Below are 144,179 nucleotides of genomic sequence, written 5' to 3' on the forward strand. Positions count from 1 at the left end.
TTCCCGATTATTCAATATTCATTAATTTTTAAATTGTTTCTAGATTGAAAGTACAGTAATTTACATTTAGCTCGACATTCAGCTAATTGGACGGACCTGTAATGCGACATATTTAGTTGGACATTTTTGTAAACATAAAGTTCGAGGTCCAAATTATGACCCCACATCGAAAGTCGACACTGTACCACTGTCATCGCAAATGTTCAATTACAGGTTTCAAATCGCCTCCAATGCGACACTGAGTGGTGTTTCGGCACGTCGCATTAAATGTAATTTACTGTACAACATGTCACAAGCTGGATGGGAAGAAATTTTCCAACTGTGAAAGCTGTGGCGAGTGGCAAACGCAATCGCTAAACAGGAAGGTTTAGCCGAACAAGATGGGGATATCGAGTGATAACAAAACAATAAACTCTTTAGATTAAAGATAATTTTGTGATCCGGAAAAGGACCCTTTTTAGCCTGCATGTGAATCCAACGAGCGAACAAATCGTAATGAATGTATTTTTTTGCCATCGCTGCCTTTTAACGCTCTTTCGTTCGTCTCGTTGGACTCGCCCCTTTGGCTTAGTCTGCTGATTTGTCTCTATCCTGTGAGTGTGTACCGCTAGAGTACAAAAGGCGCGGATCCGCTGAAAAATATATCATTCTCTTTCAAACCGTAAATCAGTGTGGTTGTGTGGCATCGTTTCACATCACATCGCATCAACGGATTGGTGCCGGAGCACCAGTATACCTAATAGCGGTTATAGAATTTCGGCCGCCGGAGTGCTCGAGTTGAGCACATTCGGTTCGGTGGCAACAACTAGTTTCAGCGAGTGGCAAACGCAATCGCAAAACGGAAGCAGGTAGAAGAAGGAAAAAGTTTGTTTATACAGACTGCTTTGGTGGCAAAACTAGCCACCGTAAAACACGGCACTTTTCAGGGCCATTAAACCTTTCAAAGAAGAGTTATTGAAACTTTTTCACAATACCAATGCATTCTAAGGAGACATAATATGACATATAATATAAACTGATTTATTTTGTTTATCTTGTTCTTGAACTTATTGGTGGTTGGGGTCTTTTAAATTGATCATTCAGTTTTCACAAACCCATGCATGGTTTCCGAATTAAAAATGGCTTCAAATTACAACACATTGTATGCAGGATGGCATTAACGAATTTTCTCTGTAGCAAGAACTGCTTTCTTTGGTTGATAACTGGTGTTGAAAAATGAATGACGTTACATCTGCATTGTATACAAAAATAACTAAGGAGCAACATGATGAGCTATGTATTTCCTTATTCTTCTTTCTTTGTTTTTAAGAGGCTTTGAACTTTGCAGTTCATTCGCCTCTATGTATTTCCTGCTGCTCTGTTCTTATTTTAAAGGGCTTTAAACCGAAGGTCATTCGTCCATGTATTTAATGTTGGTTTTTCAGAACGCTTATAGCTCGTTTATTTCTCAACAGATCGTAGAGTTCGTCTCCTAAACCTCAGTTCTTTTTCATTTTTATTTACTTTGTTTGCGGAGACTACAAATCTTACAATTCATTCGTCTCCGAAACCACAGTTTAAGATACGGTAATGTGCTCAATAGTGAAATATATGATAGTGAATGAGCTGATGACCACCTATGCATCCCCTATCACAGCCATCATTTTGATTGTACGATATGTGCATACGCCGAAAAATGCCCGGCGTTGAACATTTAATAAATACAAAGCCTTCGGAAAAAAATCAAGAATTAACTATAAGACAGCGAGAAAAAAATGAGAAAGTTTGTAAAAAAAAACGCAAAAACACAACACCAAAGGTGCTTTGCAGAACCTCCAACATGTTCATGAAGAGTAAACAGTAAACTAATCCATTTTTCAGGTAGATAGGCAGGTATTCACGTAGCAGAAGAAAATAAAACAATATATTTAAAATATATATTTAGCAAAAGCTGTCCCCTTTCTATAGTCCTACGTCACTCCGGTTATGTCCCCGACATTACCCACCCGTCTTTTTTGATGATGCAAACATTAGTAGAATGTATATATTTTCTGTGAGCTGCTCGAAACACAGCTCGATTGTTGAGGTTCAGCCTTGATGTTTACCGCCGCTGCTGCTGCTACTGCCACTTATGTGAGACACAGCTCAATTGTTGGCCGCTCAGATTCAATACTGTACTTTCACGATGCCAAGAAACGTTCTCGCACTTCTGACGGAGAGAGCGTGCCTGAAACGATCCGCTCGTGATGTTTGCTGCTGCCACTAGTAGTAGATTGATTTCAACAACCGTTGCTACTGTTTGCCGCTGCTTATGCTGCCATAGAAGCTCGATGTGAGACACAGCTCGCATTTTGACCGCTCAACTTCTATGCTCGCCTATATATTAGCCGCTTTCACTGTTGCTGCTCTCCACTTGTTGTTGTCCGTTCCACGTCCGTTGTAAGAATGAATGAGATCCACAAATGCTCCTTCCTTTTATATCATTTGGTATGTGTGAAGTAGGCGCCTCCTACTCGATTGCCATGCAGCTTGCCGGTGAGAGAACGAATCGGGCGCGAAAAAGAAATGACGTCAATTTCGACCAATCAGGACTGGGTATCTCTGTTTGGATAGGGGTTGAATTTTTTCAATTGTTCGATAGTTAGTTATATGATATATACTATTTTATTCAATGTGAAAAATTGTTATGAAGTGCCGTAATCGTTTGATGCAAAAATCTCATCAATCCATCATGAAATGAATGAGTAACAAGCGTTTGAAATTGGACATTTTTCATGATGCGATCGATTTTCATTTTTCAATTTGTACCCCAATATGTTCCCGAAAGACGTAATCCTACGTCAAAAATCTCTCCTCCGACGCGAAGCAATCGATGACACCATTCTGGGACAAAAACCAATTGCGGAACTCGTCCTCTTCGAACACTTGCGTTAAATGCTTCTCAGCCGGGCGTTTTCAAATCGTCCGGCATGTCATGTTCCGTGAGAGATGAGAAAATTAAACCTGCAACCATTTGATCAATAAGCTAATCTGCGAAAAATGTCTCAAGCAAAATCGAATTTACCTCAAACAGCATCTTCGGGTTCATAGACCGGTTTTGGCAGCATAACACCAGCCATGTAGAACGCTTGAAAGCATGTTAGTTGCTGCCCGTGTGGTGAAATTTGAAATGACAACGGTTGCCATAAATGACAATCGTCAAAGTTACCAATACCGTGTAGAAAATGTATCAATCGTTGATAGAGATGTGTATTGCATCTGACATTCATTTAACATTCGGTTGGTAATATGTACAGAAAATATATACATTCTACTAATGTTTGCATCATCAAAAAATTGGTAGCTTCTTTTAGTAACAATTTTAATGAGAGTAGGAACTGTAGCCCAACTAAAAAGAACGACCACTTTTTTTGATGAAGTAGTTCTTTCTAACAGTCCATGAACGGTTTGCCCGTTTTTACCGATCAGAGAACATGACATGCGTCTATTAGTTCTGGAAGCTGCTCCAGTCAGACGCTGAATGAATCTCGAGAAACCAAAGCCGCTTGCACGAGCAAATTTGATACTTTCACTATTACCGGCGGCTTGCTCTGTCAGAGTAGGGTAAAAGTTTCATCACTTACGTTAGCAGTCTTTCTAAAGTGTGCTTTCAGAGATTATCCAGGATATGGAAGTTAAAAAAAGATAACCAACGTATATTATTCTTTCCAAGGAACAACGGATTACTAAGCCAACGGTAGTCCTACGTGAACCTGGCGGCAATATCATCGATATACCCAAACCGTAGTTTTTCACTTGTGGAAATATGATGGCAAGTGTTCCACGAAGATTGCACATAGTTTTATAAAACAGCAAAGACTACACGATATAAAAAAAATGAGTGGGTTATATCTATGATATAACCGCAAGGTTGACGTGGAACTACCTTAGCTTAGCAATCATTCGTTTGTATTGATTAAATTCTTGATTGAATGAAACAGTTTCCAAATTCAATTGAGTTCAATATATTTGCTCTGTGAGTGAAAAAAATGAACAAATGCCGTGTAAAGTCAATTCATTTATTGTGATTGATTGTTCTTCGTTACAAGTAAATTTAATGACGGACCTTTTACGTTTGGTATGATGACTAGAACAAAATATATGTACGGAAGAATTATCAAACGTTTGATGAACCAGCCTAAGGCTGAAAATCTTTCCAATAAAGATGAAAAAAAATTATCAAACGATTATTTTATTTTACATTTCCCTCTGAAGTTTACATCCCAAAAGTGTACATACTTCTCGAATCTCGAATTTGCTTGAAACTGGGAAGTTCATTCGCTTCTAGTGTCTGCACGATTTTCCCAGGTTCCTAAGTTTAGAAGATCATGTTAGGACAGACATATTCCACTCTGCACAAAGGCAAGCGAGGACAAAAGTACTCGCAGTTTGCATTTATTTGCAGAGCCGATTTCCCCAGAAACCTCGGTTTTGAAGTCTGTGTTAGGGAAACACATTTCAATCGGAACAAAAATACCCCCGATTTGTATGAATTCGCAATGCCGATTTCCCCACGCTCCATGGATTTGAAGTCTGTGTTAGGGAAACACATTCCAGTCGGAACAAAAATACCCCCGACTTGCATGAATTTGAAATACCGATTTCTCCAGGCACCATGGTTTAGAAATCTCTATTAGGGAACACATTTCGGTGGGAACAAAAGCACCCCCTACTTTCGTGTGTTCTTCTTCTTCTTTTTGGCTTTAAGAGGGTTTAAACTTTTCAGTTCACTCGCCTCTAGGCTCTTTCGTGTGTTTGCAATGCCGTTTGCATTTTTCGATGAGAACAAAGTCCCCCTACTTTCATGTATTTGCAATGCCGATTTCCCCAAGGCTGCTTGGTTTTGATGGCTGTGTTAGGGAAACCGTAAATCGGGCCAATCAAAACGATGCAGTTAGGGCGTTTAGATAACGCCTAATATTTTACAGTTATTCAATTGTTTATCTAATGAAAAACAACATTTTGTTAGTTGCGATAGATGCGTAGAAATATACCCTATCAAGTAATGCAAACATCTCTCCTATCCAGTACGAAATGTTCGAGCTATAAGCATTTGAAATCTTTCATTTTTTCCTGCATGTTCTGTGTTTAGGTTTTCATTTTACCCTCCATATATTCCGGTTAGACGTAGTCCCACGTCAAAACATGGATTTTTATTCGAATTCATGTGAAATTGTCAATGGAAGGTGACACAGATGAATAGAGGTATTTCGTCATCATCAATAAATAACTGCAGATGTTAAGAAGATTAATTCTTAGTACAATTTTATTGAATAATGTATTTTACACGATGTTAGATGTGTAATTTTCTTCCTGATAATTTCGTAATTGTTTTTCACATATGTAAGAGTATTGTATCATTATTCAAATTCTTCATATCAAGAATAATACTAGTCGTGTGTTTTCACACACAAACATTCTTCATGTGGTTTCGTATGCTTTCGTGTATAGGGTTGGCTATTATGCCCTCTTACCATACTGTTCCTTCACTCAACGATTGTTTATTTTCCACTTTCATAGATTTCCTAGTGTCACATTTCGCTACGATTTTTCCGGTATTACTAATTAAACTAGCTGTGTCAGACAGAATCCTGAATTGTAACTAATTCCTCTACGGCCAATGTTTTGTTCTTCACTAAAATTGAAGATGTTTATTAAGATGCTTGCGTATGTTTGCTTAAAAATAAATATCACCGCTTCGCTTATTTTTTTTTCTCTCACAGATTTCACCTACGAATTAGCCTATTTTCCATCAGTTACCATGAATTAAAATTTCTCTACAATCTCATCCACTGATCAGTGTCGTTCGCTCCTCTGTCTGATTGCCTTCCATTCACACTTATATCGAATTGTATGATATGAAAGTAATATTATTGTTGTTTAACGTATTTTAAACTATCGCCATTTTATTGCGTTTTATAAACAAGTTCGAACAGAAGGTTGTAAATATAGAGACATCTGTGGCTAGTTTGGACTAACAGATTAACATTTGAGATACATCTAGACCAAAAAGATGTTATACGGGTTTCGCTCTTTTATATCCTTTTTACATCCGTACTAGTGAGAGCTAGAATGAAGAATTGTTCAAACTTGGGGTGTGTTTTTCAAAAACAGTTTAACCAAACATTTTATTCCTTCATTCTGTCACTCACTGTACGTGTTTATAGTTTCGAAATTTTGCATTGCATTCCAGTGTCGTGTACGATTGAGTATTTTCCATGTCCATTATTTGTATTATGAATGCAGATAGTGTTTTTTTTTCATAATATTCGCAGGATGTCATTTATATTTAATTTATTCAAGTCTTTTCTCATTCGCTATAAAGGTTAATGTAATGTTTGCTAGATCATTCTATTTGCAGAATATTATCATATAAAAATTCTAAATTGGTTTTCTTTTGATGAGAGCGGAATATTTCTTTTATTTCTCCGTCCCATTTTTGTATGGGATGGATTTGTAAATTCTACATTTCTATCTGTATAAGACGAATTCGATTGGTATGCAGTAACTGCAGTTGGTTGTTTTATGTGCGCTCGGAACCGGAGAAAGCACCTCCTGATGCTGCATATTGGTTTCTACGTAATTCTCTCAATGTCAATAGTTTTAATGAATAATGCTGTCGCAGCGCGTTTTAGCTAATTTTATTTCTGTACTGTTGCTAGTTTGCAAAACGCGATTCGCCAACCGCGCGTTGTTAATTAATATTTTTTCTTAAACTCGGCGTTACTTATTCGACTAATTTGTTATGTGAAACTTCTGATTCTGAGGTAATTTTTCAAAGATGTACATCGTTTTCACTTTTGTATGTGTTTTTGTTTTGTTTGTTTTTAATGTTTATATACTTGTATTATGATACATTAAGAAGATGATATACTTTAACTAACATTACTACGCATCAGATGGAAAACAGTCTCAAGTGTTTTTTGTGCAACTTTCATGATTTTCGCGAAATATTGGTTTTGATGCAATGGTCGATTCATGTGTTAAGGCTCGTTTCCATATATGCTTCTATGAAACGTGAATGGAAACGGAAATAGGTAGAAGCCATTTGCAGTTTTGTCTTTCATGCCATCAAAAACCAATTTTGTATGCATGATTTGACCATATCGTGGTGAGTGGTGCTGTATGAGTTGAAACCTTCCAAACATGTTTGTGCAACCCAATTGAGTAAAATTTTACTATATCCATCGCTTCCATGAGGTACTGTCCTTTGTAACATTTTTTCCGTTGGAATCGTTGCCCTTGTGTACTTTCATGTTGCCGTGTTGTTTCTATGTGTTTTTCAATTGGACTATATATGTAACTTTCGTATTACTTTGGTTTACTTTCTTTTACTATATATATGAAGATACTTTTAACTATATTCAGCTCGATCTATATATTTGTCGTCATAGGTTTGACATGGTTCAACGGAGCTCAGCTAATTCTGTTTTTTCTAGAAATTAATGGAGATAGATTATGCCTGATCGCAACGTTTCAGCACTGCATGTGTTGGACATTTGTGTAATATTTTTCCACCCATAGGTCAGTAAACAGCACGAATAGAGCTTTTCCAGTATTATAATATATGCCGAATGATCGTTAAATGGTGTATAAACATCTGCTATTTGAAATTAAATATGTACAAATTTTGCTTATCTTTTTTCTAGTCTTGTGAATACGACAATTCGAAATCGTTGGACCACATAAAATGAGTAATCTTTCTATCTTCGTGATTTTCTTATTGCGACAATATTATTACTTTATAAGAAGTCATTCATTTTCATATTGAATATTTGGATTTTACCAAGAAGGTTTTCCCCCGAATATATGTGTGTTTAATTTTAGGGCGTGGAGTTAATTGTTTACGTTTCGAAACCTCCTGTTTTGATTAATCAGAAAACAAATAGATACAAAAACGGCTTTCAATCTAACCTACAATTTTGATACCGATTTTTAAACGATTATCACATTCATTTACCTTGATTTTTTTTTCGTTTAGCTTAGCCAATTTGCTCATTTTTCATCAGTTCATTTGTTTTGTTTTGCGTTTAAAACTCAGCTCCTTTCCCCATTTATACGATTTTGCCTATTTTTGTTTTAATTCAGTCTTATGCCGTCCTTCTTCCATCTCCAATTCCTTTTTGTTGCCTAAATGTGTCCCGTCTCGAGAAACAATCATTTTGTTTTCAATTGCCAATTACTTTGGATACTACTCCGATCAATGTATGAAACACAACGAAAGTGACCATGAATGGATGTCCGCTTCAAAAGTTAACTCCAGCACTACGGTTTGCTTAGTGGATTATTTTGGTTTCCTATGACATTTTAAAGAGTATGCTGCTCGATTTGCTTTTCATTCAAAATGGATATTTCGCTTTTAACATTTATGTTTTGCCAATTGTTTACTCTACCTAACAAGATGTGTAGTTGTGTTCTTATCCAACTTTTTTGCCGTCTGATGAGATTCCCTTATATCTAGTCATTTTCCTTGTAATTCCCTTAGTGTTTGTTTTCCAAACCTTAGAAACATGTACACTAAATTTCATCTTCCCCTAGTTAGTGTTTGTCTCTACTTTAGTCTTTCGAAATCCCAGATCGTTTGTAGCATAAACACAGCATGACGGTATTGTGCTTACATTTCTGATGATATTTTCTAACTGAGATATAAAATAATAAATAATTTTAAAAGTCGAAAACAAGCTTTCGAAACATTCTATTTATATAATAGTATATACCTTCAGCTTTCGGACTATTTTACGAATTCATATTTATCTTGTTGTGTGAAGATATAGTGAACAAAAATGACGGGAAGAAATAAAAATCGATTGTTTTCTGTTTGTTCAAACATTTTCTGGACTAACACAGTTTTTTGGTAACCAACTTAATAGAAAATCGAATTGACCTTACCAACCCGCTTTTATTTGGTTCCTACCCCTTCGTCTTTGATGATGAATAATTCAATGAACAATGATGGCACCGCAAACCGAAAAGTAGTTTTGAAATCTCAAATAAATTCGGTACAAGTTTAATTTGTTGCTTTGACGAAAACAATTTTTTTCGTATCAATTTAAAAAAAGGGCCAAAAACAGGGCCTTTAGAAAATCATCTGTAATTTTGCAAATATCGCATTAAGTCCAAATGTTTGCAAAAAAACATTTGTGAACGTTTCATATTGATTACGTTCAGCCGTCGATCAGAGTTTGGAACAAATTAAAAGAGCACTTCAACGCATATTGTACCAGATACTTTAAATGCTGTGCGTACTTTCCGAAAGATCGATTCTTAACTTTCGTTTCATACGCGGATTGCAAGGAATGATAATACTCACACGTATACATACGTATTCCCACAAATACATGCACTCTTCACCCACAAACATCATCAAACACGAAGGAGAAACTTTTCATTTCAATGAACATATCTCGGTGTAGAAAGGTTCTACAGAAGTTAAATGCATTTGCAATTGAAATGGTTGGAAAAAAGTTGTGTTAGTCCTCAAAAATTGTGAAAGAACAGAAATAAATCGATTTTTAATTTCTTCCCGATTTTTGTGTCCACACACCAAGATAAAATGTGTTCGTATAATATTCCAAACGGTGAAGGTTTAAGCTTCAAAATTATGTATATATCAATGTTTCGAAAGCTTGTTTTCGACTTTTAAAAGTAGTGAAAAAGCACGGTGCGGTAGGAATTCGAGTTTGAGTCACTGTACCCATGTTTTCTAGCTTCGCGTTGTCCCGGAATTTTGTCACAGCTTTGTCTAACCATGCGTATCGTTGAAGCATGCAGTTGCATACCTTCAGGCGCTTCACCAATTGAGCATCTGAATATACACTAAAGTAATAAATTATAAAGGCTAAGTGTAAGGCTGGGGCATAGTAAACGCGGTGCGGTGCGGTGCGATGCAATACGGAGCAATGAATTGGAGCTCATCGCGTGGTATGAAATACTGGTCGCTTCAGATCGCGCGTTTTTTGATGTTTCATTCCGCTCCATTCCACATGTAAACAACCCAGTACAAGGATGCCAGATATGATAACACATCTTCATTCTGCAAACAGTTGAATTGTGAGATATTCAATTTGATAATAAATAGATTTTTTCTCAAAAAAGCTTCAACCGAAAATCTAAATTGAAGGTACATCACTTGCTAACTTTTTCTTTCAACAACTCAATTTTTATTTTTGTTCGATTAGTTCAGTTGTGAAGATATTTATAGATAAATCGTCTGGCAACCAACACTTGCGTTCACAAATTATGTATATATCAATGTTTCGAAAGCTTGTTTTCGACTTTTAAAAGTAGTGAAAAAGCACGGTGCGGTAGGAATTCGAGTTTGAGTCACTGTACCCATGTTTTCTAGCTTCGCGTTGTCCCGGAATTTTGTCACAGCTTTGTCTAACCATGCGTATCGTTGAAGCATGCAGTTGCATACCTTCAGGCGCTTCACCAATTGAGCATCTGAATATACACTAAAGTAATAAATTATAAAGGCTAAGTGTAAGGCTGGGGCATAGTAAACGCGGTGCGGTGCGGTGCGATGCAATACGGAGCAATGAATTGGAGCTCATCGCGTGGTATGAAATACTGGTCGCTTCAGATCGCGCGTTTTTTGATGTTTCATTCCGCTCCATTCCACATGTAAACAACCCAGTACAAGGATGCCAGATATGATAACACATCTTCATTCTGCAAACAGTTGAATTGTGAGATATTCAATTTGATAATAAATAGATTTTTTCTCAAAAAAGCTTCAACCGAAAATCTAAATTGAAGGTACATCACTTGCTAACTTTTTCTTTCAACAACTCAATTTTTATTTTTGTTCGATTAGTTCAGTTGTGAAGATATTTATAGATAAATCGTCTGGCAACCAACACTTGCGTTCACTCGCGGCAAAACACTCCACACACAGTTTCGCCGCATTGAAATCGCGTTTACTATGACAGGTCAAGGCGGTTTGCATTTGATTTCCGCATTCGTAAACGAAAGAGCTTTCTCGCAAATGAGTTCGCGTCCGCGCCCGCTTCGTTTCGCATTTACTATGTCTATGTCGGCCTAAAAATCTTTTTGTAAACACAGGGTGTTATGTTACTCATATTTTCATATTAATATTTTTTTGTGTATTAGAGGGTCATATTTGATGAAAATATCGATGTTGTGGATGTAGACCTATAGTTGGCAAATGTTAATTTTAGTTATTTTTAATAGCAGATCTTAAACTTGTAACTGTGTAGCTGAAATCTACACAGTTACTAGAAAACATTTTAAATTGGAGTTTTCATCTCGGATGCTAGTGATCCGCTCAAAGAAAAAAAATCGGTAAATAAATCGACGATTCGTCTCCTAACTGAACATGGGTACAAACGTGTTCAATTGGGAGACGAATCCTAGAGAATCGTCAAAGGGCCGATCTGCTCTGATCGATTCTCTCATCAACACTCTCTTTGTAGGAAACGCATTTCCTGATGTGTTCGACGATCAGGAATGTAGAAGAATTTTCGTTTGTCAAATTATTTCGTCTATCAAACTATGGAGCAAAACTGGCGCAAAATCTGTCAGCAAGTTCGTGGTTATCGAGAGAGTTAATGAAGAGAATCGGAGAGAAGTAGACAGGCCTTTTTGACTCGTTTCTGATAGAAGGACTTTAAAACCTCCCTTATCGAATGAGCTAATATAGCCCATTTTTTGGTGTCGACAATAATATATGCAACGAGACCTACTTTCGGTTTAAAATCGAATTTTGCGGGCCGCGCAAAAACTGTATTCCAGTTTTCTGAGAAATGGTCGGGACGGAACGGATAGTGTTTTCGATCGTTTGGCTTTATATGAAGGCTGGCTGAGTGCAGAGGAAAGCGGGGTGGAGACGTGTGAACTACGAAGGTGGTTAGCTTTGTATCGGCCGTTTCCCAACAGAAGTTGTCGTAATAAAAAAATTCGAACAGAATATTGTGAATGAAGAACTATCTGTAGCTACAGATTCACTTTTGAGATACATTTATATCAATAAAAAAGATGTTATAAGGCTTCACTAGAATCTTTTATATCTTTTCGACATCCGTACTAGTGAGTGGTAGAAACTTGGCTAATGTTTTTCGAAAATAGTTTGACGAAACATTGTGTTCATTCATTCTGTCACTCACTGTTAGCGCTCGAAGTTTCGAATGGTTTTGGAAGATCAAGGACACTGTCTGAATGCGGAGGAAAGTCGTATGCGCCACGATAATTAGGTGTTCATCTTTGCATCGGCTATTTTCCAACAGTATTGACCATTCAACGTCCGATTCAAGCGTATAGAATAAATTAGAGGAATGGTGTCCAGGACACGACCGAATTTGTTGACGCAGGAATTTTGTAGGTGGGTTCGTGTAGAAAGCTGCCTCTTTTTTGATTTTGATTAGCTCTACCATACTAAAAATAGCGTCCAAACAAGAGGAATAAAGCACCAAAATATTGCTCGCGTATCGCGGAAATCCAAAATATTCGCACGTCGAGTTAATAAGATCGTTTAAAGTGACTAAATCAACTGGGAAATTGAAAACCGGAAGCTGTAGCAATGAAATAAAGAGTGGCCAGCAGAACTCTAACCTTATGTCGATATGTTGCAAGATTGCTGGTAGTGTCAAAACAAGACGACTGAAACATGATCCTGAAAGCTGTACACGACGATTTTGACAAAGTTTTATTGCATGGCGATGGACGTTCAAACCTACGTCAAGACAGACATCAAACCGCTTCCTGAGCAGAAGATTTATAGGCAACCGGAAGCGAATAGGTGGCAGACATTTTTCAGCATTTGGAACTGTCGATGTTTGCTAGGAGATATCTGGTTACTATTTGCATCCGTTGCTTGACAGCGACATCTCCATAGCAATTGGGACCTTCAACCGAGAAATTTACTTGAACGAGTGTCTAGAAAAACGTCTGCTGTCTTTCCTGAAGCAACACACTTGATTCGTGCTGCTTTTGCTGGATTTTGTTACCCTGTTATTACGAAACAAAGTCCATGGAATGGTACATACCATGACAGTGTCGCCAAAAAATTGTAGGTTGCGCCCAAGGACTGGTATTCTGCGGCGAACAAAGCGGACTGTCCAAAATCAGAGATCCTTAGCTATTATTACGCTATTGGTCGAACAATAGCATCGAGTGCTTAATGTTGAACTATACGTTGTTTAAAATATTATTTAGGCAAAATTGGAGCTTTTGTTCAATCATTGAATTTGAAATTGAAGTGAAACGTTTCGGGAGTGCTTTTGTTTTCGTTTATTGAACAACTCATGAAAAGATTGAACAACCAGAATTCAAGTATGAAATATAGCTTTTATTCGACTTTTATTAATATTGAACCCAACCGATTATTAGCTGTAACAACCTAGTCAGTTGAAGAATTGGTCGGTGTTAAGTCAGAGAGGACTAAGTCACGAAATTGAAAATTTTGAGTTATTGATTACATTAGGTTAAGCATCTCGTTAGCTACATACCACCATAATCAGATTTGGAAAATCACGATCTGACTTAACACCGACCAATTGTCGAAGAATAGCGTTCAGTGCTTTGTAAAAAAATGTTTCAAAGATTATTTTGGCAAAATTTGAGTTTATGTTCATTTATTGATATCTACCAGAACAATGCTCCAGAGAAACGTTTTAAAAACGTTACTTTATTTGCAAAGAAACTTTTGTACAAGAAAAAATAATGCAATGAAATCTTTCAAAATCAGGTTTCCCGGTGCAGCATGCGACATTTTTAATGCGATTAAAGAGTGTTTTTACACTTCAATCAAATGAAATGTACAGTACTCGAACACTATCAGATCTGAAAGGGCAATCCAATTATCGAATTCCACTCTATAACTCGACTGACATTTCAAACGTTAAATAAATCAATGAATTGTTTGATAGGCACTGAAAAAATTCTCGTGCGCTTCTCAACTTTCCAATTTTACCATAAAGGTAGTTGTCTGTGTCGTATAACGATCATTTGACGATTATTGTTTGATGATTCATTTTTGTCATCTCAGAACAATACAACATGGTCGAGATAAGCGCAGTTATCATCCTTTGTGGAGAAAGTTTTGCAAATATTTCCTTCCTGCTATCTCCCCTCCTTGTCGCCACGTTCGGATCGACATGTTCACCCGCAACAGCGCAATACGTTAAAACGCACGCACGTACACACACAAAAATATCCATATATCGAGAGTCTGAAGCAATTAAATATGCACACACTTATCTCTGTTTTGCGCTCTTAACTCAACAGTTAATATTGCTTCTCTTCTCTTTTTGTTAATATTGCCGGTCTAGATCAGCTTAGATGTCATCTTTTGTTGAGAGAGTTTTGCTACCGTCATGCGAAACCGAATCACAGACAAAATTTCAGAACATTTATTTTCTTGGTGAGCTGACGATAGCCTAGCTTGATGATTCCCCACACAATTGTGTAGCTCAGAACCTTAATGCAATGGCGTCAGTTTGATGCAATTATTGCAATGCTAGAGTCATCGGCGAGTCAGTAATTTGGTCGCGCCCACAGCTCAATCCGAAACTAAGACACGTGAGACTTTAAACTTCTTTAGCTCATTCGTCTCTAACCTTCAAAAAGGCCCTTGGAAAAATTTTCTTTTCCCTCGTATTACTCCTCCGCTCCTCACTATCCAGCTCGCCCAGCAACGATGTTGTTCAGTCGGTGTCCTCACGAAGGATGAAAGTTTGCCTTCTTCTTCTTCTTTCTTTGTTTTTAAGAGGCTTTAAACTTTGTAGTTCATTCGCCTCTAATAGTTTGCCTCAGCGAGATCCACTGTTTATACTATAGGCAAATATTCCCCTTCGTTCTTCTTCTTTTCCTTTGTTCACGGAGACTTTAAGTCTTACGATTTCCCCTTCGTTACTGTTTTCTGATTTGGCACCCTTAATGAAAGACGTAGTTCTACGTCAAAACGTCGCTTAAAATTCTCATATAGAATCGAAAACCCAAAATTTCGAGGAAGCGCTACGCTATGCGGTTGAAAATACATTCTTATATGTTGGAAAAAAATCATAATAATCGATCGTCTAGCTCCTAAAATAAATGCTCCACTAGGTGAAAATGAAAAAAAAAGATTTCGAGAAAAACGCGTGCTGGTTTCACTTATACTGCGATACAGTATGATGAATGAAGCAAATTGTTTACAAATAAGTTACATCATGCTTTCTGGAAACGTTTACATTTTTGATGTTATAAGCTACCTCAAACTGTAAGAAGAAAAAACATTTTTTTTTTTCGGTTTTCCAGGTCGGGGTCTCCCTTAACTTTTAAATATGAATACAGTGATTCACCGCTAATTGTATAGATCTGGAATGCGACACGAATAATTGGACATTTCTCGCGTAACTTTTGAAAAGGTCCAATGTAACATTTTCGTCAACTCGAGAAAAACGGAGTTGAAGACCCGAACATTATTTCGCGAATTGTCTTAAAAGCTATCAATCTTTATCGCTGCTTTCGCCACTAGCTGTCAAGAATAACTCCATAAAACCAATTGTAACTATTGTTCCGTGATTTGAGATTAAAGTTGAAGCCTCGGAGCGAAAAATGTTACATTGGACGTTTTGACTGCCCGCGTTTGCACATTGGACATATTACGTTGCACGATTAGAATTTGAAACTAACTAATGAACAACAATCCAAATATCAGCGTTTCGTTCTAAAGAAAGATTATTATTGTTATCACTCGTTGAATTGGGACGGCGCCAGTGGTTGTATGGTTAGCGTAACAGCCTCACAATCCGATCGGCCTGGGTTCAATCCCAGCTGGCGTCGTTGGGATTTTCTGAGGCGAAAAATCTCTGGTTACGTCTTCCTTCGGAGCGGAAGTAAAAGAAGTTGGCCCGGCTCATGAGTTGTTGAGTCTGATAGGTAGGAACAGGTGGAGTCGCCTCCCTGATGTCGGTGATTGGCACTAAAGTGGCGGAAATAGGCCGACGAAAAATAAGCGAAGATAAAAAAAAAAAAAAAACTCGTTGAATTGCACTGAAATCGATAACAACACCTGCAAGAAACAAATACTCAAAACGACCGAAATACGACTTCGTGTTGTTTTGACTGCTTTGTTACTTCGGACGTTTCGGGCGTCGGAGGAAAGTGGCGTCCGAAGTAACAGCCGGGTGCTTCAAATCCGAATCTGTACATTGGATATTTTTTTTATCAGCGATAACAAGATGTAGAAGATAGATACGTGAACGATTGTTTTTGTAATGCATTCAATGATTGAAAACTAATAGTGTGCATCTATTAACTCGATTTGTTTACATTTGTTACATAGGACCTTTTCAAAAGTTACGCGAGATTTGATCTTTAATTGGACATTTTTGTAAGTATACCTTTGTGCAAGTTTCTATAACACGATAATTTTACAGGAGTATTTCAACCATTTTCCGATCAAAATAATTTATGGTGTATCACCCAATCATTTCTTGCTTTAATCATGTAATTTACTTAATTACTATTAACTGTTGTTATCCTTCAAGACGGCGAATTCTTCATCAACAACCAAGTCCATGAAAATGGAGTTTCTTTCGCGAAATTATGGGCCTGATCATGATTCATGAACGTCACATCACGGTGAAAACGATATATATGCAAGGTTATATGCACTTCGTTTCGTTTTCAACGTGAAGTGACGCTCGTAATCACGCCCTAAGTATTCTGCACTTTTTACTAATGGTTGTTTGTTAGATTTTCAACGATTTTCCTGTTTTAACATGTTTTACTCATTGTGTTTGTTGATATGTCAAATTACAGGTCACAATCGCCTCTAATGTGACACTGAGTGGTGCCTCGGGATGTCCAATAAGAGGTGAGTCACTGTATTTCGTTTTGACGTAAGACTACGTCTTTCATTTCTATACCGGGGTATAAAATCAAAGTTTCGAAACCGAAAGCGTTACGCCGGAGACCGAGATTTTGAGCGTTAATAGCTCCTAAACAACTGAACGAAATGGTATGATAAACACTTCATTCGAAAGATAAAATGTCTACGCGTTTTATACTTGTTACTTTTTGGTCCAAAAACTTGTTTCAATAGCCTTAAAATTGTTCTCAAAACAGGCTATTGAAATCACCAATCGGTATATAAGCGAGCGCCGCTCGGTAATCCACTCAGTTCTAATTGAACAGCGATTGGAGCATGTTGTCGCTGTTGTGGTGAAGCTCTTCGCTATCATGAAGCTATCATGAAAGCGCTGATGAACGGTGTCACCAAGAGTCTGTTTGTGCACCTTAGGCCAGAAGGGAATCCATCAGGAGGAGAGTGATGCCACAAACGGTTCCCCGGGAAGACATCGCTACACACACACATACACGCGCGGAATTATTTCCGTTTGGATGCCATTCAGCATCGAGAAAGTTCCGGAAAGATCTAATCATTACTGGAAAATAATCTGCCAGTTCCTCTGGGAATTTAAAAATACATTCATGCGAAAGAGTTTATTTCAATGTTTTCTATCCATGTAACACTGTGACCAAATATTTTTCAATCAAGTGCTATTAACTGGTGGTTATCGAGTTAGTATTAACTACTGGTGGGCTTCCAGTATCGAGGAAAATGTGGAAATATCTAATCGTTGCTAGAAAATAATCTGCCAGTTCCCCTTGGAATTGAAAATTACATTCAAGCGAAAGAGTTTATTTTAATGTTTTCTATCCATAAACTATCCATATAATACCTTTGGTTTTGTGATTTGTCAATCAAGTGCAGTTAGCAGGAAAGCTTTTGAAGAATATTGTTCAGAACAAGGTTTTTCGTATCCTATATTGGATGCATAAAACCTTGTGCCTCCAACGTAACGCTCTCGTTTTCGAAGTCCCCCAAATATTCATTCATTCATTCATTCAGAATGGATTTAGATTCAACTTCAAACAAATGATCTCTAAATCAACGATAGTCCTACGTCACCCTTGCGGTTATACCATATATATAACCCACTTCCTGTTTTATGTATCTCGCTACACATTGAATCACATCAATGGTTCAATTATCGTCATCAAGTATGCAATTTTCGTAGCACTGCAATGCGATGTTTCTGTCAGTTATGCGCCGGAATGTATGCAATTTCACACTAATCGTTCAAACGATCATTTATGTTTTTTTTTCTTCGTATCATATTTCGTTCTGTGCGCCCTTTTGATTGATGCATCGTGAAATACAAACGGAAGAAACGAAAACGAACCGAACCAAGAATAACGGAAACAGAATGTGTGGAATTTGCAAACATTGGATGCGAACGAAAGAAGGATTTTTTTGGGGTCCGGTGAACACAGGCTGCAGAACAAACCAATAATAAATTGTGGGATAGTTTTAATTCGAAATTAAATTATATAAATTTTTATTTTCACTTTTTTCCTGTTTATATTTTATATATAAAATTTGCAACATTTAAAGTATAATAATATACACATAACAAATGATCCTAGATTGTGTTTTTTTTTGCTCTTTTGCCATCCTCGCAACTCCTCGCTCTCTCCGCTCCTTTCGGTCTCCGACGCTTGTTATGCATACGGGGGGTTACTCATCATAAAGATAAAAATGTTTACGTCTAGCTTCACATTGTAAAACCTACATAATTTAACCTCTTTTCCTCCTCCGATTTGTTTCTATGATTATATTTGTTTGCTTGTTTTGTTTTTCTTGTTGTTGCTTACAATTTGTTGTGGGATTCAAAAACTATTCTACCCTCTTTCTGCCGACAGGCTACCAGTCGATCTTGAGGTTCTTGCGAGCTGATACTCTACCACACGGTTATCTACGTTGGGGTTGAATCTTTTTGTTTTCATTATCCTGAAGATTTGTTACTTGTTACTAAAAAAAGTTGCTTTGTTTGTCTATTTGTTCGTTTACTCTCTCTCTCTCTCTCTCTCTCTCTCTCTCTCTCTCTCTCTCTCTCGTATTTTGGTTCATTGCACGTACATTTCTGTTATCTGGCGTCTATTGCAACAGATTTTGTGTTTTTTTTTGTCGCGGGATATGTTGGAAAATTCTCGAAAATCCAAAGAGGGAACAGGCAGCGTTGAGCGTTTGTGTGTGATTGTTAAATATATGTGAATGTTAGCTGTGTGATGGGGTTGGGGTCCGAGAAGGGCTTAACCGGTGTCCCCGGAGCGGGACCATAATTCGTCGGAATGCGGGCCACCTTGGTTGTGGTGGATAATGTTTCGTAATTCAGAAATTATAAACTCGCATACATCACATGGCAGTGTTGAAGTGAATTGGTAGGCATTTTGTATTGTAACTTTTTTGTGTGTATTTTTTGTTGTTGCATTGATTCATTAGTCCGCCCCCGAACACTGGCTACGTTTTGCTGACGCCAGCACATTCCGCACCCTCATCCGTCCCCACGGAACCCATCACGTAAGCCAAAACCAAATGATGTGATGATGGTTTGGGATCACAGAGTTACACACGTAAACAATCTTCCATCTTCAAAAGAAATTGTGAAAAAAGCAAATTTTGTAAACTTATTTACACGTGAGGAAACCAAACTCTAATTTCGATTTGGACTCGCATTCGCGCGCTTGAGTGAGTAAAAATAAATTAATGAGATCAAGATTCTAAAGAAACTTCATTTATTCTCTTTTAAAATTCTTGTCGGCGTGTTTGCGTTTCTTGATTGTTTCATTTCGCGCTGGTAGTACACATACATACATACAGTCGTCTGCTTCTTTCCTAGCTCTTTTTGATTTTCAGTTTATCACTTTGATTGATACGTTCCTTAAAAACGAAGGCTTACAAAAGAAAAAAAACACAGTTTGTTTAAAGACTTACGAAGGGGGGGCAGTGAGTTGTGTAGTATATCTAAAAAAACAGTAACTTTATGTTTCGCAAAACAATAATAGTAATAATAAAAAGAGAAGATTGATGGAACAGAAGCTTACTGTAGCTACCGAAGGAAACATATTTAAAGATAGATTAGGACAGAAGGTAAAAGTCTTAATACGAAAGAAGCTTCACTTATAAGTAATTTTTACACTTGATTACAACTGATCGATTTAGCGGATACAGAACTTAACAAACTAGAATGCCTAATGCTAGTGCTTACATACAAGTATCAAACATTTACATGGAAATTTACATCTTCAGTGTTTTGCTTTCGCCAATAGAAGAAAAAGTAGAACAAAATAAAAATTTCGAAAAGTGTTTTTATACTAATTTAAAAAAAAAACTGCAAAAATTAGCGCTTTAGCAGTGAATTACAAGAAAAATCACCTACTGCTGGAGTACTAGAGGTTCGTGCGGCCCGCCCGAGTGCCTCTTGCCTCTTGTACGCAGCGCGAGGTCGAGGGTTTTCATGTGTTTTTGTTTGTTTGTTTGCTTTAATTTGTACTTCTCTTGTGTTTACTTCCAACCATTTCTTTTCTCCCGTCACTCTTCTCTTACTACCGCTACAACGATTACAGTTGCCACTTAGCCATTCACTATGGGGTTTTTATTTGCGTGTTGAAATAATTAACGAATTCCATGCCAATTCGTCTTAGGAGTTGGCAGCACCATCTCAGATAGCAGTGCAACGTTTTGGGTGTAAAGACATTGGCCATTTAAGCAACTTTGCATACTCGAAATATTCAAAAAAGAATTAGACTACTTTAGGAAAGAAGTCAAAGTTTTTTTTTCCTAATATTTACAAAAAATTATAGCCTAAACACTCTAATACTTTTGAGAATACAAAAAAACATTTTCGTGAAAAATAAATTTCAAACAAGTCGTTCATACATCAGAAGATGGGCCTTTTTACAGGGCCTAACCACAACTTTTTCATGTTTTCTTTGAAAAAGTTACAACTAATTTAAATTTTGTTCAAAGTCGATATAGCGATATAGTATATTCGACAAAGTATTAGATCTTATTAAAATATGAACTCTTGTCGAAGACGTTAACTTTTTACCTTTTATAGTTTCAGGAATAAATGGCACTTTTGTATGAATACTCATGAAAAACTCCTCGTAATGTTTTCAAAGAAAATAATTTTAGTTTGCAAAATAATTTTGTTTCAATGAAATTTCGTTTTTTTAAAGTTTGTTTAATATTTTTGATTGAAAATATGAATGACTTCCTAAATTCCATTCCTCAACCAACACTTTGTAGGTCTTATAGTTTTTGAGTTAAGATTTATCGAAAAAAAGTTGAAAAAAAACTTAAAATTAAAAAAAAATTCTCACTCAAAAGCGATGAGAACTAAAAATGTTGGTCATAGAATGAAACGTGTGAAATAATCCATGTTTTAATTGAAAAATTAAAAAAAAATCATTAAAAAAAATTATTTTGAAAATAAAAAATCCATTTTTCCCAAAAATTATTTTTAAATTCTGAATAAAATATACATGAATATCCCATACAATTATCAGGTCATCTATACATCGAAAGGAGGGCATTGCTACCGGAAAAGAGTTTACCCAGCTGCATCTTGTAAATTGCTTTTTCCTGTTTAGCAACAAGTCAATAACATGTAAAACGCGAGAATTTATACACAAAAATGTTACGAAGACTTTTTCAGGAGCCATATATTCCTGAAACTATGAAACAAAAAAAACTGAAACTTTAGTTCATATTTTAATAACATCTAAAACTTTGTTGAATACACTACATCGCTATATTGACTTTAAACAAAATGAGGATTGGTTGTTTTTTTTTTCAGAAAAAAACATGAAAAGTTGTTAGAAAAACTTTTTCCTGTAAAAGTGGTCATCTTCCGTTGTATGAATGACTTGTTCGAAACATGTATGGGCTAGTTATATAATTTTTTGAGAATTTTTAACAAATATGTTTTTAAGAAAAAATAATTTCAATTTTTAAAATATTTTTTTTAATTTTTTTTAAATTTTTTAATATTTTCTATTTTTCATTCTTCGGCCAAAATTTTGTAGATAATATAGAGTTTGAGTTATATTTTTTTTGTAAAAAATTAAGAAAAAAACTTTGTCCCTTTTCAAGAAGTAGTCTAATTCTTTTTTGAACACTTCAAGTATGCAAAGTTGCTCAAATGACCAATGGCTTCACACCTACAATGTTTCACTGTAATCCGAGATATCTCTGCCAATGACCAGTCTAGTTGGTATAAAATTGGATGTCAATTGGATGTTTTAAAATTTAAAGCGAATAAAAATCCACCCGTAAGGTGGTAAAACAGAACAAAAAGTGTACGGAAACTTAAAAAGCGGAAAGCTACCTATTTTCCATTGTGTGTTTATTGTCTTTTTTTTAGTGGGGTTTTTGTTGTTGTTGTTGTTCGTTTTCTAATCTAGTACTTCAACCTTATTATTGTTAGTCTCTTTCCTGCTCGGAGAGAAGTTGCCTCGCTCTCTCTCGGCGAGTTGGGGTTTTATTTAAATAAATTATAATTTACAGCGAAATAAGTTTGCAATTTTATCACCTATTATGATACAGAATGCGTAAAACGAAGGAGCTGTGTGGTCTCACCCCGTGGAGCGGACCGTTTTGAAATAAATATATAAAAAATCAAACAGAAGATCATTAGCACGATTTTTGTTTACATACAGGAAAATGACGGAAATAGTAAATTGTTCGTTTGTTGTTTTTATACAGAGTAGACCACGGCGGGAATACTGCCACGATTAGCGATCGTAAACCGGACTAGTGTGTGTGTTTGTGGTTGTGTGTATGTGTAGTTGTATGGTTGTGGGGTAGGCCCGATATTACTACGGGCGCCCTCCGAACTTCTATGTCCCCGAACAGTCGATTTCGATGATGTCCTTCGGCACATCGACAAACTGGTAGACGAGCCGCTGGCCGTCCACCTTCGCAAGGATCCCACGCTGGTAGTAATACCGCAGAGCCCTGCCCATCGTTTCGTAGTTCATGTCGGGTTTGTTCTTGTGCATACCCCACAGCTTGGAGACCGCTTTCGAGTCGACCAGTTTGAACACACCCTTGTCCCGGTTGGTCCACTTGATAAACCGTGGACAGTACTCACGGTCCTGCAGCAACTTCAGCAAAAACTCCCACAGATAGGTGGTGGATCCCTCACGCGACTTGCGCTTCACGCCCATCTCCAGCTTGGGCTTCTTGGGTTTCTTCAGCTTCCTGGGTGGGAAACCCAGCTCGAGCATATAAGACAAATCGTCCGGACAGCTGGAGGTTACACTCTGCGGATGGTGATGCATCAGTCCGTTGGCCATAACCCCCGAGGGACCACCGGTGCCGTTCCCCACGTGCGCCCCCGGATGCTGACCGCTCAGGAGGTGCGGATGGTGAGGATGTAGGTGATGTTGACCCATGACGTTCAGTCCACTGCTGCCGTTCGACAGAGGGCCTCCGGATTGACCCCGTGGCGGAGATGGCGTCGGGAAGTGTGATGCGGGATAGCCGGCCCCAGCCGCCGCGTTCATCGAGTGAAGGTAGTGATAGTTGTCGGGCACTGTGGGGGAGAGAGAAGAAAAAAGGCGAAATAAATCTTTAATGTTCTCTTACAAAATACTGGAATTCGTAATTTTTGTTAGCAGTAAAACAGGAAGATCGAGAATGACTCATTGTGACATTGAACCTGTCACTTCAAGTAGGAGAATTGCGAATCTTAGTAACCCTCGTATCTCTTCAGTGGTTTTTCTGTTCTTATTTTTTTTTGCGCTCAAATACCCCCGCGGATTCTATTATTATTCCGGGTGCTGTTATCAGGAGTAAGTGTGGGATACATACACGGCAATGCCGGTGTTGTGTAATTCTTTCGCTAATGAAAGCGGGAAGCTGTTATCAGACTGAGAGCCACAGCTTGCAGCTTTGAATGCACTTTTTCAGTAGTGCACGCGCGTGTGTTGACAATCAGGAATTATATTGTACGTTTGTGATAAAAATAACATCTAATGGAAATCGATAACGGTGGAGGGATAACCTGAATGATTGATTGGAATGATCTATTTTCAATGCACTCATGCGTCAGAATAATAAAAGTTGAAAATTAAAAATTTTATTTTGAAAAATAAGTTGATTTCTAGGTCACGCGAAAATATACATCGGAAACTAACCTCCAATCGATGTGTTAATATCAACATTGCAATAATGGGCCTGATTCTCCAGCGCGAATGGAATGTGACAACAATGAACTCCTCAAAGTCACATGACCCAGGTCACCGTATCGCCGAAGGCGATTGCCCAGACGTGAGAGGTTCATTTTGGAGTAAAATACTCAATGAATTACAAATGGTGCAGTGTTCATTGAAATATATGTCAAAGCTTGTGTTTTCTGCAAAGGCTCTATGTATTCAATATGTTTCATGAATATATATTTCTTTTGTTTTAAAAATTTTCATTCCTTGTTACAAATATGTACAGGAAATAATTTGGTTCATTTTTATAAACGTTTTCCTCTTATTATAATTGATGAAAAATAATATCACAGGGATAAGAAAACAAATAAAAATATATTTTCAAATCTGTTTTTGCATAGTCCCTTTGCATTAATATGATTGTATGTTATTTCAATTGTTTTGATTTCGCATCCGTGTTTTGATTCCGCATTCGTTTTTTCACTTAGTGTCCGGTGCTGACTTTAGCGTAATTATTGCTGAAAGTTTATCGGAAGGTTGACTATTCTGTATAACATTACAGTGAACATTAATTTTATAGTCACCTAACATAAAAGCCATCAAGGTAAGATATATTTATTATCGCATTTAAATAAATTTAAAAGCTAAATTTTGTTCACAGACAATGAGCCGATAAAAATGATAGAGCTGTCAAGGATCTTGTAATTCCACTGTCCGAAACTGCGCTGTTATCGTTTGGATTCTCACTGGATGAGCCCGGTGAGCACGCATCTCGCATCTACCTTAGGGTCAAGCTGGGTCTTGAAATGGATAAGGACGAAGGTATGAGCACAGATGATACTCCATCCGCAACTACTGATGAAGATGCTCCTCCACTAGTGGATGACACCGAGAATGCATGGAAGAAGTTGATTAAACATATACGGTTTTTAACTACTTAAGTAGCTTTTCGTAATTTTTGAAAGTCTGATTTGTGTTTTTGAAGAAAGGAAACGATATGCTGAATTGAGTTTCGCGTATCAGTTAGGGTCAACTATTGTAAACTTACATTTTAATTTTGTAACGCGTTATAGCGGCTGCAGAAGTTGTATATTCTTGTCATTAGTAATAGCATACCAAGTACTTGAACTGACTACATGTTAATAATAAATATAAATCATTTCAAAATTCACAGTTTAACTGGATTGCATTCGAAATTGCCTATTTTTTTCCGAAAATTTTCATAAAGTAGATGATGAATTCATCTTTGAATCTGCAGTAGCTATTGCCCGTTTGGAACGGCGAATTATTAGAGAACGTTCAAATCCTTTGCAAATGCCTAATTCTATTTTTGCTACCATTGCTGGTACTAGAGATGTGCCATCCGCTCATGAGCTGTTCCGAAGAATCGACTCTTTGAAGTGAGTTGACGCGGAACAGCTCGCAAAAAAAATCAAACAGCTCTTCAGCTCACTTTGATGATGATGAAGGAGAGAAAAGAGCTGTAGAATTGAAGAGAGTGTGTGAGCTGTAAGATTCAAATGAACTGACCGTCTCTCGCTCTTCGTGTTAAGACATCAGTTTAGTTTCATTTGTCCCTCGTCTTTTCAACTGTTATATTCGCGTTGACGGCATTGAGCTTTGTTTACCAGTTTAGGGGGCGCCAAAAATAATAATTGGCTCTCAGGCAGAATGAACACGTTTTTAAAATTCAAATTATTAATGAAAATTAACTTCTGTGTATCAAATGAGTATTCTATTTCAATGAAAAACACTTTGTTTGCAGGCGGTGCAAAAATCTCATAAGATTTTTTTTTTTTGAAGATAACTTTCTATTGTAATGTAAAGCCTCAGTAAAAATGTCGGAAATGTTGTACTCGCCGAGTCTGTTGTAAATAATAGTCTGGAATACGTGTTTCAAGTAATTAATAATATGGTGTGAAAAATTTCATTTGAATTTTAACATTTTCAAACTGGCTTCGTGGCTATCGAGTTTGGGACCCAAATTGAAAGTCGGCACTGACAACTGAGCTGAAGAGCTGTTCATAAAGAACAGCTCATTTAGATGAGCTGATATGATCAGAGCTGTTCATCATGATGAGCTGATTTGCACACCTCTAGCTGGTACTAGTCGATAACGAATGAGGATACGACTTCAAAAGTCACAAAATGGCATGTTTTTCCACTGCAATCGCCCACGGGAATTGAGTGAGTGTTCATGAGAGTTCACTCAAGGTCAAAAATCTCACAGTCGCCTTCGGGAATTGAGTGAGGCAATTTTTCCGAGCTGTCACTTCACATTCGCGCATCAGAATCAGCCCCAATAAGTATCAGTGGATTCTGTAACACTTCTGTTGTGAATTTAGAATTTAAGTGTGTTCATAAAGAATTGCCTTTGAATGAGAAAAAAATAGAGAATTCTTCGGACCGACCAAGAACGCAAACGAGCCTTCACTCCAATGTGTCGTGAATTTCATTTGACGGTGAGAAACTGAACGAACACGGAACGTCGTAGTAACTGCTCTACGACGAGGAAACTCTGGTAAAAGAAAAAGGCCATTTCCAATTAAATGCGAAAGCCGATGGCTTCATAGTCACCTGACAGAACAGTTGAAAATACCTTTTGTGATGTGCTCAGTCGTTTTCGCGAGCCAAACAGTATAGAGCGGCTTGAACGAAGCGTCATAGTGGATTATAAGATCGTTACCTGAATTTGTAAGTGTTGAGAAGCATCAAAGGAAACCATGCACTGTCAGATGATGACGACGCAATTACGTCGACCAAAAACGTAAATGAACAAAGTCAGAGTCACAGAATCATTTGTTCCTTTGACGGAGAAACATTTGGCAGTGCATGGGAAAATAGATCGCAAGTTTTTTTTTCATGTAACACGCACTTGAAAAATAAATTCAATTGATTCCGTATGACCTAGATTGAGACGAAAAGTTTTCCGCTTGCGTCCTAGATTTAGACGAATGAAGTGTTCAGCACCCTTATTGTGAAAAAAGTAATTGCAATTGTTGACAAAAGATAAACTTCAATGAAGTTGTTTAAAATCAACACATAGTAGACATTAGAATACTAATTCTGATATCAGAAGAAATCAAAGAAAAAAATGAAACATTTTTGCTCGTGACATGTTCTGTTTTTTTTTAATGAATGTAATACGACAAATATTTTTTGGAAATATGTGATTGGTCAATTTTGTACCATTTGATTAATTGACTGGTATGTCTGGTATGTGAACTCTTTCTGGCTACTTACACAATCAAAGTTTAACACAACCAAAACCCGTGAATCTTCCCACCTTATATTCTTCATCTCGATTAATACCATTCGAAGAATTCGTATGCCAGCGGGTTTCATATCGTACAAGGAGATTGTAGATTGGAGATTGAGATTGATTGCCTATTGATGAATCTGCTCGGAAGTTCATAATTTGGCAAAGTATTTGCACATGTGGGTTTTTGACAAAAACAGGACAATGGACTCGAAGTTGTTCGAAAAAGAACGCTTCAGAAAACGCGTGTTACCTTTCAAAAAAGCCCTTAAAGGATCTGTGAAGTTTTGGCCTCAAATGGCGAGCTACCTCTACAGCCGGGAGGTTGTTCAGTGGTATCGTAACATTGGAGATGGATTTGATTAATAAGAACCCAAATGCACCCAGTTGTTCCCTATTCAGACCAGTATATTGAGCAATTATGAAGTAGAACCTTAAGAAGACTAATAATACGGCTCGGGCCACTGCAAAGATGACCAGATTTTGGGATAGACTTTGCCGAAGAGCTCGATACTACTAGTGTACAACGTTTGATGGCGAGTATCACAAGGAAAGAGCGTAGTTATATAAAAAATTTAAAAAAAGTAATGATATTTTTTTCTGAAGGTTAATCATATTATAACCATGTTTTGATCGGTCAAACTTTTTCGGATGTCATTCTGTCTTCGAGATAAAAATAATTCCTTCCATACGGATTCTAATTAACCAATGCTTTATAAATAGCGATAAAACAACATTAAATGAAGGAGAAGTGAATACTTGTTCACTAGAAGAAAGTTCCATGTCACAAACTACAAATTGAATCGCTACACGAGAAATTTGGCACTGGAACCAAAACTGGGGCGTGCTACGACCTTAATGTATTGGGATTTCCGAAAATGCGTGCCGATTTTAAGCAAAAATCAAAAACATCATTTTTATAGTTAGATATTCATTTCATTTACACATGCAGCGTGAAAATTCCTTCCGCCAAGAACTTGGTTGGCCTCTCGTCGTTTTGGTGGATGCAATTTTCAACAATTTCCTTTCTGTCGTAAGAAGAGTTGCGGCAGACAAAGAACCTATGATCGAGGAACCTTCATATCATTTGTAACTCCTAATGTTGAAGCTAGATTTTCTTTCGTTAGGCATGGATCCTCAACGAGCAATGACAATTGAGATGTTAAACTGCCAGGTTACTGGCATTTCTTTGAGGTTGTCAACTTCAAAATCGGGAGGGTTTTGGATGCGACGTAATCAATCAAATAAAATCACCAATGTGTCGCAACCGTTTGTTTGCTATATGTCCAGATTTGGTTCAAGACGTTGTGGATATGTCGAAATAGACCATCACTGAAACGGTTTGAAGAGTTTTGATTCATGATTGACTTGATGGACATCTTTCGAGATTCTCCAAAATGTGTGCGACTCGACCTTAAGAAGGATTTAGATTGTGGACTAACTCTGTGTTAATAGAAATGATTTTTTTGGTTTGGCATGCTTCGAAGCTCATATCGTGTATTTCGTTGGACCAACTCGGCGTAGTATATTATGTGTTGTTGGAACTAATGCGAACCATCACAGAGGAGTTCCCTACCGAACAAAACGTATGTCAGTATTGAAGGAAAAGACGGCCGCGATATGAGCAAAGCCACGATAAGGTGATTTTCCGATATGACAACGCACGGACAAATGTTGCTCGAGTAGTCAAACAAATTTCCTGGGAACACTTCAATAAAATGTCCCAGTACACGTACCGTATATTCAAGATATCGCCTCTCCCGACTATCATCCGATCAATGGCTCTTCCATTCTTACGAAAAGACTGAAAATTGAGTAGATTCTTGGATTTAATCAATAGAACAAGAGTTCCTCAGACGAGAAACTCGTATGCAGACAGGAAGATTGTGGCTAGCGATGGCCAATATTTTCAAGTATGAATGAGGATAAAAACATTTTTTTTGCTATAAAATTTTCAATGCTGACAACAGATGACCGATTTCAATTCGTTTTATAGATCATTGGAAGTGTTCATGGTTTCCGAGTGGTATGTTGGTAGCAGCATCTTTCCATTGCTTGTATTTTTTCTAGAATTTATTAAATTAGAACTAATTTCGAGTTTAATGCTAACCAGAGAATCAAGCTCCGTTTATATCTGAGGTATATCCAGTTTCGTTAAAACAGTCCCTAAAAAGTAACAAGTTCTCTGACCCATTCTTTCACAACAGATTATTTTGTAGTAGGGGCCTGTTATGAGTGCTATTGTTTGAAACATGGATGTTTTTTTCAGATCCAAAGCCTTCATTGTTCTATGAAGCTTGAAGAAGTTCTGATTGATGTTGGGTGTAGCATCAATCAGAACTTAATAATTTTTAGCACTTGTTCTGGCATCCCGATTTATCACATTAAATGAGCATACTTTGCCACATACACGGCCCAGACCGAGAAGGGCATAGATCCACGTTTATGCTCTCCTTTTTACTCTTGGAAAACACTTTCCAACTTCATTTTATAATGAGGTGTAATAATATAACGCATTTATGCAACAGCACCAGTGGTTATGTGGATAGCGTGGTCGGGTAAAACAGTTCATTTCACCGTTCAGCACACCAAAAAGCACTTTTCCGCCAAAAATGAAATATTTCCTGCCAACGCTGGTTTGGGTGTAGACACAAAATTACGTTGGAGGTCTTCCAGAATCTGTACGACTCAAACTCTAGAAGGACTGTGGAAGAAATACATCTCCTAAATTTTCTGTAGGGGCCACATTGGTTGCACGTTCGCTTCGTAAGCGATCGATCGTGAGTCCAAAACTCAGAGCCCCCATTGACCATCTTTGTGTTGTTACAGAATAACTACGTCCACGCAACAATCATCAGCGATCCACGGTCGAAATGAGATCGATTCATCCATACAACTGCTCTGCTCTGCAAGGCACATCGGGCTGCTATTCTATAAATAACTCAACAATGATCAATATCAACTGTCTCCGCTGTCCGGTGGTCCAACTGGTGGATAATGGAAGAACAGAAAGAATACTCTTACGCCTAAATGGCTTCTACTGTGTAAATGTGTACTGGCGGGTTTACATTAGGGTGATCTATAGCGATAGATGGATTTTTTCACGTGAATATAGGTGTAAACGGGTGAGAATAATTATGATACACTTATTCGAGATATATATAACTTGAATAAATTCAGCATATGTAAACGCTTGTGAATTTCTCACTGGTGAGAAATCACTAAAGTTGGATGCAGTTCTACTTCAGGTGAATAAATTCACCGAAAATATGAATATATTCATTATAGAAGTTCACGCTAGTGTAAACAGTTGATGCGATATCTATAAATCTCATCATATTTCTTCACATGAATATATCACTAGTCTAAACCCACCCTACCATATGCAATGGTATAGAAGGGAATTATTCTAAAGCTGAAAAATGGTAACTGTGTAACGTGCTAATTATAGATATGATAAACATGTGACATGTACACGATTAAAATTCGGTGGGGGTAGTTGGTTAGAGTACTGAGCGCGGTGCACACACACACACACACAGTCCACCGGAAAGAGGAAGCAAAGGATAATGAACGAGAAAATTGCCAGGTCGGGTGAGCCGCTTGCCGGGCATTTCGCGCAGACGTGTGGGGGGGGGGGGCGAGCAGGAGTCGACCGGCTGGAGAAAAGATGCATCCGAGCCGAGTGCATCAGCCGTTGTTTGCCGTTCGCGCAATGACGATGACGATGCGCTGCTCGCTAATGATAGTTTCGCGTAGCCCCGGCCAGGAAAGAAGGTAGAAGAATGAAACTTCGGGCGGGGATGATGGTGTGTGGAGGGCGGTGCCAGGAAGAGGATACCCAAGAAGCAGTAAATTTATTGAGCAAGTCAGACAGGAGGACTGGGATCGCTTGCTATCCAGGAAAAATACCTGTACGGACGGCAGCGAACCACGCGCACACACCAGATGCAGCAGCCAATGACCAGGGTACAGACAGCGTCAGGAGTGACCTTCAAATGCGCTTAGGTTTTTGCTCCTTGCTGCTGCTGCTGCTGCTGCTGCGGCAGGTTGACGTTGCCTTCCGCACTGCTGGTCGGTCTCGCGGAAAAACGAGCCACCATCATGATGATATGATACGGCTTAGAGAAAACTTCACTCACTTCAAGTGCGCGATTATGTTTTGAAACCTATTATCTTAATCTCGGCGGTTGCATTGTATGTTGGTCGTTCGCGGGGAGTGTATTGGTGTGGGGTTTACTCGTTCGCTCACTCAGACCACTCTGCTCCATAGATAGATCGAGATAAGTCAGTAGAAAGGTATTTATGAATATTAAAAGATGCTAAGTTCTCGTCCCTCCGGTTTTCTCCACTATGTGCCACTTCCTACACACATTGGGTCGGGGTTTTTTATCTAGCAGGAGGAAGAACCTAAGCGGCTGATAAAAACACAATTCATTTTTTGTGTGTTTGTGATGAGAGAAGCACTCTAGAAGACGATGAACTGCTCCACAGCCACACAGTGCTCTGACGTAGCTGCGCGGATTGACGGAAGATATGTTGGTCGCGCTTAATATAGCACTGGGGGCTCACCGTCGGTAATTGACTTCAATTGAATAATGGTTGTCATCATGCCCTGGACTATTTCGCTTTTTGCGCCACACTTTCCAACAGCAAGATGGGTAAACAAAGGGCGAAAAAAAAACCCACCATCAGCTGCCAAGTGGAAAGCCAGCGCGGAGGGAAAAACTAATACCGGCTCAGCTGGAGAAACGGATGCGAAGCGCGAGACAGCGAAGAGAGGGCTCAAAAACCTAACTAACTAAATTACCAGTGACCTTCTATCGAGCGATCACCCTACAAATCCACTGAACTGACATCGGGTGAGCTAATAGGCATGAAAATGTGTGCAGTGGAGCACCGATGCAGCGGTAGCAGTAGGGCTTTCCATCAACGATCCGGGCCACGTGTAGTTGTGGTGCCGCCAATAGATACCGAGAGCATCATCGTGTTTGCATTGGTGCATCGTGACGTGACGTGGTTGTGTGCTGGTGCGCGATTCTCGTTACCATATTCCGCGTTCGATGCCTTCGTTCCGAGAATGCGAGAATCACTACCAACAACCTCCGGAAAAGCCGGTCACAGAGACCCCGCGGCCTGAGAGGGAGAAGGGTTGGCGTGCATGAATATTCAATGCTCCCGTCCTCCTACTAGCCGGTCCGTCGTGTACCACCCTGGGTAGAGCTCCAGCTGCAGAGTGCATCAGCGAGTGTTGGGGGGGAGGAAGAATGGGTTCCCCGAGGCCGGAGATTGCAAATCGTCTTCCTTTTCAAAGTTTCACGACGCGAATGTCGCTGCTGTCGACTATGTGTTCATTTTTTTTGCTCTTCTGCATCGGCTCTCTGTACAAAGCGCAGAAGAAGCTATAAAAAGTCACCGCAGCAAGCCTTTGTGAATAGCATTTTTTCCTCTTCTGTGCATTTAGATGCTATTTATATGTGGAAACGTGCTCTTTTCAGTGTTTGGAGATGTGCATGGCCCGCGGGCTGCCATCTGTTGGGAAAATTATGCAACACGAGAAGCCTCTGCACACATTCACGTGCCTCGCAGCGGTCAGCGTTCCCGAAGGGGGAAGCGCCATTGCTAGAATCTATAAAATCCTATAGGATTGTGTGCGGTAAGAAAAATGACGATTAGATAAATAGAAACACGTCACGCTGCAAGAGTGTGCCGAGGGGAGGAGCCTTGCTCGTCCTATGTGCGCTAGCATCCGTGTAGAGGGAGGGAGGGAGAACAACATAGAAAGAGGGGTTAAAGCATTGCAAACAGGGGGAAAACATCGAAAGAAAAAGCGAAAGTCGGGAACTTCTTCTGTCCTCCCGAACGACGCCAGTCGTTAGTTGCGTGTGATTTGTCTTTTGTTTCATTGACCATTGACGAGAGGGGGAGGGGACTCAACAAGGAAGTGCAATCACCAATGGATCAGCCACCGGTGATTCCGGAAACCGCCACCTGTATGCTCACTGGTGGAGGCAAGTTGCAGGCATGAGTCACCTTGAAGCTCCTTGGCTAGCAGAACAAAGGAAGCTCCTCTAGTGTAGGGTTTCAACTAGCCAAATTATGCATGGATTCGAATCACGTACTGTGGCACAAGTTTTCACATCCCCACGGGCGAACCACAACGACGACTAAGCGAATCTTATCCCAGGGTTTGTCGTTTCCATTTAGTTGCCTGAGAGGTAGGAGAGGTTACTACTGCTCCTTTAACCTCCCGTCGTGGGTAAACGAAGTAAGCTTATCGAATTGCATTTGCGACGAGATTTGGTTAGTTTTTGCCCTTCATGGGCGCATGATTTTGGTTTGTTTTGCAGTACACTCAGGCGGGTGACCGAAAGAATCCGTTTTGTTGCATGGGAAATGTTACACGTTCAATGCTCCATCGTTCTGAGTTTTTTTCCTGTGATCTTAGCTTCATCCGGATCAGCTAACGGGTACAATTTGGAATGGAGTTGTATAAATTCAGAATTTAGACAAGACATGACAACGATGCCAAATTATAGCACTGTCAAATCCCCGCCAGCATATTGTTGGTTGATTCTGACACTTACTAAAACATATTTAAACGGCTTTGAAAAATAATTTCTAGAGAATTTTACTCATCTATGTATATTATTTCTGGGTTGGTAAATTACATATAAATAAAATCGTCTTTTTCATGATTTACCGTAGTTTTATAGGATATTTTTTACGGATTCACAAAGCGCCCCTCATTTCAGCTATCTTTTAATCTACCAGATGATTATTTGGTACGTATTTAGACCTTCTCTGGATTACAACACTTACAAATATTGTTAACATCATGATTGCACACCATTTGTATCAGATTTAAATATATTTAAATCGTGTAATCAATGCATCTCGACGACCTCAATTCTGATAATGGTTTGTCCGATTCACTGATGTTTGTTTGTCCACATGATTACTATGGCAGCCGCTTGGCGCGCTGGAGTATCTTTATGTTGTCCTTCGTGCGTAGCAGAAATAAAGTATTGAATGCTGTCCACCTTTAAAATGCAACTAGGCAATATTCAGAAGAAAGTCTAAATTATGAATGGATCAATATGATGACAGTAAACTCAAGCAATGAGAAATGCAACATCTACTTGAAAATTCGAATTTCTTCATTCATAAATTGTGATTCCTAAAACCGGACAAACCATGATCATAACTTCTCTTTGAAAGGAAAAACGTTACAAAACATAAAAAATGAACAATTTGAACGCCTTATGGTATTATTAGCAACTAAAGACTTGGGACTTTTCAACAAACCCTAAATCGTTTTGATTACATGTGATTTTCATGAGGAAAAATCGATTTGCATTTACTAGTTGTTACTAGAAAACACTCAAAATCGGCCAAACTAACATCATTTACCTCATGTTATCTCGCCGAAAGAAAAAAAGCTTAACTTCTCGTTAACCCTTTGTAGGGCCGTGGAAATTAAGCAAGGGATCGACTCAAACTTCAGAGAACATAATGCTTACACGAGGAAGAACACATATTTACCTTCGATAAAGAATAAACTATTGGAACTGTTGATATAGTAAGTGGTAATAGAGTTGCCACCTGAGAGAGAGGACCCAGCTGAATGACATAGAGTTCGTTTTCTTCTTATTCTTTTTTCGTTTTTTATTTATCATGAAAATCCAAATCGGACAATTTCAGTCAAACAAGTTGTCATTTATTTTCGGGAAAAGTGTTGAAACGTGAATCTTTGTTTGTGAGGTCATTTGTGCGTTTTTATCCACGATTTGATTTTTGACGTAGGACTACATCTAACAGGAATATATGAGGGATAAAATGAAAATCTGAACACTGATCATGTATAAAAGTAATGAAAGATGTACCAGGTCAGCCCACATCATGGCTCCCAGCAGCTTCGGCCCACTACAAACAAGTTTTTTTTTACTTCTGAAAATTTCGATACAGTTGTCCTAAAGAATTATTTTGATTCATTCTAAAGCAAAATTTTAAGTGATAAGCAAATTGATTTTTATGATTTGTTTGCCAGATATCGTGTGAATTTATGGGTGTTTTAAGCTCATTTGTGACTTTTTCCGATCGTTCATTCAATTTTCACGAATTCGTTAATTGTTTCCGAGTTAAAGGTCAATCTGGGCGCGAAGAAAGCATTTTCCAGCGGCTAGAGTGTTTTCTTCACTGCGCCGTCAAAACATAAAGGGTTCGGTTCGGACTTCTGTAGTCTTCAATCGGACTATTTCAGTCAGGTGGTGCATAGACAAATTTGTGGATTATTTGGTGCATAGACAAGTTAGTGGATTATTATTTTGAGAGCATTTGAAATGTATTTTTGCTGTAATCATACTGAAAAACTAATTGGATATTCCATACTTTCAGTGTTACAGAGTCGCTCTAGACACCAAACAATCAATATGCTAGTGTTTAGGTTGATGGTTAATTTGGAAGTTTGCTTTGATATGGGTTTGAGCATTCAGTTTCACTGTTTATAAAAATGAATAAGAAACCAAACAATGTACTTCGTATTTTTGTTCATTTTGTTTATTTGGTTTTTTAAAATTTTGGAGCAGGGAAAAGCCCATTTTAGTTTGCTAAAAGCTTTTTTTTTCTAAAATGGGCATAAAACCTGCTTATTTTCGCGTCAACATAATACAATAATCCGAATGACACAATCCTAATCCTAACAAAGAAACAGCTTATTCTATCTTAACTCTAGACACTAGTTTAAAAAACAAATGACAATATGACAAACTACATTTACAGCTTGTTTTTTCTTGAAGTAGAATAACTTGACAAAACTTCGAACAAATGAAAATGAAACAATATCTATTTTTTTAACAACCTTCGGCATAATCCTACGTCTCTCCGTTTATGTCCCTGACATCACCCATCGATTCGTGTTTTGATCGGACAACTTCGATTAGTGTTTCGCAATCCGGTGCAATTTCACTTGATTGGGTACAGCAAAGATGAGATGCCAGATGAGGCGATGTGGCATATAATTTCACCGGTTCCCGGTTGATTTATTGATGCATGCTCAGTGGATCAATTTTCGCAATGTGGGCAATGATTGGATACTCTTCGATGCAATGCGAATATAGAGCGTATGTGAGATACATAAAATAAGTGCTAATCCCCCAATGAAAAGAGTCAACATTGATTTCTCACAGGTGCATTTTCAGAAAAAGTGTTTTTGTGCCGATGGAAATAACAACAGGTTGACAAAAACGGATGCAGTACCAACAATGTCTGCATTTTTAATAGACAGTGATGACGATTCGGATGTCGATGAGAATTATCCTACCAGTCTCTCGACGACTTTGCCATAATATTCTTGTCCATCGCTGATGGACCATTCATGAGCGAATTTCAAATTTGACATGTAGGTCGCTAATCAAGGCAGTAGTATCACTGAAGGTCCAATCGAATAGACCAATGGTGAAGGTGAACCAATTAGCCTCGTTCACAAAACTAAAAGAGTCAAGAGTCCTTCTACCCTTTGTGTGTGATATAATTTGTATAACTTTTCCAATAGACGAAATATTTGTCGTTTCCAATCAGTCTACATAAATGTTGCGCTCGCTTTGCCCTGCCTTCAAAAACCCACTTCCCGTTTGACAAATTGTTGAGTGAACAACGTTTGATCGCAGATTATTTTCCAGCAGCGATGACATTTTTCGGATTCTTCTCGGCGGATGTCTTCTATGCCCTGCCCTTATTCCCGGAAACGGTAGCCTTTTTCGATGCTGGCGCTTTCTTGGTCGCCATCTTAGCGGTACCATTCCTCTCTCCTGTGGACTCCTTTTTGGCGTTAGGGGGAAGCTGGAACGAACACGACGCACCTATGCGCTTTATTTGCACAAATAGGCTCTTGGTGGGCGAATGAACAATGTACAGTGGAACCTCGATTATCCGCGAGCGGATGATCCGCGATGCGGTTTATCCGCGAAAGCGAGTTCCCTAGTAATGCTATGGACTTTCCCGGAAATTATCAGTGAGGTGTAGGATTTTGCTTTTTTGTTTTGGTCATGACTTTCACATCATTTGACTTCTGGTGTACACAACCTTATAGATGAATAGTTTAATGATTCCTTTATTGATAAAACATAGTTATCATGCTGAAATATTGTGTTTGCATCTCTTATTTAGTCATTAAATGCATTATCCGCGATTTTCGTGATTTGCAGTGATCTAGCAAGACTATTCCGCGGATAATCGGGTTTCTACTGTAGTTTAATGGGCCCATGAATTGGTACCCAAGATTATGCATTTTGGACACACAATTGGACTATTTTTATGGGGCTATGTGATCGAGAATTGGATTTCCCGCTCTGACTTCCTCCGAATCCATAATTTGGCATCTCTCAAGGCGCCTGCACTCGATGCAGCCCGGTTGCCTTTGCGACGTCTGTCGTCAAGCGAACTCAACTTGACTTCCTCGTTGCCACGTTGGTCTGTTGCTGGTGTGCATCAACCCCCGGGGTCGGTGCTCCGCTTGCGTGATACAATTGTCAAAAACAGAACGCAGTAATGCGGTAATAATTCAAATTGATAACGGGAACCAACAGAGTGAGGGAGAGAGAGAATCGCGATAAGCGCGTGCAAGAAATGCAAACGCCATCGTCTATGCACAATAGTGTCCTAAAAACAAATTTCAGCGAGCGCGCGATAAAGCGCGACTTGCCGAAAAGTGCAAATGAATGCCGCTGATAACGGGCGCATTGTAGTAACGGAGTAGGGGAAGGGTGCAAAGGTGGTGCTAGGGTCGGTTGGTTGAGATGATATCACCCAAACTACAACTCGGTGCACTTCGTGAACCTTACAGGAAGTGCTGATTGCAACAGGCGCTGAGCGCGCGGGGTTGCATAACTCAGCGCGGTAAGAATTTGCAAGAACACGCCTCGCTGGCCAGCATTTGGCGGGCACCAAATCCGCAAGCTGGCGGGCGTTGTTCTTGACAGAAGGAAGCAAAAAGAACAACACCACGACGACGTATGCAGTACAAGCAAAACCACCAAGGCTGCCAAGAATGTTGTTTGGTAAACTGCTGGTCTAACGCCCTTAGAATCGCCCATATGGCAGGGTAACAAACGTGTGCAGGGAAATCGTTTTTGAAGGTCAGCTCCAACTCGGTTCAGAAGTTTTATGCCGTGCCGGTTCAAAGCTCCGCGGTGGTGTTGGTGGTGTCGGTCTTCCGGCAAGAGTATCCAAAACACACCCGGGCTGCTCGGGTTGTGTTGGTATTGTCCAGCATTTTCGAACTGTGGTGGTAAACAAAAAGGTACTCGTATGGTATGGGGCCGTGCAGCACACGGGAGGGAATTGGCTGTGACCGGGGGCGGCTCATTGCAAAACTAAACTCTTCCGGTCTGCTCTCCGACCCGACGATAGAATCGACCGCGCGGCGAAGGGAAATCAAGTTTTATGCAACCAGTTCTGTGTGTGTGTGTGTACCGGCTCGATGATGAAAGAGATTCTTTTGTCCACATGGTATGTGCTCGGTGCTGTTCTGTGCACCGAAGCGGAAGTACTCGACGATTTGAATGAATGGTATGTTGGTTTTTTTCTCCTCCCTTCATTCACCAAGCGGACATCATCTTTCCCAACATTTTTTCAGGTGTCGTGCACCCGCTCCGGGTATCATAAACACCGGCGATGTCGCCTATTGATAAGGTACATAATGTGTAATTTATGCAGTGTTCCTACGGTGTGGTTGCATAGAATTTGATTTATTTCCCATTTTGACAGCAGTGAAATGCACCGGAACACACACACATATGTGCACGCGCGTCCGAATACATGGCGCTTCATTTCGAATTCCAGCGCTGCAACACTCCAATATGGATTTCCGCTCGTAATCATCATTCTAGGATGCACTTTTGGTGCCGTATACATTTTTATGGTGCACAACGCGCCCTTTTGCGTTTCGTATTTCTACTTCAAACTGACGTTTCCGCCATATTGACGCAAAGCGAACACCCAGAGCGCAATGACCTCCGCTTTCTACGCGGCTGCTGAGGAGGCGTGAAATCGTCAAATTGATTCGAATTATGTAATCACAATAAGTTTGGTAGCAGACGCTACAACCGGCGAAATTCATCTGAAATGACAATTTATACCATCATCATAGATGTGTAGGGGAACAGGGGGTAAAATGCTCCCCTTAAGCAAACCAGGTATGTATGTTTGTAATGTTTTTTCACATGCACAATGTAGCCACACCTGTTTTCTTTGTAATTATGTGTACTGGAAAAAAATACGAATAGTGAAAACAGGATAAGATGATCTGTGTGGTGTCCAAAATGCACCACAACAACGGGTCGAAATGTCAAACGACTTCGAAGCATATTTTTTGGTTAAATCTTGATTCTTTGTGTATAAACAGCTTCGGATAAGTTTCCCACCAGCTTGGAACGTCAGATGCTCTCGTATTTCCGAGGATTTTCTTGTTGTTGAGCCAGAGACTCCGAGATAGTGATGTCCGCCAATCGTTCGATTAATTGATCAATCGAATACTTTTAACAAAAATCGATTATAAAGCGAACGAAAACTGTGCAAGCAACAATCGAAGCGAACGAATAGTTTACGTCGATTAATCGATCCAAATTCTGAGAGAAAAATGGGTAGAAACCAAATGGAAAACTATCACTCAGTGTAGTGGCTGATTCTACCCAGTAAATTGTGTTTTCAGTTCAGAATTTTCTTTTTGATAGTGGCGAAAGATCGAATGTAAGTGATTTTTTTTCTGAATTTGCTGGGCAGTAATTAAGAAACTGTAGTTTTTTTTTACTTTTTTTTAACCATTTGATTTATTCTCTCCTCTTCGATACAACATGTTAGCTCGGAAAAGAAAAAAAAGAGTAGTAATCGTTGCTTTATTCGGAATCCTTTGTGCTCGCGCTGATCTCTTGGATAAAATATTTCGTTGAATTTTTTAGCTGTATTTTTTATGGGTGTTTGATGGCACGATAATTCGGTTCTGGATAATCTTGTCATAATTAAGGCCTCTTTGAGAAGATTATCCTCAAATAATCAAAATTATATCTCCAAAGATGTGAGTCTGAAAACAGCTAATCCCATCGAGTTTACTATTCCAGATGATCTCCTATGATGAAAAGAAATTTAACCTGGATAAAATTTGTTCATACTGAAAGAACGTACGGAACGAGTAACGTAGTTTTTCAACTCGTTACATAGGAGGCGGAAGTTTGAAGACATGGGGGAAATTTTCTCAAAGAGGCCTGATTCAAATAGTCCGTCAATCAACACGAATGAACTGTCCGGAGTATGGCGAAGTACTTCAAGATCATTTACTGCTTTTTTTCCATTAAAATAATCGTGATTATTTAGTAATCCGATAGGGTATCGCATGAGTTCATAAAAGACGAACGGCTTTTGGACTTCAGAATCTGGACTGTCCAGCTTGTTTACCAAATCAAAACCAAATCGAGAACTTACGGAAAGTGATCGTACGAATAGTATATGTAGTTTACAAGCAGTATGAATGCTTTAAAGAGCTCAATTGAGCAATATTTTATGCATGCAAGGGGATATAAAAAAACTCCAACATGCCACAGCTTGGACGAAACCACGTCAAATAGGTTATTTAAACTAATTGAGAACTAAAAGTGACCCATGAATTAGAAACTGGTTGTTATTCATGCAAAAATGATTTTAATTTTGTAAAGGAGTGATAGTTTTCCATTTGGTTTCTACCCATTTTACTCTACTCATATTGTAACGGAACAATATTCTAGAATGTCGGCTTACGCAATTTTAGTTGCATAGAAAACGGAATGGATCATTCTGACAGCCTTGGTGTCGGAAAATCATCCATTTTTTATTTTATAATAGATAATAGAAAATGCATAATGCAGCTGTAATGTCAAGCTGAAATTTCGAAATTGTGTTAAATGGCCGGCTATTTGGCATGGTATTACTATATAATTCACTGATTATAATACTTCGACGATTTCTTCATCCTGGTGGAATGAATGATCTTCTTATATCAATAGCAACAGCTGGATCGCTCCAAGTTTATGTCTTGTTTAATATCGAATGTATAGAATAAGACGAAATGATACTTTCATTATAAAAACCAGAATTTTTCTCTTCAAATTTGGTCCAACTATTCAACCAACTGGTCCAAAAAGTTTTTTTTTCCAATTCATTTATTTGTAAGACTCAATCGCATAAGCTTTGCCGCTAATTCAAGGTTTGTTTATACAAAGTTTCAACTCATTGCTATGTTTAGTAGGATTCGACCGAATACTCGCGGTTTACTCGAGGTTACAAGGGCAACAAAGGTCCAAAAAGTTACGATAACAATCTCATTTTACATGCGAATTCGTAAGTAAAGTTGCAAAAGAATACCGATGTGATTCACGATTCAATTATGGATGAATTCACCTGCAGGGAAATTACAAAGCTGCAGAAATCAGACTGTGTAAAGCGTTTTTGCACATTCGTGCGGAACTGTACAGTCGTAAAAATAATCTATATACAGAATAAAATTGTATACATAACAAAAGCGTTTCTGTTTTCTATATTTAAATCGATAAAAATACCTTTTTTTATCAATGAAAAAATCTGCACTGAAGAAAAAAAAATACATAACCATTTTTGTATAAATTTTGTGATATTCATGATTTTTTTCAAAGATTGCAAAGAATCGTTCTATTCTATCACATAGACAATTTGTTTAATATGGGTAAATTAACTTCAATTCATATTTTCAATTCCAGTATTAATAAACATTGTTTCGGGTAGAGTTTGTTGCATAGCTTGTTTTTATTTTTACAGCTGATACGCGTTGGTGAACCAAACAGCAATTCTATTAGTTACTAGTGGAGATAATTACAAATGCAATTAATTATAACGGCAAAAAAATTCTAGCGAATTCGTAAAATTAGTAAACTAATCATTTCTCTCAGTGTGGCGATTAATAGATTAAGGCAGTATTCTAGTCTAGAAATTTGAAAAAAAACAAAATATTTTTCCTTAATATTTCTGTAGTTTAGGCATTCAAGAATATACCTATTATTTACCGAGTAAGGGTCATTTTAGTGATGCGTTATCTAATCTGGTACGGCCAAAACAATGAACTTCAAACGCGTTTTTCTCGAAACTACCCCTTTGAACCCCCTCACTTCATCAGCTTGTAACTATTCTAGTTATGAATATTTTTTCTCTGTTAAATTTTTGTTTTATTGCTAAAAGATGGATGAACAAATAATGATATAATGAATCGTAGAAATCCTCTTGCTTTTATTCTTACGCAGCCTGAAAAAAAGTCCGAAATTCGTGTCTCTACACTAGAATACCACCTTAATCGATTGTTTTAATAACGAACGGCTGAAAAATGTTCACTTAGATGATGAACGATTTATTTCAAAAGTCGGGGATCACTACTCCGAGGAATTTTCATTCCAATATTTCTAGATCAACATGTCAAAAGGGTATATCTTCTTTGATCGATTCTCTTCATCTACATTCTCTTTCATTAATAACTCAGCAGTAACAGGATTTCCTGATGTGTTCGACGACAAGGAGTATGAAAGGGGACCTCGTTTATCAAACTACATGGCAAAACTGGAGCAAAATCTGTCTGAAAGGCCGTGGTTATCGAAAGAGAAAGACGGTGAAGAGAATCGGTCAAAGAAGATAGACCCTTTCGACATGTTGATCTAGATTTGTTGTTTACAAATTTATCAATACGTGCCGCTGTTCACAAAAATATCTCTACGGGTCGCTGTACATAGAAGTGCTAGCAGACTTTCGGACTTTATGAGTAATAGTTTTCATTGTGATTCTAATGTTTCGGTTATTGGATGGATTTCAGTAGTCCATTGTAATAATTTTGTTCGTTTCAGTTTTCCTTAATACGAGAACAGGTGCGAGAAAAGGGTTAAATGCACAAATGAATTGCAGACAATTTCTGTGATATTTGGAAACACTGACAGTGAACTAGCTTTTCGTACACTGAGAGAAATAATTAGTAAATATAACGTATTTTTGATTAGATGCTAGCAATCTACAGTAATTTTCTACCGTACTAATAAACATATATGTCAAAAAGAACCATGATTCGTTAGCCCAATATCGGCTACATTTTCCCGCCGAAAATTCACGTATTAGAATTATATCCTTATTATACCTCCGTATTGCCTTATGCTAAGAATAAAAATGATTAATACGTGCTTTCCATACCAGTCTTCAGATATGACAACATTCAAGTTTACTAATGTTATCGAGTAAAATATACTATTGCTATCTCTTGATGCAAGATGAGGTTCTCTGTGCTAACATTTATTCAGTAGTATTTACGTTAAGAAATGAAGATATAAGCATCGACAAATCCTGTCGATTATTTCATTTTCCATGATTTTTCAAGGAGGTGCGTTTTACCCCCCGTTCCTCAACAGTACGGCCTTAGCGCCGACAGCGAGTTGAGCGATGATGTTACCGAAATGACATTTTATTCTCGTCTTGCAGAAATGAAAAAGAAACACAAATCAACTTGCGCATGAGCGAGCTGTTTGTCTTCTCTTTTTTTTCATTTTTCGTGTTTGAGATCGCACCACATGTGTGTAATCCAAGCATCCAAGCAATCCGCGTAGGCGGGCTTAATGTTTTCTCAAATTACTTCTCCGGTACTGAAGACAGCAAAATTTCACTCTCAACGCGGAAGTCGTTCCGCGCAAATATTCGAGTCAATTTTTCGCCGCCTACGTTCTTCCTGTGTGTGAATGTGCGATGATGACTGATGACTGTCGATTATGGCATGGCTGGAAGCCACACACACACCAGCTCTACCGGAAGTGTTTGCATATTCTTCCCCTTTTAGATTTGCTCCCAAAAAAGTGGCGGTGGTCCATTAATATGCACCATATCAACGGGAAAGTGAGCAATAAACGACTTCAAATTTCCCTTTGTTTGCTAGGTGGCGATCGTTCCCCGTTTGTTTCCTGCCTGTGGTCGTCACCATTACAATAATTTCACGATTTAATCAATAACAATATACCGATTTATCGCCTGTTTTCGATAGCCGTGCATTCGTCAAATCGACTGCCCCGAAACTTCCTTGTCCCAGAATCGAATGTCGCTTGTAGCTTTGTGCGTCGTCGTCTGTGGCATCCGGTGATGACAAGCTTGGAAACGTCAAAAATTAGTGCCACTTAACGTGTCTCGCAATCGCAATCATCGGCACTGGCGCGATATGGCGTGGTTACCTTTTTGGCAAGAGCTTCAATAAGGCCCGCGCGAATTCGGTCTGGTCGATGTAAACTCGGCGTGGTTCTTTTTGTGTACATACTCGGGGAAATCGTTCACTTCCTCCTCACCATATTTACGTCAGCCCAGTATGCTAGTATATGCACAAAGTGTTTTTTTTTTATTTTGCCAGTGAGGTTAATCCGGGCTATAGTATTACGCGAAAACGCGATAGGTCAGCGGATAGCACTTAATTCGATTACGAATGGCTTCTCACGAGAGTGGTATGGTATGTGAATTCGCTTATGTTTCCCCACCGCCAGAAATGCAAAGATGCAATCTGTCACCTTGCTGGTTGACACTTGCCAATGTTGCAATAAACATCGCATGAAATCACACCTTCAACGTGCCGTTAAATGAGAATAGGGCTTTACCTCCGCAATTGGGAATTATCATGTATTCCCCGTTACATAAAACAACGGTGCTGCTCCCATATCTCGCTTCGTTTGTTCATATTCTACACATTATAGCGATAGAGAACCCACCGCTCTCTCTCTCCAGCTCGCTTACTTGCTTGTCCGCCCACCCACTTGCATTCTTCCCCATCATTGCCCCTACACAGCGTGGAGCCCGGCGCGGGTTCGTCGGGCAGCTGCATCTATACCGTTTTCTTTGCCGTGACCTTCAAAATATGCACCAAAGACGATGTGTCGATGACCATCCGTCGGTCGATCGGATGGTCGGTCGGACGGCGGCGGCGATTCGGCGTTCTGTTTTTGTTTTGATTGCATTTTTGCGCGATGTATTAGCGAGATTCAGGAAGAAACGACAGACAGCAAAACGGCGGAAAATAAAAACCAAACGAAACAAACATGAACAAAAAAATGGAAAGCAATTGTGTCAATAAAAACTCATTTACCGCTGCTCGCTAAATTTACAACGTCGTGTTGGTGTTATTTGGTGGGGCAGTGGCACTGCGAAATAACTGCGCCAAAAGGAGGGTTTTGCGGGTAGGTTTAGATTATAGAAGACAAGTAAGTGAAAGACAGACTGGACTTTTTACAGTTCGATACAATTTTTATCATAAATAGATATTTCAAAGTCTACAGTTTATATGTATGTTGGATTAGCACTTTTTCTCAAATTTGGCTACACGGGTCGACACAGAGTTAATTTTTCAAGTTCCGCTCGTAGGGTCAAATTAGCTCACCTTTGCATTTCCGGGATTAATCGCACAAAAGTACACGATCGGCCAATTTTCACGATTTTCATGTCAAGAATTATAATTCTCTATTTGCTGGATGTTTGTCGAATATTCTTCATGTGATGTGTGTTTTTGAAGCGATGCAAAACTTTAAATTGGCAACACTTATTCACATGTTCGCATGTTCTGTCCCTTGCTCTGTGTATCGTTTGATTCGCCATTTCATCATGAATAAGCTGACGTTTGAACAACTTCAGCAAATTGTGCAGGTGCACTTTTTTTGCCGAAACCATGGTTCAGTTCGAGAAACCGAGAATACCACGGATCGTTTGCGCATCGCTTTTTACTATACACGCACCATCAGAGACGTTGTACAAGTCTTGACGATGCTTGGTGCGCTTTATGGGCAGGTAAAATCATAGGTACGTTTTTCTTCAACAATTAAGCCTGCCATAATGTAACGGTAACTGGTAACCGCTTCCAGGCCAGTATCACCAACGTTTAGTATCCCATTTGAGTTCCCTCAATGTGAACTGCACAGATTTTTTGAACAAGACGATACAATATGCCACACCACACGTGTCACAATTGACTAACTGGAAGAAAGTTCGGCGAACGAATAATTTCGTGTAATGTACCCCAGAATCGGCCTCCGAAATCATGCAATTTAACAGAGCATTGGAAGACAAACGAACGCGATACAACAGGAGGCATGATAAAGTGATTTTGCACTATGTCAACGCTCGAACACACACGAAGAAAGAAACAACACACAAACACAAGGTAGATCAACTATACTCTAGGAAAGGGAAACCCGTCTTGTTCTTCAGACGTTGTTTCTTCAAACTATCAGAATTTAAAAAAAGAGGAACCAAAGCTATACTCCTAATAACAATATAGAAAATCAGTATTGATAGTATTCTGAATATTCTGATCAGCAAAACAATTATGACTCAGTTTTTAAGTAAGAGCCACATGAATCCAGCTAGAAGGATAGCTACCAAAAAGCTAGAAGCGTTGGTTTTTTTTTTCTGATAATCATTCCTATCCCGGAATATGATCGGATCCAAAATTAGCACAGTGTTGCACGATGTAATCCGATCGGGTTGTGCAAATGTGGCAACATTGTCACACAATTTGACATTGACGATATTGACCGTCTTGTTGCATTTCTGTAAAATGAAAATGGTAATGGGTTTTCGGGTGGAATAAGCACACATTTAAAATAAAACTTGTGAATGAAAATTAAGCAACACATTTTTCTCCAAGCGGTGGAAATAACTTGTACTGAAATAGTGCATCATTATCATATTACAATGAGAGAAATATTAGGTAATTCGAAGAAAAAGTTGTTGGAAAGGATAGTCAGGGTAACGTGTTCTAAGTATCGTAAACCGGGGGCAAATTGATCACTATTTTCAGAAAAATGTAAATATTTCCGAAAGTTTTTTTAGATGTACACCCAATTATTTTTAAAATCAGTACTGGTGCTAAAACCACAAAACGTTATGGATAGTTTTGTTCAAAACAATCTTAAAGCGTTGATTTGGAATTTTTTTAGCGTAGAATTTCAAAATGTAGCTTCGGGATGAAATTGATCAATCTCTGTTTTTCAGGATTTTCTAGTGTCATGTGCACAAAAATGTATAGGAAATCAATAATTTCTTCACCTGCGGTCATTTAAATGATAATTCAAGGATTTGAGGATACAAAAACCTGATTGAATTCACCTAAAGGTGTGATCATGCCTTTTTTTTCGTAACTCGATTAAAACACTGATCTGCAGGTCATCCGGAGACCATTCGGGTTATCCTAATGTGGCCAAAAACCTTTTAAAATGGTCACCAATGAGCTAGTTTTGACAAACCAAGACGTTCGATATGTCACATGATGGGATTCGGTTCTGGTCATTCGTGGTGCTTTTTTGTAAAATAGTTTTTTCTCCTTGTTTGAATAGTAATTACAAGTGTTTGATTACTTATTCAACTCATCAAGTATCGGCTAGAAGTGAATTATTATATCTAGCGTCTATGAATATTGTTTTGATGTGTCGAAAATATGTTTCTTTACAATAGTTAAAAATGGAAACGAAAATGCTATTCAGAAAAATATTATTTTTTTGCAATTTAATAAGTGATTCGTTGAGAGCCATTGACAAAAATTACCTTCATGTGATTATTGAACATGTCAGATTAAAAAAGTTTAAAATTAAATTGCATAATACGTTTTATCAATTTCACTCCGGTAATCAATTTGCCCCTGGATGACAGTACTCAAATAACGACAGATCATAATTTTCATTCAAATTCAAATAATTTAAGACTACTTTCGGGCTTGTTGAACTGAGTATAAAGCTTCACGAATACAAATGGTTTATTTTTATCGAACAGATTACAGGATGTAAAAGTCAATCTGATCGAGTTCCGGAATATAGATCTAGAATATGGAACTGGAGTCCGGAGTTTTTTTTCTGTTGTGATTAATGCTTCAGCCCTGTGTTAGAAGGAAATAATTGATTGAGTGAAGATTTAGGCATAAAACAATATCCATGAATGTACGATATTTAAGTCTAAATCATATTTACCAATCACTGTTTTTTTTAAAGTTTAAAAAACAGAATGCATGACGTAAGACATTTGTCTTATGAAGTGTCACTAATGCAAAACAACGCAGTTAAAGTATTTTTACTAAAGTGTATTTGCTCACTAGTGAATACAGGTATAACAAAGTATGATTCGAATATTTTTTAGAATGGTTTGTTATAAGCGCTGTCGATCCTCATTGCGTTTCGTTCATTGTACAACATTTAGAAAAACTATTTTGGTTTATTTGTTTCGCGCTGCAGAATATTCATCTTTTTCAAATCTAATCTTGAAAAATGCATAAGAATGAAATTATAAGAAGGTTGAACATGAAAAAATCCGGTCAGTCTAGAATCGCCACCATTGAGATATTTTTTGAAGATTTTAAGAAGTGGATTCTTCAATCGGAATTCGAAGCTGGAAAGCTGTGACTCTGTGCGGTCGACTCGAGATTAGAAGGGTGACAAATTTTCACTAGGAAAAGAATGGAGCGTTTCAGAATCCTACGCCCCAAAAGCGGAGTAGACTACTGCCTTTTCTGGAGCAGCATGAGGTGAATTTTTTGTTCTGGGCGGACTCGGAAAGCTGCCACTACTCAAAGTTTGACAAACAGTAATACAGCGAAAAAGACGTTACGATGGTTCCCAAGGAGATGAATCCTAACTAAAGCCAACAAAACAAACAAATACAAGTCGCTTGTGAAGCACATAATTAAGAAAAAAGGTGGAACTGCAGCCAAACAAGTGGGTACAGGCCTCGTGCAAAAGATGATGGACCGTGTAGTCCAAAGTTCTAGCAATGGCCTATGGTAAGAAGTAAGATTGGTCTGTTACATCGAACTATGGAAAATAAAACACCATCAAACCCCATCAAGATTATCATTATATTGCGCGAGCAATTGTATTTTAATCGCTGAAACGTCGTCGCGTTCCCAACCGGGAATGACAATAAGATTAATCCTCTGCTATGGCCGACGAGAGATGACAGAAGTTTTATTTTCGGGACTGCATCTCACCCGACCGCGCGCGTTGTTTTTGTTTTTTGTTTTGTTTTTGCTGTCTGTTTTTATGCCGTGCATTTTGACGGGCAACAAATAAACTCGGGAGTGAAGAAAGACGACGGCTCATTTAGCTCTCTCTCCCGTTCCTGACAGTCACATTTCCGCTTGCGAAACTTGTCGTTATACATTTTTCCTGCCTGACTGGCTGCCTGTCGGTGGCAGGCGGGCAACAAAATAGCCATGTTTACACAGGGTTCCGCGGGCGTGGCAAAGGAATGGCAGAATCCGGGATAATGCACTCAATATTGCACCAGCTGACCAACACGCTGATGGGGGCTGTGTGTGGGGGAGGGAAGCCAGAGGGACAAGGGAAGCATATTTGACGATGACATGCTAATAATAATCAGCGAGTGTTGTCATCGCGGAACGCATCACGGTGGGATGAGAGAAAGAGGGTGCGAGGGATGGGGAGAGAGAGCGAGTGCAGATTTAGAAGTGTGCTGTAAACAAGGGGGCAATGGATTGTTAATTGCTGGACGCGTTTTCACGCGGCCCGTTCAAGGCCAAGCGTGGACGGAGATTATGAAATTTGATGCACACCGTGAATGAAGCCGCGGGTGTGGAAGAGCGAGGAAGAGAGAGGTGATGATAAGCACCGATTGTGTGCTGCCTGCGAATACACAAATCTTCTGCAGCGGCCTTATCAACCGAATGTTTTGATTGATTTCCTGGCCGGGTTTTTCGGTAAACATATGTAAAGCCAGACGGCGTTGCATTTTGCGATGTTACGTAGTAAGGCAAAATGAGAGAAAAATCTGGTTTAAAGTTAGACATTCGAATAAAGATTCTTTTGTCAAATGAAACGGCACACTGTCCAAACTTGATATTGGCAGTGAGACGGACAAATGATTTCTACCAATAAACAGAGAGTCGTCACGCGTAACTTATAATTTCAAAATACAATTGGACTACTAAAGCTAAAGTTTTAGAATGAGCGGTTTTTTACGCACGAAATTCGTTCTCGTAAAATGTTTTCGCTAAAGGCACTCACATTGAATTACGACATCATGCGAGTCTGTCAAATTATCGTCCTCCCGTGACATCTTATTAATTGTTATTGTTTTTACAAATCAGTTTTCATCAGAAAAATCAAAGGGAGAAATAATCGACGATAAGCTTTAATCCAAGTATTTCTAAAAACACGAAGAAGGCGATGTAGAAATGCCGCTAGAGTACCCAAAGTTTGGAGGATTAGGCCCATTTTTATTTGAAAGACGAGATCAAGAAGCTTGGCTAAATCTCGTTCCAACTTTTTTTCCAACCATTTTTTTATTTTTTCAAATTAAAAGAATGGTCCTAAAATTACAGAAAAATGTATTTTTTGACATTTTCATACAAAATAGAAGTAAATTAAATCAACTTTGACGAAAAAACATGCAATTTCACAAAACAAAGAGGAACAAAAAACGATTTTTTCAAGAAAAAGTGAACAAATTTCATCTCGATTTATTTCCAACTAAAAAAAGTAAAACGAATCAAAAACATTTACAAAAGTCGCAAGCGTAATAATCAGTCTCGCAATCGGTGCAGGCGGAATGGGCCCATGGAATCATCAACACTATGTTTACATTGGGGTGCCAAATTACCCGCATACCGAATTTTCACTTTGGAATGAAATCTATGAAATTTGTGATTAAAATCTCGATACACTAACTCGAATTTGTTGAAGATCATCAATTTCTTGATCCAAATCAGCTTTAATATTTAAAATCACCACCGTGCTTTACCGTATTCGATTTTTAATGATTTTTCAAAAGACGCACATGAAAAATTTTCGAGATTTCAAAAACAACAAAACTTGATTTTTTTTAAAAACACAGATATTTTGGGTTTTTGGCATCTGACGTTCGTTACTACATTACTAGAACACTTTTTTTTATTCACCACCAGAGTGCACTCATTACCGCCGGGGAATTGGATGGGTACCAAATTACCCACGGAGTACCTTGTAATGTAGATGTTTTGAATTCAATAGAAATATGCAAAACCGAACAACATTAACAATGAGAACAAATTGTACGAGATTGGTGAAACAAATTCGTGTGATTATCAATTGACACAATTGGCAGATATTGGCACTTGTGGAGTTCCAGTCACCTAATTGCCCACATTTTAGCCCAATAGAAAAATATTGGGCAATAGTGAAGCGGAAGCTCAAGAAGACTGAGGTGACCAGATGACCACGAAAGCGCACAGTGAGGAGATTGGTTAACCTTTTTAGTATGTCATTCAATCCCCGAGATATACAGTGATCCGCAGCGAAAAGAATCCATATGAATTTATATGCTTTTTCATAGCTGAATGATTGAAAATATGTGAATGATAATTAAGGTAACCTCTCGAAACCGTTATTGAACAGCATAGAATAATTTCGATATGAAATTTTTCATGTTCTATGTAAATTTGGTAATTTTTGTAATTTTACCTATCTTGTAACAAAACATTGACGCATCCCTCGTTATTAGTGTTGTCTCATGTCAAAACTATTTGTACGCGCGATTTACGTTCAATTCAAGCTGTGCTTCGGTTGCTTATCGTTGAGAAGAGTGTTGGAACTTGAAACAATCTGGCTGGTGATAAAATACTGTAAGGATAATCTATCACAATGGAAAAATTGCTGCAACATATTCTGTCAGTCATGGTGCTGTACAGGAAATTTGGGCAAAGTACCATAAACTCGGATCTGTGGCTGCTGCCGGAACGCGTAGAGGAGGTGTGCGTAAAACAGACCGTCGCTCTGATTCTATTTACATCCGAGAAATTAAGAAAAAATCATCGGTAACTATTCGATCTATCAAAGAAAACCTTTAGCTTTCAGTTTCCGACCGTACCATTATCCACAGGATCAGGAAACATGGATAGCAGACTAATTTCGCTCCTAAACTACCATACATTAGTGAAAAATAAAAGGGCACGGCTAGAGTTCACAAAACAAATCTCAACAAGCCGATATCTTTCTGGAAACGTGTTTTGTGGACTGACGAATCGAAGTTTGAGGTCTTTAATAAAAAACGACGAGTGAGAGTTTGGAAAAAACCAGGTGAAGCGCTACAAGATTGTCATCTACAGCCTACGGTAAAACACGGTGGTGGAAACATCATGATCTGGGGCTGCATTGTCTGGGCCAGAGTTGGAAACATGGTTCAAATTAACGGCATTCGTCGTCCACAGGCTACATTGACACCATCACTGAAAATCATCGTGCATCTGATTCAAAAACCGACGTAGGCAAAGACTGCATTTTCCAACAGGACAATGATCCTAAACATACTGGCAAAAGGTTTTTTGCACGGGTAAGCGAAAGTTCTGATAATTAGGTGCAGAGCATGCCCAAACGTCTTCAAAAGACGTTTGAGCGTATTTTATTCTTGACATTTCACTAAATTTATTTTTTCGAAGAATCAACTTGAACTTGTTGAAAAAACTCAACAGTTTCATATGGTTTTTGACTTTTTAAAGCTCAGTTACGCTGCGACTCCTTGTAAGTACGTAAATTTGGAATATGAAAAAAAACAAAAAAAGGAGAATACTCACGGGGAACGGTCCGCTGGTTCCAGATGTTCCTGAGTGGGGGCGAGTTGTGATGGTAGAAGTTGGGCCTCAGGAACGTTCCCGGCGGTAAGTGGGCTTGTGCTGCTGCTTGCTGCTGGAGATGTTGTTGCGTAGCAGCCGCTGCTGCTGCTGCCGCCGAGAGAGTCACCGACGAGGGAAGAGACGAGCCGGATGTGGGTGAGGATGAGGCATTCAGTGGAGGCAGACCACCTCCTCCACCGCCGCCACCACCGCCACCACCCACACCCGTTAGTAACGAGGTGCCGTTGCCAGAAGTGGCCGTATTGCTACTACTGCTGCTGCTGCCATTGTTGTTGGCGCTGTTGCCGTTGCTGGTAGTGGTGCTGTTGAGTGGAATTCCAAGGCGAGCCTTGAGTTCATCGCTGCATGCTGGCTGACCACCGCTGCTGGAGCTGTCCACGTCGGAGACGCCGCTGTCCGCAGGACTTGGAGGTAGTGAACCTGCGCCATTGAGGTACGGTTGGCAGGAGCGAGGAAGAAGAGAAGAAAAAAACAACGAAAATTAAATTCTTTTCCAGCTTCGGATGGACAGACGGGGGAAAGAAATATTTGTACAATAGCAACAAGGATAATAAGGGTTATTTCCCGTGTGTGCTTGACGGTACCCCGTATATACTCCTAATCCGTCAATCATTGCGCACACAACAATGTGCAATACGCTGCAGGTTTCCATGCGAAATCGCACCGAAAATTGCAGCAAACTGCAACACAATCGAGGTCCCAGCATGTGATATCCCGGATTAAGCCCTTCAATCCCAACAACAACAAAAAAAAAAAAAAAGAAAAGGTTACAAAGAAACAACTTATGACAGCTTTTCGGTAGCGTTCGCTCCCCTGGTGGAGAATTTCCGTGTTATCCAGCCCAAAGCGGCAGCAATTAGAGGTTCAGAAGCGAAAACAAAAAAATAAAACATATCTTTTATCCCGAAGTTTTGCGTCCCGATCTTGACAATGAAAGCCATGGGAGAGAGAGGTTGAAATCCAACAGCCAGCGGCGGCAGAATGACCCTGCAGGGGAGGAAGAAGGAGAGCAAGCAAAAGGATTCCCGATTGTTCACAGTTTCGCTCCAGATGCGATCACCTCAGAGGGTGAGTGAGAGAGAACCGATCTCACCGACGGAACCTTAGGTTTGAAAGGGTATATATTATACAGGTGGTATCAGATTTATATCAAAGATTGCATTTTTGTCGCTTTTTATTCCCGGGTTTCTTCGCGAAGGTAGAGTGAAAAATAACAATTGCAATCGAAAGGCAAAAAAGGATCGGAATCAGAGCAGCTCTCACAAGGATCAGAGGCCGGATGGGATTGGAATTAGTTTCTTTTTCTCGACCTGAATTTTTTGATATACAAAAGGGCTGGGTACTACTTGATTTGATTCAACAATTTCTGGCAGATCTTTTTTTGGTCTGAATCGATTTTGGTTTCTTTTTTTTTGGTTTCGAAATATATGAGGGTGATGAACGATTCAATTCAGTAGCGAAATCTGCAATAATATTTATTTTGACCTCGGTTTAGGGATCGTGGATGGCAGAGATGGGAGACCCGCACATATTATTATTATTAGTGGGTCTGCAAAATTAGTCCAAAGAGACGGTGTTTGTGCCTGGTAATGCCACGGGAGAACAAACCAATAGTTTTGGGAAAAAAGGACTGTTTTTCGTGACGTGACTTGACATTTTCGAAAATTGAATGGAGGAGGTCTGCCTTTCTTTGTGAGAATGTTCCCACGCGAGAAACCTCTTTTGCCGGTCGATTTTCGGAAAACTGCGTACGTGAAATCGCCAAAAAAAATTTAACATATATCATTAATTTTGTGGTTTTGTTGATAGCGAGGAGTAACCGGATGAAGGAAAGAGTAAGGCAGGACAGAACTGAAGAGTTAAGGTGAGTGTTTGATGCGTGTGCATGTGTATGTTCCGGTTATAGAGTACGTACTTGTAAGTTTGAGAAAGCGGCGTGAGTTTTTGAACTTCTCCATCGACTGCAGATGGAAAATGTTCTCCAGGAAACCGTCGTCATCCACGTCGGCACCACCGCCGGAGGCGTACGGGAACGTGGTGGAAAAAACTGTTAATGTTTTGGCAATTTGTGGTTGCATTTGGCATGGTCGAAATTTTTTATGGTTTTTTTTTTTGTTCGGAAGGGGGAAGAGAGAGATAAACATATGCACGAATTAATCCATTTGGTGGGGCGTTATATTACAAACTAAGTGTCATCTTTTCTGCGATGATTGCAAATAAAGAAGTGCGCTCTAACGATGTTTTTAGGCGTGCATAGTCCAATGATGAAACATTTGTATGGTTAAGTTCGATGAAAACAGAACAAAAATAGCGACAAGAATGACTTTTTTTGCATCGGTTATGAGGTTATGAGTCATGTCGGTGGGGCGTAATTGGATGGGCATAAAGAAAAACAAATGGAACGATTCACATTTCCAAACAAAAATACTCTACCCTTTTTATTCCGGTATCGTGAACAAGCCATGAAGTAAACTACATTGCGCAACACAGAGCGAATACTGACACGGTAAACCCAAGACTCACCTCGTCGCAAAACTCATTTTTTTGTCGAAATAGAGAAAACATTATTAATGTTAAACAGTTATTTCAAACCAACAGTAGAATAACCGATGAAATTCACTTAAAAATACGAATTGTGTCTGCTAAGAATCTAGTCCTGGTCAGAGATGAAGAATTTATTCCAATGAAAAAAGGAATGTCTTTCAAGTCATGTTATAGATAAATTAACTAGTTGGTGATTCTGAAAACTTACCCCATCCTCAAAATATATAATGTTTTGAGATTAGGAATTATGACAGTTACAATAATCATGTGTTAAAAATCCTATGTTATCTAACATAGTACATATTAGTTTTGAAAAAAGATTCCCAAGAAGCGGGATCTTAAATCAGATCCAATTATCCAATGAATCATCCTTATTTTGGGTTCTGATAGAACGGAATGCAATTTTTGCATTCTGCGATCCGATCAACTCGATTTGAATAAGATTCGACCGAAAATCAAATTGATGCAATCCGTTCGACTTCGAATTAGTTTGACATTTGTGTAGCATCAAGGCAAGGATGCCATATGTGAGGACATATTTGCATCTTTGCACATAATCTGTTATTGTCGCACACTTGTTTTTAAGACAGGCAGACAAACAGACAGCTTCAGACTTTCTCTAAATTACGACAGAACACCAGTCAAGTATCATTTGGTTGGAATGAAAACGTGGTTGGAAACAAGCCTAGAAACTAGATACGGATTTTCTTTTCTTTAGAACTTGGTTCACACACAAACGGGACATTAAACGAGGATTGTCGTTAAGGAAATAGGCAAAGATCCTCAAGCATGGTGAGAAGTACTTTTTTCAGGATTTATCGAACGCGGTCCAGTATGACCGGAAATTGAAGGGAAGATCAAGGAAATGCTCAGTCGCGCAAATGTTCAGCGTCAATATGTGATGTGTGATACCCCACATAGTTATAAAGCATTTATATTTACAACATGTTCTTCAGAAACGACGAAAAGTTGCTGATCGAAAAAATTGGAGTGGTTCAATACAAAAAAAACTAAATAAAAATATTCTAAGAATAGTACGATCCACTATATTCATAATGGACTTTCATTTGTTTCCTCCCTTCTTGGAATATTATTCACCACCGTTGTGATGATGTTAATCACAGAGATTTACTTTAGGATCAGGGATTGAATATTTGAATATTCCACAGCTTTGCTGTTCTATGAAACTCGACTATCAAATCAGACAACAGTTTTATCTGCTTAGGACGAATAACTAGATTATATTAGATTAGGGTAAAAATTAAGATTTTGAGTAAATTTCACAACGACTCTCTGACATCGATAATAACTTCATGAGAAATATCGGTTTTTGATTTAAGGCATATTATCAATTGTTTGAATATTTGGAGCGAAAGAACAGCTCATGTTAAAAGTAGAGAAAATTGTCGATAAAATATCCAAATATTCAAACCTATTCTAGATTTCGATTGAGTCAGAACTGTCCAAAAGAAATGTAATTTTGCGCTCCACAATTCGCTCGACTCGGTTTGAACAAGTTTCGGTCGGAAATTATTCCGAAACATATTCCGCAATTCGTTTTCTTGTGGAATAAATACACAAGAAAAAAAATATTAAAGAAAATGTACTTTTCCGCATCGAATTACTATCCTGTGTAACAGAGTAACAAATTTACTGCAAGAGGTGAAAAAATAAAGAACGGAAATTGTGTTTGATTATGATTTTATATTATAATGATAAAGTTTCAGTGAAAATACTAGGAAATTCATAGAAGAATAGTTCAAATATAGTTAGGACTGCGTATTCCAAATATTGAAATAACATTGAGCAATTTAATTCAAATTGAAATTCAAACTCAACGCTTTGAAACTGCCTTCGGACCTATTAATCTGATAGAGAGGAAACTGCTTCACAAAAACAGATTTGAATTCACAAAATTAGATGAATTGATATTTGCTTTGCGTCAAGGCAAGGTTGCCACATTTGCTCGATTGGATTGCAGTATGCAAAAATCGATTTCGATCGAATCGCGAAATCCAAACGAATTTTGATCTGATTCCGGAATATGGGTGTGCAAATTTCTAGTCAAAAGTGTAGCCTCAAAAATGATAGAATGCGAGGTTAGGCACTTGCAAGCAATTCATCATCATCACGATTGAGAGCTTCGATCGGTGTCTGCTGTATTTTGTGCGAGAAAAAGAGGAAACATTTGAGACCACAAAGCGCAATTTGAGGAAAGTTCTGCTTTTCATGTTCAGTTCGAAGAAATCTGCGCTTGAAGCTTACCGGATGATTGTTGATACCTGTAGTGAGATCGTCATAGGTGAAAGAACTTGTCGCGAAAGAGGTCAACACTCAGGAAGTGATGGTTTTAGTATCTAAATTAAGGAGTATGCCGGTAAGGTCAAAACTTTCGAAGATGAAATCTGGAGGCACTTCTTCATGAGAATTTTATTAAAACCCAACAGAAACTAGCAAAAATCATTAGGCGTAACTCGACAAGTCTTTTTCAAATAGTTAGGAACTATCCAAAAGCGCCGCAACTGTGTTTCAGAGTCCGAGGGATACTTTCCCAACGTCGGAAACTGAAGGCATCGGATTGCTAGAACTGGGGTTGAGAAGCGGATCCATTACGACAATCCTAAGCAAAAAAAAAAGTGCGAGATCATCGCGATCATCAACCAATATCGACCAAGGCCAAGGCACGAATCCATGGTTCGACGCTTATGTTGTGTGTTTGAGTGGCGTTTCCAACTGCTAAAACCAGGAGAAACCTTCACAGAAGCTCACTACTGTACACAGCTTATGCGTTTGGGTCGAGTATTGAAGAATAAATAGCCGCTCCTTGTGCAAGAACACGACGAGGTGATTTTGCTGCGCGACAATCGTGGCAACTTCGTGGATTGCTTAGGAAGGCCAACATTTCTTCAGGAATCCGAATGTTAACAGAAGAATGGAAACAGGTAGTAGCTAGCGTGAATTCTGTGACTTTTTTCTGGGATGATCACTGAAGAATAATTCGGTGTTTGTTACATTCGAGTGAGTGTTTTTCGCTTGAACTATATTTAGGCAAATATTATAAAGTGTTTCTCACAAGTCATCCATGATAGCTATGAAACATGGTTCAAATGATCATTGGAATGGTTTTTTTTTCTCCAATTTTCGGCGACTTCATCATCCCCGCTGACTCTCATGTTGACCTCAACCTAATCAAGAGTTACTGGATCTGTGGCAGAAAACCATAAACTTAGACATATTCTCAACTAAAATAATTCAATGGTCTCAAGTCTTACGATCTCTGTGCTCAGTTCAAACGGCTATTTTAACATATGAGGGGCTCAGAATGCAAGGGGTGTAAGTGACTTGATCGATTTCTCTTCGTCAACTTTTTCTTTGATTAATAACTCAACTGCAAAAACGTTCCAATTTGAGTTTGCTATAGAATCTGATCTACCTTCCACATTGTCAAATACAGCTGGGAATGAGTTTGCAGCTAAGTTATGACCAAAAGAGAGAGTCGATGTAGAGAAATCGATCAAATCGCTTACACCCCTTTCATTCGAAGCCCCTCATTTGTTAAAATAGCCGTTTGGTCGGAAATGCCCTCCATCCGAAAACATGATTTTTCGACAAAAATACGCTACTGTGGTAATGATTTATGATTAGATTTCTCGGCTGTAGGTTGAACAGATCGGAGTTTCATTATTTTGTACAGCATCTCAGCCTCTGAGTTACTCGTCACCCGAATGATACACTACTCGTTCGAATTCCTGTCAAAATCGAACCGTGGCAACATCGTCATACACGTTTATCTCCAGGAGGGGCATGGTCCTCCTGGAGGAAAAATATTGAAATTTTTTTCAATGCTTGCATATAAGATTTGTCATTGCTGAAGCATTGAAGGAAATTAACCGTAATGCAGGCGTTATAGGCGCATTTAGGGTTACCATAGAATACATACAAGCGGGAATTCGGTGATTGGAATGCTATAATTTCCAGGCCAATTATCTGTACCAAGAGCAGCAACGACACGAGAAACACGGATGTTGTAACTTTTTCATATAACTGTTACCTTTCATTTCGAACAATGTTCCGCAAATTCAGATAATAAACAAACCTATTAAACCCATACTATCCACAATGGGGGTGGCCAAAAATCTGTCATGTCAGTTATGAACTGTATGTGAAGATATATATATATATATATATATATATATATATATATATATATATATATATATATATATATATATATATATATATATATATATATATGTGCTCCCGTGGCCGAGTGGTTAGCGTCATAACTAACATGCCGGGTGTTCGGGTTCGATTCCCGTTCTGGTCGGGGGAATTTTTCGTCAAAGAAATTTCCTCCGACTTGCACTGTGATCACGCGTATTCTAGAGCTTGCCACTCAGAATGCATTCAAGGCGTGTTATTTGGCATAGAAATCTTAACTAAGTACTAATAAAAATGACGCAAGTAATACTACGTTGAGACGGCGAAGTTCCTCTAGGAACGTTAGTGCCATTGAAGAAGAAGAATATATATATATATATATATATATATATATATATATATATATATATATATATATATATCTTTTTCTGTCAAAAAAATGAGCAAAAATGAGTTTCTGTATGCATATATAGTGTTGATTCCTCGTTATTTCTCAGTGTTTTCAGATTACTTGGATCCCATGGTTCCCTGAGTTCATATTTGGGTGAAAACTTTGAATATACGAATTGCATGGTTTGATTTTTGCTCTTTATCAATAATTATTGTTACCAATTGTCAAGAATTGTGTTAAAAATGAAAGGGTATGTGGAGAACATTGTTACAAATATGATTTCAAGTACTCTAATATTGGCCCAGATGAGAAGATGCGGTTATGTCATGAAAAATTCTAATATATTCTAACTTTAAGCTGGTCTCTATTATATTCATTGCTACATTGAAATCATTTTTAGGCGAAAATAACATGCAACTAAAACCACATAAATATTGAGAAAACTTTGAAGAATTAAGATTTGTGCAACAAATTGCATTCTGCGATAATAACTGCGCTTTTTTTCGAACGAGTTGTGAAGAAAGATAAAAGATTTTTTAGCATCGAAAAGGTGGCGCAGGTTTACTAAAATTCTAAAATGTCGAGTTAAGGTAGCAAAAAGCTCTCATTTTAAGGATCTCTGATATCTGCCGTGACAATTTTTTCAAAGATTTATTACAAAATGCCCGGAAATTCGGATTACTGTGATTGGCGATCGTATCAAATGGAACCTAATCGGTATCATTAGGTCGTATGAATAAAACAAAGTATTTAGTATTTACTCGAATCCGTATGAATAAAAGTTTACTAATTTGATTTTCGGATTCGAACATAGTTTTTACTTTGTCAAACATCTATCATCTGATTGTTTAGGTTTCGTTTCAAAACGGTTTTTTTTTTTGACAAAGCGTGAATTTGCGATGAAAAAGGAATAGTATCGACGTCTGGTGGCGACTTTCAATTAGGGACTATAGTTTGGGTCTTTATCTCGTTAGTGTAATACCTATCATATTAGAAGACACGAAGCCAGTTTTCAAATGTTAAAATTTGAATGAAAATGTTCACATCATGTTATTTAATCACTTAAAACACTTTTTTCCGACTTTTATTTAACCCTTTGTCTATACATTTCCACATCATTACTGAAATTTTTCATTATAATATAAAGTTGTCTTCAAAAACAATATCGTACAAAATTGTTTCCCCACCTGCAAACGAAAGTGTTTTTCATTTGAACAGAATGCCAAATTGGTACGGAAAGGTTATTTTTCATTCATAATTTAAATTTTAAAAACGTGTTCATTCCGCCTGAAAATCAATCAATTTTTTTATGTCCCCTGAACTAGTAAACGAAGCTCAATGCCATCAATGCGGATCGTTAACTTGTTTAACTTCAAGCGCAAGATATCAGCATTAAACATAAATCGGATATGACATCAAAACGAATGATAGTGTTTTCAGATCCAAAGTATGCTCATGAGCATACTTGATAATAACGAAGTAAATACTTGATGAATGCTGTTTCATTCATACGAAATCAGCTAAACATCCATTTTCGAAAAGTAAATACTTTGTTGTTCCTTTTATTCATACCAAACGTAGTAAAAACTTAATCTCACTGCTCGACTGCTCGAATGAAGTAAAGTAAAGGTGAATTTTGTTTTTATTCATACGGCCTATTATTGTTCACAGCGGGACATAACAAATTAACTTGTCGATACTACTTGAAATAAACCACATCAGGCCTGATCAGGGTTGCCAACTATAATTTTCAAAAATCAGGAAGAATGAAAATAAAAATCAGGAAAAAATCAGGATAGCTCCTATTGGGTTGTCCGGAAAGTTCGTGAAAGTTGAATCGTACGAGCTAATGGTATATAAAATCTTATTGTAGTCAATTCTCCTTAACTCGATGTTCTGTATCTCGATATTTTCCCTAACTAGATGGATTTCATGGCACATTCGATTCATCTTGCAAGCATTTTTCTCTCCATAACTCGATACCTCCCAAACTCGATGGTCCCCTGGATATCGAGATATGGAGAGTTGACTGAATATTGACTATGAATACAAAAGGGTTTTACTGAATAATATTATACTCTGGGACGTATTCACTAACTTTGCAGCTACTCGTACATATATTTTATACAAGTTAGTGTTGCTCCTCAAACTTAATCTCGTTATTATTTCTTTAATACGTAAAATATTCTGGTTTCATTAAATTATCTAGCACTGTTTAGAAAGTGTAGTGAAAATTATTCGGGTTTCGCTTTAGTTTTCTACCAGGAAAACTTCGACAGGAATCCCAGTATATTTTTTCTAGTAATTTTCATTCTGATAAAGTAAAAAGTACAAAAATCAGGATTATTTCTGAAAAATCAGGCAAAGAATCTGGAGAATACGGCACCAATTTGTCGCTCAATTCTCTCGGTTCTTCCATCCAACCGCGAGATTCGTATTTTTCCATTATTTGAAATGTGAAACTTATTTGGCACAATCTTGTATTATTCGAATATCAACAAATGTAATAATGTCAGCGTACGAGATGATGTATCGTTGCATGTATCCAAGAACAAAGAGCAATTTTTGAGCTTTAAAACATTACGAACATCGCTTATAAAACAAGCTAGGCCAGTCTTGAGAATAGTAAAAGGCGTTTAAAGAGATATCTGCTTACTTCTCCAAAGACACCTCAAATGGTTCTTTTATTGTTTATTATATTTGTGATATTTTTGATCCTGTTTCCGGAGAATTTGATTGAACGATGACGACGAAACCTCATCCGATCTTGGATGTTTCTCTTGGATGCGTTTGTGAAGCAATTGATGCGTTTAGCATTGTAACTGTCATGAACATTTCCACTCTTAAAAGTTCCTTAAAACAATACAAGTTTTTCAGTGATGTTTTAGTGATTGAGCTTACAAATTTATCACAGTCAGGCCGTTCCCAAATTTAAGGTTCCTCGATTCACAAATTAAGTACTGTTTTTTGCTCCACTCCACCGATTCGCGAATGTTTTGGATTGCAGAAAGCTAAAATTCTTGGAAAACTTTTCCCCTCGAATCCGCGGTACACGATTTGGCGAAGGCGAAGGTCAAACACAATGGGAGGCCTGGTCACACACATACAGAGCAGCTGGGAAATGAAATTGTTGATCTTGTGCTTTCTTGCTGCTTATCTTCGGGCACTTTTGACGGACAAGGATGCGGAGATTCGACTTCCGTTTCGATTTTCCGGCATGGAGCTAAATATTGATATTCTATCTCAACCTTTTTTCCGCTCGTTCCGCTCTCGGGGCCCAAAACGGGAAGGGATATGTGCTGCGCTCTTGTTTGGCCGAAGGCCTCTCCATGAATAAATGATTTCCTCATTTCCTTCGGGCTCAAGAGGCGAAAAACGTACAACGATGTCTAGGGAGCGAGAGGGTAGCCACGGGACGGGACGGGGCGGTAAAAGCAGGAAGGAAGATGTAACTTTTTGTACGTAGGTCATCCGATGAAAACTCTCAACCGGATGCTGACAGTGAAATGGAAAATTTAATGAAGTTCCCCCATATCAGTGTACATCCCGGAAGGAGCCCCCTTCCGGGACATTCATAGATAGCCCACCGCCGTATGTATAGTGTTTGCTCGTGTGCGGAGATTCGCAGGCACAGCGCCTAGCCCCGCAGGAAAGAACGAAAAAACTTGTTTAATTATGTGTTTATGTAAATTGCTTATACGCCACTGGAGAGGTGTCCTTTCGCTCAGCGCTCCTTTTTCGATTTTCCGGTTTTCTATTGCCACCACAGACGCGCATCACAGTCTATCTCCGACGGATAGCACAGCACATGTGTGGTAGGCTCTTCAAATATTTACATTAACAGCTAAGCAAAAATCCTTTCACAAACCGCCGGTGATGTGAGCTTGCATCAATATTGGTCCGAGTGAAGGGATTTTCTCCGGTTTCACAGGTAAGGATAAGCACATGTCGGCTTCGTGAATGGGTTTGCACGCTTCCAAAGGTTGGGTTGAGTTACTCTTCTGAGGGTGCAAAAATGCAATCATAATTCCGCACATTCACAAACGGATGGGTTGGCGGCTGTGGCATCTGCTCGGCGCAATCTCGTGCTGCCACCTTGCGTTTGAGCCGTGCCGTACCGACTGAAAGGATGCGGCAAAAACCCTCAACAATGTTATTCAATAATTAACCCTTATATTGTGGAAGACTCTTTATTCTCCTTCACTCTCTCCTCTATTGATCCATCATCGAAAGTGCGCCGTTCGTCAATGATCCTTGTCATTCATGGGTTCTTTCTGTCGACACAGATAACAAGCGTTTCACACACAACAATGGGGAAGGATTAAAGCTAAGCTTGTACTGTTCTTCTCCATTGACACAACGCAGTCCTCGACTCTCGCCGCACCGCAGGAGGGGTGAAAGGAAGCCACGTAAGAGACAGCGAGAGAAAGAGAACGGATCAATGCACTAATCAGACACGTGTTATTGAGTCATCATCGGGTTCGGTTCGGGGTCAGAGGATCAACAATTGGACTGTTTATCCTTTCTCCGGTTACATTTTCTTTTTGGGATTTGGTGTTACCGAAAATAAAGGGGTCCTTGATGCAACAGAGTTCTGCAACTGTTTGGCAAGCTTTTGGCCATCTGCTGGCGATTGACTGACGATGAATGGGCAGATTTTTTTTCCATTCGATCCGACATGTGCGGGGGTGATCGGATTTGAACGCACCAAGGACATATTTGAATAATATTGAATGGCACGTTGCATTACACAAACGAACCGATGACGCAGCTGCTGCCCAGAAAGGGTTCTTTAATTTGCGTACCGCAGATGAGGGTTTGGATTGCGTTTTAATTTTTATCATCTGCTTCTGGCGTTGAATAAACACATTCCATCTCTGGTTGACACAGCAAATCGAATCGTCGCTTTCATTGTTGCGCCGTGCCAACGGAAATGGACATCCTCCTTTTCACGCTTGTCTTAATCACAATCCAAGTCAGGATCATCAAAACGCGGCGTCTCAACTGGTTTTCATCGGCGCAATGACAGACGAATCAATTATGGCTGTCCCTTCTGCTTTTTCTTCTTCTCGCTCGTCCGAAATTCCTCTTTTCGCTGCGCATTTTTCTTCCAAATCATCATTAAAACTGACCATCAACTGCCAACGATCCTGTGCTGTTTGGTGTCAGAGGCGCAGGAATCTCCGCGCTCCTTCTGGCAGCCGCCGATGCAAATCAAGCGAAAAGCAATAAATTACAGTGACATCTCTTCCTGTTTGGCCGGAGGGAAATCGGAGATAATACCCGCGCCGATCTATCCCTGAGGTTTCCTCTTTCTAATACTTTTCTTGTTTCCGTGCTCCCGAAAGCCGCTCGTTGAACGACAACAAGAAACCCTTGCGGAGCGGAGGGATTCGCTGCTAAATAAATAAATCACAGCGCCGCGCCGCGTACCAGCGAGAAGCAGTGGTCATCTCGTTTGGAGATTTTCGTGGGAAATGAAAATAGATAAATTTATTGACCCTTTTGGGATGTGCGGATGCGGATGCGAATGCGCGCGCTCGTTTTCTTGGCTAGACCGACCGTTACGGAACGAGCGCGCCGCGGCACTCGACATTCGCTGCTGTTTTTGTTGGGCTGCTCAACCGAAACTCTTATTGTTCAGCTAGGATTTTAGCTTACTTTTTTCGTTGTTGAAGATCAGTGGATTGCAAACTAGCGTGTGTGTGTCACCGATGAAAAAAGGATTCCGGAAGGGATGGGATTTTGGGGTTTTTGTTCGGTGTCGTACCGAATGATGCTGGCAAGAAACCAGTCCATCAAATCGGAGCGATTAGATACGCTCTTCAAATCGTTTTTCTGGTGGCATCTTGTGACCCCGGTCAGGGCTGCGATGATGCGTTGTCAATGCCGACAGGGAGAGCAGCAAATGAAGGTTCATTATTTTTATTCTCTGTTTATTCGATGGTTTCTTCTGCAGATCACCAAGATCTGTGATGTCAAAGCGTCTTAGGGTATCATGGAAATTAGACTTGCATGATCTGAACGTAGAAGAATGGTATAGAGTTCGGGAGAAGAGTTTAGAAACTGTCAGACTGATGTTTTTTTTAAGATTATTTCATGGATTTAAATTTATTTGAAGTAACAAAAAAACGTCGGAAATCGGTTTCTTGGTTCTTCTTGATTGAAAATAAAAAAAATGGTTTAGGAGATTAGGCCAATATTATTTGACAGAAGTGACAAAAATCCCGTCACTGCGGAACCAAAAATTTGAGAACTTCAAGAACAATAAGACGAGCGAATCCTACCAGTCGTTGTTAGCGGCTCCGCAAAGCTTATGCGATTAAGCCTTACAAATAAATGAATTGGAAAAAAACAGTCGTTGTCTTGGATAATGTCCACATTTTAATTTAATTAATCTTGAAGGGTTTTAAAAAATCTCGACGAATTTGAGGAACAAACTGGACGAAGTAAGATAGATGTTATCTGAGTAAAATTTGGTGAATTCTCAAAAACACCAGGAAATCCCAAAACATTTCCAATCTTCAAGCAAGTTAATTCACGTTCAAGAATCTGTAAGATTATTGGATTCAGTATTGACAACATCCATTATTTTTAAGAGTGAGATAAAAAATTGATTATTGTTGAGCAGAATACAGAATGTTTTGAAACTTCGGATATTATTCAAAGGATTCTAGAAATTGATTCATATTGCAAATCTTAAAATGTTAACGAATTTTGCACACTTTTTCAAAGTCCTCGATCATTAAATGAGATATAATGAAATCATAAAAAAACCCCAACCGCAATATACATCTAATTTGAAAAAAAAAAAACATTAAAGGTCTTTAAATGATTTCAATCAATGCTCCAGTGCACATTTTGCCATAAAAACATTGTTGATTTAATTTTCAAATTAAAAGTAATAAGTTTTGTCGTTAAATCATCGTTTACGTGGGATGACATTAAAAAATTCACTGCCATAAGAATATTTTATCGTGTATTAATCATTGATGCACCCCCCGATTTTGGTACTTTATTCTTCTGAAGCCAACTTCTTGTGGTCAAGTTAATTGCTTCTGAAGCTGTAGAAAAATTGGCGGACAAAACATTTTAATGCTGTTCTGAAATCTTATTGTGGAGGATATCAAACGTAACGAGTCTCAACGGAAGACAGCTGAGATGTATGAAGTAAACTGTGGAGCAGTTCAGCATGATATTCTGTGGCAGCAACTGTTTGGGAGTATTGCTGATCGACCGGGAAGGGGATCAGTACGCAAAAGTGAAACAATGTCAACAAGAAAAAAAGACTTCTCTTCACAAGAAATCATATCAACAAGCCGTTGGAGTTCAGGAAATCCTTGGAGTTTTGAAGGTCATATATCGAGCTGTTCAATAAGAAACGAAGACTATGAGTTTGGTGAAAGAATGATGATAAACTCCCGGACAGAAATCTCCAACTAATCATGAAACATGGCGGGAGGAATATTATGGTTTGGGACTGTTTCGCATGGTGCAGTATGGGGAATTCGGCTGAAAACAACTGAACGATAACCACTCCTTCCATTAGGATATCGACCCAAAACAATCTGTTCCGGACTCAGCTTAGATAGCAGGGCTAAACATAAATTAAAATAATCAAAGATCAAATTTGTAGCGCAACGCGCATTTGAAAAACAAAATAATGCCAGCAGGAGGAAACCACATGTTTCATTTCCTTTTCTTCAATTGTTCTATATAGCTCCCAAGATAAGCGTGCCAGAGATGGCGAAGACGAAGAAATAGAGGAAAACACTTATTGCCGGAAATTAGCTAGATGTTTCCCACTTTAACCTTTTTCGTGGGAAGCCCATTTTGATAAGACCCAAGGCGAAAGCGCTGTATGGGCCACTCGAGAGGTGATAAAAATTGTTTTATTTAGGTCTTGCCCTTTATCGCGCATGGAAGGGGCGCGAAGGGCAGAGAAGGAATAGGGCAAAGAAAAAAAAGTTTATTCAGGGTCCCACACGGGTGGCATAGTGAACAGAACAGGAAAATATATATAGGCAATCGACTAATGGTTTGGTCGTAAAATACTCATTAAATTGAACCCCCTTAGCGATAACGAAGGACGGAAACAAGTAGTTTGTGTTTTATGTAGCATTAACCATAAACAAATAAGCAGGCATATAACCGATGCGGTATCGGTTATCTGAGTAGGAAAGGGAGATCTTTTCTCTCCCTTTTAATCTTAAATTAGAGTATAAATTCGTGTATAGAATATAGTCCGGATTCTTACTCAATAAGTTAGTTCAAATCCGTCAGTTCAATTTAGTTAGAAAAACCATGATAGCAAGGAAATAAACAGTTCAATTTCGGAAGCAAACCAAGACGTATTTATTTCTCAAAATCAAGTTAACCATCAGGATCAAGTCAGTCGAGTTCAGCCAGCCGAATCCAACACCCACAACGTCAGAACTCCTAACAGGGAAAGAGTTCGAAAATACTAGTAAAAATAACAGAGAAAATCTCAATACTTTACTCGGACGGACCATTCCGGAGCCGTTGGATTCTGAAGGGTTAGTGGTTGCCCTAGTCGGGATTTGCTGGAGTCTAGGGGCTTAGCCCATTGGAGAGCCCTTATCACAATATTTCGAAAAGCAACAAAAAATCAGGGAAATGAGTTCCTAGGGAAAAAAGGGAAAAAAGGGAAAAGGAGAAAAAAGGAAAAAAGGAAAAGGAAAAGGAAAAGGAAAAGGAAAAGGAAAAGGAAAAGGAAAAGGAAAAGGAAAAGGAAAAGGAAAAGGAAAAGGAAAAGGAAAAGGAAAAGGAAAAGGAAAAGGAAAAGGAAAAGGAAAAGGAAAAGGAAAAGGAAAAGGAAAAGGAAAAGGAAAAGGAAAAGGAAAAGGAAAAGGAAAAGGAAAAGGAAAAGGAAAAGGAAAAGGAAAAGGAAAAGGAAAAGGAAAAGGAAAAGGAAAAGGAAAAGGAAAAGGAAAAGGGAAAAGGAAAAGGAAAAGGAAAAGGAAAAGGAAAAGGAAACAGCCTATATTGAAGTTTTGACTTTAAGCTTATATTGATGTTCTGACTTATTTTCAGTTTTGGGTGAAAAAAGATCATTGCCAAATCAGTGGCGAAAGAATATTCATTCAATAAAATTTAACGCGTTTTCGCGAGATACTGATACTGTTACCAACACTGACCGGCCCAAAAAAAAACTCCAAGTCCCAAAAAAAACCTCCGGCTTCCGTGTTAAATTCTCGAACCCTAACTTGTCGGGCAAAGCAGTTTATCGAGACAACGGGAGAACGGGGAACGCATCAGGACTTGTTTCACAACAACGAGGAGATGTAACGCTCCATCAAACCCTTTTATTTTTATTTCCTCATATAAAAATAAATAATTTCAATAACCGCACACGGCCGGTCTTCCTGCTCCTTCTCGTCAGTCTTCAGATTGACACGCTCTCTCTATCGTGTCTATTTAAAGCAATTTCCAGTTCCTGTTTTCCCCTTCCTTCGTCCTTGTTTCGGGCGAGTTTTCATCATTGTTTCGTGCCTCTGACCGCTCATTATCTTGTTCCGCGAGATTCGAAAGGACGCGCAGGCAGCGTCGGTAGCAGTTGAAATCATTACGTAAGGAAACAGATGAGACGGGGGAAAAAGAAAAGGAAACGGTATCATCCTTTTGTCCACTTCGGTGCCAGAAAAAGGAAACATCGCTTTTTTTACGCGCTTCCTAATATTTTCACCGCGACGAGATCGAGTTTCTTTCGCTGCTGCTATTGCTGCTTGCGCGGATTAAACCACATTCGGAGGCCAGAAAAAAGGGATTTATAATTACATCTCCTGGCATGTAATAATTCCGCATAATAAACAGCCTTCGGGCAGATGAAGAAGTGGGGAAAAAGTGAGTGTCGTCCGCGCGTCGTTTCATAATCAAGCACGGCAAGATCGAGCGTCGCGGAAGGAGGGAAGAAAGTTTTAAAGCTTGTTTTTATTTTTATTGCCCTGAACCATACATACGGCTTCTGTTTGGCGTCTTGTTGGTCCCGCTAAGTTTCGTGTGGAGACGATGCGTAAAACTTGACGCGGACAAACGAGTGGTCCTCTCGGATTAGGGGTTTTCGTTCTTTTCAGCTGTTGAAATTAGGGAGGCGAATTGCGATTCGAATTTGACGGGTCCTTTCGAAGTGATACTGATTCATATCCTTCCAATTTGTTACAAATTAATAAAGTGAAGCGAGTACGATGAGAAATCAAAAAGAGGCTCCGCTGAAAAACGGCGCACTGACGCGGAAACTTAAGAGTGATCGGATGGATGCGTGTGCTGAGAGATATCTGAGGGATGTCGGATGAACTGTGGACACTTTTTTGGTTTACACTAACCTGTGCTGGATGTGCTGTAGCCCCGGCTGTGGTAGGGCGCCTGAGGTATGTGTGTTCCGCTGAGCAGTCCATGGAGGAGCGGCCTATGCTGTTGGGAGGTTTGGCCGAGACTGCTGGCGAGTAGGCTGCTGGACGATTGCTGGTGATGACTGCTGCTGCTGCTGCTGTTGTGGTGATGGTGGTGGTGGTGATGGTGGGACTGTGACGACGATCGCTGCTGGGGCGGAGGACTCGGCGTCTGTGGCGGCAGTGGTATCTCGGTATCCACTGTAACAAAAAGGAGAACGAAACGGAAGGAAACTCGTATCAGTAATGCTGTCGGTCTAGACATCGGTCAATTCGGTTTTATAGTCTCCTATTACTCTACGGTGCGACCATGGGGTAAGTGACACACCCCCTTGATTTATATATCGCAGTGGAAAAGTGGTGACCGAATCCTTTTTCCTTACTCCTCCCCCACCAACCCACAATTGCGGTAATCATCGAATTTTATCACCGCCTCACTGCATCCGTCATATTACTGCGACACAGGAGTCTCCGCGGGCAGACAGCCTGGCTGCCGGGAGATACCCTTTCGCCCGCTTGTTCCGTTTGCAATCGCATTACTGTATACTTGGTGCGATAGGAGCTAACAAGTTCGTGACTTTGGTAGAGCTTTTGTTCACTGGGGGCACGCGATTGGTGCTACTTTGGGTCGCGTATAAATATAAAGCGAAAATGAAATGCTCCTTTTTTCGTTCTGCTTTTGTGTCGTCCAAACGTGGAACAGATTTGGGATGGTAGAAAAGTGGTTTGCAATTAGTGTGTGATAATTAGGGATCGTTGGCACGCGCTGGTAGGGAAATTAAGCGTGAAGCTTAGTGATTTATGTGACTGGAAACCAATTAATAGGGGGCTATTTTTGCACTGTTGTTTCCGCTGGCGTCACTGCCCCTGTCACAGCCATGCTGCCAAATCACGCATAACGATTTTAATTACCATTTAAATTTCGTCACATTTTGTCGTCGTTTGCCGTCTAATCGCAAGGACCTTTCCGAGAGCGAGGGGGGCCATGCTGATGTTGTTCATGAATATGGAAATGTGATTCGCGCGACATCGGAGTCAACCCAGCCAAACCAGCCGCCGCCGTCGTAGACGACGGTTTCATGGAGCACATGGGAGTCGGGACACAATGGCACAGCATACATAATAAACTCGAGCAAAGCAAAAAAAAAAAGGCCAATGGCGGCGGGTCACTGGCCGAAATGGGGCGGGTCTGTAACTTCAAAGGTTTGGCAAGGCAGGTGAACTACTGCTTCTGCTTCTTGCGAAAAAAAAACTACGAGACGGCGAACAACAACACTACCGTGAGCCCATTTCGTGATTGAGGATATCTGACACGTGAGTAGACTGTACAAGCGATATCGGAAAATCGATTGCTCTTCTTGGAACTAGGAGGAGCGGCAAAAGTTGTCTCGTGAATTGTATCTAATTGCTTCCGAAACGCTGGCAGCCGGAAGGTGGCGAAAACTGTGCGTTTCCCGGAAAAATCTTCTTCGGAATATTTCGTCTAGCGGTTTCCAGCCGGGAGATGGGAAAGTTGGGCGTCGATTTATGATACGGTGTTAGGTCCGGATGACAGTATATTGGCATAAACATTTTTGAGAATAGGTATTTCCGTTCGCGAAACAAGTTGCTTCGGACACTATGTGGGAACTTTTTATACATTGCATATAGCAACGACAATGGGAGAAAATCAGTGCTTGATTTTGATGAGACTTTTAGACTTTCAGAGTCAGAACTTGTTCTAGAAGTGATTCCATTTTCCCACCACGAAAGCTTATTACCTATTGCAGGGATTCTCAAAGTGGTCGATATCAGTTTCCCAGGGATCGACAAGATATTGTATAAATTGTGTTACGTGAATCAACTCGTTATAAAAATGACTAATATTTTAGTGGAAAGTATTATATTTGGAACTTGTATTAATAACTATTATTTACATTTGATATTTCCTGAATTTTAGGTTTATATATTGATGAGAAAATGATATCAAGTTTACTCACTTGATCAACCCTAAAATTTTTGGGGGTCGATGGCATCACTTCATTTTGGAAAAACGGTCTCTTGTCCAAAATAGTTTGAGAGCTCTGCCCTATTGGATGTATATTTTCATCGTTAGATTAGCACCGGAGTATTCTTTGACATCGATATAGCAAAGCTTGTTTGCATGAATGAATGTTTGCATGAATGCCTTCGGAAATCGATATGTTTTCGATAAGTTTCATTTAGAAGACCCCTCGATTGTTTATGTTTTGACATTTTGACAAGTTTAAGGCAAATGGCTCGACCTGATACACATTATCGCACACATTATACACGTTATCGCTTTTTATTCACTTAATAAAAATGGAGAACGCTTTGAAGCAATTCTTTTATGTATCCGAATATTGGTGATGTGCAAAATGACGAATCGCACCGAGCTGTTGCTGGGATGTACAGTATCAGCATGGCAGCGGTTAAAAAAATTCTTCTGAAACTAGAAACGTTCGGAACCGTGGTGGATCGCCCTGGTAGAGGCAGGAAGCGCAAAACAGATGCGAGAACGGATGCCAAGATCATGCGCGATTTCGAGGTAGTCCGAAGGTAACTGCCCGAGAGATCAAGTTTTCAGCTATCAGTTTCCAGTCAAATTGATCAACGCAGCCTTGTAGAACAGAGGTTAAACAATGAAGTTGTCCGGAACCCCTCATTTATCAGTAAGGCAAGCAGAGCCAAACGGCTTAAGTTTGCTAAGAAGCATGCTGATAAACCCTTCTGTTCTGGAAAATGGTTCTTTGTACGGATGAATCAAAATTCGAGCTGTATGACCGAAAGCGATGAGCTCGTGTGTGGCGCAGATTTGGTGCGGAGCTTGATAATAAAGGCATCTTGCCGAAAAATTTGGAGGTATCGCTGATCCAGACGGATCTCGAAGAGAAGCTCGTATTTCAGCAGGAAATTGACTCAAATCACACTGTCAAGAGGACCAAATTTTTCTTCCAGTGTTGCCGGATCACATCGCTGAAGTGGCCTCCACAAAGCGGCGATCTCAACCCCTTCGAGAATGTGTGTCAGGATTGATATAACTAGTGTTACCGATAAAAATGACTATTTTGAAGCGCTGGAGAGCATCAGGGAAGAGTAGTAGAATCCGCAGCATCTAAAGAACCTGACGAAGAGCATGCCGAAGCGCCCGTAGCAGGTTTTGAAGGTCAGAGTACAGTATATCAATCATTAAAAATATAAATCTTTTTTGGATCCAAAATAAAGTGGTCATGTTTTCACTGTTTTTTCAACACAAAATGATTATTTTTTCTTTAAGTAAAATTCATTTCAATATTCTATAAGTGAAACTTTATGACAATATAGAAAATAAGAATTTGAAAAAGACTACAGTGTGTTTACTTCAATTTAAACCAAATAAATAAGAGAAATTCAAAATATTATTCGGTGGGCACTTCATTTCGCCCATCAGTGTAGCGTTCCACGAAGATATATATATATATATATATATATATATATATATATATATATATATATATATATATATATATATATATATATATATATATATATATTTTTTTTTTTTTAATCAACACAGCTTAAACCTAAGTAACCATAAACAATAACTTTTTTATAACCTATCATGGCACGAATTCACCATCGACGCCTTAAAACTGCAGCATATTAGCATTTTTGATGCTCGTAAACTTAATATCAACATTATGTTAGCTTGCTCGACGCATTTTGGAGAAAATAATTGAAACAGATTCTCACACACTTTGATGGATGAACGTCAATCGGTTGTGGAAACAGCGATTAAAATTTGCTGTTTCCACAACAAACTGGCGTTGGTAACATAGCTTAAATAAAACTGCATTTTTTTCAAAAATCATGCCAATGGCAATGTTTTTCCATCAATTGTACACAATTTGTACAGATCAGACTTTCGTAATGTACGCGTATGCTGATTATACATGCAACTTTGCTGATTATACGAGGGTCACTATTTATATTTCGGGAATAGGAACAAAAACAAATAGTTAAGCTGCGAATATATTTTTATTGTTTTTCAAAGTACTCGCCACGATGATCGATACACTTTTGCATGTTTAAGTGCAGGTTTCAAAGCATTTATTCCAATCGACACGAGCCTTTTTTTTGAGCGATTGTCAAATTATGTGGGATCCAACGTGAACATAATTTTCGCACAACTAAGTGTTCACGTAAAATCGCATATATGCTGGTGGAACTAATGCTTAGGGATGCCTCAATCTCACAATAGGTTACATGACGATCTTGCTTAATCATTTCGTGCATAGCATCGATGTTTTCTGGCACTACAGTCGATTTTGGACGACCTTCACGAAACTCGTCGGACAGCGAACTACGACCACGATTGAATTCACTATACCAGCGATACACAGTGGTTTTTGATGGAGCTTCATCGCCTTCATCGTCAAATTAAGTTGATTGACGTACTCTTGTTGTGATAATCCACGTCGAAAGTCGTAAAAAATCATCGCACGAAAATGTTCACGATTCAGTTCCATTTTTTTGCCGAGACCAAATTTTCAACTAAATAGAAAATAAACAAATAGCGTCCGTATGACAAAATGTTCTGAGTACGTATATCGTCAAAAATGTCAAACTTTACGATGGAACCGTCAGATGGACTCACATGACATCAGTGTTGCCAATTCCCGAAATATAAATAGTGACCCTCGTACATGCAAAAGTCTCGTACTGAAAATTCTTCCCTCTGGCGCTTGCGTCACTTTGCGAGATTACGGCAGAGTAGCGGTTTGAATGAAATGGGCCCACAGCATCTAAATAATTCGATAGATGAACTTTACCCAAACTTCGGTGCAACGTAACGGCTTACCGCGAATCTGACAGCCAGAAGTGCCGTCAGGTTCTAATTTCGTGCATGTCAGAAACCACCACCACTAATCGACATAATTGATCGAGAACGTAACGAACGAAAACGAAAACAAGCCACGATAGATTCCGTTCCGTGTGTCGCGCCCCCTCCCGCTACAGTGCACGAGAAAGATAAGCGCGCTTTCCCGACTCTCCGGATGGTTGGTTACCCTTACCATTATTCCTGTAGAGAGCAACACGACGGTGGTGGAGTGCAGCAGGCGGATGAGTGAGCTTTTCCTTCGTCGTTTGTACGCGCCTTAGAAGAGGTGTGGTGGGTGGCGCCGGGCCCGGGGTGGCGCTCATAGTGAAAGTGAAAATATATGCTTTTCCTCTATCCGCTGGCGGCGGAAGGCCGCACGGCACCGAAGGAAAATCCCATCCCACTGGGGAAAGCTACTAGGCGGTGGGCCGCGACGAATGCGCCGAGGCGAAGTACGAATCAATATGGCTAGACGAAGGTACCGTAGACGATGATGACGGTGATGTTACTGCTGCTGCTGCTGGTGCAGTGAATGGGTAGCCTTGGATGACTGCAAAGCATCCGAACGGGCGTCAAATATTCCTAGGGATGTATCAGTGATTACAGCAGCAGAAACCGTAACGATGCTGCTGCGAGGAGGCGTTGTACGAAGATGCACAAAACGGAAGCTTTCGACGCAGCATCCACCTTCTCCCCTAAAAGCATGTCCGCAAATAACTTTTAGCTGTTGCGCTGACAATGATTGACTGAATTATTACTTTTCTCCATCAAGTTGATAAAGCGCTGCGAATCCCACCTAACGAGGCAGTCAAGTTAAGTAATTTGTTGATTGACGCGCGAAGGTGGAGTTATTCGTGATTATGGGTCCTTCGGAGTTACGTGATCGACAATGTGATGTCTAAAATGATTGTTTGGTTAGTTGATTTTTTGTTGTCGTCTTCTCTCCCTTGATTTGGAAGGGTACAACCTTTCGCTCGGCATGAGGAAGTTTATGGGTGCTTGTGTTCAACCACTTGGATGACCCCTCGGCGTGTGTGTATCCACTTTCGAATGTCTCCATTTGCCCCACAGAGCGGGAGCATGAAATTCTCGGATGCGGACCTCAGCCGAACAAACTGCACCTTCATATATAAGATTGTTTTTATGGTGCTGTTGATATTTTGTTTTTTGACTCTCTCTCTCCCCCGTTTTTGCGGTAGGACGGACCGTGTGGAAAATGCAATATCCTGGCACAAACAAACCGACACAAGTGTTAATGCTGCTGCTTTTGGTACTACTGTTCTGTGCTCCCGGTAATGGGGTGTGCATAAAATGTATGCTTTAACGCCCGGAACGGGATTGGGAGAAAAGTCATCGACTCAAAACGATCACGACGCTGGTGATGATTATGGTTCTTTGTTTACGCCCGAGCTTTCGCTTTTCGGCGGTGGCAGCTGCCGGTGGTGGAAATTGGAACCCATTCCGGGTTGCACGGGGCGCGGGCAGAGTGGGTGGATGAATTAGGAATTGAAGTTTGTTTTAATTATTTATTCAGTGTTTAATTAAGCAGACGTTTATACCGAACGCGATGTTTCTCAGTGGCACTGCGGGTTTGTCCGTCCGTTTGTGTGTCTGTCTGTCTATCTTGAGCGGTTTGCTGACTGGCGTGCGCCATTTTGTTGAGGATTTTATGGGGGGGGGTGTAAACGAACTCCGGAATTTGACAAGCCACACTGCCTTGGAGCGCGCGCGCTCCGCGGTTCCTGCAGCAGCCCCTGGAAGCCTTCAATCCACGAGTTAATTTTTGAAGCCTGAACCAGCCACTGCCACGGAACGCGGATGAATAGGATACTGAGCTGGAAAATTAATTAATGTTTGATTTGTTTGCGGGATTCCAACCCGACGTCTGGCGCGTTTTGGCACAGAGGTGAAGAACCGTGAATATTTCGCTGCGAACGAAGTGGAGATGAATAAATTTGCTTCTCCTACCTCCCGGTACGAGTAACAAAGCAAATCACTTAAAGAACGATTATGAGTTATTTCCACCTTAGTTAACACAGGATTAGAGAACATCAATCTCGGTGAAGGTTTATGTTTGGATGTGATTTGATTTTGAGCTAGCTGAACATGGCTAGCGAATTTCCGGATGAATGTTTCCCGTTTGAATGTAATTTATGAGATACGTCTCGAGCGCAAGGATAGAATATAAGGTTTTTTTTTCAGAACAAGTTTCCAAACTAACTCCCTCTCATTTGTAGGCCATATGAAATTATCCAGTTTTTGTGAAAAGTATCAATCTTCTCCAAAACACAACTTCATGTGTGCTAAAAATACACACAATAAACTCAAAGCCCTCACCATTATAAAAAAGGAAGAATAAGGATCGAACGATTATGATTTCACATACACAGTGTGCCAATCATGCCCGAGACCAAAACTAAAATAAAGTAATTCAAATATTTGTTGATACAATATCCTTTTTACCTCGAATTCATAGCGACTCGAATGTGTGCTCTAGCTCATTTTGGAAAATAACATTCAACGCTTCAGTTGCAACCGTCTGAGTGGCCCTGAAGCGGTCAAAAAATCACCTCTTAATTTTTAGTAAAAATTAAAACAGAAAATTCATTGGATATCAAATCAGATGAATACGGTGGGTGGTTTTGGGCCACAAAAGGGTTCTGGAGCCAAAAACTGACGCACGATCAGAAATTTGTGACTCGGGGCATTATTGCATCGGTATTCGGATCGAATTCGACGGATTCTGCAAATGCTCCTAAAATCTTATATAATATTCTTCAGTAACTGTTCGGTCAGATAAAACCAACTCCTTATGGATACTAGTTTGATATATCAAAAGAAAGTCCCAGAAATTAGTTGACACACTGTGTATCGCAAATTGATAGTTAGTGGAACGTGATTGGCTTGGATAAAGACTGTGTAATTTTTGAAAATTACTGAAAACCGAACAAACTGAATGGAATGATGGACAATTTTCAATTGATAGGAGTACAGCTGATGTGGGCACGAGATTACATTTAATGGACAATCAACGAATGTGAGTGGATAATTTAGTCAGATGGACAAAATATTGACGTTTTGGTCTAATTGTTTTACACGAAAATGGTATCGCATCGTGAAATACTTAAATCTGTGTATTACGCCTACAGTCAAGCATGGAGAAGATAAATTATTGCAACATAATTAACAACTTTCTAAACTAATTGATATAATTTCTATTGCAGATAGGTTCATGGTTTGATGTCAAATGAACTACTTGCTTCAAGTAATTAAATAACGCCAAGTAAAAATACCATTCAAATTTTAGCATTTTAAAACTGCCTTCGGGTATTCTAATCTGATAAACAATATTTAATGTATATCCGAAGGTTTTGTGCAAGAAGTGTTACATTAGTCCCTGGTGCATATTTATATTGTTATTTTTGTATTATAAAAAGAGTAAAATGTTTTCTGCAAGTAGTAAAAAATTCTGAAAAAAAATTGTGTCTGATAATGGTTTTATATTAAGAAAATAAGCTATTGATGGAAATCCACAGTAAAATGGTCCAGTGAGCGTCAGGTTTACACGTTTTCAACGTCAAGTGATTATTTTCATTCAAATTGTAACAATTTAAATCTGATTTTTGGTGTGCTAATTTGAAATAGAGTGTCTTTGTTTAAAATCAACTCAAAACTTTGATAGATGTCAACATTGTACCAAACACTAATGCAAACATTTGTAGAATGTACATATTTTCTATGCATATTCCCAACCATATGTAAAATGAATGTCGATACACTTAATATGTACGAATAATTCGTCCGGCAGAAAATGACTAATAATTGGTAGTATTTACCAAAAAAATCGTCAAGGATACTATTTTTTTCTTAGAGTGTATATGGAATGCATCTTGTGGAGAAATGTCTCAATTCTCGCGTATCTTTTTAAAAGGCCCAGTGAAAGTAGTGTTAAAAATCGATTCTTTTCAAAACAATTCGCGAAACAATGTTCCATTTCTGCAGTTTCGTTTTTCTCGAGCTGACGTAAATGTAACACTGAAGATCCATTTGTGAATGTTAAAAAATTATGGGAGAAGTGATCTTACATCAATGTGTAAAAAAATATATCTTCAACTATCTTGGCAGCACTGCACTGTAGACTGCCGCGTGCACTGTTCTGAAAAGCACGCGACATAAGTGAAACCACTGTCAAGTAAACAGAGCTGTGTGCAGTTGTTATGAAATTGGAAAATACAGCTGCACATTATTTATTTAACTATAAAACTCATCAAACTGGTGGATCTTTCTAACATTTTAGTTTAACCCTAAGTGAATGGTGAGGCTCGCAAACGCTACAATGTGACGTAAAGTATACAGTAGTGATTTGAAGAAGAAAATAATAGAAGGGAGATTCTCAAAAAGAAGTTGGTGAAGCATTTGGAATACACAACTCGAAAGTTTTTCGTTTGTTGGAGCGTTACAGGACAAGAAGATCTGTTGAAACGTTACAATGTCGTATGAGGAGAACTACGCGGAGAGTGGACACATGTTATGTTCATTTATTGACAACAAACAGAGAAAAGCAAAACTTTTCTTTGCGGAAAATCAGCGATGAATCAAAATTCAATTCTTTAGATTTCGACGCCATGAAACTCGACAATCACTTGGTTCCAGGCTTAATGTGATAGAAAGACCGTTGAACATGATGGGAATAGCTTCATGGTTTGGGGATGCTTTTCTTGGAAAGATATGGGACCTCGTATTGATGGAATAATGTATAGATAGAGACCCTTATGCACAACTCTCTGTAGAGTTGAACTTGTCAAACTCATTGCATGTTTAAAATGATTCTACACCCAAACTAGCGTTGGCAGAAAACATGCCATCTTTGGCAGAAAAAATGCCATTTCCTGGTCATGAGAGTCAAATGCGCAAATAATGAGCTATTTTGAAGCTTAAAAATGGTTTGTATGTATGCGAGCAGGCATCTCTTTCTGTTTTTTTTCTCTCTTCATTTGGGATTCTTCAAAAAAAAAGTCCATACGACGTCAATGGGGATCGAACCAAGGCCGGCTGGAATGCGAAGTTACTTTACACGACCACGCTATCCATATAGCTGCCAGCGCTATTATAAAGGAGTGTGATAATATTACACCTCATCATAAAATGAAGTTGGAAGGTGTTTTCTAAGCCGATAAAGAAGAACATGAACGAGAATATATCTTTCTCTGTCTAGGCCGTGTATTTGGCAAACTATACGAAAAGCTTTCATTTAAATGTGTCTCCTGTTTCGCTCCTCCATATTGGCTTTAGCACATATATTATACAAATGATATACATGTATTGGGGAGTAGAACATTTTATGTTATCTTTCAGCTCATTTAATGTAATAAATCGGGTTGCCAGAAAATGTGCTAAAACTTAACTTTGGGTGTAGTTTCTAACTTTGTGTTGTATCAAACATTCATAGTTTAAAATATAATTTTCGGTTTTCGTGATTCAAAAATAGAGCGATGGGTAAACGGAAGATACGGCAGAAAGCCACTACTAAAGAATAGTACTTTGATTGATGTTTACATATGCACAATTTTCTGGATATTGTAGTTGATGAATCTTTTTTTTATCATTTTATCAAGATATCGGTATAAAAATATACCAAGAAGCAGTTTCCACAATTGCCATGTCGGAATCCTTCAGCTGTACTGGAATTGTCTTTGCTTGATCCTTTCATTTCAACCAGAGTCATTCTCGACTGATTAATGTTAGTCTATCAGGGTGAAGTGAAATCAATATATTCTCTATGCGTACCATTTGCTTCTAATTTGGAAAACAGAAGCTTTCATTATAAATGATACTACTCGAAGTGTTTCTTTCACATGCGAAAGGACGCTCACAGATTGAAAGTTTCATTCGTTTCATTTTATCAATTTATAAAATATATCCCGAACCATTTCCAAAAAAGTGATATTAAAAAGGGATTGAAGAGCACAGCGGTCACGCTTACCACAAAACCAGTGGCATCGACAACGACAAGTTTTCGTTTCGTTGAGCACAAAAACGAAACATCCATTTGAATATGAACTGCTAGAATAAATGAATGTTGTTCATTACGTCTGAAAGTTATGATCGAAAGCTTCGCTTCAATGTGGAGAATGAAACGAATGAACGTGAAGCGAAGGGAGCGAACACGAAAGAGAAAAGATATTTACTTTGTGAGCGTTAAAACAGTGCATTAATATACTGAATAAGATGCAGAATGAAATGTATGATCGTTATTGAGTGACGATTTGTCGATTAGAGTGACTATCGGTCTTACGAACACTTCATCGCGTACTCCAAAATTCGATGGCTAAATTGAAAATAGCGGTCACAGTTAACCGTTGATATAACAGTTGTTGATAAAAATGTTATTTGAGCTTTGATCGTTTTGCCAGCACGATGCTATGGGCCATCCTATACATGTTGTGACTAATCAAAAACTTTACTATAAGGTTCATTTAGAATTTAGACTAGCACTGAAAATATACAGATTAAACTAATGGTCGCAGTAGTTCAATGCTCCTACAGAAGAAGAGCACTGAAAGAATTTAATTGGAAGGGGTTAGCGAGAAACATTAGAAGAATACGTTCGTGTATTAATTTTTTTTTCGACTAAAATACCTTGCGATTAATGCTGCTCGTGGACAGTGAAATCGCCCAGAGAGACAACTAAGCATTGGTGGATATTCATGAGCTTTTTGTCTTGTTCCCCGATTCTATCTACCCGTTTTACTCGCGAGTAAAACAGCTCCAGGTTTATTCGATGTTTTAAATTCATGAGTACGAATGAAAGTAGCAACAGTTTACTAGCGAGTCTGTTTTTTTGCAATGTTGATCATCAGTGAGACGAACACTCGCGAGTAAATATCATGTTTTTTTTACATCCACCATGCTCAAAAGTTTATGATGACCTGTTATCAGGCCATTCGCTCATTAACAGTTTAGGAATATAAAGAGAATTGGACATCCCTACTATGACATTTCCCTATGCTCGCGAGTTGTGTTTTGCGAGCATTCACATCCTACTATTGCTTTGCTCATGAGTCAAATCATACGAACAACCTCGCATGAGAGTGAACCACGATGAATATTTGGAGTTAATTTTTATGCGCGAACTACCGATCGGAAACTGCCGATTCTGGTCAAGTAAACAAACTCGTAAGCGTGACGGATGTCAATAAAGTGGGTATTTGTTCACGAGTATACTCGTGTTGAGAACATTTCTACCACTGGTCTTAAGTGGCACCATCCAAAGAAAGGGGTTCGAAATGGGGGCCATAAATTCCATTGCTCTCGTGTCACGACAGGAAAATCATTCACACTAATTAACCACCGAACGAAAGAAAGGCAAAAGGCAAGCAACAAAAAAAAAACCCAATTCTGAACCACCTTGAGGAACCCAATTTGTTGTTTACGTTCCAAAACCGACCGCTACCGTCCTCGTCCGAAAATGTTCGATCAATTGTTGGCTAATAGCGGGGTGACAAATAGCCGCCATATGCAGCCCGTCAGGCGACGGCGGCGGCGAAACAAGTTTCGCCATATCAAGTCTCGAATCCGGTGGCAGCGGCTGTGATTCGACGCGGGTACTTTCCGCTGTTTCGTCATCTAGTGCGTTCCACCACCGCGAATCACCACCAGCATCCCCCCCCCCCTCCAGCAGCTTGCTTGTGGAGGAACCGGAGACAGATAACTTTATGGTTGTGATTTTCTCACCTATGCTTCCGCCGCCGAGAGGTGGAATACGCGGATCGAGTAAAGACAGACGAAACAAAACAAAGGAACACGAAAAGATCCGAAATCATGAACCGGCGGGACGCACGCGTGTCCGGAGGAGACACATTCGACGACGATGACGACGATGTGTCCGATTAAATTACATCAAAAACATCGCTGATGAATATGAATGCAAAACGCAGCGCGGTGACGAAGAGCAGCACGAAGAAACGCAACGACCCAGTCACTCACAGTCAGTGATCGTGGAGTTGTGTGGAGCTGTGTGACTGCGGAGCTGGTGGACAGACAACGGTCGTCGTGGTTTGTGGTGGCGGTGGCCGGGAAGAGTTGCAGCCGCAGCCGCCGTCACTGTTGCTGCTCGCAACAGCCGCGCGAGTTCGAGCCTACAAAGTGGGTCAAGGCTTATTGTATTACAGCAAGATATACATAAATAATAGCAAGTAAAAGAGCGCGCGAGATAGTGGCGAAACAGCCGCTGCGCGCAGAGTGAGGCAGAAGAACCGGGGGAGCGGAACAGGTTAGTAGTGGCAGTGGCTGAATAGTAATAATAGCGTTGAATCGATGCGTGAGAGGAGGTTGGATCGATGATTGATGTTATGGTCTCGGGTTCGGGTTTTTTTTGTTTCGCCGCAGAGGAAATGAGGTAAACGGTTGAGGATTGCCGAGGCTTTCTCTTCCGCAAGATTGAAATGTCATCGTCGCTGCATGCCAAGAAGGTGTCAATTGTTGACTGCCATGATCCAGAATCACGTCGACCCAACGCGGTCCTTGGAGTCGATATAGAGGGGGTTTACTTAATTTGCAAAAAAATCAAAGCTGAGTCGTTGTCAACCGGAGGGAAGTACGACTAGAAGCCCGGTTGCATATTGGCATATTGGATTGACTGTATCCATTACGGTTTTTTTTTGTTCCGCTCTCGATACGCGACGATGAAGTCGAGTGAGAGTGAAAAGTTAGTCTAATGCATCGATGCAAAAGTGCTGCTACCCGCATCGTCAACCCCAGACATGACGGGGAACACTCGGGGAAGAAGCATTAAATTATATGTTTTCACTTGTACCTTGTGACAGCCACTTTTTCTTCGCATTTTGAGCCAACTTTGAAGATAGTAGAAGCACGAAGGGGACGGAGGATGCACTTAGGAACCGCCACTTCCAAGCTGTCATTCCTCAGGGCCAACACCAGTGTAAACAAATCCCTAGGCTACTGTCACAACATGCTTTGACCTATATTCTGGCCAGTTGCAATTAGAGTGTGACCGCCGAGAGTCGGTGATTCAGCGATAACGGAGAATGATAGTGTGCGAGTGAGGAGTTTGTTGTGTGGTGTTGACCGCGCGCGAAAGTGAAAACAAATTGCACTTTCCTTCCGCTCAATCCGCTAGTGTGACTAGTGATGTCCGATTTTTGAAATTAATCTTTCATCAACTACTCGAATACTTTTCAGCTGTTCGTTATTCGATACGATTATCCACCTCAAAATAATCGATTAATCGCCACACTGAGAGGGATAATTAGTTTACACGTTGACTGCCACGTCGGTCACCGGTGACTGACATTGAGATTCCGCTCAGGCTGCGTCAGTCTCCGGATACTGACAGTATAACATATAATAATAAAGGTAACTGATATAAGCCTATAAGCTTATAAGCATTCCCTTTCGATCAAAAATACCTTCTACTACAATAAGAAACCATGGCCCTAATACGTTTAAAAAATCCCATAAAGTTGCTATAAGACCTGGCACTCAACGTGTTAAACTAATATTATTATGTAGCTAGATTTCTTATAATTAAAGTGAAATCAGTTTATAATGACATCGTAAACCCCCTCGAAAGGAAGTCATAATAAGCGGACATCATACAAAGCGTTTTTGTGAAAAAACCGTTTTTTTTTTTGTAAATATGTACTTATGCGTGTAAAGAAGCCATTATATCCGACTTTTTTTTACAAATAATTTTGTATGAAAACCAAACTTTGTTGCGTAATTACGTAATAACTACCGCCCATTATTACGTAATTACGCAATATACGAGGGAGTCATAATAAACGGATTCTACTGTACTTGTATTTGTAATTATTCGGGTTAGTAGTGGTGCTGCGGTTACTGTGTGGAAACCGAAAGGAAGCTAGGGATAGCTCAACCGGAATAGTTGTAAATTCATCTTCTCAACAGATGATTATAACGAGACTTTTCTGTTGCAGATCTTGTTGCGGATTCAGGTCGATAAGTTTATACACCAAGTTGAGTGAAGGGCCTGAAGTATTTGTTGGACTTCGAATTAGGTATGGTCTCGATAACGATCGCATTATCGGGTATCTAGTAAAGCGAGAATTCCTTTGTAAGTTCAAGGCTAATCCTGACATAGGTATTGGGTTCAATTGGGATTTTTTCGGGTTGGAAATATTCTTGATATGTCTTGGAATAAGTAATGGGCCTGAAGTATCGGCTAGAATTAGGCTTGGGTTTGCTCAGCTGCTAGAGCGCGGAAACGATCGCAATTACAGGCCGAGGCCGGGAATCTCAAAAAGCGGCATCTCCCTTGTAAATTCTTGGTTAATACTGACATAGGTGTTGGGTTCAATCCCAGATTGGTCTAGGGTTGGAACTTCTCTTGACATGCTATGGAATAAATACTTAAGATAAAGGCTTAAGTTGTTCTGTCAATCAGTAATCTATGTCTGCGAGATAACCAGTTTTTTTAATTGTAATTGCTTCCTGGTTAGTGTGTCGGTCGATACTCGGGAAAGAAGCATAGTGTGTTTAGAGGCGAATGAACAGCAAAGTTTAAAGCCTCTCAAAAACAAAGAATGGAATGGAATGATTAGTGTGTCTTAAAATGTCATGATGTCATAAAATAAATTATTATCAATAAGATAACCCATCCCGCTCAAACCAATGTAGGGGAATGAGGTGGGACCATCATCATCATCAAATACTTTCATCAAGGAACAAGATCATGTCTAATGGCGGGTTTTCATTAGGGAGATCTATAGCTATAGATGGATTTATTCACCCGAAAATAGATGTAAACCGGTGAGAATATATATGATACACTTCTTCGAGGTATATATGTATAGAATGTATAGAATAAAATCAGGCATATGTAAACGCTGATGAATTTCTCACTGGTGAGAAATCACTTAAGTTGGATGCAGTTCTACTTCAGATGAATAAATTCACCGAAAATATGAATATATTCATTATAGAAATTCGCGCAAGTGTAAACGGTTGATGCGATTTCTATAAATCTCATCATATTTCTTCACACGAATATATCACTAGTCTAAACCCACCCTAAGTTAGAACCAGACAAGCGGTTTCTTTGCATGCAGAAGGAATGCTTGTAGCTGTAGATTAAGTTGAATTACATAGGAATTTCAAAGCAATTTTATAAACATTTGGATATTGTGCTCGTATTTCATTCTACAGTATAATGTAGTGGTCAAACACTGCCTTAGCTGAGCGGAAATTTCATTGCACACGATTGCTTCAAGCCACAATTGAATCATGAATCACCTACAAGTCGTCGGAGTGGTGTTTGTGTATTGCTCTCCAAATCATTGAAGGTTTTTTTGTAACCTCCTGCACCAGCTGGATGTTTGAAAAGCCTTGGTATTCATAATTCAGTGTCATTTCGCCTTCTTCTATGTATCAAGATATAAACTGAGCGATTTTCCACCAGGATTAAACAAATTCGCCGATAAATAGTCACTGCAAATGGACAATTAAAAATAAATGTGATTTTTCACAAAGGTGATCATTTGATAACTGAAAGATCACTGAAAAGCTCGAATTACACAACGTGATAAATTCAATATAATCAAAACATCCCGAAAACTAGAAGTGATAATTGTATCTGAGATATAACCGCAAGGTGAAGTAAGACTACAGTTGACCTAGATATCACTAAGTAACAGGCTTTTCATCTTTAGAATAAAGTGATTATCATAACACATCGTTGAGCCAGAAAAAATTTGAACTCTCAAAGAAAGAATCAGTTCACTCCGTCGGCAGAAAAGAAATGGGATTTGAAGAGAAGTACGTGGTGCTCGGCAAGCTAGCCATTTTCATTTAATTTATCTTCTTCATGAGATTGGAAGAGAAGAGCGTAGTGTTTAGGCGAGCGAGACCATCTTCCCGTCACTCTCCAATCACAACTGAATGGATTTCCGAGCGGACGCCATCTTATATACAGATTTGTGAGATTGATAAATAATAGTTAATAAGAACATAACGCGTAGACAATTTGTCTTTCGAATGAAGTGGCTATCATATCATTTCGTTCAGCTCAAATCTTTGAACATTCACTGCAGTATACAAATGAGAGACGTGGTCCTATATCAAAAATATTAAAACTGTAGTGGCCGTGAAATCTTTCGATTTTTTCTCTGAATTATTCGTTCGGTTCGATTATCTGTTGCACAGTATCCAATCGATTAATAATCGATTTTTGTACGATGTATTCGATGAATCGATTAATCGAACAATTAGCGGACATCACTACTAGTGACAGCCAGTGATGTCTACTTGGGAAGAGATTTACCCCTCCGCATTTAATCACTCGCCAATAACCGTGTGACAACTTGCTTCTATCTATGACATGAGGGGATAAAGGATGCCATCATTTTCGATATATTTTGACATTCTCGACTTCTTGCCGGGTGTGCACTGCCCTTGTCGAGCGTTGCACTCTACCGCAATCGCTTGGGACATTTTTTATTGCAAGCTGTCATTGTGTTGACAGTGTTTTGCTAGCTGCGCTAGCCACCATTATTCTCTTCCGCGGATCAAACTCACCGTTGCGTGTGATACGACGCGGTGCCGCGGTGGTGATTAATGCCTAAGTCATTCAACTCGCGCAGAATGCGGGCAATCCCATACTCGGATGTCACCACCACCACCGCCGCAACGTGATGTCGTCAACGCCATTGTTGCACTTTATTAAACCCATCGTTCAGCATTTCGAGCTGGGGTGAGTAATACAATTAATAATTTTTTGCTTGTTGGGTAGTTGTTTTGATATTACCATCGACCCAATAATAACAAGAAAAGAGCTTGCAGCGTGTAGGAAGCGAATTTTTAGAATTTCGCCCCACTTCTAGTCCGGAGTATGTCAATGCACTCTCTCTCGCCGCCCAAACGAGTCTTTGTGTTCGCCACAAAGGGCCCACTTTCGGTTGAGCAACAACTCAAATGATCTGAGCTGAGCTGAGCAGCGCCATTTATCGGAGAACGGGTCAAGATTGTCTGAATTACCGATTCGTTGACCCTGGCAATAATACGCATGCAGCCGCACGGTGCGATGCAGGGGAGCTTTCGTTACATGCAGCCAACCCTGTGCTAGGTAGATGAACTCGCTGAGCCGGCGATGTAAAGATACCGAGTGACACACTTTGCGGGGCTGCCGTCACTTTCTTGTGCGAATTACACTGCCAATTGCAACGCATCGCATCGTATTGACGCTTACATTCGCTCGTGAAAGTGAAACTCAACTGCTCATTTCCGATAACTGCTGTCAATCGCTCTTCTACGCTCGGCGCTTAAAATGCTCTTTCTCGGAAAACCGGTAGCGGTGCATAAAAATCTAATAAAATACGTCGCCGCTCATTGCAACTGCATCCGAGCAGAGAAAGAGACAAATCAGAGGGATGTGAGACAGCAACAGCAAACGAATGCGGCGCTATTCAGGATATGCATATATATCGTTACCGCCGTCGCATCGGACTGCACCGCTGCACCACGGGTCCGCCCGACCAACCGGCAGGCATCATCATGCACGTTTATTTTTAATACACCTAATGCATCATGTCCTACTTACCTCAATTTATTTACGTTTTTGTATCCACTAAAAATGCTTCCTTCGCGCACCCGACAGCGGCAACACTGACAGTGAGCGGCCGTATGCATGCACCGCATATGTTACCGCGCCCTCGCAACTGTCAGTGGTATCGCGGCAAGTGCAAGTGCATTTAGACGGACGAACGGACGCTGCTAGATGAATGAATTATCAAGCGCCGGGTGGACCACAAGTGCAGAATGTGTGCAGTTCACGTTTGCAGTTCTCCCTGAGCTGGCTGCTAGAAACGGATGCCGTTCCGTAGATTCACCGAAAAAAAACGGGCTAGACTTCCGGTATATCTTTTGCCATCAAGTTATTGTCTTGAGTTTAGAAAAAAAAACTGGCCGACTACGATGTTCGTATTGGTAACTCATATGGCCTCGTTCAGACTTTGTCACCCAGTATTCTATGCAAAGCGAGCAAAAAAATCTGTCCCAAAGTAAATGTTAGTTTAATTAATTATAGTCCTCAAACATACATTAACTTATTTGCAAAGGGACCTTTAAAATATCTACACAAGTACACTGAGAGCGTCCCTGTTGACAGCTGTCAAAAATACAATGAACAACATTGTGTTTCCAATTCTTCAAACTATCAACCTTCCGACCGTAATGAATCCTTCCGAACAATAATTTCCATCCACATGCAAGGTCATGCCAGGTTGATTAAAAATGCACTGTTTGGTAAGATGGGATGCCATTAAACAGCCTGTAAGTCTAAAAAGTCTCAAAAATCACCCTCCAGAACGTCTTTTGATGTTTGTGAAAGCGCACACGGTTTGCTGACGAGCGTCGAACGACAATGAGGTGTCTTTTTCAAGGCAGGCCGAGAAGAATTTTGAAGTCGAATTTTCTTCACAAGGGCCCTTTTCGCGGCTAGAGACGAATGAACGTTAAAGTTTAAAGTCTCTATAATTCAAGAAGAAGAAAAATCACGTTTTAGAGTTTGAGCAGAGGTGTATATAACAGAAAAAATCAAATGCAGTTCTGATGGCCATACCGAATAACTTTTTTTTTTCATAGACAGAACCAAGTGCCGGCGGAAGTGCGTCGAACGGGAAATGCTTTGGAAGGGACGATATCAACATGAATAAATTGGTATTTCGAACTGTTTCGAATGGGTTTTGGGAATATTTTGACAAAAGTCATATGTACAGGATGTATTTTTAGAAGCGTATAATTTTAAACCTCAAAAAAAACGGATTACAACACCCATTAGAAAAAACCTACCAATCTGGCTGGAAGAGCTTGGCCGAGCAACTTTCTGAACCAGGGGCCTGAATTAAACATTAGATTACTGGAAAAAGCGCTGAACGATTCTGCTGCTGACGCCTGTTCGTATTTGCTCATTTTATTTTTGAAATTAGTTGTAATTAAACACCTGTTTTTGGGGGTCTTCGTAGCCACTTGGTTACGCGTTCGCTTACTAAGCGATCGATTGTGAGTTCAAACTCAGGGCCCTCAAGTGACCATCTTTGTGTTGTTATAGAATAACAACGTCCAAGCAACCATCATTAGCGATGGAGATGGATCCACGGTGGAACAAAGATCGATTCATCCATACAACTGCTCTGCTTTGCAAGAAACATTGGGCTGCTGTTCTATTAATAACCCAACAATGATCAATATTAACTGTCTTCGCTGTCCGCACTGCTGAACAATGGAAGATCAGAAAGAGTACCCTTACGCCTAAATGGCTACTACTGTGTAATTTACCATAATATAATGGAACAGAAAACCTGACGCCTAAATGGCTACTACTACTGTGTAATTTACAATTTATAGAACCATAAACATATGTACATGTACACAATTAAAACCCGGCTCTGTCGCAATCAGCATCAAAGCGCGGTACGATTTTGTTCACAACTCCAAATCCAAGGCGAGACTCAATGAAGTGAAACTAAACCTGGGTTTTCATGCCGTCTGGTGACGAGCGCTTGTGTATGTTTGCATCACGAGCACTATTCAGTCCCTGAAGAGAAGCGAAAACTGCAGAACAAAACAACGAATAATAAATGAATTTGAATAGTGATAAATAGTGATCGCTTGCCAAGTCAGACCGAAAAAAGCAATCAACCTGAAGCTGCTCCAGGAAGGGTAGCCACCTCTTCTGAAGCTCTTGTCTGAAGGTATCTTGTTTGATAACAAAAATAAGAACTGAGTAAATTTTAGGATTATACCTCAGGGTTTACGCCCCCTACGATTCGTAGTCTGCATGATTTCTGAGGAAAAACTACAAGGGTGGTGTCCAAGAAACGACCGCAAGATAAACGTAGGACTTCCTGGATCATTATAATTCCTACTTTCCTGGATCATTATAATTTCAACTTTCATAAATTCAGTATTTTTGGAAAAGTTTCATGTGTTCTTATTTCCATTTATTTCAATTCTAAACAGTCTTTATCAATCATGATTTTTTTTTCTAAAATATTAGTTTCTTGAGCATTGCCTAATTCGGCTCGGAAGACAAAAAATGTGGTTCTGGCTACGGACAGGAAGGGCGAATTTTTTCGCTGAATAAGCTCACAATGATGATAGCTCATAAAATGAGAGTTTCAGGAAAAACATTGCCCTTGAAAAGGACCATTTGAGGTGAAAACACATGGAAAATGAAAACATTTGAAATGCTTTTAAATACTCTCCTCACTAGAAAAAACTTTCTTCACATCCGGCTTGAAATACGCTGTACTTTGACGCAGCTTTTAACTTGGAAGCAATGCTCGAGTTCACAGAAATTAATTGATCAAACGAACAGACGGCGGTGATAGCGAGAATGGCCTTCCTCAAGACCGATAACTTTGTTTTTTTTTCAGATTGACTGGAAAAGTTTTACGTCTCTATAATTTTAAACATCATCATCATCAATAAGTCTGAACAAACTTCTAGGTTGGCACAAGCTACATCAATGATTTTTATTACATACTTTGAATATTATTTTAGAATACATCGAAATTTTTGAAATAACTGTTCAGCTGAAAATTTCAGTGACCTTGAAAAGGTTGTCGAGGTTACGTGGTTTTGTGGAAACAGCTGAAGATGGTTGATACCTGTTACATTCTTGGTCTCGCGAGAACAATACACGAGATTTGTATCCTAACTACCAACGTAGCGCACTCAATATGCACCTCTTTTTCTAGACGTCCACTTCCAGAAATGTCATAATAAAATCTGTATTTATGGTCTCAAAAAATCTTTTTATCTTAGTTTAGAAAATCTGTATTAAATTGATGAATCCAAATTTAACATAGTTATTATTAATTCAACGATGTTGGTACCCAACACAATTACAATAACATAATAAGGCAAAGATTAAAAAAGATGAAAACTCTCAACGCTTGAAAAATGGTTAAAAAGTTGCTTTGAAGCCATATGCCTAGGACACGAACAGGTTCTGATTTTATTTAGATTTATATTTTTTCTGCTTTCATCCAGTTCAGTAGCTTCTGTTTCAACACCGACGTAGTTTCTTGTGGCTTCTTCAGATGTTGTTGAAAATCTCCAAACAAACTTGCGCTTAGCAATGGATTCCTTCAAAATCCACTTCGAGTATCATTTTCTTAACGCGACGGATATCTAGTTTTTTGATTTGTACTCGGGAACACGGGAACATATACCGAAATATACTGGAAACGTAATTCTACGTTAAAACGTATTGTTGCCGAGGCCCCTCGTCGCGGCGTTGGTGAACCAACATTCCGACTAATAGCGAGCGAGTAGGCGATGCCAAACTAGAATTTTCCATTTCTATGGTTATAGTGTAACGCGATTTGTTATTTTGTCACTATTCTACATTATAATACAGTCATTTACGTTTAATGCGATATGCCGAGGCACCACTCAGTGTCGCATTGGAGGCAATTTTGACCTGTAATTGGACATTGTCGATGAGAGTGTACAGTGTCGACGTCTGGTGGCGACTTTCAATGTTGGGCCATAATTTGGGCCCCAAACTCGATGTTTACAAAAACGTCCGATTAGAGGTTAAAATTAAACGTGTCGCATTACAGGTCTGTCCAATTAGCTAAATGTCACATTAAATGTAAATTACTGTAGTTAGTTGGTTTGTATACGGAAGTGTTTCTCTGAACCCTGGAAAAATATTGTACGCTTTATATCTACCACGTAGTAAGTGGGAAAATCTGATAGAATAAGGTTCCTGGATAGATATTATATACCTCAAATTTGCCACGAGGAGAGTGGAAAATTTAGGTAAATTGATTTGTCCTGGAATTGACCTGATTAAATGGTGCCGGAGTAAAGAAATATTAAGACTGATAGTGTAAGATTTAATAATTCTAATCATCTTTATAATTATCAATAAATCTTGTAAATAAATTGCAGCTTTTAGGTGCTAAGTATCGCAACTAAAAAACGGTATTTGTTCTGACTTTTAGAACACCTATCGTTAATTCTTGATTGAATATTTTCAAATGCGAACTATCGACTACTCGACGAAACGGAATTCCAATAATTTTATTCATCTCATTCATCTATTATTCAACTCCAATTATAACGATGGAGAGTTATCTTTAGGAAACCTAACCGGAAGATCTGTATGAAACCGAAAACAAATCTATAATCTTTAACTACAGATTCTTGGTTTCAAAAAGTCGAAAAAACTGTAGATATGGTAACCCTGCGTGGTTCGTCCTTTTTGAGATTTTATACAAGCTCTGTTCTATGTTTGTTTGGTGCATATTCTGCGAATGCATTATGAGGCGAAACAATTTGCAAATCCGCTCAACACAGTAGCAGAGCAGAAACTTAGGTTGGCCAGGTCGATCACAATATTTATACACAGTATATTTGCTGCCAGTTAAAGACATGCATATTTTGCTGAACATTCATGACTGAAATGGATTTTCATTTTTTGAACTATTGAAGTAATTGTTTGGACTAGAATATAACAAACATCACTCGTAAACCTTTTATCTTTTGAATGAAGTTATTATCATACTTCTTCGTTCATCCCGTAAAGGGGTATCAGCATTTAAAACATTGCACCTCAAACGTAACGCGTTTTCAAGATGTTAAACTTACACCCCAGTACAGAAATAAAAGACGTAGTCCTGTGTCAAAACAAATCAATGATTCCACGCACCAAACATGTTTTTTTTCAGGAAACCACAGTATATCAACAATAGTCCGAAAATATATAGTAATAACAAAAACGGCAGTTTCGATCGTACAAAAGACGAAGAGTCCGATGAGTTTGTCTAGCTAAACCATGGTTTTCCTAAAAAAAAAACATTGAAACAATTCGCAGGCATTGGTCAGGTGTCATTCTAATTATGATGAAATGGCAAATCAAAATAAATAGAAATAAGTAACAGCTGTCAAAGCGGCGCACACATCAAAAAGTGTTGCCAACCTACAGATCGTCTAAAAAACACCCACTATCACAATAGATTTTTTTTGTAAAATTTAAATGTCATAATTGTTGTTTTCTTGTATTATCTTAAAAATTACACAGTAAAATTATTTCGCATACTGTATGAATTTAGAGTGTATCTATAATTAACGACACAATCTTTAGGTAATTTCGGTAACGTTGTCTCGAAGAGATAAATCTCTTTGTCCTTCACTTCACCCATTTTCTCTTTCTCTTTCTTTCTCTCTCGCTCTTCCTCACCGAGATCAACCACTTTCGATTTCATGCCATGACTACCAAATTTCCGCGGCGCCCACCGATTCCCATCGAGATTAAACGTTCCTCAGCGCGCTTGCCCCCCGCTTCCTCGAACAACCGTGTGAATAGACGTCTAGTCACTGCGCGCTGCTGCGGCATTGTTGACCCAGAAAGTGAAAATATATTAAAATATGATTAAGTATTGCGCTCCGCTGTGTATGCGGGGGGGAGAGCGGTAGAAAACGGAGCATGTCGCGCACCCACAAATCTCATCCGATCACCATATGGTTTAAAAATTGGTGAACGCACTCCAGCAGCAGCAACAAAAAAAAAAAAATGCACTCCAATGACACACACTTACTCATTCGATTGCGACTCAATTAGGAGGGGGGAGCTGTTTTGCAACACACCAAACAAATTGCGGTTCGTGTACCCACTCTCCGCGGGTGAGACACATATTTGGAAGGTCCAACACGGTGCGGTGCGTGCGTTTTTTTTTTCGGCGGGCTGTTTTTATGTTTTTTTTCCTGTGTGTTGCGCATTCTCGTGTGTACAGGTCGCGGTCGCGTCGTTTCGGTTATGTAAAGTCAGATTATGCTTTAACGTCATGTACGCGTTTGAATGGGGATGACGACGATGATGATGTTGTTGCTGTTGTTGAAGTTGATGATAGTTGCTGGTTGGTTGGGGCTGAGTGGTGAGCGCGCGAATGGCGGAAAACATTGCGAAATTATACCTCGCACACACACTGGTCTGCCGCTCGTTGAGAGTCGATTGTTGCCGATCTGGACGTGATGAAATATGGGAAATTATGCAACAACGTCGTGTAGTGGACAATGGGTCCGCGGGATGGCTTCCAAAAAAAAAAAAGGGCGAAGGGTCCAAACGAGCGACGAGTATGGCGCAAATTTCCGTTCGAACACGGCGGCAATCAACGCGAATCGGAGACCGGATTCGAGCTCTCGGCAAATAGATGTAGATTTATCCGGTGCAAAACAGAGACCGGCTGCGGTAGGTTTCTGCCATGGAATTGATTTTGCGCAATCGAAAAATAGAAAAAGGCAGGCGAAAGAACGCGACTGACCAATTGATTACTCGCGGCGCACTCTCGAGGCGGACAGATGTACGCACAACGTCAAGAGTACACGTGCGGGACGCCGTGAGTCGTGATTCATTTCGGCCGCCGCAGCGGAAGAATGTGAAATTTGTTAGAGGGGGTTTGGACATAACGTGGTTTTTGCGGTTTTTCCTGGCGGACATGGGCAACATTATTTCGATGCTGACACATAGCAGCCAGCAGCAGCACAGGGTGACACATTTCGTCCGACAAACGGCAGAGATCGGTATCCTATCCCTAGGTTGGTGTCCGTGTTTCTTTTCGGGTGTCGGGAGCCGTAAAAAACAACGGATCCGTGTAACGCTGTTACTTTTTTGTCAGCTTTATGGCCTATCGTTTTACATGATTTCGACAGTAACCACAACAATTATTTGTTTGTTTCCGAAGACTCGGAGATTTATGGCTCTCGGAATGGTCCCCGGGATGCCTCCCGAGGAGTGGCGGCAGCAGCGGTAGCACTATATCGTAAAGGGTCGTAAAATGACTTCGGTTTCGGATTGTTAAAAAATCAGAAAACAATAAAAGTTGAAGTGTCGTGAGATTATTGCGTTTCCTCTCCGCTGCCCGGATCGGAATATGTGTTAATTGCTGCTGCGGGCTTGGGCGCGAATTTGTAACGAATTTCTTCTCCGATGACGTCTAAAATGCTGATTACAGCAGCAGAAGCTTGTTTTGCAATGTACGTTTACGCACCCGGAGTGCTTTCCGCTGGAGGACGAAAGTCAAGACCCGGGGAGAAGATTTTTACGACAATATATTTAATATTTATGACTGTGGCTATATCTCTGTTCCCGACTCGAGAAAGCCTCCGGAACTCATTGGAAACAGCCACCTTGTGAGGCAAGTCAGCCGAAACCATGGCAATAAGAATAAAAATAACAAATAATTTTATGTTTTTATTATGCTCGAGGATGCTCGAGACCTTCTGTGCTGCGCTCGGCAACCGAGAGAGAGAGGAAGAAAGTAGAATTAAATCAGCAGCACAGATCCGGTGGAAAGGAATCGAAGCAACAAACGGTTTACCGTTTTTTTTTGTTTTTTTTATACTTGCCGCAGGAACACATTTTATATAGCTTTCTGATATCAGAGCCTCTCCTTGGAAGCACAAAGTCCGGACGGCGCGAGGAAATGTAAAAACGATGTGAAATAAAGATTCAGAGACTTCCTCCTTTGGGACCGAAGTTGATAAAGGCCGCAAAATATGGGGTGAGTGAGAGAACTAGAGAACCGGAGAGAAGTGGATGTGAAGGATCTTGATTAAAGTTACGCACAGGATGAGACGGATTGACATTGAATTACAACAAGTTGGTGGGATTTATTCTTGCGGATGCGGACGAATCGAGGAATCGAGTGTTGACTAAGTGCGGACACTGATCGCATACGCGAAGAGTAAAGGGACTCTGATTGGCCGGGGATTGGTTGCACTAGCACTCTGATTGGCCGGGTGGCTCGGGAGAAGTGGAAGCGAGAAGAACACGGAACACATACTGAGAGGCCTTTAAGCGAACAAAATGAGCGAGTAAACTTTTTTTTTTCATTACTGCAGTTGCTGCAACTTCATAGTGTTGTGTGCGCCGCGCGTCATTTCATGCACTGTGTGATGTTTATATAAAAGTTAAACAACCTTGTCCTGGATTGTTTTTATTAGTGTGAAAAGCAAGCAGTAGTTGTTATATAATGACACAGAGGAGGCTTCCACACACGCAGCACACTCTGGGGGAAACTGCTGGCGCCCCCTGTAATAGCTGCAAAATTCACCGGAATCGAAGCTGGCGGACAGATTCTGCACCGGCGAAACAAGCAAACATAAAAAAGCTCAACCGATGAGAATCATGTTCCCTTCGCTTGGCCAGGGAAGAAAAAACTTTCACCAGAAGTTTTCCGGAGAAAAACGCACACACACACACACACACACACACACACACACACACGTCGGTGCGACACAGGTCGCAATTTAAGCTGGAACTTCGCTCGAACAGCAGCAGCTCCCGGAAAACGTACATTTACAATTCATGAGGCGTACCGCGCCGTCGGTGCAGAGAGAGAGAACGGAAACCGCAACACTTCTCCGTCCCCTCCCACCATCAAACGTCCTATTTTAGAGTAATTTTATCTTGTTTTCATTTAAAAGCCAATTGAATTCGTCCATCCGTCGCTAACTACAATGCGCCGGCATTCCTGTGCCCTAACCTAGCAGAGGTGCTGCCAGATCTGCGGAAATTTTCGTAAGCTTAGAGATTTTTTGGTCTTTCGGAAGATTATTTGTTCAACACCTCGGAACAATTTGAACAATCTAGATCATCATGAAAGTGAGACGTTCTAGATTGTTTAACTCGTTGTGGTGGCAAAGGATTGTACGTTGTGTCCCTAAATTCGGTAATCTCGATGGAATACGATACTCATGTGCTCGAGGTTAAGGTTTTGGTTATCTAGGTCATAAAATTTGGCCTGAGACCTAATTATCTCATATTTATCTGTGTTGTGAACATCTAAGACTACAACTTTGCAACTTTGAATATATGTAACCATCTATCATATGTGAATGCTCTTTTTGTGGCCCTTAAAAGGGTCATTGGGTTTGCGTGGTTTTATGGAAGCAGACGAAGTTTGCCGGGGCAGCTAGTAAATCATAAAAACGTATTTTCTGATGTATTCCATTTTTTTTATCTCATTTATTTATTTAAGGCTCATTAGCATTTTAGCTGTAACAGAGCCGAATTTTAATCGTGTACATGTCACATGGTTATCATTATCTATAATTAGCACGTTACACAGTTGCCATTTTTCGGCGTTAGAATATTCCCTTCTATACCATTGCCTATGGTACACATTTACACAGTAGAAGCCATTTAGGCGTAAGAGTATTCTTCCTGTTTTTCCATTATCCAGTTGGACCACCGGACAGCGGAGACAGTTGATTGATCATTGTTGAGTTATTTATAGAACAGCAGTCCGATGTGTTTTGCAGAGCTGAGCAGTTGTATGGACGAATCGATCTTATTTCGACCGTGGATCGATCTCCATCGCTGACGATTTTTGCGTGGACTTAGCTATTCTGTAACAACAGAAAGATGGTCCATGAAGGCCCTGAGTTTTGAACTCACGATCGATCGCTTACTAAGCGAACGCGCAACCAATGTGGCTACGGAGACCGCCATGTGTTCCCTTAATGAGAGACGTTTAGATGTAGGACGTCAAAACTCAATGGCGTTGTAGGAATTTGAATTCTAGAATGATTGTTTACATTGTAAACATCTCAAATGATTGTGTTGGAAATATCATACGAAATAACTTGAAGCAAGATAGTTTTTGCGACAGTCGACCAAAAAAAAACGGGAAGGTGTAACCACTTCACAGCTAGGTGAAAGAATGGTATAAAATGTTGGGAATTCGCTGAATGAAAAATATAGAGCTAAAAGGTGACAACAAACTTAGAAAAGTTGCGTTTCGTTGTCAGTATACAAAACTCCTTAATGCATGTAATGCATGTAGTATCCCTGTGAAAATCTAGTACAGGCAAACCTTTTTTTTGTGTGGGGGATAGTGACACAAAAAAGTCGCATAAAAAAAATCGTGCAAAACTTCACCAATAGCTTTAAAAAATCGTGTTTGGTACACATTTTGAAAGAAACTTTTTTGTGCGGTAGATAGGGACCGCATAAAAAAAGTTTCCCCCAAGAAAATAACTCAAATCCACGCCATTCACCGTTTAATTTCCTTTTGTTTCCCTGTCTTGCGATTGGACACTTTGCCTTTTCGGTTGCGCGTGACTATTTTGTGCTTTTAGTTGCATGTCGAAACGTGTTGCTGTTGGAAATCATGTCATGCAAACACTTAGAAAACCTTAGAGCATTTGATGAGAGGAGGGGAATGATTTCAGAAGTGAATAATTGAGACGCAAATATGTTTTTTTCGCACTGAAATGCATATAAACCATCGAAAAAAACTAAATGGACGATAACTTCGTCAAATATGCTACTTTTCATACACCGCACAAAAAAAATACGCACAAAAAAAAAAACCGCACCAAAAACAGGTTTTACTGTACATCGTACATGCAGGCCAAGGGACATTATGTCTTTGAATTCTATGAATCTGGCCCTTGGGTTTGTCATTTTCGAAATAAGGTAATAGAAATAAATTTTCACATATTCCTTTCGCTTCAGTAATGGTTTTTTTCCAAAAAAATATTTTTGACTATCATTCAGAGTCAAATGGACTGTAAAGTTCGTAGCCTCTTAAAACAAAAAAGATCATCATCAGTTTCAGTGAATATGTTTCGATCAACTCTGGGAACAACCGTTAGAAACTTCGGTCCTGTGAGAAGAATGAAACGAAAACAAAATGAAGCGGAAGGAGCGTGCATAAAATAAAGATATTTTCTTTGTAGAACGTGAAAACAATATCAGCGTAAATAGCCGGCGTAAATAAGCTGATATTTGAAATATACTTCGAAACTAATTCAAATTTTAAATTCAAAATTGAGCGTTACTCATATTTTGTAGGTAAATTACGATTCATAAATGACATGAAGCAGCGTCTTGGATGAAAAAAAAAGGTTGAATATTATGTAAAATTCAGCTGAATGTAGGTTGAATTTCAATATAATCAATTTTAACCAGTCTTTTAGAAAAACCTCGATTTTCTTAATTTCAATTAAAAATTCCGCTACATTTTAGCTGAAGTTTAAGTTTATGTTCCAAAACTCCTACTAATGGAGGTAAAGTTCAAATAAAACGATCCTGTATGCCATGGTATTTTCTGTTATCGAATGTCGATATTCGTATTTAAAGGCATTCCACGCCAAATACGATTATTTTTTAACTGAAGATGCATATTCGAAAAGTCTGTGTAAGAATACATTTGGCATCACTGCCCCTTGGTCGGGATTCCGGCCGAGAACCGAGTGCGTTTCCACTTCATCGATCTGATTCCGGCGAACTTGACAATTGGAACAACATAATTTGCCGGCAAATTGGGTGAGACATCAGCGAACGGCTTTGTGGTGCGTGCGCTTCGGTTGGAATTTATTTCTCTACAACTTTCAACGGTGTTTTTTTTTTCAGTCGGGCCTGTGAACATCAGAGTTACGCCATTTCGCTGACCGCAAACCACTGCCTGCCGCTGCTGCTGACTGTCGAATTAATTAACGCCCGGTATGTCATAAGCACATCCGAACTTTTGCTCCCCGAGACGAAATTTTGTGGGTGGGTGGTGTTGTGCGTGGGAAGTTCACGTTATCCAATCGCCGGCGCTCTTTATTTCACGTTTTCGAACGAGAAGCACAGCCCAGCCCAGTATACCGTTTCCGGCGAAAGCAAAATTTTGACAGTTGCAGACTTCGGAGACCGGGAAAACAATGGAAGTCAACGCGTGACGTGCGTCCGGCTTATCGCACACTAGGCTGAAAGAGAGCAGCAACAAACACTGCAGGCGAAAATCTGAAATGCCAATCAATCTGTTAAATCATCGACCCTGACCTACCTCTTCGTATCTCTCATCGGCGCGCGCGCTTTCGTTAATTATTCTTTCTCCTTGTTTTGTCATTGTGGGGTATTTTTGTTTTTGTTTCGATGTTGCGGGCCACAGCCGCGATTTCTCGTGGTACGTGTCAAAACTTATTAATCAGATATTGTGTGGAAACGACATACACACACACCCAGCTGCATACACAAGGTGGAAACTTTTTCGCTGACCGCGCGCCGCCTGGTGGGCACGTGAGCGCAGCGCGATGTGTCGTAAATGATGCAAAAATTTCTGCGCTCGCAAAACAGTCACGAAGATGGTGCGCTCGAAAACAAATTAGTGGAAAACAGCGACACTTTGAGCCCGCAAGGTCAGCCCGCTTAGCCACAGGCCCCAAATGAGAAATTCCCGAACGTGATGTTTGTTTGTCACACTTGAGCGGCGCTTCTTGTTCCAGAATTCACGTTCTGATGCCGCAGAACACCCCGCTTGCGGACGTTTTGTCGAGAGGGGACTTATCTGTCTTCAAATTGTTAATCTGATTATGTTCCTTGTTCTCTCCTTCGAGGGATCATTCGTTCGGTTTGTTTTGCTTCCCGAAACCGAGATTCCTGGTCGATTGCAAATGATGAAAAAAAACTTGTTACCTTTTGAACTGTGAAAATGTGTCTCCGGCTTCTTTTCAACTTGTTCCGCAGGTAAAAGGTTTCGCTTTGAAATTTGATCGATTTACGGTCTTTCTCAGCTGATGATCGTCGGTCGGTAATATGAGTCTTAGAAACCACGCGATCAAACTGTTAACTGTGTGAATAATCGATACCGCGAAAACGGCGAATTCGGAAGGAAATCGAAAAAGGTTCCGTTTTAAGATGAGCATCAGAACCAGCAGGAGCCAAGCGTAAGGAGGATATTTTTGGAACCAGGAAGCTTCTGCTTGAAATGATACACTTCCTCGATGGAATTCTACTTCAATAAAACACGGAAACTGCCGGGTCTGATAGCTGTTTTTTTGACGCTTTGTTGTAATTTTTTAGCGTTTTTTTTCTCGATCGGAATGCTGGTGGTGGTTGAGTAAAATTTCCTGGGCATTACATTCAAAATTTTAAAAGAAATGAAAATATATTGAATAAATTTTAACGTTTATAGAAGGTTCGAAAAAAGGTCAGTCCGAAAATACGAGACTTGCACCGAAAAATATATTGCACCGTTGTTTTCGACATCTTTTATTCTTCCTTCGAGTAAAACTTGTGTGTAATATCAGCATTATAAATTATATGAACTAATACAGCATAATGTCTGCAAGCTGGATTGAGACTGTGATTTGAAATCGCGAATGGCTCGCAACATTTTGAGACTGTGATTTGAAATCGCGAATGGCTCGCAACATTTTCGTTCGAACGAACGCTATCGTTGCATTTCGGGCGAACGATTTACGTTCACCTAATTCGAAGTGGTATATACCACGGTTTTATTTTACGCGGGGGATAAGTACCTCGTAGAAAAAAAACCGCGTTAATTCGAAAATCCGCGTTAATTAGAAAATTTGCGTAAAAAAAACCATTTCACCTAATGATAGATATCAAATACTACGTAGAACGGAAGTAAAAAGTTGAGTGTTGCTCGCTTCCGAAAAGCGGTAGTTTTTTCCTGCAATTTCGTTGGTTACTGGAAGCTTCGGTTTTTCTCACGAATGAGGTCATCTACTGTTACTAGAAGATTCCCTTGTGATTTGTACACTCTAGTGCCGATGCACGTGCAGTACCACTGTTGGACCGTCCAGAGCTAAGTGGACAGGGAAATTCATTCACAAATCGCTGCCCTAAAAACCCCGTCCCGTTATACCGCCCGGTGAGCTGCCCGTTACCCAACACTTAAAATCCACGTAAGAATCGTCATAAGGTGTGGCACCCATTTCCTTCATAAACGCTAAGCTCCGTTACAAGCACTAATTACCGTAATATGCTCTGAGGGAACATAAGAGAAAAATGTGAGCTGAGAGGGAGATGTGATATTGCACTGGTCTTTTTTTACGCGGTACCGCGTGGAAAAAAACCGCGGTAATTGGAAAAGCCGCGTAAAAAAAACCGCGCAAAAAAAAACCTGGGTGTATAAACATTGTACCTTTCCAATGGAATAGTTGCTCATTATTGATTGGAGGGGTAGGTAAACACACAAATGGGCCGAACAAATGAATAGGAAAATGAGAATTTTCGTTAATTTAGATGGTTTATGGATTAGGGAATTGTAGTCAGCATGTCAAACAAATCTCAGAGAATTTCCAATTCGATTGATAGGCAAATCGTCACAATTCGTTCGCAGCAAAAATAGTTATGGATGTTAACATTGTTTCATAAGAACGCTTTGTCAATATGTTCTATGTCAAAATGTTAATGGTGTTGTATCAAACGTTTTCTATGGACCGACGCTAAACGTGTTTTATTGAAAATTGAGAAATAAATTTGTTTATTTAAAGATAGTGCCAGTTGCAATAGAGTGTTTTGTCGTGATCATGTTCACAAAATGTCTAATATGGATAACATATTTTATGTATGCGATTAAGAAAGTTTTAGTGGAAGAAGTTACTTTGACCGTTTGAATACGGGGGAGCGCGATAGCGCTCCTCTTGTTGTATGCGAAAAGTGCGGGGAGCACGTCAGCGCTCTTCTTGTTGTATGTTATTATTTTTGACTTAGCACCTCTCAACGTAGGATTTCGTCTTTCGGGGACAATTTTCGAAGAGGACTTCACACGTTTTGTGCAGCAAACCATATTTTTTAATGAAATTGTTTAAATATTATTTTTCATTATTTTCAAAAAATAATTTATGTATATATAAGGGAGTTTATGTTAGTAAATTTTATGAACCTAATTTTTTATGTGTTTTTTTCTTATTAATACAACTTTTGTGACCCAATCAGTTATCTAAGCTCTTTAGTATTTTTTTAGATATACCCAAACTCATCCGCATTTTTGGCATATGCTAACAAAATTTGCTCCGCATTCAAACGGTTAAGAAATCCGATGGGATGTTCTAAGGTGATCATGCAACTGAACATCAGTGTTGCCATTCATCTGCACTGGAAGTGGTAAATATTTTTCTCATCTTTACTTTTCAATTGAAAAATCTGTACCAAAATGGAATATTTGTTGCATACAAACATTCATCTATGCGCCGAGATCAGAAAAATCAGATGCCTGAAAAGTGTAGATGATTTTATTTTCAGACATCCGATTTATGTGATTTCCATCCGAAATAATTTCACTTTTGGGTCGAGAACGTTCCAAAAGTGAAACTATTTGGGAAGATAGAAAAATCCTCATAAATCCCATAAACTTGGCAACACTTCCAATGTTACAGTGATGATTGTTAGATAGGAAATGTTTCTGGAATTCATCATTTTAGCAGCCTTAAGAGTCGGATGATTGAAATCTAATCTCGTGCTCATCTGAATGAACAGCTTAACGAAAAAACTGATTCAGATATCCTTCAAAATTAGAAAGGCAGCATCATTTGTTATAATTGTTTTTTTTTCTGCTGCCAACATAAATCTTCTTGTCGCATTTAAAATGGTTTTCTTATTCAGCAGCATTTTGGTTGAATTCTCTCAGATACGAGTAAGAACTCTGTACTTTATGGTGAAAAACTGTAATCTGTACCAAGAAAAACGAAAAAAGCTGCACTTTTCAAGACAAATCTGTACTTGTGGCAACACTGCTGATGACCATAGTGAATTACCGAAAGAGCGGGGAAATGCAAACAAAAATGAACTTAATTAAGCTGATGATTATGAAATAATATCTAAATTTTAAAGACGTAGCAGACGCTTATCGAACAGTGATATGGAATGTTCTTGCAAATCATACGCAGAAAAAAACAGTAACTTTAGGATTGATAAGTAATATCTGGACAGTTTAACAATTTCATGTGTATTTTGCAATTATTTTTTTAAGTTATTTTGAGGTTTTTCAGCTAGAATGACCTGCCAATATGCGAAGTTTTTATCGGATATTTTTGGATTCGAACGGAAACGTTGCACACGAAATCAAATATTTCCCATGGGTGAAAAGATTTTTTTTTGACTCAAGAGCGATTTTCCGAAAAATTGTAAGCATTCAGACATAAACTCTGTTGGAAATTTTGTGGTTCATGAACTATTGTATAGAAAAACTGTATACAAACAAGTTGTAGGGAACTACCCAGAAAACATTAAACCGTATAACCTTTGCAAATACTAGGTCGCATATAAATTTGTATCTAATTGCAATCGTTAATATTAGTATTAAACTAGTTGACCAGGCAAATAATTTATTTCTGGAGAATATTTTGGGTTAGCAAAAAATAACGAATAGATTTCAAGTTTGTATATAATCGTTCAGATCTATAAAATTGATCCAAATGATGATTTTCACTGCGAAACATACATATGCGTTCCTCTTATTTTCGAATTTTCCCTTTTTATTTTAAACTAGCTAACCCGGCAAACTTCGTCCCGCCCATTTACTTGATTAATTCTCGAGTAATGCAGAAATTTGTGTTTTATTTGTATGGTAGCCACCCCTAAGAGAGAGGGGAGGGGTATCTAACCACCATAGAAACATTCATTGCACCCTAAAGTTTCCATATGCCTAATTTGGTTTAATTTGCTTGATTAATTCTCGGGTAATGCAAAAATTTGTGTTTCATTTGTACGGCAGCCCCCTCTAAGAGAGGGGGAAGGAGTATCTTAACACCATAGAAACATTTATTGCATCCTAAAACCTCCACATGCCAAATTTGGTTTCTTTTGTTTGATTAATTCTCGAGTAATGCAGAAATTTGTGTTTCATTTGTATGGCAGCCCCCCCTTTGAGTGGGGGAAGGACTGTCTAACCATCATAGAAACATTTATTGCACCCTAAAACTTTCACATGCCAACTTTGGTTTCGTTTGCTTGGTTAATTTCCGAGTAATGCAGAAATTTGTGTTTCATTTGTATGGCAGCCCCCTCTTAGAGAGGGGGGAGGGGTCTCAAAATATCACGAAAACCTTCCCCGGCCCCAAAAACCCCTACATACCAATTTTCATGTCGATCGGTTCAGTAGTTTTCGAGTCTATAAGAATCAGACAGACAGACAGACATCACTCCATTTTTATATATATAGATTTCCTTCTTTTATATATAAAGAAATGCATAGTCATTTTTTTCTAATCATCTTAAATATTTTTCTTCTTCTATTGTTCTAATTTGGGTGAAGACAAACTCATAAAATATATGAATAACGCAGATCTGATCAGCCGTTCTTCCGTGATGATATTTTACACGTACGTGGGAAAATCCTTCTTTTATATATAAAGATATGCATAGTCATTTTTTTCGAATTTTTCTAATCACCTCAAATATTTTCCAAAGTAATCTATCATTGTAATTTGGGTGGAGATAAACTCGCAAAATATACGGATGACGCAGATCTGATCAGCCGTTCTCCCGTAATGATAGTTTACACGTACGTGGGAAAATCCTTCTTTTATATATAAAGATAATTAATATTACATATCAATCAATGCATCATGTGTATTCGAAACACGATTTCCTCTATTATTGATGGATTAAGTCGTATATCGGTATAACGATCATCCAGTATCGCGATATGCAGTATTATATATACACATTCTATTAATTTTTGTCGGGTAAAATCGCATATAATTGTAGAAAGCATCGTATATCGTTACATACGGCTTTTTATGCGTATAAAATATGGCATATACGTATATCGCCTCCACTTTTGTGTGTATATGCCAATTATATGCATCATATATCATCCAAATGTGTCTTGGATGTATGTATTATATATTGCTTCCAATTATGACTATTCACACGATTTAATGTTTTCTGGCTGATAACAAACATGAAATCGTATAGATTGCATATTCTAAGTCGTATATAGCGTGGGATCGAATCACAATCGTATATTAAATGTGGATAAATATATACATTGTGTATATTTGAATTCCTACCAGATTTCATTTAACACTACAGTAATCTGTCGTAATTCAGTATAACAAGCATCGGTTTTATGATATACATTATAGTAAAATCGATCCAAGTTCGTAAGTCGCGTAAACGTATAGTTTAAATCAATGTAGAACTGTGAAAAATCGTATCGCATACCGTGGAAATTTGTACCATAGTAGATCATATTAGATCGTAATTGAGGACAAATCACGTCATATTATAGATTTGACACATATTGATTCGCAATGACGTATGCACAGTGTCGACGTCTGGTGATGATATCCATTCAGAGTGGCAAACTAATCAACTTTAAATTGTTGAAATTTGAATGGAAATTTTTACTTCATGTTTTTTGATTATTTAAAACACACCTTGCACAACAATTGCTTTCTGAATTTCGTTATAACACCACCAAACGCAATCAGCCCCAAGAAATCAAGTATGCGATTGCGTCTCTTTTGCGTTATATAAACGAGTTTCAATTGCCCTAGAGTTATATATTAGAAAGCCGTGCGAGATAGCTTTGATTTGATAATCCAAACAACCGAGGTTTGAATTATCACTACCATTCATTTAAAAATCTCTCCCACTAAAAGTCGATTGAATAATTTCTGTTTCTACCAACAATATTATTCGCGTAAATACAAATGGCGATTCATGAGGGCAAACATTTCTATATCTGTAATAAATCGTATACACGAATGGGAATAGTCATATTAAGTATGTATAGAGCCTCTATTTTTGCATGTATATGCTTGTTAGCATCACGGATCATCCTAAATATGAGGTATTTGCGCCAGTTATACGATATAATTCTTGATGGGAAGGCTTTGGAAAAAAATGGACGAGAAAACAATACTGTAAAATAAACTAATTTTTGAATATTTAAAAAAAAACATTCTTAGTTAGAGTGTAAAAGCATGAAGTCTTAGTTATACAAAATTGTGTTGAATTTCAATTTTATTCCAAATTTTCTATCTTTTTTTTTCAAATCCTTCTTAGTTGTTTACCACTAGTTCATGGACCATTTTCTATATACCTAATTTATTCCGAGCTGAATCAACATTTTTTTACAATAGCGTTTATGATCAATGAGACAATTAAGCTTTATTTTAGTGGTATATGTGAGTATGACGTTTCAGAGCGCCTCGACTTTTTTTCTATCCGTCATTTAGGGTGAAAAGGCCCCCTGATGAAGCCTTACAATATTTGCAAACTGTGTTTGTTAGCTTCTAAAGTAAAAAATCAGTGTTTTTGGCGTCACCCGAAAAGCAACGTCGCAAATTAATTTAGCGCAAGCACCTGGAAAATCCTCAACTCTCTGATCGGGACATTGGAAAAGAACTCGAAATCGTGCAGTCAACTGTGAGCCGTGTGATTTAACGTTACTACGAAACTCTGAGCATCGAATGGAAGAAGAAATTGGGTTAGAATGGATGTTCTATTAGTGGCCAGGATCACGAGCGTGTCGTGGAAGCGTTTAAGCAGAATCCCAATGCTTCGGTCAGGCATGTGACCAAAAAGTAGAATCTGTTCAAGTCTTTCGCACAAAGTGCAGAGGGCTCCAAACTATTACCAACGGCAGAATACGGTGGGAAACTGTACATCCAGATGCTGACGATGCCTCATTGGATGGATGAAACTTACGTCAAAGCGGACTTCGGGCAGCGTCCGGGGCTACTGTTATTCACCGCCCAGGTCAAGTTTGATGTTTCGGAGGAAGTAAAAAGCAGAAACTTCCAAAGTTTGCCAAGAAATACATGATTTGGCAAGCGATCTGCTCATGTGGCAAACGGAGTGCACCGCTCGTGACTACCGGGACTGTAAACGGGCAGATCTACCTCAAGAAGTGTTTACAGAAGCGTCTGCTTCCTCTGTTGAAGCAACACGAAGGGCCTATGGTCTTCTGGTCGGATCTAGTTTCGTGTCACTATTCGAAGGATGTCCTGGAGTGATACGAAGCGAACGGGGTCACTTTCGAACCCAAGGACATAACCCCACCCCAACGCACCGGAATCAACGCCCATCAGACAATATTGGCCTATTATGAAGTAGGTACTACGGAAGCATCCCAAGGAGGTCAATTCTGAGGAACACATGACGAAAAAATGGGTTTGTACAGAACCTTATGAGTGGAGTTAAGCGTAAAGTGCGAGCATACGGTTATGGTATTGAAGATGATTGAAATAAATATGACAAAGGCTTACTAATGGGTTATATTTTATTGTCTGAAGGTTTTTGAAAAGGATCGATCAACTAGGTAATTTTCTACAGAGTTTTTTTTCCGAGATGCAATTTGATTTGGGACACCCGTTACTTGTCGCTCCATAAGTGTTTTCCCCGATTTAGCAACTCTGCTCTGGGCAACCGTGGTCTTCTAAGAGAACTCCATACAGTTCACAAATCCCGGAAAAGTATACGCTATATTGGTATTAGCAATATGTTTTCTGCTTTGTCACCGTGAGTTCGAACTTCTCCGAAACGATGCGAAATTCGTGTATTTTTGTGTAGCGGTTATAAACAACACAAAAAGTCATCACTCTCTAATACCGATGTCGAGACAAACTGTGCTAATCGAATGCCGCCGCGTTTCGAAATTGATAATAAACCATAAAACCGAACCCGGCTCTGGAATCATTACTCAGCTGGAAGAGGAAACCCTTGGAACAAGACGCAAAAAAAACGTAACTTCAGTCGACGGAGAACGCAGGAAATGCCGAAGTGAAACAAAAACACATTCCAGAATTGGAGCGAATAAATAATAATGAAATAAAAACATCATTCACACGCACTCATACAGAAAAAAAAGACCCCGGACTGCGACTGAGACTGATATAGTGGAGCAGGGGGAGAAGCGGTTGCGGGCGGTGCGCGAATTGAAGACGACTCCGCGAAGCCGCCGCCCCCGCCTGTGCTGGTGCGATCAGATCCATAGCATCGTTTTTTTCTCTGGTGTTTTCTCTTGATGTTTTCTCGGTTCGGCTGCTGCTCCTTCCAATATCGAACGATGGGAAGTTTGTTTGTTATCAATCGCCGCGCGAAGAAGATCTCGAATGCAATCGCGAGAAAGCGAAAACAACTGTTGCCCCCTCTGATAGGAAGATTACTCAACCGAGTGGAACCTTGGCTGTTGTTGTTTTTTTGTTTCTGCACGGCGAAAAGTATGTACACACACATTCCGACACGCCATTTGTGAAGGTCTCCGGGAAGGTTAGTGTGGTTCCTCAAGAAACTAATCGACAGCGGACGGAAACTTTCCGTCAGTAGTATGGAGGCGTGGTCCGCTACTTAACCTTGCCCCGGGATTTCCGCAGCATCCTCTCTGGTGCGCGTGGTTGAGATTAGATAATTGACTAAAAATAGGTTCTTTCAGGAGTCAGATGTGGCCGAAACCTCACAACACGGAGAACATATGTTGCGAAAGCGTGAATTGGAAATAGCATCGCTTTCAGCGGAGCATTCGATTTCTGTCACATTCGTCATGTTGTCAGATTGTGCGGACATTAGGGGCGGACGAGTCCGAACCGTCCACGCAACCAGCTCCCGCGAGGGAGGAAATTGAAGACGCAAACAAACAAGTATTTACTTCTTTACTTTCTTCCACGTCGTTCCCCAGTTGTGTCCCATCGGTCATCAAGTTTCTTCCTCTTCTTCGGGGCGCGCGCTTGCATTTGTGTGTGGCCATTTGCCGGTGTGTGTGTGTGTGTGTGTGTTCAGGCCGGTTCTTCCCGTCTTCCCGGTGCAGAGACGCGACCGCCTTCCCCCAGTGTCTCCCCTCCACCCACTTCTTTTCGCTTATCGGTTTTTGTGTGTGTCTTTTGTTTGTTTCTCGCGTTTGGCGCTGCCGGCCGCGATAGTGTTATTGTAATGAAAAAGACCTTGAACTTGAAACGACGGTACAATCTCTCGCCGCTCTCCACGGGTAGGCAAAGGCAGGACACTCGCGTCACACACACATATAGTAGTGGACTTTCTCGGGCTTTTTTTTATTGTGTGGTTTTGGTGGAGCGCGCGTTGCTAAACCAGAATCCAGAAGTGGCGCGGCTCGACAGGATGGCTTGTTTTCGAGCAGCACCAGCAACAGGAACACATCTTCGGGTTGAATTGAGTGGGGGATGGTGGGAAACAAGCTAAATGGCAACACATTTACGACGTCGTCTGTCGGATACACGGCTCAGTGGGAGAAATAAGGGTTTTGAGGAATAAACTCGGTTTTTCCCCAGATCTCATAGGCTGTCTGAGTTGGATATAGTGCAGTTCCGGAAGCCGTACAGAGAACAAACACAAGGATGTCGACACGGAACAGTTTTCCGTGTTGTTCGAGCATAGTTACACATGAGTCAGGAAGTGTGTCAGCAACGGAAAAAAATCTCTCTGCCCTGAGGGGTGAAGTGCTATTTTCCACCGCCACAAAAACCCACTTCCCTTCCTTATCGATTTATGTTCGCCAAGTGGCGACAGTGACTGCCTTTGGCAGTTTTTCCGCAATCCTAAGAAAAGATGTATCATATAACGTCATTTCCAGCATCCGGCGCAGGGCGTGGTTCTCGACAACCTTTAAGATTCCCAACGACCCATACAAAAAAAAAAAAAATATTGCCGTTCGTGCCGAAATCCAAACACGCTAAACATAATTATGTGAAAAGGCTATGAATTATGTAAATTTTCCGCATCTGTTACTCGCTTCTCATCGATTGATTGAATCGATGATTCGGAACGCAACACCCAAAAAAAGCCAATAACAACAACGACAACAGCGGCACAAAAACCCTTTCGCCCCGTGTTTTTTTTTTCGTCTGACCTAGTTCTTCCACCCGGAGCGAGAATGTTCATATTCGGCTTACCGATTCCAATTATCGTATTTTCTCCTCCGGTTTTTTAAAGAGCTACCAGCAGAATTTCTTTGGCGGCGTTCGCAGCAGCGGTAGCGGCTTCTGCATAACACGGGGTCGAAAATCGATCCGAGCCGAGCCGATTATTCCCGGTAAGCCCGATGAAAGGCGACTGGGAACCGTAAAGAACCGTGTTGTGCGTGTTTTTTTTTGAATGTTCTTCTCGCATTGTTTTGCTAGCTCTAGCGAAAATTCGGCGGAGGAGAGGCGGAAACGAAGGCGCTGAGCGGAAAAAAAATAAATATAAAGAAAGAATACAGTAACGTCTCAATTATATCACGCTCAGTAAAAAAAATATTCCGTGATAGAATGGAAACGTGATATATTCGAAATAGATATGGAAAATTTTATTTTTCTCCAATAACTCTCCAATGTAAAATTTACAGAAACAACATTTATTACAATATTTATCACAGGGACACATGGACATGGTATACATGGTATAATGAAACTATCGTTGCGGTGATTTTCTCACAGCAATTTCTCTTATTTTTCTCAAAGACAGTGTAAGAGCTAAATCTAAGTTATTTTGTTCTTCCCATTCTATCGTATCACCCAAATTGAAAACTGTCATTCTGTGTGTTTTGCATTATATTGAAGATATCAGATCTCATATTTCAGAGCTGCTATCCCCGGTATCATTATCCATTACTTTATGTTTCACCTGCATCTTCCTCAACATCGATATATTCATCCACTTCTGATTGTTCATTCATTTATTTACTGATATGTGACTTATTACTTCTGCTTCGAGCTCCGGTATCACTATTTGAGCCTAATTAGGAAACAACGTCGACAGAAAAATGATGTATTTTCAAACTAAATATTTGCCTATTTGCCTATTTGCCTATAACAGCTGCCATCCTGGCATCAGGATATCTTAGTATACATAGAATAGTACACTGAAAGTGTCGCATCTTTGAAACATCGATGGTTGCTTCGAATCATCATCACTGACAGATTCTGAGTACCAGAAACATTGGGACATGGCCGGGAGCATCCGGTTTTTACCGGGTTGGAACCTGCAACGCTTGTTTCCTCCAAACGAGTTAATGTAATGTTTTGATGTTTCGAAAAATAGACCAGAATCGTGGCAATTATATACCTGCTCAACGGTCAGTTCTTGAATTAATCCGTTGCCCGGAAATCGACAAAAAAATTTTCGTCAGTATTTCAAGTTTTGTTAATACCGAACATGGTGGTCCCCATGGCCTAGTGGTAAGCGTTGCGCTTGCCAAGATAAGGGCTTCGGGTTCGATTCCCGTTCGGGTTAGAAATTCTATCGTCATAGATCATTTTTCTGGCTTGCACTGGTAAAGGGGAACTGTCTAGGGTGTGGTGGGATGAGCATTAGGCATTGCCAGTCCCCAAGAAAAGACACAAAAAAAAACCCCCGAAACAGCTCTCCTCTAAGCGAATTGACGCCGCTATAAGCGTCTTTGCCCAGTCCTGGTGGTACTCGGGACGTGAAGCAGCAGTATCACGATGGTCCCCCTGCGAGATAGTGGGGTTGGTCGCAGGCCTTGCAAGCCGCACCACTAAAACACCAAGCAACGAACGATGCACAAGAAGATTTGAAAATTGTGAATCAGGCCATGTTGTAAAAGACGTTAAGCCAAAATAAATAAATAAATAATACCGAACATTAATGCACCACTGAACTTGAACGACGCAGGTGCTCCAAAATTGTTCTCGTTGTTGAGAAACCACATGTATGTTCCTTTAAGTCAAAATATGGATTTATTTTAATTATCCATTAGTGTACGTATAGCGAATATGGAGGAGATGTACCACTAACTTTCATAAATTTGCGAATAATTACTCTATTTTAGTTCATAAGTATGCAAAAGTATACTTTTTCTAGCAGTTAATGCAGTTATTCAATGTTATTCAAGTTATTCAAAGGTTCTCACTGATATTTCGATGATTAATCGACTAAATTGTATGAAAAACATGTGTTAAAATGCCTGTTCTATAGGCTGACCATACGTAGGAACGGGTCCAGACCGTTTGAACGGGCTGTACCGTTTTTACACAGAGATTCAAAGCATTATTAGTAAAGAAAACATGCTGTTCGGATAAATGAAAATATTTTCATTGAAAAGTGAACAATCATGAAAGGAGTAATAATTAGTGACATAAAAATAGTGAACAAAGAATTCGTGTCATTTGGAACAAATATTTTCAGAAAAGGAAAACCAATTTCTAGAATGTGAGAAATCCCGGAAGCTTACTGAACATATTTTACGTTTGCCTGTTAGTCACGTATCAGTTGAAAGATTTTTTTTTATGATGGACATGATGTGGATAGCGAAAACGTAATGACTTAAGGGGGGACCTCAACCTGTAGGGCCAAAACATGGATTTCGAATCTCATGGCATATTTAAGAGTATGTTTGAAGTTGCATTTCAGAACGAATTGGAACTGTAAATTTGGGTTATTAAGACTCTGGAGTTATGCGCGTAAGTGCTTTCTAAAAGTCGGTACCTTGCTAGCGGATCACTTTATTGGAACTATACGACCGATTTAGTTGAAATTTGACTAGAATACGTATAAAAAGTATTCTCTAAAATGCCAAAATGGTGGATATATATATATATATATATATATATATATATATATATATATATATATATATATATATATATATATATATATATATATATATATATATGATTTGCCATGCTACGGAATAGAAAGTACATTTTACATGCTGGAAAAAAATCGTATGGATCCTGAAATAAATGTGCAGCCAGGTGAAGACACAATGTTTTTATAGAAACGCGTTAGAATCTCTCTTAGATCTCTGTTAACGAATAGAATAAACAATCTTTACGTGCGATTCAGTACACAAACTCTCCATATTCCGCACCAATGTACTCAAAGCTTTCGTGAAAATTCATCATTGATACTATAGCTTTTATCAAACAATGCGGCTTCTTTGATATGGTGAAATATTCTCTATCTATAAACATAAAAATGGAACGCCAAATGTGTTTCTAAGTGCGAAACCCGAAGAAATAAACGTCCGATTAGAGCCGTCTTTTTTTGTTGTATTCGTAGATCAATGTTATAGAGAGCAAGAATTTCAAATTTTTTTAAAAACTTTAAGGGAAGGTTCAAAAAATAAAACTCATATGTTCTACAATGTCATCGTTGTTGGTCCAACTGGATTTCATGTTTGCGGAGTTAAGCTTCGTGTTCTGTTGGTGTGAACCGAAATGGCAAACGATTCTCAGGTGGAATAAAGCGCTTTGAAAATAAAAATTATGAATTTAAATTTATTTTTCTGTATCAAACATGTATTCCATGTTACGGAGAAACATGTTATTTACAAGTGAATCAAGAACCTTGAGCGGAAATTATGTCTAAAAATAAATTTATATTATAATGACCAGTTTTGTTAGAAGTAGTAGGTAATTTTTATTAAAATTTATATTAAAAATTGTAAACGGTCAATAAGAAGATCAATCAATGAAGAGTTCTGCGATTAAACCTACGAACGTTTGGTTAGTTAGAAAACGAAATTGGAAAGAATTCATATAAAAAAAACCCATTTTGGGCGCCTGGTCAGTTAGTATTACATATTTTCTATTCTCCGCTTTCGAATCCATAGTTAATGACACCATTTGTAAGCAATCTATATCGAGTTTTCATCCCGTTTATATAAAGATTAGTGTGATTTGAAAGATGTGAAATTGTACCAGGAAATACAAAAATATATTGTTCGATAAAATCGTGTGAATTTGTCGAGTCACAACTTCATGAAGGCTGCAATTCAACCGCCTACAATGTGTTTGAAATCGAAACAGTTTTACAATATGAAAATCTCATTATTTTGATTACATAATCCTTAGCAAAGTGCTAAGAAGCAAGCATTTTACCCTTCAGCAGTATATTTTTTATATGGATTACACCTCGGGATACCATCTGTCCTGAATTACCGGGACATGTCCTGATTTTGAGTTTCTTATGGGGCGTTCTGATTTATTGTTCATACTCTAGTATTTGTTCTCATTTTTATAAGGAATTCAGTTTTGTTAACGAGTCATACGGGTAAACTTCGATATAACGTACCCTCGTTATAACGTACCCTCGATATAACGTCACTCGATATAACGTACATTTTACCTCGATATAACGTACACATTTCCAAAATGCAAAGGAATGTTTTTTATTTGAATATTTTTTATTTGAAAGAACAATGAACTATCTGTGTTGTGATGCTAAAACATGGTTTGTACCTTTAATCAATCCCGAAATACAGCTGGTTTTGTGATTCCGGATTCTAAATGAATCAAGCTTCAATCAACAGTACGAAGGGAAACATCATGAGAAAGTCTGGCTCCGTCTTCTAATTGAATTTATTCATTAACTTTACTAAAATAGCAACACAATAATGTATTTTAGGCTACGTTTGTGACTCCTTTATTATGCTTCGATATAACGTACAATTCGATACAACGTACAATTTTGAAAGTGAAATATCAAAGTTATATCAAAGTTACCCTGTAATTGTTTTTTTTAAATTTAATTTTTGATTAAAAACTTTTTGACGTAGGATTACGTCTTTCGGGAGCATGTTAGGGTACAAATTGAAAAACGAAAAATCTGCCGCATAGCGAAAATTTTTCAATTTCAAGCGCTTATTGCTCAGTTATTTACTGATGGGTTTACGGAATATTTACATTATTCGATTCGATTATAATTTAATAAAATGAAGAAAAATATACATTTTATAAAACTAACCATCGAACAATTGAAAAAAAAACTCAAGCAATATTTACACAAATATCCCGCATTATGATTGTCCAATTGGCACAAGCAATATGTGCTCTCCCAGTTGAGCATTCAATACGAATACGGGACTGTGCAACGAATTATGCGTTTGGTTTGATTTTATGCTGCGGTAAAATCTTCGCTTTGATCGGTCCAATTTGCGTCTCCCCAAATCTCATCTCATTTCCCTTCGGTATCTTTCATCGTGTACAACCCAACGACTAATCACCATCTTTCTGCCATCATCGCTCGATTGTACCACTGGTGGAGTGTACAAACAATACCAATCAATCAAACTAAACGCTTCATTTCAAGGCCAGCAAGTTATTATCAAAGAGTTTAATAATAGAATTTTTCATATCCATATCCATAATCAATATGCAATAATAGCTCAAGGTAATCCTACGTCATATGCGATCGTTTCTCGGACACAAGCCTCCCGTATTTTTTTGTTGGAAACTTGAATTTTGCAAGCGTGTAGAGAGTGACGGTTGCATCTTCCACGAGGTCTTCCATCTGTTTTTATTGAGAGTTTTCGTTTTATCGGGTTGTTTTGTGTTTTGTCTCGATATTCCAAGTTGATTTTTAAATGTCAAAACAAATGTGTCATTTTACCGACAAATTGTACCAGAAGTACCTTTATCTCATAGAAAGACGTAGTGATTATGCAAATGTGATTTATAGGTGTCGGTATGTGCATTTTTAGTCATGTTGTTGAAACAGAAATTTGGAATTCGCAATCAACTATTACAGGTAAATCTGATTTTCATAAACAAATCCAAACACCAAAGGCGTCGTGCACAAATTACGTAACGCTAAAAATCCGGATTTTGGACCACCTCCCCCCTCCCCCCTACGTAACGCAATTCCCTATCTCTAATACACAGAAAGTAACGCAACCTCGACCCCAACCTGTGACAGGTGTCCTAATTTTCAACTCCAACCAGATGGTATTTCTGCTCATACAGCTATTCGAATTCCACACATGTGTTCTGTATGATCTACACCATCTCATTTAGCGATGTGTGCTTTGGATAAGTGACTGTATTTTAGTTTCATCAAAATGTCTAGCTTTTTCGTAGAGTCAACAAATTTTATGTTTTTTATCATTATAATTTCATGTCCAACTTTTTGGTGTATGTTGTTGTACAACGCTTTCTTCAAGTTCCTCCGGTCACGCAAGTCTTGGCCTGTGATCTTGGTGGCCACTTCTTAAAGCATTCAAATAGTTGGACACCGCTCATAAACAAGCCCACACTTCTTTTAAACATACCACCCCACGTAGTAGGAAAATTTTCGGTAAGCACCGTGAATAAGTCTAATAACCGCATGTATGCTTTAGAATATTTTTTTCTGTTTAATTCTCATGTATTATTTAATAATTTGACGAAGAATGGAACTGTTCACATTGTTTCTCATGTTTAGAAAAACGTGATATAAGCGAAACATTTTCAGTGATAAATTCAAGAGTGATATAAACGATACGTGATAACGCACAGCGCAATAATCGAGACGTCACTGTATTCGCAACTCTCGTTTGGTGAGCGGGCCAGGCTGTCTAAAGAATCCGTCCGTCGTTCCTTTTTTTTCGTACCCTTCTTTCCCAGATCGTTTGTACCTTCTCCCATTCATCAGCATCCATAATTAAGTCAATTAGCAAAAACAACGGTGACTTACGGTATCGCTTCATCAGACTTTTCTTGTAGGCCGCCCGCCCCTGGCCCCGATGATGTCCGTCCGAGTCCGGCCCAGCCGAGTCATCCGAATCGCTGCCCGAGTCCATCCGGGCGCGCCGTTTCATCTTCATCGACAGATCCAGCGGACCCTCGTCGTCGCCGCCGCCGCCACCTTCCTCTTCCGATTTGGGATAGTGATCCGTATCCCCGCTGGCGGCCCCACCCGCCTGGCTATCGCTAAAGTCCGAATCGGGATCGTTCTGGATGCTGTCGTGCCGTCCGGATAGCCGACGGCGGTAGTGCTGTTGTTCCTCCTCTTCTTCTTCGGCTCCGGGACCATCTTCGTAGCGATAGCGACGCTCGTCGACATTCGACGAAGTTTGCCGGAGGTCGCCGCCGTATTCGTCCTCGTCGTCGTCGTCGGCACGCTGCACGCCATATTGGAGGGTGGTGTGAGCGTTCCGGTAGTACTGAGCAACGGCCGCCACCTGTTGGGGATCTTCCTCGATCGAGCTTCGGCGCTGGGGTCGCTCTTCCTTGATGTAGCGAATGACATTTTCGGTACGCTCCTGGATGACCGACGCAATCCGTTGCTGCTGATGGGTTGGCGTTACCATCGGTGGGGTCTGTGAACGGGGTCGGTACGGTTGCTCGACCGGGTACAACGGGTCGCTCGGGACGCCGTATAAAGCCGGTGGGGTGTTTGGACGCGAATAGGGCTCCCGTTTGTATTTGTAGTGTTCCGGCTGTTCATCGTCAACCGATGGGAGCGAATGCAACGACGAACGGCGAATGACGATTCGCGATGGCTGATCGGCTGAGTGATGGTGATGAACTGGCGAAGGCGAAGGACTCTGCGCAGGTGGCGATGGTGTTGCCGAGGGCGACTGCTCGGTACGATCGGGCTGTTGGCCACCCACAAAGTGGGGTGACATATGCTGGAGCATCATCATCCTGGTTACTTCAGTTTGGCGATTATGGTTCAAACACTTCCTCCCTTTTTAAATTGTTTCACCCAGTAGTTTGTAAATAGTTTTATATTTCTCTTTGAACTGACACTTTGCACTATTGTTTTCAACAACTTGGTTTCTCATCAATTTTCAACAGAAATAAATTTTCACTAGAGGCTTCAATAATTGGCTACAACATTCTTCTCCTTCTCTTGCTTAAACTATCAAAACACTACTTTCAGCTAATAATGATTCTAGGAGGTGTGATTAGAGTGTGGTTAAATTTTTCTACGATAACGATTAGGGTGACTTTTTTTCGCCCCGTTTTTTATTATTATGTCAACTCGATAAATTTCCAATTAGGCGAAGCATTTTTGTACACCACTTGGAAGCGCTGCTCGGCGGCGCTTTTCGGTACGGTTCACACTCGCTTTCCGCCGCTTATATTTGTTCTGTTTTCATTAGCAATTAGCGATGAGTTGGGGGGCTACGACACACAGCACTACCTCTATCTCTCTGTGGGTTAAGTCATGTTGTGTCATTTGAATTTCCTGGTCGCGTATTTGCTGGCGATCCCTGAGTCACACATACTGTTTGGTTTTGTTTTGTTTGTTTGCGTCACTTTGCATTCCAGCCTTCCGGCTTAAACGAACAGCAGGTTAAAAAACGTTTCGAAAAAAAACAACACAGACACAGTCACAATCGCACGAAAAAGAGGCCGACCGAAAATGTGTGTAGGCCGCCGCCGCCGACAGTAATCCTTTCGGGACTAATTCTTTTCCCCACGCTTTCACACGAACACTCGCACTAACGCCTTCCCGGAGTCAATATAAAAGGCTTCAGCAGCCAAGTCCGACCGCCACCAATTTTCCACACGGTTTTCACTTTCAGCAATGATGGCTCGGATGCGGCACGACACACACCGACTTCTACTTCGGGAGCTGCCACCCCAAAAATGGGGCGCCCGTTGCCGAACGGATGGAGATAGGAAAAACTCACTTTCGTTACCACGACGGTACACTCGAACCTGTCTGTCTGTCTGTGTGCGACACGGGAGGAGGAAAATTTCACTTTTCACTATACACGCGCTGTCGTCCTTCCCTCCCCAACTGGTGCGGGGGTGTGGGGCGGCGCTGGTACTCGCGCTGTCTGACCGTTGTCTGCTTCGTTATGTTCTGTTGTCTCAGGGCTTGTACTTTCGATGCGGCTGCCGTATTAGAGTCATATGATATCGACTGACTGTCGTTTGGTGACTTTTCCGCTTTTCCGAGCTATCTGATTTTAATGTATTTTATCTAGGCTTCTTTTTTTTGTTTGTTTCAACACTTGTTTGTACGATTTAAAATTTCTACATATTTCTGTGTAACACTGCTGAGTGAGGTAGACTCATTTGTAACATTTGTAACCACTGAAACGGACATTCTTCTAGTTTTCCTGTTGGACGATTTTCATTTTCCACCTTGTTTTACATTTGCACTTGCAACGAAACGAAACACACGCACGGAAAACTCAAAACATGGATAAAGTTAGGATCAAATCTAGCGCTTTTCCAGACAGTCAGAATGCATCTCCAGCATCCTGTTTTTTCCAGAAAAATATTTTTCTTGTTTTCTATATTCTTCCTCAAATGCTTGCTTGCTTCAAAACACAACTAAAGATGAAAACTATAAATCTGAGTATAAAAATCGTTTTGAACAACGATGTAAAACAAAACGCGTATTCACACGATCCGTTCTTGAATCGGAATGACGAAACGATACAAGAAATGACAGCTCTGTGCTCCGACCTTCCTCTACTTTTCCAAAGCAGCAGCAGCGCTCGCAGCCAGTAGCGGAGGCAGCCTAGTGTTGAACACCACACGAATGCGCCGCGAGAGAGAACCAACGAGCGAACGAACGAACGAATCGCCCAACACCCAACACGAACCAGCGTGAGCGAGCGTGAGATTCGTGTTGGTGCATCGCCTGGCGAGACGAGACATCAAATTGCATCCTGTGCAGCAGCAGCAGCAGCACAACACTTCCCCCTCTCCAGAGAGAGAGGCGTGTTTGTGTTGGTGTATGAAAAGCGAAACTTGCCCGTGTGCAGACAGGGAAAATTTGCATTCTTCTTCTCGTCTCGTGTCGTCTTGGAACCCGTACGGGCGCGATTTTCGGAGAGTGGGTAAACGAAATCGAAAACTGGCGCCCGCCGCAGTCGGGCTAGAGAGCATTGATTCGCGACACACAGAGCGAGAGAGAGCAGCGGCGAACGGTCGCACAAAAGGAAAGGCGAAAAACCATGATCTCCGTCACAACACCCTCTGTTTTCCGTGGTCTCTGCACCCACGAACGTGGACCAGTCCAGCCAGACACGGGCTGGGTGCGAGTTGTAAACATATGATGTGCGAGAGCGAGAGTTCGCATGCCGATACATACCGAGTGGCTTCTGGGTGAGACGAGAGCCGGAAATCTCGGTGCTTCGAGGGGTCTGTCGATTGTACAGAAAAAAATATGTTTTAAGAAAATAGTTTTTAACAACGCCCCTATTGCGTTAGCCAGATGATAAAAAATAAAGGTAAATATGAAAGGAAATTAGAATAGTATATGTTAGAGATGAAACAGATATTCGGTAACTATCCGTTATTCGGCCTATCCAGTCGATATCAGAGAACGGTCTCCACCAGCTGAGAACATTTCTGCAAGGAGTTGAATCTTGGATCGATATTAAGAACATCGACCTTTTCCTTTCCGATTTCCGATTTTCTGACTCGATTCTTTGTAATTGAAAAAATTGCTAGAATCGGTCTAGAAAACTTTTATGTAGATTTGTTTTTCAGTTTACATCAATTTTAATTTCATCACTCTACTGGCAGTACACTCTAATTTCACTGCTTAGAGTGTACTGCCACAAACGTTGTTTTTTTTTGTTATCAGAGATCAGTTAGTGACCTTTCCAACATTCATTTGCCCTGTTAAAACAAACGATGTATCTGTCACTGAAATTGCCGGTAATTTAATTGATTTTATTAGGGTTCTTAAACACAAAAGGGGAACAAAAGGAGCTGTGCAAAACTTTCACGATATTGCGTATAGGTACAATGAAAACGGAAAGCTAGCCTAGAAGAAACACAACAGAATACATGGATTGTATTAAAGTCTTTTCCTGAATGAACAGAGATTCAAAGTTTCACTAGTATAAAACATTCAGGAATGAAGAACACATGTAAGGAATTTGAGATGCTTAGTGATCACATTTTGTGTCTACCTTACCATCAGTTGAAAGGATTTTTTGGCTATGATGAACAATCAATGAAAAAGTCACAACTCGATATTCAAACCATGAAGCTTGATCTGGAATATGATAAATGTCACAATGACATTCTCGAAAACCATAAACTCCTTAAAGAAGCCTGTTCACGATTTACATATTTCTTCGTTGCAGAGAACAAAGCAAGTACATCAGTATGTTTGATTGTTCAGTTTTATTCCAGGTTTTTCTCACTCAATAATATTCTTCAAGGAATATTATGTCTTTTTGTTTTTGTTTTCAGCTTACGCGTCCCGTTTTTAATTCTGAACTATTTGGTCAGCCTAAACATAACAGTCTATTGAGTTCTTCATCTGATTTTGATTTTTGTAAGTTAAAACTTTTTTTTTAATTTTTAACCGTATAGATTTTAAATTTTAAGGTGACATTAAAATACATATCATTACTGAAGAAACTAATAAGGTTTAATGAAACGTGTATCAATTTTCAAAGCCATTCATTTCGTCAGCGGTCGGAGTATACGCACACCACTTTCTTGGAGTCAAGAACTACATAAATCACTTTTTTGATTATTTTCGCAGCGCAATTTAGTCCATATTTCATCCTTTTCTCTACACATTTCATCAACAGTTGGTGTTGATGTTGTGCTACAGTGCTTGTACGAAGAAGCTATTATTGAGGTAGCCTAATATCGTGCTCAACGAATGGAACTGTGCCCATCAACTTTATGGATGATTTTGAAGACTTACAAGATTCTACTCGTGCATCAATTGAAGTCGCACGATCACCGGGCGCGCAGTAAACTTGATGAACGGGCAAAGTTGCTGTGGATTCCGAATTTTACATGAAAATTTTATACAGTTTTATATTTTTGTTTAAATAGATAATTCAATAGGCAAGACTGCAGCATTTGAAGTGATTTCTCATGTGGAATCGAATGAAAACGAAAACGATGCCGGCCGGAACTTAACTGTTAATGGTTTCTATATGGATTTACATATCAATATGAAATTTTACCCAGTTGCATTTGATTCGATTATCAGTCAACATAAGTACTTACTGCAAAATTTGCAAAAATACAGAATTTATTCAAAATAATTTTTTTTTATTGTTGACAACATTTGTAAATTGACGTAAAAAATCAAATAAATATTTTTTTTATCAAAGCATTGAAAACTATACACAATTGGTTCGATGTGTTGGAACTGCCTATCGATTTATTGTGCGATTATAATGTTTTGGAGTACTTATGATCAAATTCTGGAAGAGTAATTTTTCCTACAATCAAAGAATTTTCTCTAGTGAAAGATCACGCTGAAATGATTTCGGAAGCAAATAAAAGCCGAATAATTGGGACAATTCTATTCGTTATTGATGTGATTAGAGGAATGTAGCCTTAGCCTACCGAAGCTTTTTTGATATTGTTGTCCGAAATTGTAGCTTCAGATGATGCATATTTCATCACCAGATCCTCATTATCACCTAACTTCAAACCATTTAAAAAAAATGCTAAACAAAATGTTGCTCCTTGCTCCTCTAATGTTTTCGTTGAGTGTGTATACGGTAAAGCAACAATTATCTACGAATGCATATTTCACAAAAACATAGAATTAAAATTCTTGAAGATGTATGTATATGCTCAAAATGTATAGACCCAATCATTGTGACAAAAAGTATGAATAAATGTTCAAGCACAGTGTACATAATAGTGTTATACACTTTGCGATCACTATAAAATATATCTATAAAAAGTTATGTTTGACTGTGTGTTCATATGTCCTGCATAGACTCGAAAATTGACGACCCTATTGTCGTGAGTTGTATATTATTGTGGATGTGATAGAAAAGTAACGGAAAGAGAAAAAATAATATAAAAAAAAACAGATGAATCTGACTAATTTAAAAGGTGGCAAATCATACTAAACATACACTGGCAGTTTAGGAAACTTGACGAAAACAAACATGTTACTATGGACCACTCCATAAAATTATGTCAATAGTGAAAATATTGTTTGTATTTCTCAAAACACCGTGAGAGATTTTATGGTTGAAGCGTTCTATCAGAAATATCTGTTCTGTTAATAATAATCGCATAACTTCAAATCAAAGCGAGACGTGGGATCTACAAGAATGTGTGCCTTTAAACAATGAGCAATTAGCTAAATATTATATGGCTACTTCGAAAATGGATTAACAATGATAGGTAAAACACATCATTCGTGAAAACAATCAGTCCTAACATTCCCAACTTATTTTTTTAATCGAAGTCCACACCCGAAAATCACGAGCACCCCTCGTCAGTCATCGCGGGTAATTCCAATAAGATGCACAGTCTCACAGACTCTCCGATATATCGGATGCAACTTCGTCCATCGTTCCATCGTGTTCGCGTGTATGCGCGAGTACTTGGATCTGTGTATGTGCGCATTTGAGCGGATTTGATGCAATATAGCGGAATATACTAAAGGGAAGAATGTGGAATGCAGGCTCACGTGTGCGCCTGCCATGCGGTGAGGTGGGCGCGGACAACGGTGCCGCGAGGTGATGCGGAAAGGAGGCGGATACTTGGCCGACAGCGAACGAAGCAACGAGCGCACGAACGAAAGGGAAGCGCATTCACTCTCGCTCTCTGCGTTCTTCACCACATTCACACCCATACACGGCAAGCAGCAAGCTTCGTGTTGCGTATCGTTCGGGGTTGCGATGCGAATGCGAATGCGGAACGAAATCGAGAGGAAAATGAATTATGTGATAAATGAATCATGTTTTTCATACACATTTAATGTTAATTATTTATCGGCGGGGCTGCTGTCGCCGGCGAGATTCTGGGTAGACGGGATAGAGGGAATCTTCGGGAGAAAGAATGAGAAGGAGTGAGAGAGAGAGTGTATGTGTGCGCGAGTGAGCGCGCATTCGGGAGATGTAAGCTGTGGCGAGGTGTGGCGAACTTGACGCGAATAGTGGGTGTGCAGGAGGAGCGGCAGGGTCAAAGGAAGAAGATAGTGCGGCTCGTCGTCGTCGTTGTCGTAACGATAAGTACAGTGGGTGGGAGCGCATTGGAAAATATGGAAGACGGAGGCGTGTGCAACGAAGGGTGGGTGGGATGAGAATGTCTGGCAACGAGTGAAATTCGGGAAATTGAGTTGGGGATATTTGCATGTGTAAGTGTCCCCGGGTGCTGTGTGAGTCAGGATGGCTGCATGGGATGTAATAAATAAAAACTGGATATTTTGTAATATTCTGTTGCCGTTTTGGGTCTTTGCTTTCGTGTCGTATTTCGTTTAGCGCGGGGTTGGGTTAGGCGCGGGTCATCGGCTCGTTCGATAGACATTGTAGCGCAGACAGGTGGCATGTCTGGCATTTGCGCGACGGAGGGTGGGCACTTTAATTTTATCCGATGTTCACTGTTATTGAGTCTATCAATATTTTCCTGCAGCACATCGTGACACGCATTGTTGAGCAAAAGTCAACTCGTGATTTAGAGACTTTACAGCTGTTTTTCATGTTTTACAGTTCGAGGTTTAAAACGATACCTACACAAAATCAAGGAAACTGAGGTAATGGATGGTTGAGTATATCTAGAGACTTACAGTTGTGTATATTCCAGAGAAATAATTCACCTGCAAAATAGAACAAAAATAAACAAAGATTAGTGTGTAGCAAATACTAAATGAAAACTGGATGAAGAATAATTAGAAAACATAATTAAGCAGCCCACGGAGGGAAAATTCTACCGACCGCACCGCACATTCAGATTAATTGCTTTCGATATAATCCGGCACGAACGTTGCGTGACCCCCACCACCAGACCACCCCAAAATTTCAGCAATCAGCCACCAACGCATCGATTCACAATAGACTTCTGCGGGTGAATACTCATTCAATCAAAAACTCATTTATCGAATTGCGTTATCCCACGCCAAAATTTTTCGCATGCTCCTCGGGAGACATACGGACACGCGGCTGGGGCAAGCGGAAAAGTCAATAGAGATTTTCAAGAACAGTAAAATTTCCTCATAAACGCCGGCAGCTTTTTCCAAAGGCGGTTCGGCCGGCGAGGCTGACTTTGAAAGTGAAATTGCCGCCTACAGGGCAACCGAGAAGAATCCTTCGCGCACGTCTGGCATGCGTCTGGTACAGTCTTCCGTGGTCATCGCAAATCGGAAAAGTTTTGAGATGGGTTAGTGGAGAACTTCTTCATTGAAAAATTTTTCCGGGAGAATGTGGCAGTGATTGAAATTTGCTAGGCTCCATCTGACACTAGGATTTGTCAGTTGTTTTGTTTAGGCGATGTCTATTTGTCGCAGAAATCTTGCGATTTGATGCAGTTGGAATTATTCTTGTAGATTTTTTGCAAAAAAAAAAAGATACCATATATCACATGAAATATAGGTAGATAGTAAAAAAGCTCGCAGATCTATCACATACAAAATCTCAAATAATGAAAACAACATTCAGACTCGATTATATACAGACTCGATTATATACAATTTTGGACTCGATTATATACAGTTTGGAAAAGAATATTTTTTTTTATATTTCAAATATGACTTATTTCAAGAAGAAATGTAACCTTTCAACGTTACGGTGTAATTTAAGTGGCTATTACATGTACAGTGGGGTAAAAATAGTGATTTTTGAAGATTTTGATTGAATTTTCACCAAGAATTGTTTATATCGATATTGCAGTCAAATTAAGAACGATAGAAGTTCGGTGTCAAAGGACAAATTGTAGAACGGTTAAAAAGCTTTAATTTCATTGATACAAACAATCTAGTTTAATATAATTTTTTAGGATGAAATTAATAATAACACATTAAAAATAATTAACTTTTATGTTTTTCACTTCCAAAATGTTATTAAAATCCACTTATTTAGATGTTCCACTACTATATCCTGTACTAAATTTTCTCATCTTTCAAATGAACGAAACAGAATCGTCTTCTGTAGCGTGCTTTGTAATGTAGAGCCAGTTTGAGGCAACAGAGTCCGAAACAAAAAAAAAGTTCTATAATTCTGTCATTGTTGAAATTCGAACATATGCTTAGAAGGTTTTTTTTTTATCAAATATGATCGTCTGTCACCTTCTGAAAGAATCCGGATAAATTTATTTTTTTCATGTGAGAAAGGTGTTTTCTGACTTTAAGAGGTTGAATCAAAACCCAAATTCCTCTTTAATATTCAAAAAACAAAAAAAAACATGCAAAAAAACGAATAACACTAAATTTTTTTTGACTCGATTATATACAGGATTCGACTATATACAGTGAAAAGAAATCAAAAACTGTACATAATAGAGTCCGCGCTGTAAATAAAAATGGTTGACCAAATGTTGTGTGCTCGCAAAACTCAAGCGAGGAATCGTCTGATTGAACCGTCTTCATTTTGTTTTATTCGTTTCTTATCATTGATCAATGTTATAAAGAGAAAAATCGGAAAATTCTGAAGAAAAATGGGAAAATCCGGAAGATTCAATTATATGTTTCACATGTTCCAAAATCACATCGTGATAAGCGTTATTAGTCCATTCGATATTTGCACTTAGAGATGTCCAAATTTTTCGTTTATTCGATTTTCGATTAATCGTGGGGCCGTTTTAAAATATTCGATTCATTCGAATAATTGTCTCTCAGTATTCGATTAATAGAGCGAATACTTATTTTTTATTTTTTCCAAAATGAACAGACATTTATAATAAAAAAGATTATGATGTCATAATTTTAAAAGTTTTTTTTTTTTTTTTTTTTTTTATTTTGGCAGACTTATCTCACTTCTTAACTAGGCGAACCTAGCCAGAATTTTCACCTGCCCCCGGGCTTCTGAATGCCAAAGGGGGACTAGGCTCTGCGGAATGCACGTATCTGCATGCTCGTGCTGTTTCAGTCCTGACCGAGAAATTGTCGGACAATCGCGCAGGTGCTAAGGATGACCGACTTTTGGATGCCGGCCAATTCCTTCTCCATATTCAACACCTTTAGCGCTTCCAGAAGTGTCTTCGGGACAATTCCAGTTCCAGAGAGAACGACTGGAACAATTCTTGGGACCTCCCTTAGCCCCCACAGTTCCTTGAGCTCCACGGCCAATGGTCGGTACTTGCAGATTTTGCGACCGTGGGTCTCCTCCAGATTCTGGTTCAGTGGAATAGCGACATCGATGATGGTGACTTTGCGGTCGCTCTTGTCGTAAACCATTATATCTGGCCGGTTGTGGTGGATCGAGAGGTCGGTCAGAACAGTGCGATCCCAGTACAGCTTGAAACGGTCATTTTCCAGGACAGGTGCAGGCAGGTACCGGTAGTTTGGTACGTTGTCTTCCAGTAGAGCACATTGGAGCGCCAGTTGTCGATGAACAATACGGGCCACGTTGTTGTGGCGCTCGGTGTAGGCTGCGTTGGCCAAAACGGGACAGCCTCCCATAATGTGTTCTATGTTTTCACCTGGTTGATGGCACATCCGGCAAATGTCATCAACGTCTTGATGCCAGACGTACCGCCTGCAGTTTCTCGTCGGCATTATCCTGTCCTGGATGGCTATCATGTCGGCTTCTACTACTGAAGAGAGTTCACCACGCGTTAGCCACAGATTAGATGCGGCCTTGTCGACGTGTGGCCGATCCAGTTGATGGGGGTGGGCACCATGCACTGCCTTCTGCTTCCAAGCTGCAATCTTCTCCTCCACTGTCTGCAGATTGCAGTTGAGTTGGTACTCCGCTTGCGCCAAGTGCAGAGCGCTGTATCCTCTGTCGGCGGCGCATACAGCCCGGTATAGCGCGTTTTGGTTGGCGCGTTCTGCGAAGTACTCGCGCAGTTGTCGTACCTGGGCAACACACAGTGCAGAAATGTCGACGATTCCAAGTCCCCCTTCTTTGCGTGGTAGTGAAACTCTCTCCAGTGCCGATTGAGGATGGTGCATTCCGGCCTCTTTGAATGCTTTCCTCATCCTCCTCTCAAGGTCCTCTAGGTCAGTTTTGCTCCATTTGACTACACCAAAACTGAAGGTCAGCAGGGGAACCGCGAATGTGTTGATCGCGCGTACCTTGTTCCCCGCGTTGAGGAAAGTCCTCAGGACACAGTTCACTCGACTCAAGAACTTGTCTCGCAGCTCCGTCTTGATGTCGGAGTGGCGAATCCCGGTGAGCTGTCGGAATCCAAGATATTTATAGGATTCGCCACGAACCATGTCTCTTATAAACTCGCCGTCATAGACCTCGTAGCCTCCGGATTCGGTAAGTTGTCCTTTCAGCAGGTGGACACAGCGACACTTGTCGAGGCCGAACTCCATACAGATGTCCCTGCTTATGTCTTCGACAACCCGGATAGCTACACCTAGACGCTGACGTGAATCAGCGTAGACCTTGAGATCGTCCATGTAAAAGGTATGGGTCACTTCTTCGTGGGCGCCGTCGCCATACCTTATTTTATAGCCATGACCGTTTCTATTGAGCGTCCTACTGAGGGGGTTCAGTGCCAGACAAAACCAAAGCGGGCTGAAAGAGTCGCCTTGGAATATCCCCCTCTTTATCTGCAGCGTTCTAGACTGCAACACATTTTCCCCATCACTAAGGTGCAGAGACGTGCTCCACTGCCTCATCGCATGCTGCAGGAACCTAACGACGACGGGATCAATTTTGTAGAGCTCCAATACCCGGACGAGAAACGAGTGAGGTATGGAGTCATAAGCCTTCCTGTAATCGATATAGGCCATGCTTAGGTTCCGCTGATTATAAACCGCCTGGCCGACTATGGTTGCGTCGATGATGGCCTGGTCTTTGCAGCCATGCGTATTTTTTCTGCATCCTTTCTGCTCTTCTGCGATGATATGGTGTTGTTCGCAGTGGGCAGAAACTTTGGCGGTTATGATGCTGCTTAATATCTTGTACAGACTCGATAGGCACGTTATCGGCCTGTACTTTGATGGGTTCAATGTGTTGCTGTCTTTCGGGAGGAGGAATGTGACGCCACGGGTGGCGAATTCAGGGAGGTTGTGTGGGTCACGTAGCACCTTGTTGAAGCACTCAGCTATCTTTTGATGTGCGACGGTCAGCTTCTTGTGCCAGAAGTTCTGAACACCATCGGGGCCCGGTGCTGCCCAGTTCCTCAGGTACCGCGAGGCTTCGCGGACATCGTTCTCTTCGACGATGATAGCTGGCATCTCTCCAATTTCACCACAACTCTCCTCCTCCCGTCTTAACCACATTTGCCCGTCGCGATGTTGTACTGGGGTCTCCCAAATACCAGCCCAGAAGTTCGTCACATCGCTAATATCTGGCAAACCTTCGCGGTAGTCGGGCTTCTCGTCGCTAATGTGGTCGTAGAACGCTTTTTCGTTATCTCTGAACATCCGATTTTGTTCCTGGCGCTTTGCAGAGTCAGAGTAACGTTTCAGCCGTTTAGTTAGGACGCTCAATTGCTGTACCAGTGTGTCGAGTTTTTCCGTCAGCTGGTGAGCTCCCAGCTGGCGAAGTTCAGTAGGCCGCACGATCACAGCAACTTGGCGACATAATTTCGCCGATCTGCTGCCTCTTTTGTACGCCATCAGTCTTCCAATTGCGGCGCGCTTGTTTAGGATCCGTTGCTCCAATCTCCTTCGCCATGGAGGCTCACGCCTTTCACGGAGATGTTGGAGCAGTCCGCCTCTTGGCCTAATCCGGTATCCTAAACTTTTGGCGGTCGCCACAGCAGCACAGTAAACTTTCAGTTGCAGCTCCTCCATGTTCTCAGCATCAACCAAGTGCAGCGGAAGAACGTGCTCGTTCATGAGCTTTACTGCACTTGTCAGCCTGCGGGAATGCTGCAACTTCGGGATCCTGGGGCGCGACAATGGGTCTGTGTCGCGGAACTGTGAGATCGCCTCGTCGTAGTGGAAGACCAGATCGCGTAGTAGTTGTTGATCTGGCTGTGGGTCTTCCGGCTCAGGGGGTTGTAGTACTGTGGCCTCCACTGGTGCTGATTCGCGTGCCCCACTCGCGAATGAATTGCTCAGCCGTACTGAACTTCGTCTCGACACATCGCTTGCTCTGTTGTTCCTGGAGCTTATTTCTCTCTGCACCTGCTGCTTGATCTCGTCGATTTGCGTTTGGGAGAGCATGTTGTTGCGTACTATCGCTCTACGCCTCGCGTTCATCGCGTTCTGATCAAGCCTCCCGACGAACTCTGGATACGCTTCCTCGAACATTGTTAGTATTCGAGGGCGACCGCTCATGTCCGTCTCCAAAGCAGTGCAGATGTAATAGGCGCGGATCACGAATTCATTCATTTCGTGTGTCCACATGATCCGGCGCCTAGTGGTACCCACAAGTGTGGACGACTGTCGTCTGGCAGTCGCAACACGTCTCGTAGGCGCAGCGTTTCTTGGGTGATGTCGATGGCTGCTGTTTCCGTGTGGCGGTAGCTCTTCGGGTTGAACCCGGCTGGTGGCCCGCTCTTGCACATCGCCCTCCAGCCGCTGGCCGCTCGCTCTTACGCCCGTTCCAGGACCAGCTCCAGTTCGGGGACCCTCCTCGGGTGATCGCATTCTAATTATTCTTCGTGATCGTAGCTCCATTTTATTGGGTGTATCTCCTTTGCCCGGGAGACAGCGGGTTGGCAAGGCCTCCATGACCCGGGAGGCCTTCCCCGGGAGAGATATAGCGCTCTGACTCGCTCGCACCCCCTCACTTAGCCACTTTCGACACCCGTTCTCGGAGCCAAGACCAGGTGTGTGTTTCCAGTTCACGCCCGATCTAAAAATGTCGTCATATGATCTTCGTGGAGGCGTGAGATAGGAACATTTGAGACCAACAGGCAGGCTCCTACCCTATGTTGATCCCCATTTGAGAACCAAATTTTTTTTTTGGCAGACTTATCTCACTTCTTAACTAGGCGAACCTAGCCAGAATTTTCACCTGCCCCCGGGCTTCTGAATGCCAAAGGGGGACTAGGCTCTGCGGAATGCACGTATCTGCATGCTCGTGCTGTTTCAGTCCTGACCGAGAAATTGTCGGACAATCGCGCAGGTGCTAAGGATGACCGACTTTTGGATGCCGGCCAATTCCTTCTCCATATTCAACACCTTTAGCGCTTCCAGAAGTGTCTTCGGGACAATTCCAGTTCCAGAGAGAACGACTGGAACAATTCTTGGGACCTCCCTTAGCCCCCACAGTTCCTTGAGCTCCACGGCCAATGGTCGGTACTTGCAGATTTTGCGACCGTGGGTCTCCTCCAGATTCTGGTTCAGTGGAATAGCGACATCGATGATGGTGACTTTGCGGTCGCTCTTGTCGTAAACCATTATATCTGGGCGGTTGTGGTGGATCGAGAGGTCGGTCAGAACAGTGCGATCCCAGTACAGCTTGAAACGGTCATTTTCCAGGACAGGTGCAGGCAGGTACCGGTAGCTTGGTACGTTGTCTTCCAGTAGAGCACATTGGAGCGCCAGTTGTCGATGAACAATACGGGCCACGTTGTTGTGGCGCTCGGTGTAGGCTGCGTTGGCCAAAACGGGACAGCCTCCCATAATGTGTTCTATGTTTTCACCTGGTTGATGGCACATCCGGCAAATGTCATCAACGTCTTGATGCCAGACGTACCGCCTGCAGTTTCTCGTCGGCATTATCCTGTCCTGGATGGCTATCATGTCGGCTTCTACTACTGAAGAGAGTTCACCACGCGTTAGCCACAGATTAGATGCGGCCTTGTCGACGTGTGGCCGATCCAGTTGATGGGGGTGGGCACCATGCACTGCCTTCTGCTTCCAAGCTGCAATCTTCTCCTCCACTGTCTGCAGATTGCAGTTGAGTTGGTACTCCGCTTGCGCCAAGTGCAGAGCGCTGTATCCTCTGTCGGCGGCGCAGACAGCCCGGTATAGCGCGTTTTGGTTGGCGCGTTCTGCGAAGTACTCGCGCAGTTGTCGTACCTGGGCAACACACAGTGCAGAAATGTCGACGATTCCAAGTCCCCCTTCTTTGCGTGGTAGTGAAACTCTCTCCAGTGCCGATTGAGGATGGTGCATTCCGGCCTCTTTGAATGCTTTCCTCATCCTCCTCTCAAGGTCCTCTAGGTCAGTTTTGCTCCATTTGACTACACCAAAACTGAAGGTCAGCAGGGGAACCGCGAATGTGTTGATCGCGCGTACCTTGTTCCCCGCGTTGAGGAAAGTCCTCAGGACACAGTTCACTCGACTCAAGAACTTGTCTCGCAGCTCCGTCTTGATGTCGGAGTGGCGAATCCCGGTGAGCTGTCGGAATCCAAGATATTTATAGGATTCGCCACGAACCATGTCTCTTATAAACTCGCCGTCATAGACCTCGTAGCCTCCGGATTCGGTAAGTTGTCCTTTCAGCAGGTGGACACAGCGACACTTGTCGAGGCCGAACTCCATACAGATGTCCCTGCTTATGTCTTCGACAACCCGGATAGCTACACCTAGACGCTGACGTGAATCAGCGTAGACCTTGAGATCGTCCATGTAAAAGGTATGGGTCACTTCTTCGTGGGCGCCGTCGCCATACCTTATTTTATAGCCATGACCGTTTCTATTGAGCGTCCTACTGAGGGGGTTCAGTGCCAGACAAAACCAAAGCGGGCTGAAAGAGTCGCCTTGGAATATCCCCCTCTTTATCTGCAGCGTTCTAGACTGCAACACATTTTCCCCATCACTAAGGTGCAGAGACGTGCTCCACTGCCTCATCGCATGCTGCAGGAACCTAACGACGACGGGATCAATTTTGTAGAGCTCCAATACACGGACGAGAAACGAGTGAGGTATGGAGTCATAAGCCTTCCTGTAATCGATATAGGCCATGCTTAGGTTCCGCTGATTATAAACCGCCTGGCCGACTATGGTTGCGTCGATGATGGCCTGGTCTTTGCAGCCATGCGTATTTTTTCTGCATCCTTTCTGCTCTTCTGCGATGATATGGTGTTGTTCGCAGTGGGCAGAAACTTTGGCGGTTATGATGCTGCTTAATATCTTGTACAGACTCGATAGGCACGTTATCGGCCTGTACTTTGATGGGTTCAATGTGTTGCTGTCTTTCGGGAGGAGGAATGTGACGCCACGGGTGGCGAATTCAGGGAGGTTGTGTGGGTCACGTAGCACCTTGTTGAAGCACTCAGCTATCTTTTGATGTGCGACGGTCAGCTTCTTGTGCCAGAAGTTCTGAACACCATCGGGGCCCGGTGCTGCCCAGTTCCTCAGGTACCGCGAGGCTTCGCGGACATCGTTCTCTTCGACGATGATAGCTGGCATCTCTCCAATTTCACCACAACTCTCCTCCTCCCGTCTTAACCACATTTGCCCGTCGCGATGTTGTACTGGGGTCTCCCAAATACCAGCCCAGAAGTTCGTCACATCGCTAATATCTGGCAAACCTTCGCGGTAGTCGGGCTTCTCGTCGCTAATGTGGTCGTAGAACGCTTTTTCGTTATCTCTGAACATCCGATTTTGTTCCTGGCGCTTTGCAGAGTCAGAGTAACGTTTCAGCCGTTTAGTTAGGACGCTCAATTGCTGTACCAGTGTGTCGAGTTTTTCCGTCAGCTGGTGAGCTCCCAGCTGGCGAAGTTCAGTAGGCCGCACGATCACAGCAACTTGGCGACATAATTTCGCCGATCTGCTGCCTCTTTTGTACGCCATCAGTCTTCCAATTGCGGCGCGCTTGTTTAGGATCCGTTGCTCCAATCTCCTTCGCCATGGAGGCTCACGCCTTTCACGGAGATGTTGGAGCAGTCCGCCTCTTGGCCTAATACGGTATCCTAAACTTTTGGCGGTCGCCACAGCAGCACAGTAAACTTTCAGTTGCAGCTCCTCCATGTTCTCAGCATCAACCAAGTGCAGCGGAAGAACGTGCTCGTTCATGAGCTTTACTGCACTTGTCAGCCTGCGGGAATGCTGCAACTTCGGGATCCTGGGGCGCGACAATGGGTCTGTGTCGCGGAACTGTGAGATCGCCTCGTCGTAGTGGAAGACCAGATCGCGTAGTAGTTGTTGATCTGGCTGTGGGTCTTCCGGCTCAGGGGGTTGTAGTACTGTGGCCTCCACTGGTGCTGATTCGCGTGCCCCACTCGCGAATGAATTGCTCAGCCGTACTGAACTTCGTCTCGACACATCGCTTGCTCTGTTGTTCCTGGAGCTTATTTCTCTCTGCACCTGCTGCTTGATCTCGTCGATTTGCGTTTGGGAGAGCATGTTGTTGCGTACTATCGCTCTACGCCTCGCGTTCATCGCGTTCTGATCAAGCCTCCCGACGAACTCTGGATACGCTTCCTCGAACATTGTTAGTATTCGAGGGCGACCGCTCATGTCCGTCTCCAAAGCAGTGCAGATGTAATAGGCGCGGATCACGAATTCATTCATTTCGTGTGTCCACATGATCCGGCGCCTAGTGGTACCCACAAGTGTGGACGACTGTCGTCTGGCAGTCGCAACACGTCTCGTAGGCGCAGCGTTTCTTGGGTGATGTCGATGGCTGCTGTTTCCGTGTGGCGGTAGCTCTTCGGGTTGAACCCGGCTGGTGGCCCGCTCTTGCACATCGCCCTCCAGCCGCTGGCCGCTCGCTCTTACGCCCGTTCCAGGACCAGCTCCAGTTCGGGGACCCTCCTCGGGTGATCGCATTCTAATTATTCTTCGTGATCGTAGCTCCATTTTATTGGGTGTATCTCCTTTGCCCGGGAGACAGCGGGTTGGCAAGGCCTCCATGACCCGGGAGGCCTTCCCCGGGAGAGATATAGCGCTCTGACTCGCTCGCACCCCCTCACTTAGCCACTTTCGACACCCGTTCTCGGAGCCAAGACCAGGTGTGTGTTTCCAGTTCACGCCCGATCTAAAAATGTCGTCATATGATCTTCGTGGAGGCGTGAGATAGGAACATTTGAGACCAACAGGCAGGCTCCTACCCTATGTTGATCCCCATTTGAGAACCATTTTTTTTTTTTTTTTTTTTTTTTCTTCTTTTTTTTTTTTTTTTTATTGGCAGACTTATCTCACTTCTTAACTAGGCGAACCTAGCCAGAATTTTCACCTGCCCCCGGGCTTCTGAATGCCAAAGGGGGACTAGGCTCTGCGGAATGCACGTATCTGCATGCTCGTGCTGTTTCAGTCCTGACCGAGAAATTGTCGGACAATCGCGCAGGTGCTAAGGATGACCGACTTTTGGATGCCGGCCAATTCCTTCTCCATATTCAACACCTTTAGCGCTTCCAGAAGTGTCTTCGGGACAATTCCAGTTCCAGAGAGAACGACTGGAACAATTCTTGGGACCTCCCTTAGCCCCCACAGTTCCTTGAGCTCCACGGCCAATGGTCGGTACTTGCAGATTTTGCGACCGTGGGTCTCCTCCAGATTCTGGTTCAGTGGAATAGCGACATCGATGATGGTGACTTTGCGGTCGCTCTTGTCGTAAACCATTATATCTGGCCGGTTGTGGTGGATCGAGAGGTCGGTCAGAACAGTGCGATCCCAGTACAGCTTGAAACGGTCATTTTCCAGGACAGGTGCAGGCAGGTACCGGTAGTTTGGTACGTTGTCTTCCAGTAGAGCACATTGGAGCGCCAGTTGTCGATGAACAATACGGGCCACGTTGTTGTGGCGCTCGGTGTAGGCTGCGTTGGCCAAAACGGGACAGCCTCCCATAATGTGTTCTATGTTTTCACCTGGTTGATGGCACATCCGGCAAATGTCATCAACGTCTTGATGCCAGACGTACCGCCTGCAGTTTCTCGTCGGCATTATCCTGTCCTGGATGGCTATCATGTCGGCTTCTACTACTGAAGAGAGTTCACCACGCGTTAGCCACAGATTAGATGCGGCCTTGTCGACGTGTGGCCGATCCAGTTGATGGGGGTGGGCACCATGCACTGCCTTCTGCTTCCAAGCTGCAATCTTCTCCTCCACTGTCTGCAGATTGCAGTTGAGTTGGTACTCCGCTTGCGCCAAGTGCAGAGCGCTGTATCCTCTGTCGGCGGCGCAGACAGCCCGGTATAGCGCGTTTTGGTTGGCGCGTTCTGCGAAGTACTCGCGCAGTTGTCGTACCTGGGCAACACACAGTGCAGAAATGTCGACGATTCCAAGTCCCCCTTCTTTGCGTGGTAGTGAAACTCTCTCCAGTGCCGATTGAGGATGGTGCATTCCGGCCTCTTTGAATGCTTTCCTCATCCTCCTCTCAAGGTCCTCTAGGTCAGTTTTGCTCCATTTGACTACACCAAAACTGAAGGTCAGCAGGGGAACCGCGAATGTGTTGATCGCGCGTACCTTGTTCCCCGCGTTGAGGAAAGTCCTCAGGACACAGTTCACTCGACTCAAGAACTTGTCTCGCAGCTCCGTCTTGATGTCGGAGTGGCGAATCCCGGTGAGCTGTCGGAATCCAAGATATTTATAGGATTCGCCACGAACCATGTCTCTTATAAACTCGCCGTCATAGACCTCGTAGCCTCCGGATTCGGTAAGTTGTCCTTTCAGCAGGTGGACACAGCGACACTTGTCGAGGCCGAACTCCATACAGATGTCCCTGCTTATGTCTTCGACAACCCGGATAGCTACACCTAGACGCTGACGTGAATCAGCGTAGACCTTGAGATCGTCCATGTAAAAGGTATGGGTCACTTCTTCGTGGGCGCCGTCGCCATACCTTATTTTATAGCCATGACCGTTTCTATTGAGCGTCCTACTGAGGGGGTTCAGTGCCAGACAAAACCAAAGCGGGCTGAAAGAGTCGCCTTGGAATATCCCCCTCTTTATCTGCAGCGTTCTAGACTGCAACACATTTTCCCCATCACTAAGGTGCAGAGACGTGCTCCACTGCCTCATCGCATGCTGCAGGAACCTAACGACGACGGGATCAATTTTGTAGAGCTCCAATACCCGGACGAGAAACGAGTGAGGTATGGAGTCATAAGCCTTCCTGTAATCGATATAGGCCATGCTTAGGTTCCGCTGATTATAAACCGCCTGGCCGACTATGGTTGCGTCGATGATGGCCTGGTCTTTGCAGCCATGCGTATTTTTTCTGCATCCTTTCTGCTCTTCTGCGATGATATGGTGTTGTTCGCAGTGGGCAGAAACTTTGGCGGTTATGATGCTGCTTAATATCTTGTACAGACTCGATAGGCACGTTATCGGCCTGTACTTTGATGGGTTCAATGTGTTGCTGTCTTTCGGGAGGAGAAATGTGACGCCACGGGTGGCGAATTCAGGGAGGTTGTGTGGGTCACGTAGCACCTTGTTGAAGCACTCAGCTATCTTTTGATGTGCGACGGTCAGCTTCTTGTGCCAGAAGTTCTGAACACCATCGGGGCCCGGTGCTGCCCAGTTCCTCAGGTACCGCGAGGCTTCGCGGACATCGTTCTCTTCGACGATGATAGCTGGCATCTCTCCAATTTCACCACAACTCTCCTCCTCCCGTCTTAACCACATTTGCCCGTCGCGATGTTGTACTGGGGTCTCCCAAATACCAGCCCAGAAGTTCGTCACATCGCTAATATCTGGCAAACCTTCGCGGTAGTCGGGCTTCTCGTCGCTAATGTGGTCGTAGAACGCTTTTTCGTTATCTCTGAACATCCGATTTTGTTCCTGGCGCTTTGCAGAGTCAGAGTAACGTTTCAGCCGTTTAGTTAGGACGCTCAATTGCTGTACCAGTGTGTCGAGTTTTTCCGTCAGCTGGTGAGCTCCCAGCTGGCGAAGTTCAGTAGGCCGCACGATCACAGCAACTTGGCGACATAATTTCGCCGATCTGCTGCCTCTTTTGTACGCCATCAGTCTTCCAATTGCGGCGCGCTTGTTTAGGATCCGTTGCTCCAATCTCCTTCGCCATGGAGGCTCACGCCTTTCACGGAGATGTTGGAGCAGTCCGCCTCTTGGCCTAATACGGTATCCTAAACTTTTGGCGGTCGCCACAGCAGCACAGTAAACTTTCAGTTGCAGCTCCTCCATGTTCTCAGCATCAACCAAGTGCAGCGGAAGAACGTGCTCGTTCATGAGCTTTACTGCACTTGTCAGCCTGCGGGAATGCTGCAACTTCGGGATCCTGGGGCGCGACAATGGGTCTGTGTCGCGGAACTGTGAGATCGCCTCGTCGTAGTGGAAGACCAGATCGCGTAGTAGTTGTTGATCTGGCTGTGGGTCTTCCGGCTCAGGGGGTTGTAGTACTGTGGCCTCCACTGGTGCTGATTCGCGTGCCCCACTCGCGAATGAATTGCTCAGCCGTACTGAACTTCGTCTCGACACATCGCTTGCTCTGTTGTTCCTGGAGCTTATTTCTCTCTGCACCTGCTGCTTGATCTCGTCGATTTGCGTTTGGGAGAGCATGTTGTTGCGTACTATCGCTCTACGCCTCGCGTTCATCGCGTTCTGATCAAGCCTCCCGACGAACTCTGGATACGCTTCCTCGAACATTGTTAGTATTCGAGGGCGACCGCTCATGTCCGTCTCCAAAGCAGTGCAGATGTAATAGGCGCGGATCACGAATTCATTCATTTCGTGTGTCCACATGATCCGGCGCCTAGTGGTACCCACAAGTGTGGACGACTGTCGTCTGGCAGTCGCAACACGTCTCGTAGGCGCAGCGTTTCTTGGGTGATGTCGATGGCTGCTGTTTCCGTGTGGCGGTAGCTCTTCGGGTTGAACCCGGCTGGTGGCCCGCTCTTGCACATCGCCCTCCAGCCGCTGGCCGCTCGCTCTTACGCCCGTTCCAGGACCAGCTCCAGTTCGGGGACCCTCCTCGGGTGATCGCATTCTAATTATTCTTCGTGATCGTAGCTCCATTTTATTGGGTGTATCTCCTTTGCCCGGGAGACAGCGGGTTGGCAAGGCCTCCATGACCCGGGAGGCCTTCCCCGGGAGAGATATAGCGCTCTGACTCGCTCGCACCCCCTCACTTAGCCACTTTCGACACCCGTTCTCGGAGCCAAGACCAGGTGTGTGTTTCCAGTTCACGCCCGATCTAAAAATGTCGTCATATGATCTTCGTGGAGGCGTGAGATAGGAACATTTGAGACCAACAGGCAGGCTCCTACCCTATGTTGATCCCCATTTGAGAACTTTTTTTTTTTTTTTTTTTTTTTTTTTTTTTTGGCAGACTTATCTCACTTCTTAACTAGGCGAACCTAGCCAGAATTTTCACCTGCCCCCGGGCTTCTGAATGCCAAAGGGGGACTAGGCTCTGCGGAATGCACGTATCTGCATGCTCGTGCTGTTTCAGTCCTGACCGAGAAATTGTCGGACAATCGCGCAGGTGCTAAGGATGACCGACTTTTGGATGCCGGCCAATTAGTATTCGAGGGCGACCGCTCATGTCCGTCTCCAAAGCAGTGCAGATGTAATAGGCGCGGATCACGAATTCGTTCATTTCGTGTGTCCACATGATCCGTCGCCTAGTAGTACCCACAAGTGTGGACGACTGTCGTCTGACAGTCGCAACACGCCTCGTAGGCGCAGCGTTTCGTTGGTGATGTCGATGGCTGCTGTTTCCGTGTGGCGGTAGCTCTTCGGGTTGAACCCGGCTGGTGGCCCGCTCTTGCACATCGCCCTCCAGCCGCTGGCCGCTCGCTCTTACGCCCGTTCCAGGACCAGCTCCAGTTCGGGGACCCTCCTCGGGTGATCGCATTCGTAGTATTCGTCTTGACCTTAGCTCCATTGTCTGGGTGTATCTCCTTTGCCCGGGAGACAGCGGGTTGGCAAGGCCTCCATGACCCGGGAGGCCTTCCCCGGGAGAGATATAGCGCTCTGACTCGCTCGCACCCCCTCACTTAGCCACTTTCGACACCCGTTCTCGGAGCCAAGACCAGGTGTGTGTTTCCAGTTCACGCCCGATCTAAAAATGTCGTCATATGATCTTCGTGGAGGCGTGAGATAGGAACATTTGAGACCAACGGGCAGGCTCCTACCCTAGTGTTGATCCCCATTTGAGAACCAAGCCTCTTTTTTTTTTTTTTTTGGCAGACTTATCTCACTTCTTAACTAGGCGAACCTAGCCAGAATTTTCACCTGCCCCCGGGCTTCTGAATGCCAAAGGGGGACTAGGCTCTGCGGAATGCACGTATCTGCATGCTCGTGCTGTTTTAGTCCTGACCGAGGAATTGTCGGACAATCGCGCAGGTGCTAAGGATGACCGACTTTTGGATGCCGGCCAATTCCTTCTCGATGTTCAACACCTTTAGCGCTTCCAGAAGTGTCTTCGGGATAATTCCAGTTCCAGAGAGAACGACTGGAACAATTCTTGGGACCTCCCTTAGCCCCCACAGTTCCTTGAGCTCCACGGCCAATGGTCGGTACTTGCAGATTTTGCGACCGTGGGTCTCCTCCAGATTCTGGTTCAGTGGAATAGCGACATCGATGATGGTGACTTTGCGGTCGCTCTTGTCGTAAACCATTATATCTGGGCGGTTGTGGTGGATCGAGAGGTCGGTCAGAACAGTGCGATCCCAGTACAGCTTGAAACGGTCATTTTCCAGGACAGGTGCAGGCAGGTACCGGTAGTTCGGTACGTTGTCTTCCAGTAGAGCACATTGGAGCGCCAGTTGTCGATGAACAATACGGGCCACGTTGTTGTGGCGCTCGGTGTAGGCTGCGTTGGCCAAAACGGGACAGCCTCCCATAATGTGCTCTATGTTTTCACCTGGTTGATGGCACATCCGGCAAATGTCATCAACGTCTTGATGCCAGACGTACCGCCTGCAGTTTCTCGTCGGCATTATCCTGTCCTGGATGGCTATCATGTCGGCTTCTACTACTGAAGAGAGTTCACCACGCGTTAACCACAGATTAGATGCGGCCTTGTCGACGTGTGGCCGGTCCAGTTGAAGGGGGTGGGCACCATGCACTGCCTTCTGCTTCCAAGCTGCAATCTTCTCCTCCACTGTCTGCAGATTGCAGTTGAGTTGGTACTCCGCTTGCGCCAAGTGCAGAGCGCTGTATCCTCTGTCGGCGGCGCAGACAGCCCGGTATAGCGCGTTTTGGTTGGCGCGTTCTGCGAAGTACTCGCGCAGTTGTCGTACCTGGGCAACACACAGTGCAGAAATGTCGACGATTCCAAGTCCCCCTTCTTTGCGTGGTAGTGAAACTCTCTCCAGTGCCGATTGAGGATGGTGCATTCCGGCCTCTTTGAATACTTTCCTCATCCTCCTCTCAAGGTCCTCTAGGTTAGTTTTGCTCCATTTGACTACACCAAAACTGAAGGTCAGCAGGGGAACCGCGAATGTGTTGATCGCGCGTACCTTGTTCCCCGCGTTGAGGAAAGTCCTCAGGACACAGTTCACTCGACTCAAGAACTTGTCTCGCAGCTCCGTCTTGATGTCGGAGTGGCGAATCCCGGTGAGCTGTCGGAATCCAAGATATTTATAGGATTCGCCACGAACCATGTCTCTTATAAACTCGCCGTCATAGACCTCGTAGCCTCCGGATTCGGTAAGTTGTCCTTTCAGCAGGTGGACACAGCGACACTTGTCGAGGCCGAACTCCATACAGATGTCCCTGCTTATGTCTTCGACAACCCGGATAGCTACACCTAGACGCTGACGTGAATCAGCGTAGACCTTGAGATCGTCCATGTAAAAGGTATGGGTCACTTCTTCGTGGGCGCCGTCGCCATACCTTATTTTATAGCCATGACCGTTTCTATTGAGCGTCCTACTGAGGGGGTTCAGTGCCAGACAAAACCAAAGCGGGCTGAAAGAGTCGCCTTGGAATATCCCCCTCTTTATCTGCAGCGTTCTAGACTGCAACACATTTTCCCCATCACTGAGGTGCAGAGACGTACTCCACTGCCTCATCGCATGCTGCAGGAACCTAACGACGACGGGATCAATTTTGTAGAGCTCCAATACCCGGACGAGAAACGAGTGAGGTATGGAGTCATAAGCCTTCCTGTAATCGATGTAGGCCATACTTAGGTTCCGCTGGTTATATACCGCCTGGCCGACTATGGCTGCGTCGATGATGGCCTGGTCTTTGCAGCCATGCGTATTTTTCCTGCATCCTTTCTGCTCTTCTGCGATGATGTGATGCTGTTCGCAGTGAGCAGAAACTTTGGCGGTAATTATGCTGCTCAGTATTTTGTACAGACTCGATAGGCACGTTATCGGTCTGTACTTTGATGGGTTCAATGTGTTGCTGTCTTTCGGGAGGAGGAAGGTGACGCCACGGGTGGCGAATTCAGGAAGGTTGTGTGGGTCACGTAGCACCTTGTTGAAGCACTCAGCTATCTTTGGATGTGCGACGGTCAGCTTCTTGTGCCAAAAGTTCTGGACACCATCGGGGCCCGGTGCTGCCCAGTTCCTCAGGAACCGCGAGGCTTCGCGGACATCGTTCTCTCCGACGATGATAGCTGGCATCTCTCCAATTTCACCACAACTCTCCTCCTCCCGTCTTAACCACATTTGCCCGTCGCGATGTTCTACTGGGGTCTCCCAAATACCAGCCCAGAAGTTCGTCACATCGCTAATATCTGGCAAACCTTCGCGGTAGTCGGGCTTCTCGTCGCTAATGTGGTCGTAGAACGCTTTTTCGTTATCTCTGAACATCCGATTTTGTTCCT

At 40.8% G+C, this 144,179-nt stretch overlaps 1 protein-coding gene across 1 annotated transcript; it reads right to left on the minus strand.

Annotated features, from left to right (window-relative positions):
* Positions 1-10,302: 10,302 nt before the first annotated feature.
* LOC129771852 (ecdysone-induced protein 74EF-like) lies at positions 10,303-121,241 on the minus strand. The gene is given in 5 exon segments (XM_055775945.1): positions 10,303-22,770; positions 22,773-23,408; positions 52,902-53,381; positions 70,401-70,667; positions 118,481-121,241. Coding segments are annotated over 5 exon segments (2,481 nt in total). The 5' UTR covers positions 119,433-121,241; the 3' UTR covers positions 10,303-22,624.
* Positions 121,242-144,179: the final 22,938 nt, after the last annotated feature.

The sequence above is a fragment of the Toxorhynchites rutilus genome, chromosome 2 (assembly GCF_029784135.1).
Source record: "Toxorhynchites rutilus septentrionalis strain SRP chromosome 2, ASM2978413v1, whole genome shotgun sequence".
Classification (NCBI taxonomy): domain Eukaryota; kingdom Metazoa; phylum Arthropoda; class Insecta; order Diptera; family Culicidae; genus Toxorhynchites; species Toxorhynchites rutilus.